The sequence below is a fragment of the Cajanus cajan genome, chromosome 3, assembly GCF_000230855.2.
Source record: "Cajanus cajan strain Asha chromosome 3, NIPB_CcT2T_4, whole genome shotgun sequence".
NCBI classification, from domain to species: domain Eukaryota; kingdom Viridiplantae; phylum Streptophyta; class Magnoliopsida; order Fabales; family Fabaceae; genus Cajanus; species Cajanus cajan.
The window spans coordinates 33,964,524-34,108,702 of record NC_138519.1 but is presented as its reverse complement, the minus strand read 5'-3'; the positions used below and the strand labels follow the sequence as shown (position 1 = coordinate 34,108,702).

The window sequence follows — 144,179 nt, the reverse complement described above, 5'->3', positions numbered from 1 at the left end:
CATGATAGGAATAGTATAATTTTAATATGCTATTTTATGTGGAGATTTTCATTTCATATAGTATAATTTGGATTAATTGATGGTTGTTTTGGATATTTAATTATTTATATTATTATTATATTGACAAATTGGCATGGTTATGGTTATGTTTAATTATGGATATATGCTATGTGTATGTGGTTTGGAAAAGTAAATAGGACTTAAAGGAGTAAGGTTATGGTATGGATTAGATCTCTTGGTGAGATCAGGATATAATCTTTGGAAAAATATGGAATTTGGGAATCCCATGGTGAGGATTCCAATGTGGAACTTTTCCAAAGATTATATGATAAACCACTTCAGATGTTAGGTGGATTCTGAAGTACTCCTCTAAGTATTCTATTTGCTACCGGTATGGGGGCAAGGCCGAGTCATACCGATGGATGAAGTGGCCATGATCACCAGGGTTACGTGACGACGTAATCCAACTGTATATTTTCCATGAGAGGTTAGGCGTGGGACATGGGTTGCTGACATGTTTCACCGTATCAACACTTGGTTTGGATGGTGTTGAGGCCAACATTTGGTTTGGATGTGTTGGTTACATCATGGATTATACAGTGGTGTGACTTTGTTTTGGATATGGAATATGTATACATATGGTATGGATTGTATACATTGGTTATGGATTATTTTATTATCATAAAATATGTATACATTGGCATGGACGTGTATACATTATATTTTGGGTTGGTCTATATTTAGCTTGAAAATGACTTGTTGGTCTGGATAAATACTGTGGATAAATATTTGTTTAATGATATTTTATTAAGATGTACTATGATTGGTTTTATATGTGCTAACCCTTATATTTCCATGATGTGGATTGTGATGATCTCACTATGTGGGGGAGCAGATCAGGTATGAGGCTTTGGGATAACAAGGAGTCTTTTGGATAGCTGCTTTGAGAAGTTGCTAGGTTTAGAGCTTGACCAGCACCTAGGGTGTCTTATTTTGATGTTTTCATGACATTGTAATTATATTATCTTTTTGGATTACTGTATAACTTTACTAAAGATGATGACTCTGCTATAGAAGATTATATTATATATTTTGGAAACAATTTATATGTTATTGTATAATTACACTCTAGCGTAGCTGGCTTTTGCTCTATTTTCTTTATTTTATATTATTTTATTTTGGTTGGTTATTGATGTGACGGCCTAGGGTGGGTTGTTACACTTTGGGTTTGGTTAAGCTACGTCTAGGTGCATGATAAGACCATGCAACCTAGGTGCCCTCCACTTGGGCCTAAACCTTGCGAAGTCCACAAACAAATCCAATGCCACCAAAAAGCACGTCTAGGCATATTTTCTCACCTTAATAAAATACCCTAGTCCAAAAATAAAAATCCTATAATCTAAAGCACCCCATATGATGGAACCAACTTCTCCATGAGAGTTAGTGGTTGATTCCTTCTCTTCTCCAAGGTTGATGATGGAGTAGTTCCTTCCATGGATGATGATAGTGGTTGAAAGGAGACTCCTTGCCCTTGATCTAGGCTCATCAAAGGTTGGACAAAGGGAGGTTTATGGTGGAGAAAGGAAGATAGGCGTGAAAAGGTGGTGTTTGGGCGGAAGTGTATATGGAAGGCGGAAGCATATGGTGTTTGGTGCTCACAAGGTTGGCTCACTCCAAGTGTAAATGGAGGCCAATCTAGGGTTTCACTCTCCAAGGGTGCAGAATGAAGGTGGCTAGCCGAAACTAACCTAGTGACTAAGGAAGAGGATTTGAGGCACAAAAGGCTCACTCAAATTCATATAATCCAAAGTATTTACAAGTGGTGGGGTGTTGGGTATTTATAGGAGGGGAGGCATCTAGGGTTGCATTTGGAGTGTGCATGGCCGAAATTCACAAGGAAAATGCACTCCAAATGACATGCCAAATGAACCCTAGATGCTACTTGGTGACCAAGTTTGGAATCTATGGGTCTAGATTGGCTACATCAAGGTGTATGATATGATCATGCAACCTTTGCCCTCCACTTGGGCCTAAGCCTTTCTATCACCAAAAATAGATCCAAAACTCACCAAAAATGTGTCACCCTTCTAGTGTAATACCGTAGCCCAAATTAAAAACCTAATCATCTAAAGCACCCCATAATACAAGGGCAAAATAGGAAATACAAAGAAAATAAATCCTATGACTAAAATACCCCATAATACAAGGGTAAAATAGGAAATAAAATAAATGCTAAAAAAACATAGAAGCTAAGGTCCAAAAATGGCCTCACTATCCCATTCCTCTTGCCTCCTTTAGTATATCACCTCTTGGTCTTCTCGGCCTTAGTGTTATTCCATCAGTTGATATGATGTGAAGGATGATATCTTCAAGGGTATGGAAGTGGAGGATTTGGTGTTTGGGAAGGTGAAGGGTGACGCACAAAATGAAGGAGAGAAATGGATGGTGTTTGGTGGTGTAGCTCCTTTAGGCTAGCTCACTTCACTTAGGATGATGAAGGCCATCCAAGGAAGACCCAAGCTCACTCTAGGTAGAGAGGAGAGGATAGGGGGCCATGGAGTTCCTAGGGGACTAAGGAAGGAATGAAGAGGCACAAAGGCTCACTCAAATTCATTAATTTCCAAAGTGGCTACAAGGTGGGTTACCTAGAGTACTTATAGGGAAAGAAAGGCATCTAGGGTTTCTTGGGAGCATTTGGCCGAAATTTTGGTGTCCAAATGCACCCTAAATGAACCCTAAATGCATCCCAAATGAAATGGGTCTCATCCCTCCTAAAAGACTAAAGTACCCTTAGGTCAAAAAAAGAAAGAAATGGACTTTTGACCTTAAAAATAAGGCTTAAGTCCTAAAATAAATCCTAAGACTAATTTTGCCCCATAATACAAAGGATAAATAAAAATACTAAATAAAATCCTAATATCTAATGTACCCCAAAATACAAGGGCAAAATGGGAAAAGGAAGCAACAAATTAAGGAGATGGCTAAAATTCCACACACATGATGATGATGGCTTTTGGTGTGGTGTGTTCTTCATCTTCCTCTACTCTCCTAGCCATGGACCTTGTGATAGGCCCTATATGATGCTTCAAGGATGGTCCTCCATCACCATAATACAAGGGTAAAATGAAAAATTAAATACAAGGGCAAAATAGGCATAAAAGATAATACTATGCTAACAAAGCTTAGGAGATTGATCAATATCCTTAATCCACAAGAAGCATGTCTCTAGGGGTGTTAATTCCCCTATCCTCTTCCAATCTCCTAGCCATGGAACTAGTGATGGGTCCCACATGAATCTCCAAGGTTGGTCCTTCATCAGTTATTATCTATCACCTGTTGAATTTAGATGTTCAAGTTTAAGGATGGAATGATTTAGAATGTCATGTGACCACATTATGACCTTATTGGTTCATTTAAAATTTTCACAACTTCCTAAGTGTTTGATTTTGTATAGGTGGACAAAAATTGCAAAATATGTAACCCATGGAAGATTTTTGGATGGATCAATATATTGGAATTTAAATTTAGTTGCAAGACATGCTCATTTGTATTTTTTAAAAAGAAATTGTTGAACTTTCATATCATGATGATGATGATGATGATGATGATTATCATAATATTTCACATGTGCTTAGTGAAAAACTTAGTAAGCTAAGGTTGAAACATGGGAATGTACATCCAATGAAAAATGATGATAGTTAGAAGTTTAATGAGTTGATTGAAGATCCTCATGTTGTTAGAACTATAGGTTGAGGCCTGAGTAAGCTATCTACAACTGCAAAAAAAGTGCAACAAATGGTGTCACATATATGGTGAACTTGGTCATAACAGACGATCATGTGTTGTTGGAAGACAAAATAGTTAATGTTCACTATCCATTTGTGATGATACAATCAAGACTAATGTGGTTAATGGAATTGTATTTGATGATTGTATAATTTTCAATTACATGTATGATCTTTTAGCAAATTTGAATAGCAACAATTATTTTGTTTCCAATAGGATGTAGATACTTTGGTTGGTTCAACAAGTTGTGCAGTTGACAAAGATAAGGATGCAATGTGATTGAGTTAGGTGTAACACCTTGTTACATCAGACACAATCCCTTACTAATTGTTTACATATTTGTTGTTATAAAAATGAGGGTAAAATTTTTGTGTTTGTTAAAATATATTCTTAACATAAAATATAAAGAACCATAATCTTCTTAAATATGAATATGAGTTCTTATTACAAACAAATACAGAGAAAACACGTATTAACTATTCTCACTCATACATCATAAAACATAACCAGAGCAGTACAAAAATTCTAACTTACCCTAGATACAAGTATAAGTTAAAATAGTCTTTAGGTGTCGTATCTTCCTAAAAGTCTTCATAATCCTTTTGATATTCATATTGTTCAATCAACCTTGTCACTATGCTTGGTCGGAATCTTCACGTAGATTAATCGAGTACATGCACAAAACAAAAACAAAAGAGAAAGGATGTAATAATCTCAACTATTGAGGGTAAGGATACTCACTAGGGGTGGCAAAACGTGCCAGCCCGCCCCGTTTTGGCCCGCCCCGCCAATGGCCCGCCAAAAACGGGTCGGGCCAGGCTGGCCCGCCAATGAAAAACAGGCTGAAAATGCTGGCCCGCCCCGCCTAAGGATGGGTTGGCGGGACGGCGGGCCAGCCTGTATACCCAAAAAATATTTTTAAAAAAATGGAAAAAAATATATATTTTATGTTTAAATAAAAAAAATGGAAAAAAATTATAAAAAAAGGAACCATTGCTTGTTACCATAACCATAAGTACCAGGAGGAATGGTATGCTCTTCGGTGGCTACGACTGGAATGGAATTCATTTACGTTTTGGCTGTTGGCTGAAATTGGTTTAGGTTTTGGCTCTTTGGTGGCTGCAAATGGGCTCTATTGGGCCTGATTTTTTTTTATTTTTATATTAAGCCTATTATTTATACTAGCCCAATCATTAAATCAATAAATTACCTATGCGGGCTTGGCGGGTTGGGACGGGCCAGCCCGCTATTTGGCTCGCCGGGTTGGCAGGATTGGCGGAGCGGGCTTGGCGAGTTAGCAGGCTGAAATGATGGGCCCGGCCCGCCAATTTTTGGCGGGCCAGCGGGCATCCCTAATACTCACCCTAAGAAACACAAGAATTTATAGGAGAAATTAAAATTAGTTCTAGTTATACTTATTAGATATTAACTCTATTAAATACGAAGATAAGAGAACTTACCACCAGAGACATAAGACTCTAAGTGGGATTTAGAATTTGTTCTAGTCATACTTACTTGAAATAACACAATATGGATCCATATTGTAAAATCAAAAGACGATTTTGGATCCCTCATGAGTCTATAAGTTTTAATGATAACAAACAAAATATTTTTTAAGAAGGGACTATTTCAAACGAAGTAAACATCATATTTCATTTTGTAAGACAAAGGACATCAAACGAAACATACAATTTCTCATTATCAAGTTAGATTATTATTTGAAAGAGTGTTGAATACTTTATTCCTTAATGAATTGAATGAAACAATTGTCTTGAAGACACCAAAAGCTGTTAAAAATGAAAAATCAATCTCTACATTAAGAAAGAAAGAAAAATCCTGGAAATCACGGAAAAGCAGACAGAATATGTTGCACTACTTTAATTTAGCCTTTGTTTTTTACCCTATCTAACAAAATGATGATAAGTTGTAACACCCCGATTTTCATAAAATTTTATTAATAATATGGTAGTAATTTTAATATTTTAAATGTATTTATTCAAAAAATTTGATATTATTTAATTATCTACATGAACTCTATTTTATTATAAACCTTGATTTATAATTATTATTTTAATTAGTAAAGTACGAGTTATTTTATAAAGTGTATTTTATAATTATGTTCATGTTATTTGATTAAAGAAAAGAATATGTTTAATTCTATATATATTATATTAATTATTTTATAAAAAAAGGAAGGAAGGACGTGTTGGTAAATGAGTAATTATTATTATTATTATTATTTATTTTATTAATTGAGAAAAGGGGTTAAGAAAGTTATCAGAAGTTAGAAGTCATTTTTTCACGTATTCACTTCTGACTCTCATTTTTTTGTCTTACGTTCTAAAGAACGAAGAGACCTCAAAGAAGAAGCCTAACTAGATTCTGCTCATGCATTATCCTCTACTCATAAAGGTAAGGGGGAGTGAAAAACTTCACTCAAGGGTGGGAATAATTGTTGGGTAGTCGGATTGACCCTCAATCCCTTACCTAATGTATGCATATAGGAACAGACACTTTATAAAAGTTTTCTATTTTGCTTTTTGATTGTTTTGTTGCATTTCTTGTGTGATTCTAAGTGTGAATATGTGTTCAATTTCAAGAATAGATAAGTTTTGATATAAATTTGAGTGCTCTGTGAGTTCCTACGGGAAACCTGTTAGAAAAGAATGGCTCAATCCAAGAAGGGGGTGAATTGGATTCTATGACACTTAAATTTTTTCAGAGTTCTAAGGATCTTTATTTCAAGTTAAACTTTTCTAATATAAATTCTCAAAGATGTTCCTTGAAAGACTTGCCAATGAGAATGAGTCCTATATGTTTTCTTGATTAATCTCGAGTAATTTCAATGTTAAGAACACTTAATATGCAACACTTTGGTTCAGTTTAAAGCAATGTTATGCATACAAACATATTAATCAAGATCATCCACTTTAACACTCAACCAAGATTTTTCTCAATGTAAAATATAAGAGTGAGAGAGAAAAATGTTCAAGTCTTTTATCCTGGTTCAGCCACTCCACATGTGACCTACATCCAGTCCTCAATCATAACCTGATTAAGATTTGTTCCACTATCTTAATAAGAAATTTTACAAGCATATCACACATGCATATACTCCTACATTCAAGATAACCACTTTCGTGTTCCCAAGAAAGCACTTCTTGTAGAAACCCACTACAAGAATTCCTTACCACTTGAGACACCTACTCAAGATTTCCTTTACACTTTACACATAATTAAAGGAACGAATTCACCTGGAAGCTGAACAAATCAGACTGTGAATTCCAGAAGCAAGTCTTAATCTTCCTCTCCCAAGAATGTAGTGATGATGATGATCTTTTTCAAAGTATTTCACAAAATGTTTTTCTTCTTGGTTTCACAAAGAAAACACTCCAAGAAGGTCACAAAGACTTCACAATATAGTTTTTTCTCTCGTTGATTCTCAATTCATTCTCTATTCTGAAGTTTCAAAGTGTGAAACTGTGAAAGCTATTTATAAAAATTTCAGAACCAGATAATTGATTATTTTAAGGGATAATCGATTATTTTGTTCTTCATGATTTATGGAAATCACTCAAGAATAGAATAATCGATTATCTTGTAGGATAATCGATTATTACAGCAAGACTCTTTTCACCTGTTGCTGGAATGACCGATTACACTTAATGATAATCGATTATTTTGAGTTAGCTCTCAAAAACTCAATTTTATACTTCAAAAATCTTTCCAAGTATTTTAAATCATCATCCTACTCACTCTCAATCAATTTAGATTAAAATTAACTCATGCACAAAGCACACACATGCAAAATAAGCTAATCACAACAATACAACTCATAAGAACTTATAAACTACTCCTATTACACATCATGATAATCATATCTTCTTCTTGACTAGTTTGTGTCCTTGGTTAGCTTCAACTTTCAAAATCCATCCTTTGTTATAATCAAAACTCTCATGCTCTCTCATACTTCAAAGCTTAGTTGATTCACTACTCCATGAATCACTACTCCATGAATCTCAACAAAACCCTATGAGAAACAATAAATTTTTGAATATTTTCTATTTTAGCTTCTGAGTATTCTATTTTGTTCCTTGATAAATGTTGAGCATGAATATGTGTTTAGTTTTGAAATTTGATATGTTTGATAGCAAGATTGGCCCCCAATCCTTTGCCTATCCATGGAAACAGACACTTTATGAATGTTTTCTATTTTGCTTTTTGACTATTTTGTTACCTTCCTTGGATGATTCTGAGTATGAATATGTGCTTAATTTTGAAAATAGATAAGTTTGATAGTAGGATTGGCCCCCAATCCTTTGCCTGACTATGAAAACAGACACTTTATGAATATTTTCTATTTTGCTTTTTGATTGTTTTGTTGTGTTTTTCGTATGATTCTGAGTATGAATATGTGTTTAATTTTGAAAATAGATAAGCTTTGATATGAATTAGAGTGCTTTGTGGGATGATTATGAAGATGTTGTGACAAGTGATATGAGATATGATGAGACATGATAAGTGAAATGTTGAGTCAATGAAATAGTGAATGTATGACATGCATCATGTGCATATATGACTCCAAGTGTGTTGGTTAGGTCGCATGCCAGTGATATATTAAGTTATTCCAAGTGTGCTGCTTAGGCCGCATGCTAGTGATGAAATGAGTTATTCTAGGTGTGCCACTTAGGCCGCATGCCAGTGATGAAATGGGCTATTCCAGGTATGTCGCTTAGACTGTATACGAGTGATGTATTGAGCTAATTCAGGTGTACCTTGGGTCACTAGTGATGTATTGAGTTATTCCAGGTGTACCTTGGGTCACCAGTGATGTATTTATGAATGAACGTGCCCTAGGTATGTTGTTGTAACAGCATGCTAGTGATGAGAAATGTGCAACTTCCGTATTGGCGCACATGCATGCATTTATGAGTTGAGTCCATGACATTATTGTAGATAAGTTAATGTGCATCTATTCTAATGTATTTATAACTTGAGAGTTGTGCTTGGTTATGTGTAACTTGTGTAGTATTTGTTATAAATGTGTGTGTTGCCTAACATTTATTTCTACATCTGAACTAGAGTGAGATGTTTCTTACTCTCTTGTTGCTCTTTATATATTTTTTTATAGTGTTGCAGGTGATCATTGTCGCCACCGGCCCGAAACGGGCTTTCGGCATTCGCGAAGGATGGTTGGACTCGTTTATTTGTTTAAAAATATGGATTGCTAGAATGACGTATTCTCAAACTGAGACCTTGTCAAACGAGCAATTTTATTAAATGATTCACCAATCCATATTAATCCCAAGCGGGACCCTCCATGGATTAGTGGTTTTCGCAAAAGGAGGGGTTCGTGGAGTCGCCACCAATGTTTTACTCAAAACATTGGAAAAAGGGATAAGGCAATTGATTTTTCAAATCAACTTTGGCCATTACAACCAGAGTTGGGTAAGGGAGTCGGTTACGCGTGGGGAAGGTGTTAGCACCCCACAGCGCCCCTTTCGGGTTCCCTATGACAGATTATTTTCTAAAATAACAGCGTAAAATTACTAAATTACCCCTATTTATTCTAAGCAATTATAAATTAACTATCTACATGATGACAGTTTAAATATGCACACAGAAAGCAGTAAAAGGAAGGATTTAAGAAAAAACCTCTTGAAGCGTGCTTTTATATATTGAGTGAAACTGGGAAGCTTTTTGGCGTTCCCTCGCTCTACAAGCTCGCTCGCTCCTTCCTAAAAAACTTTTAACTATGGAAATCCGGAGGATTTCCCTTCGACTAGGTTCGATCCTCAAGCAAAATGGCTCGGGGCTCAAGAACTTTGTCGGATCAACTCTCCAAGTGATTTCTAGGGCAGAACACTACTCAAAAACCCCAGAATACTCAAGGAGAGGGTTGAAACTATCTGAAAAAGTGTCTAATGACGTCCAATTGACGTCATATTTATAGGGAATAGGCGCAATACGGCCTACAGAAGCAATACGGCCGTATTGAAATTTTTGAACTTCAATACGGCCGTATTGAGTTCAATACGGCCGTATTGAAATTCAGAAATTTCAATACGGCCGTATTGAGTTCAATACGGCTGTATTGAAGCTTCAATACGGCCGTATTGATTTCAGTACGGCCGTATTGAAGTTTCAGAAACTTCAATACGCCGTATTGAGTTCACTGCGGCCGTATTGAAGCTTCAATACGGCCGTATTAAGTTCAGTACGGCCGTATTGGGCTTCATTCCCTCCACTTCCTTATTTTGAGCTATTCTAAGACCTCTAGACCTACAGAGAACCCTCCTAGGGCCTTCCAGGAGTCCTTCTGGCTGATCTTCCTTCAGTCTTCGAGAGTCTTCAAGCTTTATTTCCGACCCGGACAATTTTAGGGGTCTACAGCTGCCCCCCCTTTACTTAGTCAAACGGTCTTTTTAGTGTATCGATTGACAAGTAAAGGAGTTGACCCAATTGTCCGGGTAATAAGCCAACCTTCTGACTTGTAGTGTCTTCCGGTGGAAAATTGCTGAGTAGCCTCTCCAGGTTGTTGCATACCTCGGCGCTTCTGACAACCTCGGTAGCTAAGTTTAACACCAACGTGCTTCTGACGACGCTGATGGCTGAGTATTGTCTCTCCAGACCTTGAGTATTGTCTCTCCAGACCTTGAGTACCGTCTCTCCAGACTTTGTTCGAGTACCGTCTCTCCAGACCTTGTTTGAGTACCGTCTCTCCAGACTTTGAGTACTGTCTCTCCAAACTTTGTTTGAGTACCGTCTCTCCAGACTTTGTTTGAGTACTGTCTCTCCAGACTTCGTTCGAGTATTGTCTCTCCAGACCTAGGTAACTGAGTTTTGCCCTCTCCAGGGTCTGCGTCCGTGTCTTCTGATCACTTCGGCAATACGTGTTTACCCTCTTCAGGGATTAGTGATAGTTTTGTCTCCACAGTCCACGATGCTGCTTCGACGGTTTGATTTTGATTTTGGTGCCACTGAGGGCTGGATAACGCAGGGATCCGTCTAGGGGATGTGCAGTCATTCATAGGTTTTTGTGCCCCAACTTGCATTGCTTAGTTGGTACCCATGGGGAATTTCTGTTTCCTTTGGGTGTAGACACAGATGCTCTTTTTGAATTGAGCAATGCCTTATGTTTGGCTGACGTCCTTTGACGTTGGTGGAGTATCCCGGTTTATCCTTATTCGGGTATCTCTTTTTGATTTTTTGATTTTTGCTGCCTCTGTGTAGGCTGTTATCCGCTGGGGATTCTGGATGTTGATTTTGATTAGCCTCTTCTGTTAGGCATATCATCTTGATGTTCAATGATTGGCTGAAAAGCCAAATTCAGCTTGGGGAATAAGTATTGATATTTTTTATTTTCTTCTCCTTTTTGCAGGGATGCCTCTTGAGTAGGCGATTGGGGATTTGGGGATCTTATTGTATCCCAGAGTATTATTTAGGAAGCCTCTACAGGCTTAGCCTCGCTCAGCGCTTTGAGTCGGAGAGCTATCTTCCACTGAGGAAGTGTTAAGTCTTTTGACTTGTATATACTGTTTGGATGATCGCACTTCCATTGGGGATTGCGTCGATCTTGCTTTGATAGCTCTCGCTGGGGATTTTCCCGTGAGCTTGAGCTGAGGTTCCCTCTGGGGAGTATTATTTCTGCGAGCCTCTCCAGGCTCAGTTATTCTGCATACTGTGGAGGATGTGGAGTTTTATTTTGGTAAGCCTCTCCAGGCTTAGTTATTCTGTACAAACTGTTTGTTGGATTTTTTATATCCTTGCCTTTTTTCATTTTCGGCTTTTTCTGTATTTTGCCTTTTCTTCTGATTTGGCTTTTTCTGTATTTTGCCTTTTTTATGTTTTTGGCTTTTGCTGTACAGAAATTAAAAGTGCTAAAGAAATTAAATTCAGTTATTATGAGAGAGTATTATTTCGGCGAGCCTCTCCAGGCTCAGTTATTTTGTAGGAGTATTATTTCGGCAAGCCTCTCCAGGCTCAATTATTCTGAAGGAGTATTATTTCGACAAGCCTCTCCAGGCTCAATTATTCTGTATGACGAGGGAGTATTATTTCGGCGAGCCTCTCCAGGCTCAGTTATTCTGAGAGTATTCTTTCGGCAAGCCTCTCCAGGCTCAGTTATTCTGAGAGAGTATTTTTTCGGCAAGCCTCTCCAGGCTCAGTTATTCTGAGAGAGTATTTTTTTCGGCAAGCCTCTCCAGGCTCAGTTATTCTGAGAGAGTATTATTTCGACAAGCCTCTCCAGGCTCAGTTATTCTGTGGGAGTATTGTTTCGGCAAGCCTCTCCAGGCTCAGTTATTCTGTATGACGCTGTTGATTTTCTGAATCTTTGCATTTTGTTTGCTGCTGTCATACACAAGCATTTTTTCTATTTTTTCTATTTTATGCAATTGCCTCATGATGAGGTCTTTGAATGTGCAATTAATTGTGCGCGATGCACAAAATGCAAGTTTAATTATTTTATTTTTGGAAAAAATGAATGGCTTCCCCTATCCTCTTCTTCTTGGAGGAATTTTGTCATTGATGTGAGGGAGGATTTCTGTTATTGCCAATACGGCCGTTATTCATTTTAGTATGCCCGTATTGAATTGAAAATTTGTTCATAACCCTAATTTTGGTACGGGCATACTGAACACGATACGGGCGTATTGTTTTTCTGAAGTTTATATATATATATATATATATTTTTTGTTTTTTTCAATAAACAGAGAAAAAGCGATCTTCCATTACACCTATCATCTGTATGCATGTATGCAGTATGATGCACCTAATTCTATTTGATTCATTTTTCAAAAGAATTAACCGATGCGTTTTTCTTGTTTGGATTTTGCCATTCCTCCAGACGGACTGTGCTCTGCCGATTTCTGTTACCGAGGAATGATGCGTATTTTGATTTTGGTGTCATCAACCAAATGATTCTTCCCTTTCTTTAAGAGATGTGTCAACCCTCCTATTGACCACTATATCTCCATGTTTCCACTAGATTATTCAAAAATCGTTGGGACAAGAGAGAAAAGAAGGAAAGGATATATTTTCAAAAGTTTGTGTTTTAGAGGGGATTATTTTATTTTTGAAAAATTGTTTTTGTAAGCATGGCGGGCCAATGGTAGGCTTATTGTGTTTAGGTTTGTTTGTTTAAACACTTATGAGGTTAAGCACATCTTTGTTATTAATGATTGTGCTTTGACAACTTGGATAGCTTTTCTTGAGCCCCTTTGTTGAATTCAATTGATGGTACCATCATGGATTTATTCTGTTTTTTTCTTTTTTGATGGCTCTTACTTTTGCCTAAAACACCCATTTGTGGTGTCTTAGCGGGCTTTTGTTTTTATTCATTATTTTGTAACCCTAATTTTTGCCTAGGTCACCCTTTTGTGGGATTCCTAGCGGGTCTTTTGGTCTTATTTTGTAACCCTAACTTTTGCCTAGGTCACCCTTTTGTGGGATTCCTAGCGGGTCTTTTGGTCTTATTTTGTAACCCTAACTTTTGCCTAGGTCACCCTTTTGTGGGATTCCTAGCGGGTCTTTTGCTCTTTAGGATTTCTTTATCCATGATGGCACTTATTGAGGCCAAGAAAAGGTGCTCCAAATTGACACACACACTTCCACATAAAAATGATGTGGGTTTATTATTATTAAGATGATTTTAACCTCATTCATGTTTATTCAAACAGGGTTAAAATAATGTGGTCTAGAATTTTATTGCAAGCGAGAAAAGAAGCAATAAAGAATTAATGAAGAATGATTTTATTATAATCATAATGGAAACATGTGCCCTATCGAGGCTCGGGGGTCGGGCTGTCCCCGAGGAGTGATCTCTAATAGTCACTGAGTCTATACATCCCTATCGGAAGGAGAAGGACACTTGATGACAACAGCTGGCCTTGACGTTTGTGAACCAGCCTTCCTAAAGATCTGGCTTAAAGAACGTCGAGAAGGATCTTGGTTCCTCTTCGTCCTTTGATCTTTGTTAGGGTTGTATCTTAACCCTTGTTTCCCCGGATTGTCTTTGATAATGGGTAGCTCCGGGATTCCTTGGGAGTCCTTGCCTAATTCTTGTCTTGGCAAGTATCCGTTCTTTGTGAGCGTATGAGCTACCTTCTTCATTTCTCGGGGAAACGTTTCAACATTGGCGATTTCCAATGCTTGGAAGGCGGTTTCTAAAGCTTCCTCTGCTGCATCCACATAAAGTATGTTGGATGGCTTGCTGATGAGTATGTCATCTTTAGCTTGTTCGGTCACCAGTTTGTCACCCACTATGAACTTGACTTTCTGGTGGAGCGTAGAAGGAATAGCTTTCGCATCATGAATCCAAGGTCGGCCGAGGAGACAGCTGTATGCGGGAGTGATATCCATCACTTGAAATTCGACGTTGAAGATAGTGGGTCCAATTTAGATTGGAAGATTGATTTCTCCCACTACTTCTCTTTTAGAACCGTCGAAAGCTCGAACGATCATGTTGCTCGGGCGCGTTTGGACTCCCTTGATTGCCAATTGCTTGAGCGTTCTTTTTGGCATCACTTTCAAGGAAGATCCATTATCTACCAAGACTTTAACGATGTGATACTCCTTGCACTTTATAGAGATGTGCAAGGGCTTGTTGTGGTTTGATCCCTCGGCGGGGATTTCTTCATCGATGAAGGTGAGGTGATCATTAGCCGTGATGTGACTAACAATCCCCTCAAACTTGTCTTGGGAGATAGTGTGTGACACGTATGCCTCGTTCAAGACTTTCAACAGAGCTTGCCGATGCGGTTCGGAGCATAGGATCAACGACAACAGAGTAATCTTTGCTGGCGTCTTATGAAGTTGATCCATGATGGAGTACTCGCTCTGTCGGATATATTTTAACAGTTTGTCTGTCTCCTCCTCGGATTCCTTATTTTCCTCGGTTTTTTCTTCTTTTTCTTTCCCTTTATTCTTGGGAGCTTTGTCATGAAGATCTTCGGGAGTGTAGATCCTGCCACTCCTAGTCATGCCCCCAAGTCCAGCGATGTTGGAGATATCGCTGTCGGCAGAAGAGTGGATGTCGTATATCCACGGCACAGCCTTATTTGATTTGTAAGGGAAAGGCCTTGGGACTGTGATCCTTAATGGTGTCGGACCTTCCCCTTTATTCGTCTTGATTACCAACAACGGAGTTGATGTGCGCTCGATTGGCACGGTTGTTGGCTTACACTTGATAACGAACGGCGTGCGATCCATTCTTTGAACATACGCATCGACTAATCCTTTCTTTTTATTAATGTTTATTAATGGATTACTAGGAGAGATGTATGAATGACTCCTAGATCCCTCCATGATCTATATGCATGATATGAGATGATGGCGATGAATATGCATGCATTGTGTTTATTGAACTAAGCCTTATCATGTTTTCGGGATGTCCCTAAGATGATGCATGATATTGCTTGGTTTGGATAAATAACCCTTTTTTCTTTTTTGGGTATTTTTATTTATTATATTTTTTGTATTTTTGGGTGAAAAGGGAAACTACCTATATGAATGTAATGAAGGTAGATGTTAACACCGTATAATGGAAGATTCTTATTCCTATTTATTCTTATTTTTAAAAGAATAGGAATGTTGTATGTTTAAAGAAATGCAATGTATGCTCAAACAATTTCACATAAACAATGCACAAACAATTCACTCATCCACGAACAGTCACGAGCGAATCACGAGGTAGGGGTCTCCTGCAGAAAAGTGCATATTCAAGGAGGATCTAACTGTTCTCACTTGGTCAAAGGCCCCCAAGGTGCCCCTATTATAGGGACCCAATTCCTCTCGTCGTAAGTCGATGGAAAGTTCCAACGCACTGTCGGACTCAAGTTCATGGTTATCACCTTGAGTGATGTTTTTCCGACAACGGTCTCGTAGGCTCCTATAGACCCATTCAACCGGCCGTACTAACATCCACTCCCTATGGATTACCACTCATGCCCCCGGGTATAGAGGGAACTGTTGTGTGCAAAGGTTTGTGTGCAATTTTTATTTCAAACAATTGCGGAAATTTAAACAAACAACAGTTATTTAAAGCCAAATATATAAAGCATGTTATCATACAAGCAAGGGGTAATGAAGTAATTTTAACTATTATTTGTTAAAAATAATCTGTCACTAAATGGGACTGACTCTCGAGGCTTCCCCAGCAGAGTCGCCATCTGTAACGACCCGCCCTAGGCCGTCACATCAATAACCAACCAAAATAAAATGTTATAAAATAAAGAAAATAGAGCAAAAGCCAGCTACGCTAGAGTGTAATTATACAATAACATATAAATTGTTTCCAAAATATATAATATAATCTGCTATAGCAGAGTCATCATCCTTAGTAAAGTTATACAGTAATCCAAAAGATAATATAATATAGACACCCTAGGTGCTGGTCAAGCTCTAAACCTTGCTACTACTCAAAGCAGCTATCAGAAGACTTCTTGCTATCCCAAGCCTCACACCTGATCTGCTCCCCCACAAAGTGAGATCATCACAGTCCAAACCACATGGAAAACATGCAAGGGTTAGCACATATAAAACCAACCATAGTACATGATAAAATATCATTAAACAGATATTTATCCATAATATATATATATCCGCACCAAGGAAATAAACCTTATAAATAGTTATTTCCATGCCAAATATAAATCAAATCTAGAATCCAATGCATACAATCCACACCATTTGTATACATATTCCACATCCAGAAACAAAGTCACACCACTGTATAATTATTCCATGATCTCACACCAACATATACTCACAATGTTGGCCTCAACACCATCCACCAAGTGTTGACACGCACGCTGAAACATATCAGCAACCCAGGAATCACACCTGACCTCTCATGGAAAATATACAGTTGGATTACGTCGTCACGTAACCCTGGTGATCATGGCCACTTCATCCATCGGTATGACTCGGCCTGGCCCCCATACCGGTAGCAAATAGAATACTTAAAGGAGTACTTCAGAATCCACCTAACATCTGAAGTGGTTTATCATATAACCTTTGGAAAAGTTCCACATTGGAATCCTCACCATGGGATTCCAAATTTCATATTTTTCCAAAGATTATATCCTGATCTCACCAAGAGATCTAATCCATACCATAACCTTACTCCTTTAAGTCCTATTTACTTTTCCAAACCACATACACAGCATATTCCATAATTAAACATAACCATAACCATGCCAATTTGTCAATATAATAATAATATAAATATCCAAAACAACCATCAATTGATCCAAATTATACTATATGAAATGAAAATCTCCACATAAAATAGCATATTAAAATTATACTATTCCTATCATGGTCATACGCACTAGATTAATTTTATAAGCACTACCCTTACTTAGCATACTAGATTAATTTTATAAATGCCACCCTTACTTGTATAAACCTGAACTGAAACTCGGGCAGAACCTCCACCTCTCTTGATAAGTCATAATTTGATATGTATCTTATCCTTCAATTTAGCTATTTTACATTCCATTCATGGTTAATTATAGGATTTAGATAGATATGTGTGTTGTTGGGCCAAATTGGATAGTTGGGAATTATTATTCTAAATTTTCGCTGTTTTTGGGCTGATGAACATGTCTCGGTCTTCAGGGCATAACTTGGGCTGTAGTGATCCAAATGGTGCAAACTCGGTGGCCCTGGAAAGCTAAGACAAAGACCTAAATATTTGCAGAAGGCGCCGTCGGCCAATTCGATCATCTAGAAGGTCTAATTCGGTGGAAAACAACTCGGTGCGGAAAAGAATAATGGAATCCAACTCATCCCACCAACTCATCCCACCAACTCTCCCATTTCGTTTTGTCTAAGCTTTTTCCATTATTTTATATTTCTTGTGTGTTATATGAAGGCTATAAATAGGCCTTCACTCTCCCATTGTAAGACATCCCAAAACACCTTCAAATAAGTTACTCTTGGGTGTTCTTCTACCTCCCTTCTCTTTATTTTCTTTAAGTTTATTTTCTCTCTTGTAGTTGCAATTTATGTTTTATTGTCTTCTCCTTTTGTATGCATTTTAGTTCTGTTCTTTGCCTCCTCCATGGAAGGCTAGGTTGTAATACTCTTTAACTTGATTTAATGCATTTTCATTTTCCTTGCATTTTCATTTCATTTCTATTTTAATGGAAGGCTAAAACCTTTGGGTTGGTTTCTTGTTATGGATTGTAATCTCTGTTTGAGGTTGTGTATGTTTGTATGTCTCTGTTCTACTTTGTTCTTCTTCATTTAACCTCTATATCAGTATGTCCATGCTTAATGGGCTATGCTTAATGACACAGTTGCTTAATCTGTGAAGAGGTTGATGTTGTATACGTTTGCTTAATTCGTGTAGGGAAATCTTGAGTTAATCTTCGCTTAGTTGGTTAACTCGGATGGAACAAGGATTAAGTGGTTAATAGAGCAATCTTATTGTGAACCAAGGATAAGAGAGTTACAATCCAAACAAGAAGCCAATCTATTTTACTTGTTGTGTTATCTACATTTTATTGTGTTATAAACTTAAATCTGAACAACCAAATTTCCCCCCCCCATTTGGTGTGTTTAAGCCTTTGGCAGATAAAAATGGTCCTTGAGAGACGACCTAGGACAACTTCCTAGTACTACATTTAATTGTTTTTATTTGACCGGATACGACTTCGATCAAATTTGGCGCCGTTGCCGGGGACCATCGGTTTCTGTAAAAGGCTGTGTGTTTATGTGTATTTGTTTTTGTTGTGTTTTGTTGTGTGTTTTGTGTCTTGCGTTTTATGTTGATTAGCTTAGGGTTTAATTTACTAGCTAGTGCTATGAGTAGCTAAGTAGCTTTGGTTGGATTTCTTAATGTGGATAGCAACGTCTCTTTGAGGTTAATGGTATTGTAATATTGTTTTTGAGTTGAATTATGTTCCATAATCTCTAATTAAGTCCTTAATGAATGGTTCTTATATTTTCGCTTAGTTAATTGACGAACCATTAATAATTTCACAAGTCATATAATTGGGTTTTCGCTTAGTTAACAAGATTATGTGAATTGTGATGAGATTTATAATTAGAGAATTGAAGTGGGTTGTGTAAGTGCTTAACTACAACTTACTTTATTTAATTCTTAATTAATCTTCGCTTAGTTGGTTAATTAGGAGCTCGAATGTGATTTAACTCAGTAACTTGCATCTTTAGATTAATTGAGGATAAGAGGTCAAGCTATCTAGTTAAGGAATCCAACTATTTAGTTTATTGTTTGTTACCGTTTGGTTACCATTTATTCGTTTCTTTCAAAACCCCCCCACTCTATTTTAATTTCAGTTGCTTGATATGAGTGTCAGTAGTGCTTCAGCCTCAATAAATACGAAGAAATTAGAGGGGAAGCTTGATGCCTTGGTTAATCTGGTTACCCAGCTCGCAGTTCAGCAGAAATTCTCCCCTATTGCCAGAGTTTTTGGCAAATGTTCCTCAGATCCGTGTCCTTCATTGCAGCCACCGCAGCATCAGATGCCACCACCTATTCAGCAGTTTAGACAACATTCCGCTGAATTGCATGCACCAGTTGCTACTCTTCCTCCTTCTCAGTCATCACCATCATTAGTGGAGTTGCTTAGGCAGATAAATCTTCAAAACATGCAGTTCCAACAAGAGACTAGAGCTTCCATTCAAAGTTTGACAAATCAAATGGGTCAAATGGCAACTCAGCTCAATCAGGCACAGTCCCAAAATTTAGACAAGCTACCTTCACAAACTGTGCAAAATCCAAAGAATGTGAGTGCTATCACCTTGAGGTCTGGAAAACAAATTGACATCCCAGCACCACCTACAGCTGTTGTACCTCCACCTGAGCCTACACTTGAGAAAGAGGGCCACACAGGTAGTAGCAAAAATCTTCATGCAGGTAGACCTTCTTCCATTACACACGGTGATGATCTATATCAGCCTCCCATCCCTCTTCCATTTCCACCAAAATCAATTCCAAGCAAAAAGATGGAAGAGGTGGACAAGGAAATATTAGAAACCTTCAGGAAGGTAGAGGTGAACATACCTCTACTAGATGCCATCAAGCAAATTCCCAGATATGCTAAGTTCCTGAAAGACTTGTGCACCCATAAGAGGAAGCTAAAGGGTACTGAGAGAGTGAACATGGGCAAAAATGTATCTGCACTTATAGGGAAATCTGTTCCTCAGATTCCTGAGAAATGCACAGATCCAGGTTCTTATTTTGTGCCACCACCTCCACTGAGGAAGGATCATTATCCACCACCCTTTGATGATTGGCTGTTGGAGATTTCTCACCCGCCGCTCCACTCCCATTCCCATCTTTCACTTGATGCTATTCCCAATGCCATTTCTGCAGTGTCTTGGCATCCTCCATAAATAAGGGAGTTTCTTTATCCTCTCCTTTTATTTCACTTGTCATAATTTACATTGCATAACATTGGGACAATGTGTGATTTAAGTATGGGGGGAACTGTTTTGGTTTGATGTTTTTAGGATTTATTTGTTATTTTGTGTTTATGTGTTTTGTACAGCTTTGCATGTTTCTCTGTGATTTCTGGGTTTTGATTATTTGTAGGCACTTACTTCATTCTTGGATAGGAGTTTCTTGATACTATATGGTTTGAAATCCCTATTTTTCTCTGCTTGGAAAGATGATTTTGAGGTTTGAGAGGTTGAATTGAATGTGATAGATATACCCTGTGTGAGGAATTGAGCCACTCTCTATTCTTTCTTGTGTGTTATGCCTCTTGATTGCTTGCACAGTTGCCTTGTCTTGACTCTATTTGATACCTCTTGATTCACATGCATGTTTGGATATGATTAAGGCATTTATGTTCCTATAAATCTCTGGCCAAATAAGCTTACCCTGAATTATCTCCTCTGATAACCCCTGCTGAGCCTACTTCCCCTTCTTTGTTTGAAGCTCATTACAAGCCTTAAGCGAAAAACCATGATTACCTTAACCTTAGGGAGTTTTGGAGCTTTGGAATTGTTTTGGGAATAAGTTCTTGAATAAGTGTGGGGGTGTATGTATGTTTCATTGGATGATGTATATTGGCCAGTTGATTCCTTATGCTGTACACTTTACTTCTTTATATGATATCTCATTTAAATTTTCAGGTGTACTGTTCAAATTTTCCTTGCAAAAAAAAAAAAAAAAAAAAAAAAAGTTGTTTGAGGCAAGAGAAAGAGGATTGATCATTATAAAGGTCATTAGAGGTTTCTGGGTTTATTTCTTGTGCGTATTCTTGACTTATTCCCCATTGCTCCTCTAGTTCCTCTGGTTTGCAGTTACTTATCCCATATATTTTTCTCTACCCTGACCTTGGCCTCGTTACAACCTTAAAAAGACCTTTTGATCCTTATGTGCATGTTTATTGGGTGTTGATTTTAGAGGCTTGCCAAGTCTATCTGTTGCTTGTTTTTCATGAGTGCTTTGAGAGTATACAATTGCCTAGACACTTGAGAGATAGAGTGATACAGTGTATCTTGTGAGGTTCTGTTACTTTTAATTCACCTCTTGAGCTGATTAATTGTCTTGCCCTGTCTTGAAATGCTTGGATGATTTCCATAAGTATCTGGTTTCTCTGACTCTTTATATGTTGGATGTTGTCTACTTCTTTTCTTTTCCCAGGAGTCATTGAGAATTGTGTAAATCTGTTTGTTTTCTTGTGTGTATTGTTGTCTCTGTTTCTTCCTGTGTCATCACTTTCTTTGATATATTTGGAATTGTTCTTTGCTTTGCTTTCTTGATTTTGCCCAGGAGTGCAAAAAGCTAAGTGTGGGGGTATTTGATAAGTCATAATTTGATATGTATCTTATCCTTCAATTTAGCTATTTTACATTCCATTCATGGTTAATTATAGGATTTAGATAGATATGTGTGTTGTTGGGCCAAATTGGATAGTTGGGAATTATTATTCTAAATTTTCGCTGTTTTTGGGCTGATGAACATGTCTCGGTCTTCAGGGCATAACTTGGGCTGTAGTGATCCAAATGGTGCAAACTCGGTGGCCCTGGAAAGCTAAGACAAAGACCTAAATATTTGCAGAAGGCGCCGTCGGCCAATTCGATCATCTAGAAGGTCTAATTCGGTGGAAAACAACTCGGTGCGGAAAAGAATAATGGAATCCAACTCATCCCACCAACTCATCCCACCAACTCTCCCATTTCGTTTTGTCTAAGCTTTTTCCATTATTTTATATTTCTTGTGTGTTATATGAAGGCTATAAATAGGCCTTCACTCTCCCATTGTAAGACATCCCAAAACACCTTCAAATAAGTTACTCTTGGGTGTTCTTCTACCTCCCTTCTCTTTGTTTTCTTTAAGTTTATTTTCTCTCTTGTAGTTGCAATTTATGTTTTATTGTCTTCTCCTTTTGTATGCATTTTAGTTCTGTTCTTTGCCTCCTCCATGGAAGGCTAGGTTGTAATACTCTTTAACTTGATTTAATGCATTTTCATTTTCCTTGCATTTTCATTTCATTTCTATTTTAATGGAAGGCTAAAACCTTTGGGTTGGTTTCTTGTTATGGATTGTAATCTCTGTTTGAGGTTGTGTATGTTTGTATGTCTCTGTTCTACTTTGTTCTTCTTCATTTAACCTCTATATCAGTATGTCCATGCTTAATGGGCTATGCTTAATGACACAGTTGCTTAATCTGTGAAGAGGTTGATGTTGTATACGTTTGCTTAATTCGTGTAGGGAAATCTTGAGTTAATCTTCGCTTAGTTGGTTAACTCGGATGGAACAAGGATTAAGTGGTTAATAGAGCAATCTTATTGTGAACCAAGGATAAGAGAGTTACAATCCAAACAAGAAGCCAATCTATTTTACTTGTTGTGTTATCTACATTTTATTGTGTTATAAACTTAAATCTGAACAACCAAATTTCCCCCCCCCCCATTTGGTGTGTTTAAGCCTTTGGCAGATAAAAATGGTCCTTGAGAGACGACCTAGGACAACTTCCTAGTACTACATTTAATTGTTTTTATTTGACCGGATACGACTTCGATCATCTCTCCTTAAACAAGAGCCGAAACTCGGGCAGAATCTCCTCTTCTCCCTCCTCTTTTCTCTCCCTAGGAATTCTTCTCTCTCAAGGCATACATTTCCAACACCCCAAGGCCCCTATTTATAGCAAATTTTCGCCACCTAACCAGAACGGCCCGTTCCGAAAACGGAACGCCCGTTCTGAATCCTTCAGAACAACGTAAAATTTTCGACTGGAACGGCCCCGGAACGGCCCGTTTCGAAACCCAGCAGAACGGCCCGTTCTCCTTTCGGAACGGCCCGTTCTGCAAGGAGAACGCCCTGTTCTCCAAGCAGAACGGCCCGTTCTGCAAGGGGAACGCCCCGTTCTCCAAGCAGAACGGCCCGTTCTCCTTTGGAGAACGGCCCGTTCCGGACCTGTTCTGCACAATCCCAGAACACATATTTTTATCTTTTGGAACGGCCCGTTCCGCTTTTGGAACAGCCCGTTCCAAAATCTGAAAATGCCCCAAAAATTTAATTAAAATTACGAAAATGCCACCGATAATTACTAAAATGCCATCCAATAATAAGATTACAAAAATACCCCTATACCTTTGAAAATTTACGAAAATGCCATAATAATAAAATGGGTATTACACCATCTGTCGCCACCGGCCCGAAACGGGCTTTCGGCATTCGCGAAGGATGGTTGGACTCGTTTATTTGTTTAAAAATATGGATTGCTAGAATGACGTATTCTCAAACTGAGACCTTGTCAAACGAGCAATTTTATTAAATGATTCACCAATCCATATTAATCCCAAGCGGGACCCTCCATGGATTAGTGGTTTTCGCAAAAGGAGGGGTTCGTGGAGTCGCCACCAATGTTTTACTCAAAACATTGGAAAAAGGGATAAGGCAATTGATTTTTCAAATCAACTTTGGCCATTACAACCAGAGTTGGGTAAGGGAGTCGGTTACGCGTGGGGAAGGTGTTAGCACCCCACAGCGCCCCTTTCGGGTTCCCTATGACAGATTATTTTCTAAAATAACAGCGTAAAATTACTAAATTACCCCTATTTATTCTAAGCAATTATAAATTAACTATCTACATGATGACAGTTTAAATATGCACACAGAAAGCAGTAAAAGGAAGGATTTAAGAAAAAACCTCTTGAAGCGTGCTTTTATATATTGAGTGAAACTGGGAAGCTTTTTGGCGTTCCCTCGCTCTACAAGCTCGCTCGCTCCTTCCTAAAAAACTTTTAACTATGGAAATCCGGAGGATTTCCCTTCGACTAGGTTCGATCCTCAAGCAAAATGGCTCGGGGCTCAAGAACTTTGTCGGATCAACTCTCCAAGTGATTTCTAGGGCAGAACACTGCTCAAAAACCCCAGAATACTCAAGGAGAGGGTTGAAACTATCTGAAAAAGTGTCTAATGACGTCCAATTGACGTCATATTTATAGGGAATAGGCGCAATACGGCCTACAGAAGCAATACGGCCGTATTGAAATTTTTGCACTTCAATACGGCCGTATTGAGTTCAATACGGCCGTATTGAAATTCAGAAATTTCAATACGGCCGTATTGAGTTCAATACGGCTGTATTGAAGCTTCAATACGGCCGTATTGATTTCAGTACGGCCGTATTGAAGTTTCAGAAACTTCAATACGCCGTATTGAGTTCACTGCGGCCGTATTGAAGCTTCAATACGGCCGTATTAAGTTCAGTACGGCCGTATTGGGCTTCATTCCCTCCACTTCCTTATTTTGAGCTATTCTAAGACCTCTAGACCTACAGAGAACCCTCCTAGGGCCTTCCAGGAGTCCTTCTGGCTGATCTTCCTTCAGTCTTCGAGAGTCTTCAAGCTTTATTTCCGACCCGGACAATTTTAGGGGTCTACAATCATTAGCATGAAGATGTTGGTGATGAGATTTAAGTCTCATTGTGGGGTGTGCTTTGATAGGACATGTGACATCGAGACTTAGTTAGGATTAATTTAGAATGTTACTCTTATTAAATTGCTTAGAAAACCTTGATTTTATTCTTTTGTAATTTTCGCATTAAACTAATTTATGATTTATGAATGTGAGCTATTTACCCTTATGTGGTTAGAGACTTGAATTTTATTTATGAAGGTTTTTATTTATCTTTATTTATTGCATAATTATGTATGTGGGGTAGAGGGTGTCACATAAGTAGTTATCAAGATTAGATAAGAGATGAACATTTTCATGAAATGCATTAAAATGCTTGCAGCAATGGCTAATTTAATTTCTCTTTTTCTAGTCTCGAAGAGAAGATAGGTGAAACATCCTAAGAAGTTTGCTCAACGGTCATTTTCTTCCAAGCTACTATATAAGAGATTCTCAATCAAGACAACATACATAAGTAAGGAAATAAGAGAGACAAGAAACAAGCTTACCAAATCGTGAAAAATTTCTAAATGTATACTTTGTAGATAAATTTTGTCTTGTACAATTTGTTTATGCTTAATTTTCATAGCATCACATATAGGTGAGACAAAGCTATCCCTGTAACTTTTATAAAATTTCTATTTGTAATAATTGTGCCTGAAGAGGCTTATGGTTAAAAGAATACTTGGTTATTAAGCTTAGAGAGGGTTGTTTGTTAAAGAATACTTAGAATTATTTTCTTGGAGAGGCAAGTAAAAGGCTACTTGGGATTGAGCCAGAAGTGGCATATTAAAAGAATACTTGTATCTTGTGAAAGATAGTAGAATTCAATTTGGTTGGATTGAGAATTGGATATAGTCTCTATGTTGGAGATGAACCAATATAAAAGGCTTGTGCTCCTTCGTCTATTGCATTTCAGCACTGCATTTGTCAAGCTTTTACTACTTCACTATTTTCAAAAGTATGAATTTTTGATATATATTATTCAACCCTCCTTCTAGTGTGTATCTTTTCTCCAACACATATTGCCACATTTTGAAAGTGATTGGAAGTACATGCATCCCGACCCATAAATGGTATGATTTCATCCCTCGAATGAATCTCAATATATCAATGAAATACTTCTTTTCCTATCCAAATTTGGGACGTACTTTCCACCAATCATAGAATGTTGGAGTAATTGTTGGGGTTGCTGAGTTGGTTCGATGGAGACTCTAGTACAAGATTCTACCTTGACTCTTAGCTTTCTCAACCTCCCAACACCTTACTAGCCCAAGGTATTCCAACTAGTGTGAGACCTCATCCATGCCTTTCATCTCTTAGGTTTATCTAGTTGTAACTTCTAGTGTAGGGTCCCATGTCGTCACATGTCTCTTACATCATCATATTTCTTACGATATAGTTGTAAACATCTTTTTCTAGATAATTCTTTGTTCTCGGTCACTTTGAGCACCAATCTTTAATAATGTACCTTTACTCTAAGGTATTTTTAAGGTATTTCTCACATGTTAGGGTCAATATATATCAATATAAACCAACAATTGTAAATTCAATTATTATAGTAAAAAATCAAAGTTAAATAAATTAGTGTAAAGTAATATTAAAACTCTAATTAACTATATTTTTATTGAATTTGAAAAGATATAAAAGAAATGAAAACTATATAAAATAATAATTTATTTAATAATATATAAAATCTTATCTTAAGAAACTGATAAACTAGATGATAATCCGTATAGTAAATGATCATAATAATTGTTCTTATTTATTTTTTTTATCCTTAATAGTAAATAGTTAACTTAATAAAAAAAATTATTTTGCTAAATAATTGGAATAAGATGTCTTAAAATTTATTTAGTTAAGAAACTAGTTGAAAATTAATTTCACTAATTTGTTTTTAGAAGTCAATCTGTTTATAGTATATTTTTAAAATAAAAAATAAATTTTAAAAATTAAAATATTCAAATCATTGAAAATATCTATAAAAGTAACTTTTAAAATGATAAATTTTGTATTTATCAAAAATCCATAAAAATTATGAAAATTCATCTAAATCCATATGCTCTTAGAGAACTTTCTGTGGAGCTATCTCTATAAAACTAAAAATTTGTAGTTTATAACCTTGTCAAAATAATTAATTTTTTTAAACTAATGTTTACTACATTTAATAAAGTTTCCAGAAAGGTAAAAATCATACTAGATAATTTATAGTAATATTTTTAACATAGTGCTCTTACTTTCTCATATATCTCAGAACTCCATATTCATTTTTCAGGAAGCAAATTTTTTTAAAAATATCAAATACAATTCAAAAAATTATAATACTTATGTATATGAAAAGATCATCAAGTCTGTTTTTTGATTATAAAAGTTATTTTCAAAATCATTTGAAATTTGTACAGTAAGTGCATAAAACTCAGGTAGTTTATCCTAGATTTCCAGAATACAAATGCCAACTTATGGAATGATTATCTCCCTCATTTGAAAACCTTTTTGAGTAATTCCAAATCCTAAAGATTATAGGTTCTGAAAAAATATCAAACAAACATAAAAAAAATTCAGGAAATTTTTTGCAGAGTAGGGTCTTCCTTGTATTTAGAATATCCCCCTACAAAAAATTTAACAAAACAACATGTAGATTGATTCTCACAATTTCCGGAATGTGACAGATCACAACAAAATCCAAATTTCATATTGAAACAATAATAATATAATAATAGCACAATATATGAATCTTAGAATAAAAAATGAGTACACAAGAGATCAATCCTTACTCTCCCTTACCTTGGGTGAGTGAAAAAGAGTAGTAAAGCGATGGAGAAGCTTCTTGGCATCTTGAAATGGAGTTATATGGTAGGAGGTGATTAGTGGCATGGTGAAGGATCATAGTGTTGTTTTAAGAGTGTGAAAAAAAAAGGTGAAGAATTTGGGAAAAGAAGAAAAAGAAGAGAGGTGCTCGTGAGTTTATTTTTTTGTGTGGACAATGAGGACTTAGTTAGATATATATCGAGTTAGGATTGAATAAACTTAAACACTTCTGATGTCATAATTAGTTTACTTATTATTTAAATTATTAATTAGGATAATCATGAAGAACTTGTGCTGTAAAGAGGGTAGGAAGGGCATGAAAGTAATTTCTCAATATTTCGTTTATTATCTCTTAACATAAACTTTTCTTGTATTGATATTGATTAGTAATTGTTTCTATACATAATTTCTTATTTTTATATCAATCAATTTCAATATTTATTAAAACTTTGTGTGTGACACCCTCTACCCCATTATTAATATACAACAAATGTAACAATAAAATATTTCTTTTCTTCTTTTTGGGTAAATAAAATCTTTCATAGTTGACAAATATTTCAAATATCACAAGGTAGAAGATTCACATTCGTAACTCATAAATCATAACTCCAGTGTAGAAATTATAAAAGAAAAGAAGTTAAGATTTTCAATACAATTTAGTGAAAAACAAGAAATCATATATATACAAATAATAATAAAGGAAATATAAATTAACTCAGTAAAGGTGGCAGTGCCTCCTGGTTAGGGATTAATTTATACTCCCAAATCATATAATAATAAATATAACAAAGATGTACATTTTGGTCTTTTCTCAAGAACGTTCAAAATTACATAAGAAGAGAAAATTAAAGCTTTTAAAACAATAACATCCATAAAAAAAAAAAACAAGCCTAGCTATGCCCGATGTCACATCCTATCAGAGCATGCCCCACTGAAGCCTTAAGCCTCATCACCAACATCCCCATGATGCTGATCATCTGCAACATAATTTAAAACATATACAAAAACAACAAGGGAGTGAGAAACATCTCACTCAGTTTCTGGTGAAGAATAAAGGTTAGATAGCACCCACACACACACAACAAATATAAGTCGCATGTAAACAATACACATACATCATCAATATTACAAATACATTCATTTATCATGCAATGATGTCATGGACTCATCTTATAAATGCATGCATGTGGCGCCATACGGAAGTTTCACATATCATCACTGGTGACCCAAAGGTACACCTGGTTACATCACTGGTGACCCTAAGGTACACCTGGTTACATCACTGGTGACCCTAAGGTACACCTGGTTACAAGTTACATCACTGGTGACCCTAAGGTACACCTTGTTAGCATGTTACATCACTGGTGACCCTAAGGTACACCTTGTTAGCATGTTACATCACTGGTGACCCCAAGGTACACCTCGTTAGCAAGTTACATCACTGGTGACCCCAAGGTACACCTCGTTAGCAAGTTACATCACTGGTATGCGGCCTCAGCGGCACACCTGGAATAATAAATGCATATGATGCATGCCATACCATCATAATCTCATTGACTCAATATTTAACTTGTTACATAATTTCATTTATTACATCATGTCCTCATTTGTCATAGTCTCATAATCACATGTCTCAATAGTCCATTCATATGTCTCATGTCATTTGTCCATATTTCACAAGGTCGTGTCATAAATACTCCTCATAAGGTTCACATAGGAATTCACAGAGATCCAGAGAGCATTCTTTTTCATATTAAAATCCATTTATTATTAACATTAATTTCATATTCATTTATTACTTCAACAAAGAAAAAGGTAGAGTAAATAGAAAATCAGACAGAACAACGGCACTTTCAACAAAAACAAAGTAGAATAAATAGAAAATCGGACAGAACAACGGTACCTTCAACAAAAGCAAAGTAGAGTAAATAGAAAATCAAACAGAACAACGGTATCTTCAACAAAGAATAAAATAGAGTAAATAGAAAATCAGACAGAACAACAGCAAGGGATTGGGGGCCAATCCGACAAACAACTATCCAACAATTATCCCCACACCCCTGAGCGAGGTTCTCACTCCCCCCCTTACCTGGATAGGCGGAGTTGGAACTTGGGCAGGATCTCCTCCTCTGGATCCCCTCTTTTTCTTTCCCTCTCTCTCTTTTTCTTTCTTTCTCTCTCTCTCTCTCCTCTTTCTCTCTCTAAGATTACCACTTCTTGCTCAATATAAATTTTTCACCCCCCCTTGGCCCTATTTATAGGCCTCCTGGCGCAACCGGAACGGCCGTACTGATTTCGGAACGGCCCGTTCCGGATCCTTCAAACGTGGGCAAATTTCTCAACTGGAACGGCCCGTTCCAAAATCGGAACGCCCGTTCCCAAAAAGCAGAACGGCCCGTTCTGAAACCAGAACGGCCCGTTCTCAAACTCAGCAGAACGGCCCGTTCTCCCTCCGAAACGGCCCGTTCTCCTTGTTGGAACGGCCCGTTCTGGGCCCGTTCCCAACCTAAAATTTTTGCTTATTTTAAATTCTCAGAACGGCCCGTTCCACTTTCGGAACAGCCCGTTCCGAGTTACTCAAATACCCCTAATACCTTTATAAAATTACGAAAATGCCATCAATAATTACGAAAATGCCATTATTAATAAAAATATCCTTTTAAGGAAATTGGGGTGTTACAATTCTCCCCTCCTTTTAGAAATTTCGTCCCCGAAATTTACCTGAAAACAAAAAATAGATAAGTTTCTCGCGTCTTGCTTTCTAACTCCCATGTAGCACTTTCTTCAAAATTTCCTTATTGATGCACAACTCTATCAATCTCTCCAAGAAATGTCTAATGTTAATAAGTTCAAGGTGAGCAGACCTGGTAAGCCTATCGAATAATCCAAATAAGATCAAATTTCTTAAGAATATCATACATAACTACAACTAAATCCATAGATACAGAATCTTATTTTCAAATTAGAACGTCTAAAGGTTGTATTAAATCTAAAAGTTTTTGGTGTTCTACCTTAGCTTTCTAACATACTAAGCAAGCATACACAAATTCCTCCACTTCCTCCGTCATCTTAGGCCACCAAAACATCTTCTTAAGATATTGATACATCTTAGTAACTCCTAGATGAATACTAAGATTGCTCTTATGACCTTCTTCCAAGATTGCTCTCTTAAGTTCTGGCACATTTGGAATATACAACCCATCCTTAAATCTCAACACTCCATCCACTCCAAATTTAAACTTACTTTCTACACCTTGATTCAACTTCTCTACTTCTCTTTAGACCATCATGTTTCCGCTGCGCCACTCTGATACATTTCAGTAACTCTTAAATAAATGCTAAAAATATTCTTATGTCCTTTCTCTAAGATCATCTTCCTTAATTTGGGTTTACTAGGCACATAGATTATATCCTTGTATCCCGAAACACCATCAACTTCCACTTGTAAAAGGCTATTTATATTCCTACCAATCTTTTTCACTTGGGTCACTAAGAAAGAATCTAACTCCTGAGTCTTCTAATCTCATTATTAATCCTTTCAACATATTCAATTCAATGTTCCTAAGGGTGAGCTCACACATCATGCTTAAGTTTCTAATCTACTCAATTAAACTCAACACTTATATCATCAAAATGATAGATAATTGTTCATCCTACTCAGGACATTTGTCACCATATTAGTTTAACTTGTATAATCTTCTCCAATGATTAGGCACCTAATTGTAAGTTCACTATGTACTCATACTCGGTCTTCAAGTCTTACCACTTTATTTATACTCCAAGAAAACTCTTATTCACTACCTTGTCCTATAATCTCATACCTGGCCACCAAAATGAATCGACTAATATACTTATTCAATATCCTTTGAATAATCCATTCGTTAATCGAGTCATACATAGTCCCTTACTACTAGGAGTAATTTCACAAATCAAACTTAAATTCCTAACTTGAGCCAAAAGATATATCTCTTTGACCATAAAGAAAGATAAATATAGATATTTCCTATTCAAAGCATCGACTGCTATAGGTTTACCCAGATAACAACTAAGATTAAAATCTTAATCCTTACAATTTCCAACTATCTCATATTCAATTCCTTCGAATCAAACAGATATTTAAGATCCTTATAATCACTAAATATCTCAATAATATTTCTAAAATCTCAAGCGTAACTATTACAACTTCTAATTCAAGGTAATTTCTCTCATGAATTTTCCATTTCCTAGATGCTTAAAAACATAAGTTACTACCTTTGCATCAATAATCCACCCAAACCTGTCTTCAAAGTCATCACTATATCCCACATAAGACTTACTAGAGTCAGGTAATATTATCACTAGTCAATCTTGCCATAAGAGTTAGAACTACTCTTATACTTACTATCTCACATAAAGACAATACCCCTCATAGTGAATGTAGTCAAGGGCAATGCTATCCTAGAAATTCTTTCAATAAATCTCCAATAGTAAGCCTCATAAAACTTTTATTCTCGCTAACTTGCTTAGATATCTCTCTGCTTAAACATAACTTCTACCTAAGACAGATTCATGTTCACCTTAACTGAAATTTACAGGGACTAGAAAACTTAACATACAACCGTCTTGGATATATCTTCACCTTCAACTACAATATGATCATATCACATCCTAAGATCAATATCACTAACCATACAACATTCACCATTTGATCCCTAAGGTCTTCTATTCACATATCGACATACATGCACATCAAGTCATATTAGAATGCCTACTTTAAACCTTCATATATATCATCCATAAGCATGTACATGAACAACCTTTACCACATAGCATCATATAACCTTAAACAACCTCTCAATCTACACGAAAACACCTCAAAACATGTCAATTCTTATCCTTGCATTGCCTACTAACCCGAAAACATTATTACAGCCTACCTCTTCTTTCAACAACTATCAAAGAAAACAACACATAAAGAGTTCTACTCATCCACGTGATATCAACCTATCACTAAGTGAATAGGCTACAACTCTTAGTGAGACATGAGATTTTTAAAAAAAACAAATCATCTTCTTAGCTAAAGAAAACTTCAAAAATCACAACAAATATATTCAGTGCTTACAACTATACCTCTGATTACCAAAGCAGCTATACTGGAGTTCTAGACCTCCGTTTTACCTGATTCCAATTCCATTAGAAAGATAACATCCAAGGCTACCACTTTCCTGAAGACTAACAAAAATTCTAATTTTGTCAGTATAGCACTTGTACTGTCACAACAAAACATCTCCTACACCAGACAACAATAGCGTATCAACATCTAAAACCACAAAATACCTCAATCCTTCCAAACTTACTCCTTTCCACCTGAAATTCATATCAAAGTTTCCCACTACAAATCTAAACCAAATAACTCACCTATTCAGTACAAAAGGCTTAGAAAATAAAATTTTCATGCAACCATCAAACTCTAAAAATCATCAACACTTCAATCTCTCCTTAAGAATACCAAAACTCCAATTCTCAACATACCTCATCTTTGGATTCAATTGCTACAACTATAGCTTTCAAAAATTTCACCAATCATAAATTCTTAATACACTTTAAAATAAATCAATGTCTTACCCAAATCTAAGGCCTCAATAGTTCCCACAATATTAACAACATATTTCGTCTACCACTACTCGCACATATGCTTGCAACACAAGCGATATTACTCAACCACCACTTCTTACGTAAGTATCAAACAATTAAGCAATCATAAGAATGAAGAAGAAAGGTCATATTGGTATTAGCTGACACTATCATGACTATCATTCCTCTAATTAAAAAAAATAACTTAACAATATCAAACTTTACAATATCAACACAAGGAGAACATCATCATCATCATTATCAAAGCAAAACATCATCAAAGCAAAGCATCACCAAAGTATACAACAAACAAAACAATGTCAGAGTACACAACAGAATCTCGATAAGTCACGGCCGATTAGATCGACCTGCTTTGATACCACTAAATGTGACACCCTCTACCCCATTATTAATATACAACAAATGTAACAATAAAATATTTCTTTTCTTCTTTTTGGGTAAATAAAATCTTTCATAGTTGACAAATATTTCAAATATCACAAGGTAGAAGATTCACATTCGTAACTCATAAATCATAACTCCAGTGTAGAAATTATAAAAGAAAAGAAGTTAAGATTTTCAATACAATTTAGTGAAAAACAAGAAATCATATATATACAAATAATAATAAAGGAAATATAAATTAACTCAGTAAAGGTGGCAGTGCCTCCTGGTTAGGGATTAATTTATACTCCCAAATCATATAATAATAAATATAACAAAGATGTACATTTTGGTCTTTTCTCAAGAACGTTCAAAATTACATAAGAAGAGAAAATTAAAGCTTTTAAAACAATAACATCCATAAAAAAAAAAAACAAGCCTAGCTATGCCCGATGTCACATCCTATCAGAGCATGCCCCACTGAAGCCTTAAGCCTCATCACCAACATCCCCATGATGCTGATCATCTGCAACATAATTTAAAACATATACAAAAACAACAAGGGAGTGAGAAACATCTCACTCAGTTTCTGGTGAAGAATAAAGGTTAGATAGCACCCACACACACACAACAAATATAAGTCGCATGTAAACAATACACATACATCATCAATATTACAAATACATTCATTTATCATGCAATGATGTCATGGACTCATCTTATAAATGCATGCATGTGGCGCCATACGGAAGTTTCACATATCATCACTGGTGACCCAAAGGTACACCTGGTTACATCACTGGTGACCCTAAGGTACACCTGGTTACATCACTGGTGACCCTAAGGTACACCTGGTTACAAGTTACATCACTGGTGACCCTAAGGTACACCTTGTTAGCATGTTACATCACTGGTGACCCTAAGGTACACCTTGTTAGCATGTTACATCACTGGTGACCCCAAGGTACACCTCGTTAGCAAGTTACATCACTGGTGACCCCAAGGTACACCTCGTTAGCAAGTTACATCACTGGTATGCGGCCTCAGCGGCACACCTGGAATAATAAATGCGTATGATGCATGCCATACCATCATAATCTCATTGACTCAATATTTAACTTGTTACATAATTTCATTTATTACATCATGTCCTCATTTGTCATAGTCTCATAATCACATGTCTCAATAGTCCATTCATATGTCTCATGTCATTTGTCCATATTTCACAAGGTCGTGTCATAAATACTCCTCATAAGGTTCACATAGGAATTCACAGAGATCCAGAGAGCATTCTTTTTCATATTAAAATCCATTTATTATTAACATTAATTTCATATTCATTTATTACTTCAACAAAGAAAAAGGTAGAGTAAATAGAAAATCAGACAGAACAACGGCACTTTCAACAAAAACAAAGTAGAATAAATAGAAAATCGGACAGAACAACGGTACCTTCAACAAAAGCAAAGTAGAGTAAATAGAAAATCAAACAGAACAACGGTATCTTCAACAAAGAATAAAATAGAGTAAATAGAAAATCAGACAGAACAACAGCAAGGGATTGGGGGCCAATCCGACAAACAACTATCCAACAATTATCCCCACACCCCTGAGCGAGGTTCTCACTCCCCCCCTTACCTGGATAGGCGGAGTTGGAACTTGGGTAGGATCTCCTCCTCTGGATCCCCTCTTTTTCTTTCCCTCTCTCTCTTTTTCTTTCTCTCTCTCTCTCTCTCCTCTTTCTCTCTCTAAGATTACCACTTCTTGCTCAATATAAATTTTTCACCCCCCCTTGGCCCTATTTATAGGCCTCCTGGCGCAACCGGAACGGCCGTACTGATTTCGGAACGGCCCGTTCCGGATCCTTCAAACGTGGGCAAATTTCTCAACTGGAACGGCCCGTTCCAAAATCGGAACGCCCGTTCCCAAAAAGTAGAACGGCCCGTTCTGAAACCAGAACGACCCGTTCTCAAACTCAGCAGAACGGCCCGTTCTCCCTCCGAAACGGCCCGTCTCCTTGTTGGAACGGCCCGTTCTGGGCCCGTTCCCAACCTAAAATTTTTGCTTATTTTAAATGCTCAGAACGGCCCGTTCCACTTTCGGAACAGCCCGTTCCGAGTTACTCAAATACCCCTAATACCTTTATAAAATTACGAAAATGCCATCAATAATTACGAAAATGCCATTATTAATAAAAATATCCTTTTAAGGAAATTGGGGTGTTACATTGTGGAATAGTTATTGGAATACAAAAATTAAGTTTTATGATTTGAAATTAATATTTACAATAATATTTCAAATTTTAACTAATTATTTTAATATTTTACAGTTAAAAATTTATATTAATTTCATTTTATTTCAATAAATACTTAAATCTTTATTAAAACTATATCTTTTTATATTTCACCTAAAAACGAAGTGACATTGCTACTATTACAATGTTTGAAGACTAAACTAACATTGGTTTAGCCTTAGTAAACAAATAGGAACATTTTTGTCATTTTTTCAAAAAAATTTTAAAAATTCATAAATAATTCACAAAATTATGTTTTAATATATATCACATGATTCTAGGCTTAGAAGAAAATTTTATTATCTCATACACCTTTTTCTCATTATTTAAATTATTAATTAGGATAATCATGAAGAACTTGTGCTGTAAAGAGGGTAGGAAGGGCATGAAAGTAATTTCTCAATATTTCGTTTATTATCTCTCAACATAAACTTTTCTTGTATTGATATTGATTAGTAATTGTTTCTATACATAATTTCTTATTTTTATATCAATCAATTTCAATATTTATTAAAACTTTGTGGAATAGTTATTGGAATACAAAAATTAAGTTTTATGATTTGAAATTAATATTTACAATAATATTTCAAATTTTAACTAATTATTTTAATATTTTACAGTTAAAAATTTATATTAATTTCATTTTATTTCAATAAATACTTAAATCTTTATTAAAACTATATCTTTTTATATTTCACCTAAAAATGAAGTGACATTGCTACTATTACAATGTTTGAAGACTAAACTGACATTGGTTTAGCCTTAGTAAACAAATAGGAACATTTTTGTCATTTTTTCAAAAAAATTTTAAAAATTCATAAATAATTCACAAAATTATGTTTTAATATATATCACATGATTCTAGGCTTAGAAGAAAATTTTATTATCTCATACACCTTTTTCTCATTATTTAAATTATTAATTAGGATAATCATGAAGAACTTGTGCTGTAAAGAGGGTAGGAAGGGCATGAAAGTAATTTCTCAATATTTCGTTTATTATCTCTCAACATAAACTTTTCTTGTATTGATATTGATTAGTAATTGTTTCTATACATAATTTCTTATTTTTATATCAATCAATTTCAATATTTATTAAAATTTTGTGGAATAGTTATTGGAATACAAAAATTAAGTTTTATGATTTGAAATTAATATTTACAATAATATTTCAAATTTTAATTAATTATTTTAATATTTTACAGTTAAAAATTTATATTAATTTCATTTTATTTCAATAAATACTTAAATCTTTATTAAAACTATATCTTTTTATATTTCACCTAAAAACGAAGTGACATTGCTACTATTACAATGTTTGAAGGCTAAACTGATATTGGTTTAGCCTTAGCAAACAAATAAGAACATTTTTGTCATTTTTTCAAAAAAATTTTAAAAATTCATAAATAATTCACAAAATTGTTTTAATATATATCACATGATTCTAGGCTTAGAAGAAAATTTTATTATCTCATACACCTTTTTCTCATGTCATCCTTTATCATACAAAGAAATAGGACAAAATCATCATTTTTTTATAACTTTTTGAGTTCTAGTTCAAAATAATTATTAAAAATCATGATTAAGTAAAGTTCAAAGATCATAATGGTATATATCATAATTTTGAAATTTATTTTTCATTTTCTAGTATAAACTTTGAAAATAAAAAAATTTACTATAAAAATTGAGGTATTACATCGGGAAACAATTATAAACAGAATTGTTGTGACATTTGTCTACTAATATGTTGTTGGATTTGGTCTACTTTTCTATGTTTAACATTGATCATGTTTAGTGATTTGAAATGTTGTGAAAATTTTGCTAGTGAGAACTACGACAATAGTGATTTTAATAACTTTAAATGTTAGTTTTAATTCATATTTTAAGTCATATTCAATACATTGTGATTTTTGTTTTGTCTATTGCTAATGAAAACTACCTTGGCCGAAAGTAGCATTCTCATGTTGAAATGAAGGATTAGAATGTTTGTCATGATTGTCTTATATTTTTTTTTAGAAGCATCCATTATCTGATTTGTTTTATTGTGTGGCAAATTTGCTTTAGTTGCATAGGTACCAGTTGCAAACTGGTGGAGGCAAATTTATTTTGGGATGTTTTTAATATCTTTTTCAATTTCCTCATACTTCAATTGTTTTTGTTCCAGCAAATTACATTTTAAACAATGATAGTTATCATTTCTTGATACTAGTATTAATTGGCCGTTTTGTGAAATATGGTGAAGTTGTCTATGGAAAATTCCAATTCAAATTGGTAAAATCTTCTTTTTCAATGTTATGCTGACTCTTATTAGCATATGAGAATGCCTTTAAAAGTGAACCTTAAGTCTTCTTAGTGATCAATAAAACCTCTTCATGTTAACAAGTAGTGGTAGAGAACTATGACAAGTAGTGGGCTTTATGAGTTTCAAGTCAACTTGTAGCAACCATAATCTTCTGATGTTGATCCTGAAACACATTATGAAACTATCTTGTTTTTTCAGTCAATCATGTAAGTAGTTGATCATTTTTTTTATCATGAAATACATATAATTCATACCCATCTCGTAGTTGCTTTTAGACTGTTGCCATAAATAACCTTATAAGGCCTTATTATTGGTCACTTTGAGATTTTAACTTCATTTTGGCATCTACAGTCAAAGCAAAACAAGTCTTGTAGTGCACTTATAAATTAGCATGACTATATTCATATGAGGGGCATGGAGGTAACTAGCAAAAGTACTTGTGCACTTACTTTTTTTTTCTTAGTTGTTAGATTAAAAGATGATTTTGAAATTTTTAAGATATTATTTTTAATGTTAATAAATTTAAACATTTTTTATATAAAGTTTTTCATATCATATTATAAAATGCATTAGAATAGACGATTGGATAAAATTGTAATATTCTAAATTTTTATCTAATATTATAATATTTTCAATTTTACCAATATTATCTTATTCTTAAAACAATAGTCTAAATTTAGTTACTATATTTGAAAATAAATAAAGATTAAGTATAATATTTTTATAATACATTAAAAATTTTATTACAATATTTTTGATAAACTAAAATAGAAATATATAATATATAATTACATTATAAAATTTTAAAATACTATTTATAATATTTTTTAAAATAATAATTTAATGAAATATAAATATTTAAAATTGTTAAATTTTAAATGTTTATATTTTTTCCAAAAAAAATCTCATGCATTAAATGCACGGATAAGTTTAGTGTAAAAAATAAGATTCAGAATGTTTATCCATATGCAATGGAATAGTTGAGATAAAAAGAAAAAGGAAAAAATTTTCGCTAAAAAGTAATTAGGTAATCATTACAAATTTCTTTATAAATAGGCAATAAGGTAGGGACCATTGAGGAGAAATTTTTTGAAAAAGAGAGTGAAAACATACGTGGAGAGAGAAAGAAAATTGAGAAGGAAGAGAGAAAAAGAAGGAAAAGAGAGAGAAAGAGGAAAGAAATATACACCCTTAAAATATCTCTAAGCCACTTCATTTTTTCTTAAGGTAAGGAGATGAAACTTTTATCTCTTTTAAATTTTTATTTTTTATATGATTATATTTATTTTATGTTTGTGTGTATTTAATTAGTGAGGTGTCCCAACCTCATTTTACTTGCTTAATCTATGATATTTTTAACTCTAAATAACAAATGAGGTGTTCCTAATTTATGTTGTTTAATTATTTTATGTTATTTATATATGTCATTTACTAGATTAATATTCTTTAATACATCTCATTTTTGTAAACTATGTTATACTAAATTCTAAATAATTAAAAATATTCTAATTTATTTAGCTTAATTATTTTTATATTAATTCTAACTATAATTTAATTTTGTTAGTTTTCCTAAGTTCATTTTATTATTATATCATCATTTTTTTCTAAAGATAAATGTTAATTTATGATCATAAGAATGAAAGTTTGAATTAATTTGTAGTTGGAGATTTGACTTTGAGGATTTAAATGAATAAAGAACTTAAGGTGAAATATCCTTGTGTTATTTGAGATTATGATAAAGCTCATTTATGCTAACCAGTCACTACAAGAATAATTCAAATTTCACTATAAAAAAGTCTAAATTATATAAATATTTAATATTGGTTATAAATAATTTTTGTACATTCTATTTATTTAATTGTATTTATTGGATAATTGTTCATACTCTTTTTTTTTCTTTGTTATACAATTAAACTAATTATAATATAAAATAGATGGATCTGCTAGCCATACTAAGTCCTTTCAATTTTGTTATCACAACCGTTTTTCCAAGTATGAGTTGGGGTATTGACACAACTGCAAATTTTGTTACCTTTCAGGGCATAAGAGTATCATCATTTGTATTTTCACCAACCCAGCAAACTCCTACTTTTATAGATGGTCAAATAGTGGTTACTTTCTATTTACCCCCAGTTAATCACGTTAACCCAATAGTGAATCTATACCAACCTGGGATGCAAACCTATTAGTATAAGTGAGAAGGAAAAAATTGTATTAAAATAAGACTTTTCCTTCATGTTAGTTGTATGTGGTTTCGATCACTTTTTGGATAAATATATAACTATATGGTGTAGTTTCTTTATGAATAGAAATATGATTATGGTGTGGTTTTTACCTAGTATGGTTTTAAAAATTTATATTATAGATAATAAGAATTTTTTTTATAAAATTTTATTGCAAATTTTGAAATGTTGTAATAGCTATATAGGTATAGTTTGATGAGTAATTAATTCTATTATAGCTATAAAAATTGGCGTTACAAAAATGACATGTAGTCTCTAAAAAAAACAATTTCAAAAATAAAGGACAAGAAAATCCCTCAAAACATGGGTAGTCTCAGAAAAAGTCATTTTTGACTGGCACATACAACAATCTCTTTCATTTGGTACCTTAAAGGTGATAAGTAGCCTCCTTTGTCAAATAAGAAATAAAAATTTGGTGAAAAATATTTAATACATCAGCGAATATTTTTTTCTACAAGGAAGGAAGACGAAGATAGATGAGGTAAACTTGTGAGAGATTCTCAAGGATTTGCAATGATCATCTTCATGAAACACCTATATAAAGAAGCTTGAAGACTCAAAAAGAAGAGAAAATGTTGATTGTAAAAATATATTCATTCTTTTTGTAAAAAGCTCTGTACTTAATTTAGTTGTATCACATTTTGAAAGTAAGATGAAACAACTAGTGATTTTTCAACTTTAACTTTGTGTTAATGTTTGAAGCCTTAAGAGATTTTGTTGTAAAAAAATACTCAATTGTTGAAGCTTGGAGAGACTTTGTTATTTGAAGAATACTTGGGTAGTTGCTTGAAGAGGCAAGTCAACAAATAATTAAGTTGAGCCAAAAGTGACTTGCGAAACAATACTTGTATCTTTATGAATGATAGTGAAACTTGATCATATTGATGAAAAATTGAATGTAGTCTCAGTGGTTGCATTGAATCAGTATAAAATTACCATGTGTTCTTTGTTGTTGACTCTTTGTCTACACTTTTAAGGTTTTTGATACTATTTTACTATTTTGAAAAATGTTAAATTTTTTATTGATATTATTCAACCTCCTTTCTAGTATCATTCTTTTCTTCAGGTTAGTTGTCAAATTTGATGACTAGTCTCATTAGAGACTGTTCACCGTGACTTTCTTCAATACATGTTGAACAACTATTTCTGACTCAACATCTGTTGCAATTGTAGCCTCTTCTAATAGCAATAAAATATGGATAATTCAATAAGTAACCATGTGATAATGAGTTTTATGTTGGACTATGCTATTGCATTATTGTACATGTTTTGTTTAGATAACTAGTTTTGATTTAAGCCCAATGAGGATACAATGGTGCACATAAGCTAAGTATGTCATTTTAATTTAAATCGAATAAAAAGAGAAGGGAGATGACAACCATGAACATTGAATATAAGACGTATTACAAGCTTTCTAATTCCATAATATCAAAATCTCTCAACTTTATTTTGGTACCTTGCCTGAGTTACATTAATTATCACCAACTCTTATATCTACTACAAACAAGGGTATAATAATAATAATGATGATGTAAAAAGTTAGTAATGTATCTTACATGATTGTTGAAAACTCTAAATTCTTAGTTTTCACACACTCAAGCACCTCTCAATTAAAATCTAAACATGCACATGTTAACTAAAATATTAGTATAATACATATATAAAGGATTTTTCTTAAATTTGAAAATAATTTTGGGACTTGTTAATATTTTTTATTATATTTTTATGACAATAACATTTTTTTAGTCTAAAAAACACTAAAGTTAAAATGAACAAATTAATTTTAATTATTAAGAAAAAATGTTTTTAGTTCTTCTAAAATTTTAGAAATTTGGTTTAAGTTACTAAAAAATTGTTATATTTTAAACCTCTAATTTGAAAATGCACCATTTTTAGTCATCAAAGAAGTTTAAATAGTGCTTAAATATAGCTATGAATCACTATCAAATGACATCATGCCTAGGGGCCATGTCCAAAAGGAACCAAAAGGAATGAGTTAGGCTTAAAGGAAAACGGTTTAAACTCTTATTGAGCTTTGAGTCACTTTTAATGGATTACTTTTGTCTTCTTTGTACATTTTTCATTGTAAATATTTTTTTATTTTTAACCTTGTATTTTTGGGTCAAATAATATAGGAATTTATGTTTGTGTAATTTTTATTTAGGGGTGTAAATAGCATTTTAGGGAGGGTGTAACTAGAAAATGAGATATGTGCTAATTGGACTTGAATTACCCAAGAAAACACCACTTGGACTTGTAGGTCTGTGATGTGACTGTCCATTTCTAGTGGACAAGGTGTTCTCTTGGTTATTCATACACCAACAAGCACATGTGTCACACATAGTTATGATTTTGGCACCTTGCTATAAGGCAAGTTCCCATTGATTCTTATAAATCTAGGATGTTGATACAAGTCACACTTTTTGTTTCTTGCCATGTGACTGTCGCAACCCGAATTTTTTCCGATCTCGCGACTAATGGTGTAGACATCCTTTTAAAAGTCTCATCAATTAAGGAATGCCCGGACACCAGACTAATCCTTAATTAATGGTTTTGAAAAATGAGTTCATGGAGTCGCCACCAATGTTTTACTCAAAACATTGGAAAAGAAAAGGTTTTTAAAAATTCAATAATGGCCTTGATAACCATAATTGGGTTCGGGGGTCGGTTACGTGTAGGGAAGGTATTAAGCACCCCTATAGCGCCCTTAATTGGTATCCTATGATGAAGTTAGCATTATAAATTATAATAATAAAAATATTAAATCCCCTTTTTATTAATAATTATTTACATGCTTAAAATTTAAATTATACAATTAACCCTAAAATGTCTACATGATTATTTTTATTATAACTATTTATTATAGAGAAGAAATAAATAAAAAAGGGAGAAAAAGATTAACTGAAATACCTCTTGAATGAGCTCTATTGAATCTTCAAAACAGGAAGATTTTAGGTGCTTTGTGGCAACCTTTCACACTACAATGCCTCACAAAATCTCAAGAAATACAAAAGAGAAAGGGAGAGAGAAAAAGAGAGAAATTTCGTACTATAAGGAGTCTGGACGAAATTGTTGGAGTCCTGAGAAATGAGCTCCAACTGTCTATTTATAGACTTCAGAAAGGGTCCAGAACGGCCCGTTCCAAAATCGGAACGACCCGTTCTAGACATGGCCGTTGTGTGTAAATTTTATAACTGGAACGGCCCGTTCTGAAATTAGAACGACCCGTTCCAGAGATTAAATTAACACATCCTTTGGTGGCCTGGAACGGGCGTTCCCAACAAGTATCTTTAGGCCTTTTTTATAACTTGGAACGGCCCGTTCCAGTTTGGGAACGGCCCATTCCAATTAAAGTTTTAGCCCTCTTCTGAAGAGTTTGGAACAGCCTGTTCCAATCTTGGAACGGCCCGTTCCAATCTTGGAACGGCCCGTTCCAATTAGGAACAGCCCGTTCCAAATTAGGGTTATTGGCCCTTTTAAAAACTTGGAACGGCCTGTTCCAAATTGGGAACGACCCGTTTCGGTTTTTGGAACAGCCCGTTCCGATCTTCTAAAATTAGCTTTTTTTGGGTCTTCTAAAGTCGTATCTTGTCGTTTGCATGCTTCGGGAGCTCCTTCCCTTCATAACAGAGGTCCATTTCCTTGTTTGTATGTTCTCGGACGAAATTGGGTGTCTACAACTGCCCCTCTTTACTTGTCCTTTGGAATAGCAATGTGTTGCTTTTCCAAAGGCAAGAAAAGATGTAGACATTTCGTCCGGGTCTTCTCTTCGTCTCTTTGGTGCTTCTGCGTTGTTTCCCTTGTGATAATGTGTAGGTTCTTTTGCTCTGAGGTTAGGTAACCCTCTTCGATCTAGTACTAGTTTTGAGGATCTAGCAACCCTTTCACCAAGGTCAGGTAACCCATTTTATACTAGTTTTGGGGATCTAGCAACCCTTTCACTGAGGTCAGGTAACCCACTTTGTACTAATTTTGGGGATCTAACAACCCTTTCACTAATGTCAGGTAACCCACTTTGTTGTTGAAGTAGTTTCGTAGCTCAGCCTCTCCAAGCTGGACTGATATTTTAAGGCTTCAGCCGGCCTCCTCTAAGGTCAGGTAACTCACTTTTTTGTTGAAGTAGTTTCGTAGCTCAGCCTCTCCAAGCTGGACTGATATTTTAAGGCTTCAGCCGGCCTCCTCTAAGGTCAGGTAACCCACTTTTTTGTTGAAGTAGTTTCGTAGCTCAGCCTCTCCAAGCTGGACTGATATTTTAAGGCTTCAGCCGGCCTCCTCTAAGGTCAGGTAACCCACTTTTTTGTTGAAGTAGTTTCATAGTGTGACACCCTTACTACCCCAACATGTATATTGTAATAAATCTTTTCAGTTACAGTAAAAGGGTTCACATAAGAAACTTCAACAACTACACTAATTGAAATATCAAACATAAAACACAAGATTCTTTACAAATTGTTTTCAAAATAATATTACAGTACCAAATTCACATAAATATTTCATCCTAAAAATCCTTTGCCCCGATGTCACAATATCAGAGCATTTCCCAAAATAAAACAGTTGGCATTCTAAATGCCACTCGTCGCCGGATCTTCTCCACCTAAAATATCCACAATTTATACGGTGAGAAAAGAAGATATCTATATGCAAAGTACATCCAAACACACCATGTTAAAATCTCATCATATTTCTTTATTTAATAAATTATTTACGATCATGTATCATAGTTTATCAATTCATCATAATCCACTTAGATTTTATAATTAACAAAATCATTTATACCTTTTCTCATTCACATCATTAAAACAATTATTTCACCATTCATAACTCATGTCAATCTCAACATCATCAATAATTCATGCTAATCTCAACAATTAACACTATGCCAAGACCTCGCCACATCTGACACAAGTGATACGGGTTAATTGCCTCACTCAACCCACACCAGACCAGGGTCATGCCCTCCCTGTAGCATCACTTACCCAGGGGCCATGCCATCCCTAATCATTTGGTGTGAGGAAACACAATCACATTACAATCAATACAATCTCTTGCAATTAACCCTATGCCAGGGCTGCCATAAACGACATAAATGGTGGTGTTAACTGTCTTACTCATCCCACACCATGCTAGGGTCACGCCCTCCCTGTAGCACCACTTACCCAGGGGCCGTGCCGTCCCTAGTCATCGATGTGAGACACCACAATCACAATCAAAATCACATTCATACATCCTTTCATCTTATAACTCAAATTCATATCACGTACGCAATTCCATATCACATAGATAACAGATAAGCTCAATATAATAGGGTTTACATACCCCTCAAGCAATTCACATCAATATCATTAATTCTTAACAAGTAATATAACAATAACTTTCATTAATATAATAATCAATAGAATAATTAATATAAACAGTAAAACCCCTCATTATTCCAAAATCTAGCTCACCGTATTTTCCTTACAATTCATTCTTCTTCACAGATCATCATTCCTACACTTAGGCATATTTATAAACCTCAACACAGATAATTTTTAATAGAACCAATAATTCTCCAAATCAAATAATTGTAAAATCAATCATAATCCTAAGGAATTCTTCCTCTACCCAATTCCCTCATGTACTATACATATAAATAATCCCCTTTTCCCCCGTACCTGGATAAATAGGAACTCAGGCAGAACCTCCTCCTCTTTTTCTTAAACCGGACCGGAACTAGAGTAGAACCTCCTCTATCTTCCTCCTCCTTTCTCTCCTTAGGCAGAACCTCCTCTACTGGATTCTTCTTCTTCTCTCTCCCCTTTTCCTTCCCCTCCTCTCTCTCTTTCTCCCTTTCTCTCTCTTCTTTCTCTCTCTAGGACCTCTTCTCCAAGTTATGAATTTCCAAATACCCTAGGGCCCTATTTATAGGCATTCTGATGCACCCGGAACGGCCCGTACTGAATTCGGAACGGCCCGTTCCGGAACCTTCGAATCTGTGCAAATTTTTGAACTGGAACGGCCCGTTCTAAAACCAGAACGGCCTGTTCCAAAACCCAGCAGAGCGACCCGTTCTCCTTCCGGAACGGCCCGTTCTGCAAGGAGAACGCCCCGTTCTCCTTTGGAGAACAGCCCGTTCCAGACCCGTTCCGAAACTTAAAATTTAGCCACTTTCTTTATTTCAGAACGGCCCGTTTCACTTTTGAAACGGCCCGTTCCGGGCACGAATTGGGCCTAAGGCCCAGCGAAAAATGGGCTGTTACAATACTCCCCTCCTTTAAGAAATTTCGTCCCCGAAATTTTTTGTAAGGGTAGACTTCTCTCTTCTCACTTTCGAATCCTTATGCAATCTCCCTACCTTACTGATATACAACTCTATCAATCTCATCAAAGGATTTCTAATGGTAAGACAAGTAAACTTGGCGAGTCTATCCACTAAAACACAAATAAAATCAATCTATAAAATCAATCTCTTAAACGTCTCTGACAAACCTACCACTAAGGTCTATCCACTCACCATCTCAAATCCAAAATGGAGCATCCAAGTGTTACAAAATTCTTAAAGACTTCTAGTATGCTAATCACAAGTATACAATTGCTTTATTCCTCTTTTCATCTTTGGTCACTACACTTCCGCTGCGCTACTCTGATACATCGTAGTAGCTCTTAAATGAATGCTAAGAGTACTATTACGTCCTTTTTCTAAGATCATCTTTCTTAATTCAAGGTTACTAAGCACCCAAATTTACTCTTTGCACTTCAAAACAATGTCGATTTCTATTTAAAAAATGGTTATCTATACTTCTACCAATCTTCTCCATTAGATTCCCTAATAAAAGATCTGACTCCTAGGCTTCTCTGATCTCACCCATTAATTCACTAATCACTTTCAACATAATCAATTCAATGCCCCTAAGGATAATCTCACACATCAAGCATAAGTCTCTAAATTCTTCAATCAAATCCAATCCTTAAATAATCAAAAAAAATATTATATCAGTGATCATCATAATCAAAGCATCTGTCACAATATTGATATTACTTCTATGATCATCTCTAAAAATTAAGCACCTAAGCGTTAGTTCACTTCGTATGCATATGAAATCTCTAATTTCACCACTCCATTTACACCCAAGTTACTCTTATTCATCACTTTATCCTATAGCCTCATATCTTGTTACCAAAATGAATCAAATAATTATGCTTCTCCAATTTCTTTCAACGATCCACTTGTTACTCAATTCCTATTTAATCTCACTACTAAAGGTAACTTTATAATCCTATCATAAGTCTCTAATTTGAGTCAAAAGGATTCATCTTTCTAATCATGAGGGAAGATAAATATAAAGATTTTCTACACAAAACTTCGGTCACCACAATAACTTTATTCAATTAACAACTAAGTTTGAAATATTAATCCTCCAGAATTTAAACTATCTCCTTAGTCACGTAACTAACTCCTTCAGTCAACAAATAATTAAGGCTCTAACGATCAATAAATACCTCAAGCTTTGAATAGTGTCTCCAAAATCTTAGTATAAATATTAAAGCTGCTAACTCAAGGTTATGGATAAGAAAATTTCTCTCATGAATTTTCAATTGCCTAAAATTATACCCTATTATCTTTCCTTCTGGCCACAACACTCTTCCCGAACCTATCTATAGAAGCATAATTATATACCTCAAAAGTCTTACTAAAATTTATTAGTATTAAAACTAATCAATTTTTCCTTAAGAGTTTGAAAACCACCTTCTCATTTGTTATCCCATACAAAGGTAACTCTTTCCTAGTCAATCCAATCAATGTAATAGTAAGCCACACAGGGAAGTAAGCGACGAAATGATTTGGGTAGTTAAAATAAACATATGTCCAGGAATTTATGATATAGGTTAACGTTTCAAACTACTATTGAACTCATGGGTAGGCAAAAGATAACTTAGTGAAATGAAACATCTTAGTAGCTAGAGGAAAAGAAAGCAAAAGCGATTCCTGTAGTAGATGCGAGTGAAATGAGAGCAGCCTAAACACTCTCTTAAGCACAACTTCTACCTTAGGTAGCTCTATATTATACCTTCGCAAGAAATTACATGGCCTAAAATTTCTCACCTCATACAATCCAAATTCATACTTAGACAATCTAGTCTAAATCTATATTGAATATATCTTTACACTTAATTCTAATATGATGATCTCACATTCTAAGGTCAAAACCTCTTATTAACACAAACATCCACTAATCGATTCATAAGGTCATTTATTCTCATACCCACATACATGCATATCAAATCATATTAGAGTACTTCCTTCACATATATCATCCCTAAGCATGTATGAATTGATCACCATGAACCAATCATTTCATTTTAATCAACCTTTCAATGACCAAACCTCAAAACATCACCAAATCCATTTTTATCCTTGTAATGCCTAAAATCTCATAAACATCATGATAACATATATCTACCTTCAACAACTGTCAAAGTAAATGACACATAGAATTATACTCATCCAAATGATCTCAAACCTATCTCAAAAGAAAGCTAAATGAATAAGCTACAACTCTTATGAAGACATAAGATTTCCAAAAAAAAATCATCTCCTTAGCCAAAGATTCAAAAATCACCACAAATAAATTCAGCGCTTACAACTAAATTTTTAATCACCAAGGCAGTCATAACTGAAGTGTTTCATCTTATTCCAGTTCTATTGGAAAGATAATCTCCCAAGCCACAACTTTCATGAAGACCACATAATTTAATTCTGTTAATACGATACTCATACTGGCACAACAACTGCAACGAAAATATCCCCTATACCCTACAATAATAGTGTACTAACATACCACAAAATACCTCAACCATTCCAAACTTTCTCCTTTCCACTTTAAAATCATATTCAAGCTTTCCTAAATCAAAACAGCTCACATATTCAGTACTAAAGACTTTAGAGAGTAAGATTCACATTCTACCCAAAACCATTAAAAGGTTAACAGGCAAGTATCAACACTCAAGGAAATTACCAACGTTCCAATCAAAATATCAAAACTCCTATTCTCAGGTACAACCTCCTTGGAATCAATCGCTACCTCTATAGATTCTAGAAATTCAATTAATCGTAATCTCTTAGTACACTCGACAAAATAATGTATCACCCAAGGTTATAATAGTTCTAGTTGGTTAGCAAAATACCTTATCTTTTACCACTACTAGTACCTATGCTCACAACACGAGCAATTCCACCCAACCACTACTTCTTATATAAGCAAGAAGTACCAAAACAATTAAGCAATCCTGAGAATAACAAGAGTAATCAAAAATAGCATCATCAATTTATATCACATCTATAAGATAAATCCTAAGAACACAATGCACACAAGTAAATAAACAAAATCAATCATCACATCAGCACATCAATAAGTTACATTCAAATCATCACATAACTCATCTACCAAACAAGCATAGTAGACTCATAACTCACGGCTGATAGAATCGATCTGCTCTGATACCACTAAATGTGACACCCTTACTACCCCAACATGTATATTGTAATAAATCTTTTCAGTTACAGTAAAAGGGTTCACATAAGAAACTTCAACAACTACACTAATTGAAATATCAAACATAAAACACAAGATTCTTTACAAATTGTTTTCAAAATAATATTACAGTACCAAATTCACATAAATATTTCATCCTAAAAATCCTTTGCCCCGATGTCACAATATCAGAGCATTTCCCAAAATAAAACAGTTGGCATTCTAAATGCCACTCGTCGCCGGATCTTCTCCACCTAAAATATCCACAATTTATACGGTGAGAAAAGAAGATATCTATATGCAAAGTACATCCAAACACACCATGTTAAAATCTCATCATATTTCTTTATTTAATAAATTATTTACGATCATGTATCATAGTTTATCAATTCATCATAATCCACTTAGATTTTATAATTAACAAAATCATTTATACCTTTTCTCATTCACATCATTAAAACAATTATTTCACCATTCATAACTCATGTCAATCTCAACATCATCAATAATTCATGCTAATCTCAACAATTAACACTATGCCAAGACCTCGCCACATCTGACACAAGTGATACGGGTTAATTGCCTCACTCAACCCACACCAGACCAGGGTCATGCCCTCCCTGTAGCATCACTTACCCAGGGGCCATGCCATCCCTAATCATTTGGTGTGAGGAAACACAATCACATTACAATCAATACAATCTCTTGCAATTAACCCTATGCCAGGGCTGCCATAAACGACATAAATGGTGGTGTTAACTGTCTTACTCATCCCACACCATGCTAGGGTCACGCCCTCCCTGTAGCACCACTTACCCAGGGGCCGTGCCGTCCCTAGTCATCGATGTGAGACACCACAATCACAATCAAAATCACATTCATACATCCTTTCATCTTATAACTCAAATTCATATCACGTACGCAATTCCATATCACATAGATAACAGATAAGCTCAATATAATAGGGTTTACATACCCCTCAAGCAATTCACATCAATATCATTAATTCTTAACAAGTAATATAACAATAACTTTCATTAATATAATAATCAATAGAATAATTAATATAAACAGTAAAACCCCTCATTATTCCAAAATCTAGCTCACCGTATTTTCCTTACAATTCATTCTTCTTCACAGATCATCATTCCTACACTTAGGCATATTTATAAACCTCAACACAGATAATTTTTAATAGAACCAATAATTCTCCAAATCAAATAATTGTAAAATCAATCATAATCCTAAGGAATTCTTCCTCTACCCAATTCCCTCATGTACTATACATATAAATAATCCCCTTTTCCCCCGTACCTGGATAAATAGGAACTCAGGCAGAACCTCCTCCTCTTTTTCTTAAACCGGACCGGAACTAGAGTAGAACCTCCTCTATCTTCCTCCTCCTTTCTCTCCTTAGGCAGAACCTCCTCTACTGGATTCTTCTTCTTCTCTCTCCCCTTTTCCTTCCCCTCCTCTCTCTCTTTCTCCCTTTCTCTCTCTTCTTTCTCTCTCTAGGACCTCTTCTCCAAGTTATGAATTTCCAAATACCCTAGGGCCCTATTTATAGGCATTCTGATGCACCCGGAACGGCCCGTACTGAATTCGGAACGGCCCGTTCCGGAACCTTCGAATCTGTGCAAATTTTTGAACTGGAACGGCCCGTTCTAAAACCAGAACGGCCTGTTCCAAAACCCAGCAGAGCGACCCGTTCTCCTTCCGGAACGGCCCGTTCTGCAAGGAGAACGCCCCGTTCTCCTTTGGAGAACAGCCCGTTCCAGACCCGTTCCGAAACTTAAAATTTAGCCACTTTCTTTATTTCAGAACGGCCCGTTTCACTTTTGAAACGGCCCGTTCCGGGCACGAATTGGGCCTAAGGCCCAGCGAAAAATGGGCTGTTACACATAGCTCAGCCTCTCCAAGCTGGACTGATATTTTAAGGCTTCAGCCGACCTCCTCTAAGGTCAGGTAACCCACTTTTTTTTGTTGAAGTAGTTTCGTAGCTTAGCCTCTCCAAGCTGGACTGATATTTTAAGGCTTCAGCCGACCTCCTCTAAGGTCAGGTAACCCACTTTTTTTTTGTTGAAGTAGTTTCGTAGCTCAGCCTCTCCAAGCTGGACTGATATTTTAAGGCTTCAGCCGGCCTCCTCTAAGGTCAGGTAACCCACTATGTTGTTGAAGTAGTTTCGTAGCTCAGCCTCTCCAAGCTGGACTGATATTTAAGGCTTCAGCCGGCCTCCTCTAAGGTCAGGTAACCCACTTTGTTGTTGTGCTAGTTTTAGGGATCTAGCAACCCTTTCCGTGTTTGTACTTGATGTCTTCTTGTTGGTGTTGTGAGATGAAAGTATGCCCCCAGGTGGATGGGCAGGAAATGTTTGATGTGCCCCTATGTTGGTGGGCAAAGATAGATGGATGACAAGGATTCTAGTGTTGCCCCTGCCATGTGAGTATTGTGATGCCTCTCCAAGTGCCTGCTTTTGGTAGATTTTTTTGAATTTCATTTTTGTTTAGCTTCGACTCTTTCATGTTTGAAGCTTGCCTTTTTTTGCTATTATTTTTTTGAAAAAAAAATGCTTCCGCTTTTTTCAACATTTACGACGCTTGCCTTTTTCTCATTTTTTTTATTGTCATCATTGGTGGAGGGATACCATCCCATGATGATGTTATTTGCTGAATCTTTATTGGTGAGTATTATTTTGGAAGCCACTTCTGGCTTTGATTAGGGAGCCATTTCTGGTCTTGACATTCTCTTAGATCATCCTTCATTCTGTTGAGGAGTAGGGCGCGATGGCCTCTTCATGCTTATGGGCTTGCTTATTCGGTCGACTCCGGTTCTATCTCGTCTTGCTGTTGATGTGTTTTTTTTTCTTGGTGGTTATATGAAACCACTTGTATGGAATGCCTTTGTTGGGGCTATGCTTTTTGACATGATCTCGGATTTTAAGGCACTGTATAGTTGTTGATCTTTTTTACGAGTGATTCAACCTCTTGATTCCTCCAGTAAGTGATGGGTAGACACACACAAAGAATGCAAGAATGCAAAAGAAAATGCAAAGCAGAAATGGATTGGATTTTTTTCTTTGTGAACTTATACCCTTTTGTGCACACTTGTGCCATATGCATGTTATGCAATGATGCTTCTATGCTAATGCTTACAATGCAAATTTATTTTTTTACTTTCAAGAAATTAATCTATGCGCATTGATCAATGACATGGATTGTTAGCCTTTAGCTTTGTCGAATTCAGTGTTGCTTCTTGAACCTAAGGTTTGTGTAGTTCAGCCCTCTCGCTTGTACTGGATATGATATGTTAGCCCTTAGATTAGGTGTACCTAGACTCTGTTCTAGGACACCTCCATCTTCTCCTTGTGAGTGTTCACTATGCATACTCCGTGTATCTCTCAAATTTATCTTAATGCCATATAGGTCAAGAGGAAAGAGAGGAAGAGAATATATATATAATTTTTGTAAAACTTTTGGTAGGAAGGATTTTTTTCAAAAATGGTTTATAGAAGAATGGTTGGCCGAGGTAGGCTAGTGGTTTAGGCTGATGAACAAGCATATTCAAAGTGAGGAAATCATTTTCCGCGTTAGCTTATTATTTCCTCAGAGTTAAGCGATGACTTGGGATTGCATATTGATTAAATGATCTTCTCGAGCCGCCTTTCAGTTTTCAGCTCGGGATGCTGCTTTGTCCTAACTTTTGCCTAGGTTGTTTGAGATGTGTTCCCTAGCGGACATTTTCTTTTGATCCTTACTTTTGCCTACGTTACCCTTTTTAATTGTGGGTTGCCTAGCAGATCTTGCCCTAACTTTTGCGCAGCCCCCTTAGTGGATTTCCTGCCAGGCCTTTTTCTTTGCAGCATTTATGATCATTTTTCATTCCTTCATTTAAAGGGGGATGCCCTTGCACTGATTTCGTTTGGGCTTTTGTCCACAAGTCATGCCAAGTTTGATTGATCTTTATGTGTTTTTTTTTATGGTGTATAAAGCCGTTGTTTCTAATGACGTCCTTATTTCAAATGTACTTGTTCATTTAGGGTTTGTTGACGAGGCTTAGAGTAGATAAAAGGGAGAAGAGAAATGAAGTAGAAAAGTGTATGGCATTAAAATGGAATTTTCAATTTACACATGCCCATTTAATGTAGCTCGAGGGCCCGGGCATGCCCCGAGTTCGTGATTCATACACAAAGAAGTAGATGGAGGTTGCCCCTTAGAGAGGCCTAGGTTGCCTGACTGTAGGGCTAATCCTACACTTGCTTGGATGTGGCACTTCAGAAGTTCTCGTGTAGATGGAGGTCATTTGGCTTCTTTTCTCATGAAGGTGTTGTCAACCCATATCCTGAGCCTTTCCTAAGTAGGAATAGGTAGAAGTGATGATAGAGCTTTCCATGGAGTCTTCCTTTTCAAGAAGAACATTCAAGCTGTCTCTTGATTTTCAGCTCGAACAAACATTACTCTTTTTTTTTTTTACTAGAATGCCCTTTGCGGGTTTTCATTCTAGCAGCTTCTTGATAAGCAATGCTTCTCTCTTGTTGAAATCATCTTTCAAGAAAGCCCTATTCACTTTGCCTTAGTGTTTGAGGGATTCGCCTTCCTCGGGTTCTCTTTACTAGCTTACAACTTGTTAGGAGCGTGGATCCATCCATTCCTAGTCATCTCTCCATTCCACTTGGATTTCACGGTTGCACGACACGACTTTATCTTCTTAGGGCAAGAGTTGGCGTCTTAATGATTGTGGAGTTCTTTACCCTCAACTCTTTATGCATGGCTTGCTTCCATTACTTCCGATTAACGCACATAGGTTAATTTCCCTTGTTATTCTCGTTTATTCTTTTACCAGGAGGGATATGTTCTAAATGAATGTAATGCAAAATGTAGAGAAAGTTTAGAATAATAAATATCAGTCTCATTGATTTGTTTATTTGTGAATGCTCAAATAGATTTCAACAGTATTAAGTGAGAATCTATATTAGATTCTAAGAAGACTTACTTCAACAAATATATCAAAGTAAGGGCCCAACTATAGTATTTTTAAAGAATTGATTTGGGCTTTTCTCTATAGCGCAGATACTTTCGTATATTAGAGCATTCACTTTTCTTAACTTTCTACACATACGACAACCTAATCCTCCTTAGCTAATAAAATAAAATGAATGAAATTAATGAGCTAATCTAGAATGCATGTCATTTTTTTTCCTAATCTTTATCATGTTTCCATTATCTAAAGGGGAATGATGCATGGTAAATATGAGACTACCTATATTGATTTTTATTGATTTTTTTTACAAAAAGGAAACTACCTATATGATGTTAATGGAATGTTGACCTATGAATGTACAAAGGGGTATAAAATTTTATTATTATTATTTTATTATTATCATCTTTATTGTTTGCTTATTATAAAATTCCAATCCATCTTATTAGAATAAAATAATACAAACAAATGCACACACATATGCTCAATCAACGTACACCCACGAACGATCATGATCAAATCCTTGGTCTGTGGTCCCTGTCAAGAAAAGTGCATTGTATAGGACGGTTCTAAACTCGCTGGTTTTAAGGCCCCCAAGGTGCCCCCATTATAGGGACCCAGTATCTCTGTCGTCGTCACCTGGCAAACTCTAAGGTCTGTCGCAGTATTTCAGGCTAGAGTAACCAGTTATCACCTTGAGTGTGATTTTCGACAAGGCTCGCAAGCTCTAAGGCCAAACTTGGGCCGGTCGTACGTCAACCACTCCCTATGTGTAATACCCTCATGCACCCGGGTGTAGGGGGAACTGTTGTGTGCAAAGGTTTGTGTACAATTTATATTCCAAACATGTGCTGAATTTAAACAGGCAAACAGATATGAAAGCCAAATAAATAAAAAAAATAAAATAAAGGGAAAAAATATTTAAATTATTGTTTTTTTTAAAAATGCCAATTTCATCATTTATATGGGCCTGACCCTCTTAAAACATCCCCAGTGGAGTCGCCATCTGTCGCAACCCGAATTTTTTTTGATCTCGCGACTAATGGTGTAGACATCCTTTTAAAAGTCTCATCAATTAAGGAATGCCCGGGCACCAGACTAATCCTTAATTAATGGTTTTGAAAAATGAGTTCATGGAGTCGCCACCAATATTTTACTCAAAACATTGGAAAAGAAAAGGTTTTTAAAAATTCAATAATGGCCTTGATAACCAGAATTGGGTTCGGGGGTCAGTTACATGTAGGGAAGGTATTAAGCACCCCTACAGCGCCCTTAATTGGTACCCTATGATGAAGTTAGCATTATAAATTATAATAATAAAAATATTAAATCCCCTTTTTATTAATAATTATTTACATGCTTAAAATTTAAATTATACAATTAACCCTAAAATGTCTACATGATTATTTTTATTTAACTATTTATTATAGAGAAGAAATAAATAAAAAAGGGAGAAAAAGATTAACTGAAATACCTCTTGAATGAGCTCTATTGAATCTTCAAAACAGGAAGATTTTAGGTGCTTTGTGGCAACCTTTCACACTACAATGCCTCACAAAATCTCAAGAAATACAAAAGAGAAAGGGAGAGAGAAAAAGAGAGAAATTTCGTACTATAAGGAGTCTGGACGAAATTGTTGGAGTCCTGAGAAATGAGCTCCAACTGTCTATTTATAGACTTCAGAAAGGGTCCAGAACGGCCCGTTCCAAAATCGGAACGGCCCGTTCTGGACATGGCCGTTGCGTGTAAATTTTATAAATGGAACGACCCGTTCTGAAATTGGAACGGCTCGTTCCAGAGATTAAATTAACACATCCTTTGGTGGCCTGGAACGGGTGTTCCCAACAAGTATCTTTAGGCCTTTTTTATAACTTGAAACGACCCGTTCCAGTTTGGGAACGACCCGTTCCAATTAAAGTTTTAGCCCTCTTTTGAAGAGTTTGGAACGGCATGTTCCAATCTTCGAACGGCCCGTTCCAATTTAGGAACAGCCCGTTCCAAATTAGGGTTATTGGCCCTTTTAAAAACTTGGAACGGCCCGTTCCAAATTGGGAACGGCCTGTTTCGGTTTTTGGAATAGCCTGTTTCGATCTTCTAAAATTAGCTCTTTTTGGGTCTTCTAAAGTCCTATCTTGTCGTTTGCATGCTTCGGGAGCTCCTTCCCTTCATAACAGAGGTCCATTTCCTTGTTTGTATGTTCCCGGACGAAATTGGGTGTCTACAATGACATGTTTCTATTGGTTATTTGATATCTACTGTAGTGACATTATTAAGAAGGAAATTCAAATTTCAAATTGTAACTAGAGTTAGTAGTCTTGAATGCAAGTTAACCTAATATAGATTACATGTAACCATAGTTAGATTAACTTACACTACAAGCTATCAAACTCTGTAAATAACTTCCCCCTACACTTGGATGTCCACTTTTGAGTTGATAAAATTGAGTTTCAATTTTCTCTCTCAAAAGTTTTAGTTTTCTCATAGTAGAATTTTACTTTTTATGAACTTTTATCAAGGAATTCCTTCTTGTGACAAGCTCTTCTTCTCTTACTCATCTTCACCTCGAAGTGACACACTTTCACTCCTTTTCTTTCACCATTTTTGAATTTGTTGCAAGCTTTGGGCTCCATGGATGATGATTGGGAGCTTCAATAGAGCTAGTAAAAAAGAAACAACAAGCATCTCCTCCATTAGTTTCATCATATTTGGGTTTAGAGCTTAGGTTTATCCATGGAGGTTTCTTTTATACTTTTTCTTGTTGTCTAAGTATTCTTACATGTATAGTATAGTGTTTGTTGATTAGATCTAAATTTTGTATTCTATATGATAGATCTAAAAAAGTCTTGAAAATTTTTGCTTCAAAAGGTTTTTAGTTATACTTTATATGATCTAAATCTATTTGTATGACCTTAGGATTCTTGTTTTGTTAGTTTTCCTTTTATATTTTGACAGGTAATATGGTGTATGAATCATGATATAGTATTCACATGGTGTATATGTTTTTATTTTGAAATCTATGCAAAATGCTTATATCTTAGATGTTATGTGTAGTTTTTGTTTTGTCGTTACTTCTAGTAGTCCTTTTTGTTTTTGAATCTTGCAAAATATATGTTATAAGTGTTTGGATTAAATTAATTGATGTGCTTTTAGCTTATAATCTTTGAGTTCATGAATGTTATTAGTTCATTAACATGTTGCTAGTAGCCTTAGGTTTCCATGTCTTGTAGTTATCACTATTTCTTGTTTCCTTATTTTTTGGTTCAATTTGATTTCAAACTTTTGGTGAATATTTTAAACTCTTGGGGATGCTGAAAAATATTATTTGAACTCTCTCTTTAAAGTGCAAAAAGTTTGAAAACCAAAGGCTTAAGCAAAAATAAGAGTAGTAGCAATATTTTGACCAATTTTTGGAGTCCTTTTGAATTTTTGCACTTCTAAGCCTTTTGCAATTTTGAGTTTCTTTTGTTGGAATTTTTTTTGACAAAATTACAGCAACTAAAACAAAAGAAAAGTAGTCACAAATTGCTCTAAAATAAAGAAAAACAAAAGTGTAAAAAAAAGAAGAGAAAAAAAAATAGAAAAGAAACAAAATACAAGAGAAAAGAGAAAAATATTTGTGATAAAAAATATATGTGGAACATTTTGTGAAAAAATAAATTAAAAAATGCTTGTCACATTTCATTTCATTCAAATTTGCATTTAATTTGGAAGTGGATTTGAATCTTTTCTTGATTTTGTAATCAAATTCTTAAACCAATCATAAGATTATTCCTTTGATGTTCTATCTTCCAAAGAATACCTTAATCTTAGTTGGTCTATTTTCTTGTAATTGTTTGAGTTTGTTACATTTAATCTCATTTGAGTTTAACTTATTTTAATTGTGTTTTTATTGTTTGTTTCTAAAATTTTCTCTAGTGCTCTTGTGGTGTGACATTTCTTAGTGAAGGTAATCAAGGCACTTGCCACAAGGTAGCATCTTGGAATGTTGATGAAGGCCTAGGAGGATTGGCTCCTTGGTTGAGGCTATCTTTTGAAAGAGTTTGAAGACCAAAGACTTTGGAGAGGAGTGTAAATACTAGAAGCTCTTACACTAATGAGTTTGTTCATTTTGTAGGAAAAGACTTGGAAGATTTGAATACTTGTTGCACTTTATTTTACTTTTTGGTTTTAATTTCTCTATAATTCATTTCTTGTGAAAGTCTTTTGCTTGGAAGTGGTTTTGAGAGGTTCTAAGTGCCTACTCAAAACTTCCAATTTGTGTGTAATTTTTGTTTAGTAATTCGTTACTGCTTGTGAAAGTGTGTTGGGAAACTCACAAGTATTCACCCAAACTTTCTCATATAGCCATTACATTCCTTTACTTTCTCTTAACTTTTTTTTTTTCTTGCCAAATGTTAGGGTATTTAAGAGGTTCTAAAGACTTATTAGAACACATTAGATTGCATTTCTCTTAGACTAGGGAAAATCTTTTTCTAACAAGTACATCATGCCTAAGAATACTTCACACACTTCTCAAAGTGATAGCAACTCTAGTTCATGTCCAAACCTTGAAAAACTTATGGGTGTAAAAAAGCAACTTAAGCTTTGGAGAAAAAAGAAATGTTAGAAAAAGAAATAAAATAGATAAAGATGGAAGAGATAGAGACACACATAAAGCTTGAGATTAAACAATTTAGAGAACAACAAAAACTTTTAGAAAAGAAAAACAAAAAAAAAATGGTAATAACTTACATAGTAGGGGTTCTTCTAATAACCCTAGTTTGAGTCATCATGATAGTTTATACATGAGTGACCACTACCAACAAGAGCCTAGAAATCATAAGCTTAAAAGAGAGCATAAAGTATGAGAATTCAAAGTAGATCTCCCCCACTTCTATGGGAAGGATGATGTAGAGGCTTTTCTAAATTGAAAAATTAAAGTAGAACAACTCTTTGCTTATCACAAAGTGAGTGAAAAGGAAAAAGTTTCACTGGCAACCCTCAGGTAACAAAATTATATAAAAATAAATACTATATTTAAATATATAAATTATATTTAAAATTTATACAAATAAATATTTTTAAGTATATAAATTATTTTTTAGATTTATGATAAATAATTAATATTATAACAAAAAAATTTATTTTTATTTATTAATAATTTATTTTAAAATATTAATATATAATTCATAAATAATTATAAAAATTAATAACTAAATTAAATAATTAATCAAAAGAATTCTTACAAACCTTCTTCTTAAACACTTTCACGTCAAATAGCAATCAGTGGTTAATATATAGAAGATTGATAACTCAATGAACCAAAAATGATTTATAATTTAAAAAAATATTAAAAATAATTCCTCTAAAGTAAAAGTAAATTAAACATTATTTAAAAAATAAAAATTAAACACCGAAACAAACAACGGAACATTAAACCATAACAAGCGTCATTTTTTTTTCTTTGAAAAAAAAAAAAGAGATTGACCATTTGTCCTCTTCCAACAGTATTTAAAGCTGGGTCTGTCAGCGAGAGGCAGCGAAAGGGGCCATTATTTTTTCCTGTATTCTATTCCAGTGTTGCGTTGCGTCTTAGTGAGTGACACTGCGACAAAACGAAGGCGCAAAAGCGAAACTCGACGCGTTTGAATCTCGTCTCGTTCTGATAATGGAGGTGGAGTTGGAGCCTCGCGTGAAGGCTCTTTCGTTCAAAGTGAAAGCCATGTCCAGAGAATCGCCGTCGCAGAAAGCGCTCCACGTTCTCGACACCGACCTCCGCACGCACTGGTCCACCGCCACCAACACCAAGGAATGGATCCTTCTGGAACTCGATGTTCGTTCCTCTCTCTCTTCGTTGCCGCTAAACATTTTTTTTATTTAATTTTTTGATGTTTCTCACATCTTGTTGTAATTATAATTGTTTTCGTTCGTTTTTGTAATGCTGTGCTCTCTTGATAGGCGGTGAATGATGTTTCCTTCGGTTGGGATTTCAACTCTAGGGTTGCTTGCAGAGGAAGGATTTTTTTTTTTTTTGATTTGATGCGTAAATGAGTGAAACTACTGCTTAGGTTTTGCGCTTTTGCTCTGTTTTTTCAGTGTTTCACTGTTTGTGTTGGGAGGGAGTAATAATAATAATAGTCGAAGATAAATTCAGCATTCTGAGTTTATTATTTTTATTTAGTACATGTAGTTTCATAAACTTTGTCTTTTAGTCCTTATTATAGTAATGGAAGGTAGTTTCATGAACTTTTTCGTCCGTTACTATTAGTACCAAGAGTTAATGTTTATGAAACTATAGGGGAAAAGAAAAAGATGGGAAACATAGAATGTATTGAGACTAAAATGAAATATTTTTAATTATAGGGTAAAAGGTAAAGTTTATGAAACTACAAGGACTAGAAAAGTAATTAAACTTTTTTTTTTCTGTTTGGTTTTGTAAGTTTTGAGCAGTAACTTTAGGAGTATAGGATTTTGGCTGATGTGGTGGAGTAGTGATGTTGAAATTTGAAAATGAGAAGGGAGGGTTTATTGTGTTGTCTACATAGGATTGATGCCAAGAGTGGTTTGTTTGTTTGCTCGGAGTTGAGTGGTTCAAGTTTGGAAGCAGTTGGGCATTTGTGGTGTTTTGCATCTTGTGTAATTTAGATGTGATGAATGGGAGGGTGGCTGATGTGGATGAGTCAAATAGTGGCTCTGCTGAGCAGGAGATGGGAACAAAAGTGTTGGTGTTGCTAGGCCTGGGAGTAACAGAATGAGGAAGCGTAACAAAACTCTTAGAGGACTATGTTGGTGATTGAGGGTAACTGGGTAAGAAATGACATAGTGAAGGGGAAGGAGCAAGAAAAGGGGCATTGAGGATTGTGTAATTTCTCCTTCTGGGCTTATCCCTTTTCTCTTCTGTTTTTTCTTATTATGTTGAGGCTATAGTTTAATGGTCTCTTGTACCAATATGCTGAAAATACGATGAATTGAATTTCTGTTTTTCTCTGCTGTGCTTTAATTCCCTTATTAGATTAACTGCTGTCATTATATTAAATAGCAGTTACATTTCTTTGTTGCAGGAGCCTTGCCTATTGTCGCATATACGTATTTATAACAAGTCTGTACTTGAGTGGGAAATTGCGGTCGGCTTACGTTACAAGGTTAGTGGCTGAAAGTTGTCAAACGATGATCTTTGGCCATTCAAGATGATAACACCATGTTCTGTGCTTTACTGATTCTTTTTTGCTTCCCAGCCAGAGACATTTCAGAAAGTTCGTCCACGTTGTGAAGCACCTAGACGAGACATGATCTACCCTACAAATTACACTCCATGCCGATATGTGAGGATATCTTGTTTGCGTGGAAATCCCATTGCCATTTTCTTTGTTCAGGTATACTATAAAAGATTTACTGTTTCTGCTCTTCATCATTTGCTATTATTCTATAATATTGAGTTAAATCCTATCTATGAAGCCTACATGCTTAGTACGACATGGGTACGAGGGGATACAAATTTTTTGTTGAAATTAAGGATATGATACAATATAGTTACGTTAAAAAAATAGAAAATTTTATATAAATATAAAATATTGGTAAGAAAAAAGAGAAATTTGTCTCTGTAGAGTACGCATATTAACTTTTAAAGGTTTTCTCCATTTAAAAATTTTAAAACTAAAAATAAAAATTTAAAATATTAATAAAACGAACATTTGGATAAAAAAACATATCCAAGCCGTATCACATGTTGTAAAACTGTATCCAACCACTGTGAACTGTAACAGAGCTGTATGTATCCAATAATTTTTTCTAAATAAAAAAATAAAAAATAATTTGATACTCCTTGGATACATATGTTGGTGTATTCGAGCCGTATTGGTGTCTGATATGGGCATGACACCGATACTTTTCCATTTTTGGAGTATCCGGGCTTCATAGAATCCTATAGAACTGTTAGATATTTTGTCTTCATTTACGTTAGGCCATTTGGTTAATTAGGTAGGAGAATGCTCTCCAATTATTTTTTTTTTGATGTATACTTTTTATATTTTTTAATTGTTTCTTTTAAATTAAGTCATAATGTTCTTGTAAGGTACACTACTGTTATTTTAGTTCGTCTAGTAAAGGGATGTATAGTAGTCCTCATTCTTCTGCGTGTCTGTTGTCCTTCTTTTGGAATAAAACAACCTCCTTAAACGAGTGAAGAAGAGTGAAAACATCATACATAGAGAAAACAACTAAAAAGCATCTTCAATAAAATGACTTAAATCCAGCCCTTTAGCATGTCTACCTGATGAACTTTTAGTAAGAAGCCATGCAGTGTGCTGAGACCAAATAGAGGACTTGATATATGCATTTCTGTCCCTAAGCATCTCTATGGACAAATAATTTGTTTGAAATCTGAGCATTCCTCTCCAGCCAAATACTACAAAGAGCAGCCTACAAACTGCTATGCCATAATATTATGCTGTTTCTCTGTTCTTTTTAAGTAGTTTGTTATTTAAAAATAATGCTTTTACCGCTGAATCAATTGCTATAGTGTCTTGTGTCAGAAACAAACTCACTAGTGTACTAGTTGTTGCTTTTGTCATGACATGATGCTTTAATAGATTCTTTTGGCTCTTTTCTTGTAAATCCATCCGTCTTGTCACCTAATCTTGTAAGTAATAATTTTTGAGCTCCCTCTATGATCAAGCAAGGTTTCAAATCCTAGATAGCAGAGTTGAGTGGCCGAACCCGAAAACGCTATAGCAGTATAGCATATAGTGGGACAGCCGCTATTCTAGTATCTTTATATAGTTTATATAATGCAAACTACATGCATAATTAATTGTAACTCTACACAGAATCATGCATTAGATGAATTAAATATGTAACAAGTCTCCTCATAGTGACACCAACAAAATACTGGATTTTAATAAGTTTCTTAAACAAAAGCCTCTCCTGAAAACAGAGGAAGAATAGTCACTGGAGAAGAAAACAGAGGAAGAAATGCTGTCCTGGAAAAAAGCCTCTCCTGAAAGTTGTAGGTAGAAACAGATAAATTTGAAAGGAGAAGTAAAAACAGCCTTATCCTGTACAATGTTATGTGTTTCGAACATGTTCAGAGAGTCAATCAAATAAAAAAATAGAATGTGTTCAGAGAACATTCTCCAAAAAAGGCAAAAAAAGGACTGTGTTCTGAAACATGAAGGACTATCGGGACAAAGGACTGTGTTCTGAAACAGTAAGGACTATTGGGACAGTGTTCAGAAAAAGGAGGACTGAGTAAAAAGTTAAAACAGTTTTTTAATTAAATATAATAATAAAAAACTAAAGTTCCTCAATTACCCTTATAATAAAAGCCCAAATGGTTATGTTAGCATTTTTGGAAGTAGCAGTGCTAATGCGATCGCTACAGCTGTGATTCTGGCTGCTATGGCTGTGACGTTGAAGGTGCTGCTATGGAGGTTCCGATTGTGGCAGTAGCTGCTGCCCCCTTCTATGGAGCTATCCAAGTGCTGTAGCTCGCTATTTTCATTCCTTTGTTCAAGTGCCATGTCTGGATGGCAATTCTTAATAGGATTATCTCAAATGTGCTTTGTGTACATCATGCCAGTTCTTTACTTATAACGTCAATTAACATGTGTGTCACATTCAATTTATGTTTAGAAAATGGTGACATACCTATTTCTGCATTTCAGTGAGGCAACCTTTTGTGGGTTTTGATTAGCACTGGGTGTGAATGAGCTCCATTGAGCAGTTTCTGATGGTTGGTTCAAAGGTTTTGCATGATTAGGGAGGCCAAAATTTTTGTGACATTGTGCTGGAGGGATCACATCCATCTTTAAGGGTGTGCCTTTAATCTTAAATTCTCTTTGGGATAATGTTATGTTCTTACTCTCTCTGTTGTTTTCCTTCAAAGTCTTTTTATGAGTACAGTCATTTAGATGAAGAGAAGAAAATTACAGAAAATTTGGAGGATAAGGGATTCTCCTTACATTAAGGGAAAATATGAACAAGAAAAAAATCAATAGAGCAGTGAAGCCCTCCACATGCCTGCTCCAAGCTTGGAGGTTGTGTCTAAGATTCACCAAATGGACTAAAAATGCTTATTCATTCACAAGTGTGTGTGTATGCGTATGTGTATGTATATTCTTTTAAGTGATTGATGTGTTGTATTTTCTGTTCACATCATTAGCTTCTCTTTGTGAAATTTCTGTTACTTATGTAGAAAATTGATTTTTTAAATTAATAAGTAGAAAAAAGCTGGGGAGAGGGACGAAAATACACGAGACACAAAACCAATGCCTGAAGAATACAAACCATAAAGGGAACTGTTTTGAAGCTAATCTATGTGAAGCTGCACTTCAAATCCCTCCAAAGATTTTCAGTTGACACACACCTAAACATGAACATTTTCTTGAATATGTCTTGCAATCTATCCTGTCCCACAAATAGAAACAGTGTATACCAAAAGCCTTCTCATAAAACACATCTAGGAAAAGTTTTGAATGTTTTTGCTCCCTCAAAGCACCTGTTGTGTTCTGCATGTGTTTGTGTTTTTTTATCTACTCTGAGAATTCTGTAGCCTACATCTTGTTGTACTCTTCTCTCTTTCTGTTTTTAACACAACTTACTATTATGAAAATAAAGTTTCATTTGGTTGTAACTTGTTACTGAGCTTGTTTTTACAACCTGTCTTTTGCAGCTAATAGGAGTTCCTGTGGCTGGTCTTGAACCTGAATTTCAACCAGTTGTTAATTACTTGCTACCTCAAATTCTATCACACAAACAGGATCCTCATGATATTCGTCTCCAGGTGGATAACATATTTGCTGCCATTAACATGTTTATTATGTAGTGTATTTATTCTATTATTCTTCTTTTCTTTCTGATGTTTCATTGTAATAGCTGTTGCAAGACATGACAAGTCGGTTGCTTGTTTTTCTTCCACAACTAGAGGTAAACTCGAGCATTTTTACTTTCATGACTATTCAATTCCTCTTTTTTCTTCTGTTTTTTGATGCTTTTGTTAGGTTATTCAGCATTGTTTGTAAAACTGCAGACAGACCTTTCAAGCTTTCCAGATAGTCCTGAGTCTAACCTCCGATTTCTTGCCATGCTTGCTGGTCCTCTTTATCCTATTCTTCATGTGGTGAATGAAAGGTTAGTTTGCTTTTTATTATTTTATATCTTCTTCACTGAACAGTTATTTTTCACTAATTGGAAACTTATTTGGTTTGGTTTCTTCGTTAATACATAGGCTATATATTCTGCTTCTTGTCATGCATTGTAAGTTTAATGAGTTTTCTGTTTGGAAAGTAAGCTATTTGATTTTGGGCTGCACAGTGCCCAAAGAGCTCAAAAAAATTATGTAGCAGAAATGCAACAATTAAGGTGGATGAGGAACATAATAGAAAATATCAGATTAGGAATGAATGTGTTTGGGTGGAAGTTGGGGTAGCATTGATTGATGGCCAGACAGAGACTTGTTTTGTAATGGTTTTTGGTCACATGAGAAGAAGACCCATAAAGTCAGTGGGACAAGTGGATCAAAAGGAAGATAGTCCTGTACTTCAATTCAATTTGGCCAAGCGACCACAGAAAGTTTTTGGAGAAATCTTTTAAAAAGGCCATAGTTTGTAATGGTTTTATTGAGAACTTTTTTTTTCTTTAATAATTTTTTTTCTTATAGAAGTTAATGCTGTTAAATGATCCATGTAGCCTACTATACATATGGGATTTGGTGTGATTGTGTTTTTTTGGAAACTACTTCATGTGGTTCTTCGTTGAAAATTGACATGGATTCCATTGCTAAACCCAATAAGTCATTTGAAGCTTTTCAAGCAGACATCATGTTTATTTGTGTGTGCATGTTTGCAATTCATAGTTTCTCTAGCACAAATAATGTGTTCTTACAGGACAACTTCAAAGCCTCCTGGCAATATGACTGATCTTGATGTCTCCAAAAGTAGTCAACTGTCACCTACCCTAACTGTTTCCTCTAACTTTGAGGTACCTTCCCCTACCCTTTATTGTTCTGCTCTCTTGTTGTTTTGCCGTATTGATAGTATGGTTATTATTTGTGCTACAACATGTTTTTCCATATTTTGATTTTCACAGGATAAGTTTGTTTCAAGCCCAAAATTTGCATTTTTGCTTAATCACTATAAATCTTGTTTTCTTTAGTCTCAATAAGAAAAATTAATTTAATTAGAGAGGACAAATAAGATACAGAAGCAGAGGGTACAATATTCTCCTGAAGTAGCTACCTAATATTAAAAATGAGAATTTTTTTTTGCTGAAAGTGAGTAAAGCTTATCATCTTCATCATATATCTGACAAAGAAACCCACTTCAACAAGCCACTAGCTAATCACCTCAAAGAAGCTAGGAATGCCACTTCATCACATTGAAATGGTAACTACTAGACTAACTGCTTGTATACATGAATGTTGTAACAGACCTTGCCAAAAACATATAAAATGGCATATATAAAGAAGTTGTTCGAAGCCCTTTGGACAATTGTTTTTCCCTCAAAATATCTGAAACTTTGTGGCACATGATTCCCACAACCTCAAGGATTGGATAATGTTGAGCACTATTTTTCTATCTCAAGAATAATTGGATGTTTTATGGGTTAATGTGAGTTCTACTAGTGACGGAAAAGGGAAAGCTTAACAATAACAGTGGTGAAATTAACCATGAGAATTGAATAGGGAAGATGTAAGGGAAATTGATTTCACTTGCTCTATTTAGATTTACTTAACTTGAATCAATTTGTTAACCTTCATAAGGGATTCTATTTTCTAAGCTTAGAAATGATCAATTCCTTGGAGAGTTTGTTCAAGGTTTAGAAATTTATTCTTGGGTATGGAAGTTTCAAAAGTTCTTTCCTTGGTATTGTTCATGTCCATGAAAGTAACAATACCTTATTTTGCTTCATTTTTATTCTGATGGTGAGGGGTGGGAAATTCATATTCTCAAGAGAATATGAAAAGTTATCCTCTAATCCAATTATAACCCAGGAATGCAACATCTTACTTAGAAACAAATGCCCCCTTAATATATAGTACGCTTCTATTACCCATAACCTATAGTCAACATGAATGACTGTTAGTCAAGTAGCCTCGTGTAACTTAAGAGGGGGGGGGGGTGAATTAAGTTATCTAATTTTTCTTCTCTTTTTAAGTTTTTCTAACTTCTTTCTTATAAAAGCAATATCATAAACAAATTGTATGTAATGATGCAAAAACTTCACAACAAAATTAAAAGTATAGGGAAAGAGAATTGCAAACTTGATTTTATACTGGTTCGGCCAACCTTGCCTACATCCAATCCTCAAGTCTCTCACTTGAGATTTTTCACTATGCTTGTAACCTTTACAAGACTCAAATTGTCCAACACCTAGGAATTCCCTTTCCTCGTGTTGAGAATCACAGACCACCAAGGAGAACAACACTTTCTCCTTTACAAATCAATAGATGAGATGAATGAAGTAGAACAACTCTCTTTGAAGAGTGGATTTTACACTTGTTGATCTAGTAGAACTCTTTAGATAATATTTGCAAATGATTTTGGCCAAGTGATTGTAAAGATAATTTTTCACAATTGAGTTCGTAACCTTTTTCTGAAAAATTATTGGTATTTATAGATGATTGTTTCATAGGTCATGACTTTTCATGAAGAGTTGTGACTTTCTAAAATTTTTCAGAAAATAGGCTCTGGTAATCGATTACAAGATTTGGTAATCGATTACAACAGTTTAATTTCAAGTTGTTTGAAACGTTGTAAAATTTAAATTCAAATTTCGAAATTTTTATCTTCTGGTAATCGATTACATGGAATGGGTAATCGATTACCAGAGCACGATCGATTACATGTACTGGTAATCGATTACCAGACTGCTAAAAACAATAATTACCTTATTAAAACTTAAAATATAGAAAACCTTTATTTTCAAAACCTTATTAATATAAAAGATTATATTTGGGTTTTCTTGAAATTCTTTATTTTAAATGGCCAAGAATCTTATGCAATATTTCTAAAAATTTCTTTTTACATATAAAGCTAGGTTGACAAGACTTATCTAAAATACTTTGAGATTTTTGTTTCTTGATCACCTTGCTTTAACTTGACCTCTTGTTTTCTATAATTTCTTTGGCATCATCAAAATTCTTTACATACGTTCTTCCACAATGACCTATTGAAAGAAAAAGGAAAATCAATCTATGACATTGCTTAACAACAACTTGACTAATACAATGCATCCCCAAATCTATAATAATCAAGGTAATTTAATGCAATAGCTCATTGAACCCTAATTTTGCACTTGAAAGAACAATCGAGAGATCAATCTATGACTAGTTAATTCATAGGAAGCATTAAATATAGGATTAATCCCTCATTAGAGGAATAATTTTAATAGTGTCGAAGAATAGGAAAGTGTCAAATTCAGATCCAAGTACAAATCAAATCAGAGCAAGATTCAACACTCCCCTAAGAGAGATTGATAGTAATTAAAACAAAAATGGGGGATGAAGAGAAAAACTCCATGGATTGATGAGAATTGGGAGGTCTCCTTCATAGCCCTAATTAACCCTTGAATTCATTTCTTTTTGGGTCTTCAAAAGTTCAGAAATGCCTTCATAATGCCCTGTCTATTTATATCTGAAACTGGAATCTGAAAATTAATTGTCAGCACTATAACACCAGCTTTCTGGTGCATCAGTGCTTACATATTCAGAATCATCCAATTAAGGTTAATTTTCTCTCGCTTAATCTTGTTAAGTATGACGTTAAGTGATTCCTTACAGTATACTTGGGGAAGGAAAAGGTATTGTTATTGGTGATGTTTTATCAGTTGATACTGGACAGACAATTTTTATTTTTTATTTTCAGTTATTTTAAATTCTAAAATCCCACCCATTCATATTCTTGGTTTCTTCTACTTGCTTTACATTACTTACCCTGCCTGTATTTGTTATTAAGTGATGGTCATTCCACGTGTATAACCCTTCTGTCTACAACATTTTTCTTTTTTCATGCAGCCAAGGAGATCACGAAGTGCATCACCTTTAATTTTATCTGCATACCGTGCCATAGTTTTTAGGCCAGATGCAATTTTTGTGCTTTTGAGAAAGGCATATAAAGATTCTGATCTGGGCTCTGTTTGTAGAATGGTATATCTCTCTCCTATTAGTTGTTTATGCATTAAATATTTTTTTTTATTAATTTTGTAATTATCTTGTTATCATAATATAAAAATAATGTTAAATAAGTCTCTAAATTACTTCAATAAACATTTTTTTAAAGAAATTTTATACCTTCAATTTTTAGAATATTGATGTGGTATAAATATTTAACAGACTGAATAAATAATTTAATTTTTAAATTAAATTATAAAAATTTATTAAAATATACTGCAAAACTTCACTGCCTTTTTTTTTTGTTTCAATTTCTATTGTTACATTATACTTAGTTTTTAATCCTCAAAATATTTTAACATTGTACTGCTACAACAATAAAAATCGGAAGAATACTAACAATATATAATCCTTTAATATTTTATCTTGATGTCTCATTTTTTATAAATGACATAAAAAGTATATTATAAAATAATTTATAACTTAAACTAATTTAGTACTTGAAGTCTAAATTATGAATTGGTTCATCCAAAGATTCACTTGAGATTAATTTAATATATTAATTATTTTTAAGATATTAAACAAGTCTTCGAATTAATTTTTTTTCTTAATTTTTAATGTTTATTTGATATATTGCAATCTTCACATAATAATAAAATTGACGTTAGGTAAATGTGTAAGAAACTAAAACAGTTTAGTCTTTTTTAATAAACTATAATATTCAGTTTTTTTAATACATAATAATATGAATATCATTCTGATTATTATCATAATTAATAAACTTTAAACAATTAATATTATTAGAAAATACATGATTAGAATAATATTAAATTAATAAAATAAAATTTAAGAAGTAAATAAACAAACATGCATTGCATGGATCAATAATCTAGTTCAGATAATTTCTATTTTACTTTTGACCATAAAGGGAAATATGCATCTTTTTCTTGTTTCTGTGCTCAATCAATTGTTGCTTATGGGTTTTTTGGGTATATATTTACCTTTATTTCAGGCATCTAGAATTATGCAGAAGCTCATAAATCCTGATACTGAGCAAGATGTGTCAAACCCTCGAGATGAAGTAACATCTCTTACGGAAGATAAATCAAATTTGGAACTGTCTAGTCCTTTCACTTTAGTTGATTATTCAAACCTCTTGGGTGAGGAGTTCCGGATACCAGATGAGCAGTGGGATTGCAGCTATCTTAACATATTAGATATGGCAGCGGTGGAAGAAGGGATCTTACACGTTCTTTATTCTTGTGCTTCACAGGTTCCTTTCAATTAAATGATATATAATTCCTTGGTGCAAATTATATTGTCAAAATTTGCAAGTATTTTGTGTACATTGTTTAACATGCTGCAATTTACAGCCTGTTCTTTGCAGCAAGTTGGCAGAAAGATCTTCAGACTTTTGGGTTGCACTGCCACTTGTTCAAGCTCTGCTGCCAGGTTAAGTTTTACTAATTAGTTGTGCTTGCGTTTAGTAACAAAATCACATCATAATAAAGTCATTCTGGCATCATTCTGAAATACTGAAAATTTTGAAATGGAAATCTAGTGGTGACCTATTTTACCTATTTGAGAGATGCAAATGCTACTTTGGCTTAATTGTACTCTTTGTCCTTATATTTTAGCCTATGCATGATTTTGGTTCCCCTAGTTCTAATTTCTTGCATTTAGTCTTTGTTTCTCAATTGTTAAAATTATGCCCCTCACCTCAAATTTTGTCAAATAATTAGCAGCAACGTCATGAGGTGTGATGTATCACTGATTTGTTTAGATTATTGGCAAAGATATACCAATATAAATATAAAAAACAAAATGTTAAAATGAGACAAATGCCTTTTCTTGTTTTTCATATGTATATTTAAGTATTTTATGTATTTATTTTCCTTTGTTAATCTATGCAAATGAATGTCCTGTTACACCTGTTACATTCCATGAATTATTGGATTAGTTGGAAATTGTAAAGCAGTACTTACTCAGTGCTGTTGCTTTTCTGCCTGTCATGTCCCATGGCTGTTTGGCTCCTTTTTTGGCTTCATTTTACTTTCATAACATTAAGAGGGAGAAAGGTGTCTGGCTTCATGTATTTTCCAATGAATGAAATCTGGCCCTGCAGCTCTCCGAGACACACTGGCCCCAATTTATTCTAGTCATACCATGTCCACAGTCTCTCCAATATCTCCAGCTGCATGAACTTCCATTTGTGTCAATCTCTGGCTTTGTCAAATCTCCAACTACATTAACTTCCAACTGTGTCAATCTTCAGCTGTTGTTAAAGATTTCATTGGTCCTTGTCTGATCTGATCCTTTGTTATCAATCACACACAATAGTGCTGCGATTATGGTGGAGTGGATTGGAACGGTTCCTTGCCACTCTTCCAAGGCCAGTCATGTTGTGCATTTTGCGGTGAATAGTGAGCAGAGCGGGTGCTTTTCAGAGAAGGCGTCCAATTTCATGTTTCTTGTTTTTTTGCTGTAGAGCACCTGCACCTGCATCTTGCTTCTGTTTTGAATTTCTGCAACATCTTCCGGCTTCCTCACTCATCAATCTCTGTTCTGCTTGTATTCTACAACTTCCGGCATGGCAAAATGATTGAGTGAGGAGGTGGTGCTGATTTTTCTAAGGAGGTTTCCTAACAGATATGCAGCTTGCAGATGAATGGGGTAGCTTTGTTCCATTGACGATTTCTCTTTTTCTGCATTGCTTTATTTTTACTTTCTGTTTTGTAGGTTCTCTTATTGTTCTAATATATTGCTTCTAAACAATATATTGCCAGTTTTGTTATTCAATGGTGTGGCAACCTCAATTTCTGTTGTTTCACATTTTGGTATCAAAGATATCATTTAAGAAAGTGAGAGATTATTCTCCTTCATTAATTTAGGTTTTAGCAAAGATGAAAATTTACTTTCCTAAATCAGTTGTTTGGGGACATAAGCATCCAGTTGTCTTACATTTTAACATCAAAAATCACATTTGGGGATGTTAGGGATTTATGATATTTCTAAATAAAGCTTTGTGAAAATTGAAGTATGGAAATGTGCTGATCTGTTCGACTCATGTTATTATTTTATTGATTGATATATTACATTGCTTACAAGAGAACTTGATCTTGTTCCTATAATTTTTTAATTAAAATATTATTTAAGAAGAAATTTAATTTATAGTTGGGACACATTATCTTCAGTTTTCTTGATTAATAAGTTTGTCATAGTTAATTACAATTGCTTTTATAAACTGCTTTATTCAATGTTGTGCTTTTGCTTTGCTGGAATTTTTGTAGCTCTACGCCCATGGGTGAGCAATTCTTATGATGCTGTTGATGACACTTTTTCTCAGTGGAAGCAACCTATTGTACAACAGGCCTTATCTCAGGTTATATTTCAAAGGCTTTTATAGACCCAACAGGCTAAATGTATTTTTTGTATTCTTTGTGGCATCTTAAACTTTGTTCTCTTGATTACGTGTATATGTGCAGGTTGTTGCTACTGCAACATCAGCAACATATCGCTCGCTTGTTCAGGCTTGTGCTGGTTATCTGTCTTCATACTCGCCATCTCATGTTAGTCAACCAATTATTTCTTAATTTTTATTTAGAATCTTTTTGTATAATTTGTAGTCTTCTGCTTGATTTGTGAACTATATAATTAATTGTATTGTTTCTTTTGTCAACTATTTGCTTTCTTTTATTCCTTGATATTTGGATGTGAAAGCAGTTTATTATAAGTTTGATTAAGTTTCGATTGATAAAAGTAAAAATAATTAAGATGATAAGGAAAATGGTGAAGCCATTGGTTCTCCTAGCAATGGAAAAAATAAGTTGAGTTCTTATCTTATTATTGGTAGTCTGGCGTTAAGGTAGATAATGTGTTCCTAGCTCAGCGGTTGAATCCCAATAACTTAAATCAAGGGCAAGAAGAAATAATTGCTTCAGTTTTGTGAATGAGAAATTTGAGGTTTTATTCATGTAGTTGTGAGCTTTAACAATTTTCTGCTATGAATTCTGTAGTAAATATTGCTAGTGAAATTATAAAATGGATGAAAGTAGTTACACATCCTTCGTAAATCAAAAAATTATAAATGTTGGCACACCAACTTGGCTGAATTTCAGGTTCTACATAAAATAATTTATTCTCTTCTGGGTCAGCAGCTGATTTGAACTTAACTTTTGAATAGGCTAGGGCTGCATGTGTACTTATTGATCTGTGTTGTGGTGTGCTGGCACCGTGGATGACTCAAGTGATTGCGAAGGTACACTAGAACCCAATTCTTTGTTTCTTGAGATATTTTCAGCAATGTTTTTTGTCAGTTATTTTTATCTTCATCATCATTATTATAATACCAAAAACTGGTGTTGATTTTTGGTCTGTCCTCATCATGTTTAAATTTCATGCTTTGGTTCTTGCTTCACAATCAGCTTATCTGTTATATTTTTCAGGCATTTTGATTAATACGAGTGTTATAGATTATTGGACCATTTTTTTTTGCTAACTAGCTTTAATGGTCTTTCAACAAGTTAGAAGATTAATGTTTCTATAGTGTTGAATCTGAATATACGATGATTATTATTGCTTAAGAAATCAATGTGAACAAGGTGCATATTTATAGGATCCTAATTTACTCTAGATAAAGATAAAACTAAATAAAGATAAACATGGAAAACAACCTTATCCTATCTTAGTAAAGATAAATTGATCATAACAAACTATATCTCTACACTCCCCCTCAAGCTGGTGCATAAAGATTGTATGCATCAAGCTTGCTACATATGTAAGCTATCCTCGAACCACGAAAAGACTTGGTGAAAATATCTACAAATTGCTCATCAGACTAGACAAAAGGAGTAATAATTTCTTTAGACACAATCTTTTCGCAAAAAAAATGACAATCAATCTTAATATGTTTAGTCCTCTTGTGAAAGACTAGATTGGAGGTGATGTGCATAACTATTTGATTATCAAACATTAGTTTCATGACTCCAATTTCATAGAAATGCAATTCTTGGAGAAGATGCTTCATCCACATAAGCTCAAATGTAGTGAGAGCCATAGCTTGATATTATGCTTTAGTACTAGATCTGGCAACAACATTCTATCTCTTACTTATCCAAGAAATTAAATTACCTCCAATAAGAACACAATACCCAAATGTGGACTGTTTGTCGATTGGGCAACCTGCCCTATCAGCATATGTGTATCCAACAATATTAGAACGACCTTTGTCTTTGTATACTAGGCCTTTTCTAAGGGATCCTTTGACATATCTCAAGATTCTGACCACAACATCCCAATGACCATCACATGGAGAATTCAAGAATTGACCAACAACACTGAAAGCAAATGATATATCTGGTCTTGTAATAGTTAAGTAATTCAACTTCCCAACTAATCTCTGTTCCTGGATCATGAAAAGACTTCCTCTAATTAGGAAGGAGCTTGACATTTGGAACCATAGGAGTGTCGATGGGCTTACAATCCAACATGCCAGTTTCCTCCAAGATATTCAAAGTGTATTTTCTTTGTGATATAACAATACCCACCTTTGATTGTGCTACTTAAATGCCAAGGAAATACTGTAACCTACCAAGATCTTTTGTTTGAAAATGGCAAGCTAGATGTTTATTTAGTCCCACAATCCCATTATGATCGTCACCTGTAATAACTATATCATCAACATAAACAATCAAATAAATATATCGGTTTGAGCATCATTTGTAGAATACAAAATGGTTTTCCTCACTTTGAAGCATACCAGATTGTTGAATAACTACACTAAATCTACCAAACCATGCTCGAGGGGATTGTTTAATCTGAAGGCGACATACATAACCACGTTACTCCTCTTGAGCAACAAACCCAGGTGGTTGCTCCATATACACTTCTTCTATGTCACCATGAAGAAAGGAATTCTTGATGTCAAGTTGGTGCAATTTCAACGTCGCATGGCTGCCACTGAAAAGAAGAGGTGAACAAAGGTCATTTTCGGCATTGGTGATAAAGTATCAATATAATTGAGGGCAAACACTTGTGTGAAACCCTTAGCCACCACACAAACTTTCAATCCATCGATTTTCTTGTCAGGACCAACACCATATACACCAACAACTGATTTTCCTAGAGGAAGGGGAACAAGAGTCCATGTCTGGTTAAATTCTAAAGTTGACATCACATCAAGCATAGCTTGTCGCCAACCTGGGTGAGAGAGTACTTCTTGTGGAGACTTAGGAATAGGGACAAAAGAAATAGACGAGACAAAGGTGTAATGTGAAGGAGATATACAGTGATAGCTATGGAAATTATAAATAGGAAGAGGATTGCAAGTAGAGCATATACCTTTACAGATTGCAATGGGAAGATCAACTAACGGTTCAGGAGGATTTAGAGCTAGAGAAAGGACTGGGATAGGAGATGAGTCATTGGAACTTCTTATGGTAGGCACTTCATTGGGAATATGACGAGGATGATGCTCATAAGTAATCAGGGAAGGAGGACTTGGGGAAGATGGAGACAGTAGATCGGGGATTGCTTGTATCAAGTTGAGATAGGGCAACTTGGGAAAGGTTAGGGAGAGGAAAAACATAAGTAATGGACTTTGGCTTTACAGCTGACAAAAGAAAGGTGTGTCCTTGAGGAATATAACATCTACGATCATATAAAAACAATGTGTGGAAGGACAATAACACCAATATCCCTTTTGAAATCGTGAATACCCTAGAAAAATGCACTTTATTGTATGAGCAAACAATTTTTCAAGCCCAGGGGAAAGATCATGGACAAAACAAGTAGAACCAAGCACTCAAGGAGGGATACGAAACAATGGTTTATCAAAAAACAAAATAGAGTGAGGTACCTTGTTTTGAATGACAAAAGATGGCATATGATCGATTAAGAAACTTGCAGTAAGGACAACATCACCCGAAAACTTTAAGGGGCATTAGCACCAATGATTAATGTATGAGCAGTTGATAATATGTCAATGTTTTCATTCAACAATACCATTTTGTTGAGGGGTGTGAGGACAAGATGACTGATGAATTGCCCCATTATGTGTTGAAAAGTATTTAAAAGAGATTGAGAAATATTCTTTTGCATTATCACTATGCAAAATTTCGGATAAATTCACCAAACTGATTTTGAACAACTTTAAAGAAAGTTTGAAACATATAAAATAATTTTGACCTTTTCTTAGGTAAGAAGACCGATGTACACCTAGAGAACTCATCAATGGAAGTGACAAAATACCTATGACCTAAAATAGAACTGACACGATTTGGATCCCATACATTAGAATGAATAATATAAAAAGGTGCAGAAGCTTGTGACTAAACACTACTTGGGTAAGAAGTGCAAACATGTTTTCCAAGTTGACAGGATTCACACTCTAAATATTTGTAACTGGGACATATAGGGAACTATTTTCTTGAACTTCTACAAACTTGGATGTCCCAAACGACGGTGAAAAAGATTTGGAGACTCTATGACATTGCAATCAACTGAGGAAGAAGTTTGAAGTAGTAAAGTCCTTCTGACTCATCCCGTACCAATTGTCTGTCTTGTACTTTGGCCTTGTACAATAAAAGAAGAATTAGAAGTAAAGGTTATTGAACAATTTGAGTGGCAGTTTAGATGACTATTTGATATTAAATTAAAAGGACAATTTGGAACAAGAAGAACAAAATCAAGTGATAAAGTTGGAAGAGGAATGTGATAGGGGACCTGTGGTTAAACAGGTCTATGTTAGGAGGGAAAAGGGGGGTAGTTAGTTATTTTTGTAACTAACTGATGACAGTCGGGTAGGGACTGTTAAATTGTATAAATAGGAGGGAATAAGGGGGAGGAAGGCACTGGGAAGTATTGTATTCTGGGAGAGATAGGCACTCTCGAATTGCCTAGTTCATTGTATTCTGTCCTTCTGGTTGTGTTGATAGCAAGGACTCAAGAGCAATAATACTACAATCTTTCGTTATTTTCCATTTCTCTCTTAATATCCAGTTGAGACCTATCAACTGGCATCAGAGCTGGTTGTGAACTTGAGGCGATCAAGAATGGAGAAGAAAATGGAGTTTCGGTTGGAACAGGTGGAAAGGGGCTTGCAAGACATACATAAACGTGCAGCGGAAGAAACTGAATGGCGACGCAACATAGAGGGGGCGATGCGCGAGTTGCTGGAATAGTTGAAGGAATTGCGCGTGACGATTGGGACAGCGGGAAAAAATGGCAGAGAGGGTGACGAAATTCCATTGGTAACAGGAACGGAAAAGAACGGGTGGAAATGGCGAAACGTAGAACTTCCTCTATTTCAGGGGGATGAAGTGATGGGCTGGGTGGGAAAGATGGAGAGATATTTCAGGTTGAAAGGCGTCTTGGAGGACGAGAAGGTGGAGGGGGCAATGGTGGCGTTGCAAGGGAAGGCGCTGGCGTGGTTTCAGTGGTGGGAAAGTAGAAATCAAAATCCCTCATGGATGGATTTCAAAGGTTCGTTGCTGAGAAGATTTCAGCCCGTGGTGGCACAAAACCCTTTTGAGGTGCTGTTGGGCCTTAAGCAGGAAGGGAGCGTGGCTGAGTATAGGGAGAAATTTGAGACCAATTCGGGACCTCTCAAGATTGGGGATGCAAATTATTTGAAGGGCATTTTCTTGAATGGTCTCAAGGAGGAGGTTAAAGCGGAATTGAGGTTGCATCAACCTAATTCGTTGGAGGAAATTATGGACTTGGCTCTTTTGATAGAATCTCGAAATTCATTTTTGAAGAAGGAAGTGGGGGAATCGTGATGACCATTCACAAGGGAGGATGGAGCAGGAACATCTATGGCAATCGGAGGGACGAAGTGAAGAAAAGAAATGATGAAACCACTGAAATGAAAAGGGAGGAGAGTAGGAAAGGGGAAGGAAAGCTGAATTCGAAAAATATGACGGATGCGGAGTACCAAGAAAGGAGGAGAAAGGGAATTTGTTTCAGATGTGAAGAAAAATACTCTCCTGGGCATGTGTGTAAAAACAAGCAAATTAGAATAATGTTGCTTGAAGAGGGCGTGGAAGAGACGGAGGAAGAAGAGGAGATCCAATGGAGTGGTAAGTCTTCCACCACGACACTAGATTTTCGTAGTATGGTGGGAATGACTTCCAAACATTCGTTCAAATTTTGGGGAAAGATAGGGGATAATTCAATCTTGATTTTGATTGATTGTGGAGCTTCCCACATTTTCATTGCTGAATCGGTGGTGAAGAAATTGGGACTGAGGGTGGAGAAAAACAGAACGGTATTGGGTGAAGGTAGGGGATGGTCATAGTGTGAGGGCGCAGGGAATGTGCGCAGGGGTGGAGTTGGAGGTGCAGGGGGTGTCCGTGAGGCAAAATTTTTATTTGTTCGCCTTAGAGGGAGTCGATGTGATATTGGGAATGGAATGGTTGAGGGGACTGGGAGAAATCAAGGCTAATTTTGATAAATTAACCTTGAAAATCAGGCTAGGGGGAGAAGTTTATCAGATCAAGGGAGATTCTTCCTTGAGTATAGCAGAAGCGCCATTGAAAGGTACCCTCAAGCAATTGAAGGAGGAGGAAGAAATCTACTGGGTGGAGTGTTGTGTGGCAGAAACAGGACCGGGGGAGAAGATGAGAGCAGTTCCAGAAAGCATAAAACAAATATTGGAGGAGTTTAAGGAGGTTTTCCGGGAACCCCAGGGGCTGCCTCCTTCAAGAGGGCAAGATCATGCTATCAATTTGAAGGAAGGGACAGAGATTCCTAACCTCAGACCCTATAGGTACCCTTATTACCAGAAAAATGAGATTGAAAAATTGGTGCAAGATATGCTGAGAACCGGAATAATCAGACCTAGCATCAGCCCTTATGCTAGTCCTATTATTTTGGTAAAAAAGGACGGAAGTTGGCGGGTTTGTGTGGATTACAGAGCATTGAATAAGGTAACCATACCAGATAAATTCCCAATTCCAGTTATTGATGAACTGTTGGATGAACTGTCTGGGGCCACCGTATTTTCTAAATTGGATTTGAAATCGGGCTATCATCAAATTCGAATGAGAGAAGAGGATATTCACAAGACTGCTTTTAGAACACATGAGGGGCACTATGAATATTTGGTAATGCCTTTCGGCCTTACCAATGCTCCTTCAACATTCCAAGGGTTAATGAACGAAGTATTACGGCCATTTTTAAGGAAGTTTGTGTTAGTATTTTTTGATGACATTCTGGTGTATAGCAGGGACGAGGAAGAACATCAACACCATTTACGACAAGTGCTGACACGTCTGCAGGAAAATTCGTTAGTGGCTAATGGGAAGAAGTGTGAGTTTGCAAGGTCTCATATGGAGTATTTGGGTCAAGTCATTTCGGCCGAAGGAGTAGCAGCTGACCTTTCTAAGGTAGAAGCCATGCTCAAGTGGCCTCAACCCACGAACCTCAAGGGTTTGAGGGGGTTTTTGGGTCTTACGAGCTACTATAGGAGGTTTGTTCGTGGTTATGGGGAGACGTCTAGACCTCTAACAGAATTGTTGAAGAAAGAAGCTTTTGTGTGGAATAGGGAAGCTACCAAAGCTTTTGAGACACTTAAACAGGCCATGGCAGCATTACCTATACTGGCAGTACCGAACTTTTTCAAGCAGTTTGTAGTGGAGTCTGACGCTTCTAGCAGAGGAATAGGGGCAGTGTTGTTACAAGAGGGCAGACCATTAGCCTTTATGAGTAAAGCATTATCTGAAAAGGCACAGAAGAAATCAGTTTATGAAAGGGAATTAATGGCAATTGTGTTGGCTGTCCAGAAATGGAGACATTACTTGATGGGTAGGAAATTCATTATAAAAACCGACCAGAGAAGCCTTAAATTTCTTACTGAGCAGAAATTGTTGGGAGAGGAGCATCACAAGTGGACCACCAAACTATTGGGATTTGATTTTGAAATCCACTACAAGCCTGGTTATGAGAATAAGGTTGCAGATGGGCTTTCAAGGCAGATGATGTATGCTGCCATATCAAGGGTGGAAATGGAGGAGTGGCAGAAATGGGAAAAGGAGTTCTTGGAGGATGCTGAAATGCAAACTTTAATACAAAAATTGATCATTGACTCTGACAGGTTGAAGGAGTATGAACTGAAGGAGGGAAAATTATTCTTTAAGGGCAAGTTGGTTTTGCCCAGGAATTCTACCAGAATTCCTCTTATCATTCAGGAGTTTCATGAGACGGCTATGGGGGGACATGCTGGAGTGTTCAGAACCTTCAAGAGGGTGTCGGCTGTATTTTTCTGGAAGGGAATGAAGAAGGATATCACTAAATTCGTGACCGAATGTCACATCTGCCAGACTAATAAATATCAAACATTGGCTCCAGGGGGATTGCTGCAACCCTTACCAATCCCTACCCAAATTTGGACTGACCTTTCCATGGATTTCATTGGTGGACTCCCAAGAGCTTCGGGCAAGGATACAGTTTTGGTGGTAGTAGACAGGTTATCTAAGTATGCCCACTTCTTACCCCTATCCCATCCTTTTTCAGCACAGGAGGTAGCCCAAATGTTCATTCGGGAAGTAGTGCGACTGCATGGGTTTCCCGAGTCCATTGTCACGGATAGGGACAAGTTATTTTTGAGTCAATTCTGGTCAGAATTGTTTAAATCAGCAGGCACTAAATTGAAATATACTTCGGCCTATCATCCCCAATCGGACGGACAAAAGGAAGTGGTTAATAGGTGCTTGGAGGATTATTTGAGGTGCTTCGTGGGCGATAAACCCAAGCAATGGCCTAGGTGGCTAGCTTGGGCAGAATTTTGTTTCAACACACATTATAATCAGTCGGCGGGTATGACTCCATTCAAGGCGGTGTATGGAAGGGATCCCCCAGCGATTTTTAAGGCTCCAACCTTTCCGTCCAAAGTGGAATCCGTGAATGTAATGGCAGAAGAGAGAGATGGGGTTTTGGAGGAGTTAAAGGCGAACATTGGTAAGGCACAACATAGGATGAAACAGCAAGCAGATAGGAAGAGAAGAGATGTTAACTTTGAGGTGGGCGATTGGGTTTATCTCAAAGCCCAACCTTATAGACTCAAATCGTTAGCGAAAAGGAGAAATGAGAAATTAGGCCCGAGATACTATGGTCCTTTTCGGGTGTTGGCTAAGGTTGGTGCTGTGGCTTACAAGTTGCAATTACCGGAGAGCAGTAGAATTCATCCAGTCTTCCACGTCAGTAAATTAAAGAAGGCCGTCCCGCTAGAGAAGCAAGTACAGTCCCTTCCGGAGGAAATTTCTGTAGATTGGGAATTGCAGCCACAGCCTGCAGAACTCTTATCTTACAGGTACAACAGAACAGGAGAACTGGAGGTGCTCATTCAGTGGCACAACCTACCGGACTGTGATAATTCGTGAGAGATAGCAATCAAGATGCAGACTGCATTTCCACAATTCCACCTTGAGGACAAGGTGATTGCTCGAGGGGGGAGTATTGATAGGGGACCTGTGGTTAAACAGGTCTATGTTAGGAGGGAATAGGGGGGTAGTTAGTTATTTTTGTAACTAACTGATGACAGTCGGGTGGGGACTGTTAAATTGTATAAATAGGAGGGAATAAGGGGGAGGAAGGCATTGGGAAGTATTGTATTCTGGGAGAGATAGGCACTCTCGAATTGCCTAGTTCACTGTATTCTGTCCTTCTGGTTGTGTTGACAGCAAGGACTCAAGAGCAATAATACTACAATCTTTCGTTATTTTCCAATTCTCTCTTAATATCCAGTTGAGACCTATCAGAATGACTTGATGAACACCATTAGTTTTAACTTTGGATCCATATGAAAGAGTGATATAATGCAGATTTTGAGGTTGGATATTTTGGAGAATAGAGATGAATTATCGACTACGTGATCGGATGCACCTAAGTCCAAAATCCAAGGACTAACTGTTAGAATAGTGGATTAAGCCTAACTCAACCCTACAAAACCGGCTTGTAAGGTGAGGGTTGCTTTCCACTTATATACTATTCAATTGCCTAATCTCTAGTCGATGTGAGACTCGGGTTTTTTCCAATACACCCCCTCACGTCCAGCACTATTGGGCTTGGTACGTGGATAAATGGTGGGTGACCCTTTTTTAATGATCTAGGATAGGCGGGACTTGGGTTTTTCCCAATACACCCCCTCATACCTATGAGGCATGCATCAATGGTGGGTGATTCATTTTTAAAGTGGATCTAAATGGCTCTGATACCATGTTAGAATAGTGGATTAAGCCTAACTCAACCCTACAAAACCGGCTTGTAAGGTGAGGGTTGCTTTCCACTTATATACTATTCAATTGCCTAATCTCTAGTTGATGTGGGACTCGGGTTTTTCCCAATACTAACAAACGATGATTGAGAAAGATAGGCTATAGAATTACTAGTATGAACAACTATGATTGAGGACGAGGATTGTGATGCATTGTATTGCTGGAACTCCTTATACTCATCATCAGATAACATATTTACTTTTGCAGTTTTAGGATGCTCAGATTTTGGTCCATCGAATGTTTGAGTCACATTTACTAACTTGTTTGGAAAATCAATCAACGAATAATAATCCTCTCGGGCGTTTACAATAAGTGCATTGAGGGCGTCCTCCACCACGACCTGTTTTACCACCTCCATGACCACGACCATAGCCACGACCTCTGCCTCCATTACTAGATAAATTAGAAACAAGAGCAGAAGATTCCAGTCCTGAATGGGACCCATCTTCCTTGGTTCCTCCTGAATTGGGAAGACGTATAAGTCGTCTAACGAGATTCTTTGTTGAAGGAATATCAGGGGTGGCAAGAATTTGACTTTGAACATTGTCATACTCCTTATGAAGGCCATGGAGAACAAAGATCATACAAGTAGTATCAAGTTTCCCAATCATCTTGGTTATCAAGTATCAGGAGTTTAAATTCATTCACCATTGATTGAGCCTTATTGGAATAGGACATGATGTCATCCTTCGTCATCTAGAGAGTGTTTAAGTTGTGAATAACATCATACAACCGTTGAACATCTTTAGAGTAAACACTTTGGGCCTCCCAAATTTCACGACACTAAGTGTAGGAATGATAATGAACCAATAATTATGGTTCAACAGACTGCCATAGAACAAAGACTAGGTAGTTGGCATGCTCCCAATCATCGCATAACTTTTCATCAATCTCAAAAGATAACAGGGTGAGATGATCAAAGTGTCTTTGACCAAGAAACCAGATCTTCATCGCAACAAACGAATTCAAATAATTTTTTCCACTGAGCTTCTATGAAGTTATGATATGATCGTCGAAAAAGCAAAAGGATACAAGACCCTTATTAAAATCAGACAACAATTAGGTCACAAGACATTACATTGCACTGCACCAAAAATAGTATAGCGCGCACAAAAGAGAAGAAAAGGCGCTATTTGGGTAACATCCATTGACCAAACTAGGTCACAATGGAAACATGATGACGGGGCAAGCTGAACAACACTGGTGGCGAGATCACTGGAGCATGGGAGGGTGGCATGTGAACCCCATGTGCCGACGAGCTCTACTCTAGAAATCACGTGTGTGGCAGCATGTGGATGATCAGATGTTGGCAACGCTTTGACAAGATGACCCTCAGACAATGACGAGTTGTACGGAGGACTTGCTGGAACTAGGGCTGGCGACTGTGAACAGTGACAACACAGCAGTGACAGCTAGGGACTGTGAGGTCTGATACCATGATGAATCTGAATGTAAGATGATTATTATTGCTTAAGAAATCAATGTAAAAAAAGGTACATGTTTATAGAATCCTAATTTACTCTAGATAAAGATGAAACTAATGATATAACTAAATAAAGATACACATAGAAAGCAAACTTATCCTATCTTAATAAAGATAAACTGATCATAACAAACTATATCTCAAAATATAGCAATGATTAATCTAGGTTCTGAGCTATTATATGGTTTTGGTAGGACTGTAGGATTTGAATGCTCATATTGCCATTTTTTTTTTCTAATCCTTTTTTGGGCTTAGCATATGATTTTTTTATTTTTTAAGTTCCGGTGTTTGGTCTCCATTTGTTTTTAAAGTGTACTATCTATTTAAGGGTGCTTTATGTGGTCAGACTTGAAGGATTGAGTAACTATGCTCTTCTATTTATTCGTTCTTTGTTTCCGCTTTATCATTGAGTATCTCATATTCTTCAAGTTCATTTTAACTTCATGCTTTGTGTTAATGAATTTATTCTTTTATTTAAGAAAAATAAAGTAGGAAGTTACAATTAGTGAAATAGTTTTTCTTTTTCTTGTTTTGCTAAACACTTGTGTAAATATAGATTTTGAATTAACAATAACAAGTAGTTCATTATGCAGTTACTTCAAAATCTTTTAAATCCAAATCAATGTGGAAGACAGACTGACATAAATGGACTTGTGTCAAGTTGTTAACTGTTACACAAATATTATTTAATTCCTCATTTATGTGGCTCTTTTTACACAGGTTGATCTTGCTCTGGAGCTTTTGGAGGATCTTTTGGGAATAATCCAAGTATGTTTGTCATTCTAGCTTGCTTCATGTATTTCACAAACACTCATCATTATTTCTGCTAAGTTTATTGAATGTTTGTTTTCTGACAATAAGTAACATGTGGACTTCCATCTTTATGCACACCTCTTGCATTGTACGTCTAAACTGCATGTAGCTATTAGCATATGACCTTTTGCACTGTGCATTTGTTTATTGATTTGTTGCAATGCTAGAAAGTTGGTTCAATACTTCTCTCATTCTCTGGTTTCTTAGTATTATGTTCTACTAAGCTTCTAGTAATGACTTCAAATTAAGATGCTGTCATGTCTGTCAGGATGCTCACAATTCACTTGTTCGTGCACGTGCTGCCTTGAAATATATTGTGCTAGCTTTATCTGGGCATATGGATGACATACTAGGAAAATATAAGGTACATCTTAACTTGCTCCAAATGAGAGTAAGAATTATTGCCTTTTCCTCTCCTTTCTTCTCTTTCTCGTCATATTGATACATTGTGCTTTAGCCGAGATTAGAAGTTTCAGTGCCAAATTAATGTACCATGTATATGAGGAGATACACTCTAGATAAGGTTTTCATGATACATGCTTCCCTTTCGATTTCTTTTTATTCCCTACTTGAAAATCCCCACCCTTATTGATGCTAATACTTTAGCTAAGAAATAATCCCGAGTAAAAGTGGAATCAAGTCACAAAATATTCCTTAGTAAATGAGGGTAATACTGAGAAATAATCTTAAGTAAATGAGGAAAGAATTCACAAAATAATTCTAGGTAAATTAATAAATAAATTGCAAAATATTATAAGAAAAGGAAAATAAAAAATAATCATTAGTAAATGGGGAATATATTAGAAAATATGAACTAATCTCGAGTAGATGAGGAAACGAGTCACAAAAAATAGAAAAATATTAAAACTAAGGAATAATCCCAAGTGATGATTTCTTTGAGACTAGATACTTTTTATTATTTATTTTTTATTTATGCTGTTATATTTTTAGATCTTTCTATTCACTAACTAATCTGACAAAATTAGGTTTTCACACTGTTCACTACCCATGGCTCTCCATTTGTAGAGTATTCCTTTACTTTTGTGCTACCCATAAGTTTCTGGATGGAGATCTGATACAATCATACAAGTTGATAAAACTGGAATAAGAAAAAATAATCACAGCAAGATCAACTCTGATTCTTTGTTACAAGACATGCTCAATTGGGAAAAACAGAATACGATACAATTTTGCTGAAATTTTAGAGCTTCAGGTCTCCCAATTTTGTTATTTTTCTCCCCCTAAATCTCTTCCTTTCTTCTACTATTTAAGGTTTTTGACATGCCTACCTGTTGAGCTTCTGGACCTTAGTATTCCTTGCATAAACCTATGTGATTAGGGCCTCTACCTATCACTTCTATGTAACCCTAAGCCCGTGACACCTATCACCTTTGTTTTTCTCCAATCACAAGATGATGAATCATTTACCTTTGGACTTTCTTATATGGATTGGGTGAGGCTATGTATTTAAATAGGATTTTTGTTTTGGATTTGAGTGTATGCTAGGAAGCCCACATCGACTAGAGATTAGACAATTGAATAGTATATAAGTGGAGAACAATCCTTACCGTACAAGCTGATTTTGTGGGGTTGAGTTAGCTTCAAATTTACTATTCTAAGATGGTATCAGAGTTATCTAGATCCACTCTAAATGGGCCACCCACCATTGATACATGCACAATGGGTATGAGAGGGTGTATTGAGAAAAATTCAAGTCCCGCCTATCCTAGATCATTAAAAAAGGCCATTCGCCATTTATCCACGTACCAAGCCTAATAGTGCTGGACGTGAGGGGGTATATTGGGAAAAACTCAAGTCCCACATCGACTAGAGATTAGGCTATTGAAGAGTATATAAGTGGAGAGCAATTCTTACCTTACAAGTCAGTTTTGTAGGGTTGAGTTAGGTTCAAATCCACTATTTATATTGGGAAAAACTCAAGTCCCACATCGACTAGAGATTAGGCAATTAAATAGTATATAAGTGATAAACAACCCTCATCTTACAAGTTGATTTTGTAGGGTTAAGTTAGACTCAAATCTACTATTCTAAGATGGTATCTAGATCTATCTAGATCCACTCTAAATGAGTCACTCAGCATTGATACATGTACCATGGGCATGAGGGGCTGTATTGAGAAAAAAGCTCAAGTCTTGCCAATCCTAGATCATTAAAAGGGGTCACCCATCATTTATCCACGTACCAAGCCCAATAGTGTTGAACGTGAGGGGGTCTATTGGGAAAAATCCAAGTCTCACATCGACTAAAGATTAGGAAATTAAATAGTATATAAGTGGTAAGCAATCCTCACCTTACAAGCCGGTTTTGTAGGGTTGAGTTAGGTTTAAATCCTCTATTCTAAGAGGCTCTATCTATCTTAAGGGTTAAGGACTTTTGGCTGTAGCCCTTCTTTTGCTGACATTGTACTTGTTCTTATATATTTTGTATATTTATATAATATACCAGCTGAGAGCAACTCTTAGTTTTTTTGCCATACATCAAATTTCAATTGGTACCTATATACCCATATCCACACGTAGCCCATATATAACTTATATGTGAGGACAGTGAGGTTAGTAATAATAAATTAATTAAAACAATTACTACAATTATATTAAAAATTCATTCTTAAATAGTCCAAACATAATCTTAAAAGCAAACACACATAATATAAAAACAAGTAAATATAACATTAGATTGTTCAAACCCAAGTCATAAATAAACATTACAAAGACAATCATTGAACATAGCAATTGTTAAAAATAATGTTCCAATCTTTAACCAAAACTCCTATTTAACTTGGATGTCATGTGGTGACAGTGCTCTCCATTCTCCAACATCTGTCAAAAACAAATATATTGAAATTGATTAGCTTATATTATATATTATAAATTAAAGAAAACACAAATACATAAGATATTTCACCTTATCATCTGAATCATCATCTCCATATTTTTGCAAATGCTTCTCTGCCAAATTTATATATTGCTTTGGTCCACTATTACCAGTAGAAACTAGAACATGACAAGACCAAAGATTAGATAATCTAAAACAATAATCAAAACTAGCAATACAAGATAAAACTCTAATTGAATAAATAAAATACCACAATGTTCATTGCCTTGTTTATGACCAACTTTGTGCACACACAAGTGCCTCCAACATAAACTCATGAAGTCTAGAAAGACGAGGACTCAACAACCTACCTCTTGTGCTAAAAGCAGATTTTGAAGTAATAGTTGAAATTGGGATTGCCAAAACATCCTTAGCAACAAAGACAAGAGAGGTGCCGCACAATCATGACTTGTGAATATAATGAAATTAGACTTATGATTTCTCTATACTATTAGAGACTCGTAGTATTAGTCTTAAATTATATATATAGGAGTTTGCTAATTTGTACTTGCTTGTTTTTTTAGAGTAAGTTGGCAAGCTATAACTACAATTTTTTTTAACTTACTCTAACTAACAATAAGTAGGTATAAGTTAGCAATTTTTTTTAAAAGGAGTACATTAACAAGTTATAACTACAATATTTTTCAAAATGCACTTAGATGTAACTCAATAAGTTACTCCTAAAAAGACAAGTGGGTGTAAGTTAAAAAATCCCATATATATATATGTTTGTGTTTGTGTGTATATATATATATATACTTATGTTTATTTAATTATTATATATTATTCATTTAATTATATTATTATATAAAACGTGTGTGTTTGTCCCTTTGAAGCTTTACAATTTTAGTTGGTCATACAGTTGTATGTAAAAATTTTATCTTGTGCTAAAATTTTATTTCACTATAAAGAATAGATCAACATGAATCAAGTTGTAGACCACATGTTCATAGAAATTTTGATTCTTTATTTGTCAAATGAATAAACTTGTTAAAGACAAAATCAACTCAACAGATTGAACAGTTATGTGGAAGCCCTGTTTATACTTTATATATCTAGTTGGTTACTACAGTTGTAATATTTGGTACTCATCTTGTATGTTATATTTAGTCATCTAAGCTGGAAACAAATTGAAAAGGTGTTTTGTTGTATGGGTAATTATATCTCCGTCATATAACTCCAAATGTCTATGATTCTTTAACCAAGTGGTCATTAAGTGAATTGTAGATAATCATGTGTTTATACGTAATTTTCAAAATAAATAGCTCAAGAGTTGTGTAAGGATCTATCTCTCTCATTGGTAAATAAATCTTGTCTTCTTTTAAATTTCATGGCGATGAAATGATTGAGCTCTCTATCCGTTAAGATGGTGCTTTTCTTCCCTAACAAACAAAAAAGAAGAGCCAAATAATGTTAATACTATTTAATATGCCTTTTCCAGGAAGTCAAACACAAAATCCTCTTTCTTGTGGAGATGCTGGAACCTTTTCTTGATCCTGCCATTGCTGTATCAAAAAGCAAAATAGCTTTTGGAGATTTAGCTTCTTCATTTCCAGAAAAGCAGGAACAAAATTGCACGATTTCTCTAAATATCATTCGTACTGCTGTACGAAAGCCAGCCGTGCTGCCTTCTTTGGAATCAGAATGGAGGCATGGATCTGTGGCTCCTAGGTATTGCATCATTGTCTTGTGTCTTAGTTATATATATATATATATATAGACATATATCAACTAGCTAGAAAACTAAGCATAATTAAGTTAAAATATTTAACGCCAAAATAAAATGAATTTGGATCTCTGACTATTATTATTAATGTTTAAGGATGACTTACAGAGTTACAGGGTTTTGTCCTTTCCATCAATGTATCTAGTTTAATTATAAAAAATTGTTAGAAACTAATCAGATTTCTTTTGTTTTACACGTTTACTTTTTTTTTTTTTTCTTCTTTTTCTGCAGCGTGCTTCTCTCAATATTGGAACCACACATGTTATTGCCACCTGATGTTGACCTTTGCAAGTCAGTTTTGAGACCAACTGATCATGAAACTGCATCTATTTCACCTCTTTCTGCTGGTATTAGTAGTGGAGGTGCTTTTTCCAAGTTAAGTGGTCAAGATGAGCCCGATGGAAAAGCAGATATTTCAGAAACAGCTGGAAAATCTGACTCTGTTGAAGACCGTAATCTACTTTTTGCCCCACCAGAATTGCAGAGTATGACATTGACAAATTTCTCTAATGTTCCTAATCAAAATAGCTCTGTTTCTAACACTGGGGATATGAGCTTGGAATCCAAACATGCAGTTGAGAAACACTCTGCCCATCATTTTCCTACTAATGTCTTGGATGCTGGCCTTGGTTTTGAATACTTCAACCTACAGGAAGATTATTTTCAACTTCTAAACTACAATGATTGTGAACTTCGTGCTTCTGAGTTTAGACGCTTGGCTTTAGATTTGCATTCTCAGAATGATGTCACTGTTGAAAGCCATGATGCTGCAATTGATGCTCTGCTATTAGCAGCAGAATGCCATGTAAATCCTTATTTTATGTTTTCTATTGGAGCCTCTTCAAAACTTGCTGACCTTTTGAACATTAATGAATGCAAAATGGTCCAGTCTCATCATGATAATGTCAAAGTTAAAAGAGCTTCTGGAAAGTGTAAACCTAATTTAGAAACTATTGCACAAATAGAAAGAAAAAGGGATAGACTTGTTTTTCACATACTTCTTGAGGCTGCAGAATTGGACAGGAAATATCATTCAAGAGTATCTAATGGGGAGGATGGTCCTTATGCTGCTGAAGGTTTTGATGAACAGGTTGTAAAGCTGTCTCCCCTTGATGTGCAATATGCAGATGCTCTAACCTTGGTTCGACAAAACCAAGCTCTGCTGTGTAACTTTTTGATCCAACGGTTGCAGGGAGATCAAATCTCCATGCATGAAATTCTCCTGCAGAGTCTTGTGTACTTTTTACACACGGGCACCAAATTATATTGTCCTCCAGAACATGTGATTGATATCATTTTAAAATATGCTGAAGACCTGAACAGGTTGCTGGCATCTTTTCATCACCAGCTAAAGGAAGGTAGTTTGCATTTGATGCAAGATAGAACACATGGGGTAGAACGACGTTGGTTACTGCTACAAAGATTGGTAATTGCTGCAAGTAGTGGATGTGAAGAGGAAAATTTTGGAACGAATGTCCAAAATAATTACCTCTCGGGAAATTTAATTCCTTCTTCAGCATGGATGCAGAGAATTTCTCATTTTTCTTGTTCGGTATACCCTTTGGTTCGATTTCTTGGTTGGATGGCAGTATCTCGTAATGCAAAGCAGTATATGAAGGACCAAATCTTCCTTGCGTCTGATTTGTCTCAGCTGACCTATTTACTTTCCATTTTTGCTGATGATCTAGCTGTTGTTGATGATGTTGTCAATAAAAGGTATGAAGAGGTAAAAATTGAAGATTCACAGGTTGAACATGGTTCTGTTGCTAAAAGAGAATTTGAACGAGGTAATCAATGTGATGAGGAACGATCTTTTTGTGCAATATATCCGGAACTGTGGAAGTTCTTTCCTAATATGAAAAGGCAATTTAAATCTTTTGGAGAAGCCATTTTAGAGGCTGTTGGTTTGCAACTGAGATCTGTTTCTTCCACTCTGGTGCCTGATGTTTTGTGTTGGTTTTCTGAGTTGTGTTCATGGCCATTTTCTTTTGCTTCTTCAGTTGGGGGTGATAATTTAAAAGGTTATAATGCAAAAAATGCCAGAGCAATAATCCTTTACATACTTGAAGCTATTATAGTGGAACACATGGAAGCTACGGTTCCTGAGACTCCTAAACTAGTGCAAGTGCTTGTGTCACTCTCAAGTTCTGCATACTGTGATGTGTCATTTCTTGACTCTGTTCTGCGTTTGTTGAAGCCCATCATTTCTTATTCTTTGTCCAAGACCTCTCATGATGAAAAGTTATTGGATGGTGATTCCTGTCTTAAATTTGAGGAATTATGTTTTAACATTCTTTTTGTGAAACTAGAACATAAGAGTGAGATAGAACATAGTTCTCAAGATAAAGGATACAATACAGCACTGGCTATTTTTATTTTGGCTTCAATTTTTCCTGATTTATCTATTCAATATAGGAGGGAGTTTTTGCAGTCTTTATTGAATCTGGCAAACTTTGCTGCTTTTGCCCCAACAACTTCTTTTTTTGATTATCTCAGTGCATTTCAATTTGTTATGGATAATTGCAAATTATTATTAGTGAATGCATTAACAGCATTTGGTGTGATTCCTCTTCAGCTACCCCCTTATCCTCATGCAAATGCTGGTGGGCTTTCTGATGATAACTTAAAACCAAATCCATGGTTTCTTAGTGATGTCTGTCACACATCATGTGAGAATGATGTTCATAATGCAGAAAGTAACAACTCTACTGCTGATGTTGGTCATTGTCATTTGCCTTCTGATGATTTAGAAGGCTTTTCTCAAGACATAGAGGGTCTCATTTCGAAGCTTAATCCAGCTATTGAGTGCTGTTGGAATCTTCATCATCAAATAAGTAGAAAGCTAACAATAGCATCAGCAGAATGTTTTGTCTTTTCAAAATGTTTGGCATCAGTTTCTCAAAAATTTCATAAAGCTGAAGATGATGATCAAAATTCATCACCAACTAAATCATCTGACATGCTCACACATCATTGGAGAATTGGTCTAAAAGGGCTTTGTGAATTGATTTCTATGCTCCAAGAAAGCAGTTGCTGGGAAGTTTCTTGCTTGATGCTTGATTGTTTACTTGGACTACCCTATAGCTTTTGCCTGGATAGTGTGGTGGGCTTGATATGTTCCACAATAAAGAATGTTTCTTGTAGTGCACCAAAAATCTCTTGGCGTTTGCAGAGTGATAAGTGGTTATCTTCTTTAATTGCTAGAGGCATCTATAACAGTCAGGAAAGTGAGGTTCCTCTGATAGATCTATTTTGTACACTGCTGGCCCATGCTGAACCTGAGCAACGTATTATAGCAATTAAGCATTTGGGAGTACTTATTGGACAGTGTATGAGTGGGGAAAGCTTTGTGATAAATTCTAAAATTTGCACTAACATCATTCCAAACAAGTTAGTTTTATCCATTCCTGATTATGTTCCATCTCGTCTGGTTTCTAGTACGTGGGATGAAGTTGTTGTACTGGCATCATCTGATTTGTCACTACAAATAAGGGTTCATGCAATGGCACTTCTTTCAAGTTACATTCCATTTGCTGAGCGCCATCACTTGCAATCTTTCCTTGTGGCAGCTGATAGCATTTGTTGTTTGTGTAATACACAACCATCGCAAGATGGTCCTATACTGCAACTTTCATTAGCTCTTATTGCTTATGCTTGCTTGTACTCACCAGCTGAAGATATTTCTTTGATTCCTCAAAATTTATGGGAAAATGTTGAAACCTTAGGGTCAACAAAGCATGGTATTCATCTTTATCCTTGCTATATCTGTATGAAATAGGCATTTTATTGGATCATGTTGTTTATCTTTTAACTTCAAATTTTGTTTAAAATTGTTTTTCTAGATGGCAAGCTTGGAGACCTTGAAAAGAGGACTTGTCAAGTGCTGTGTAGATTGAGGGATGAAGGAGATGAAGCCAAAGAGGTATCTTCTATAATGAAACTAGTTGTTCATGCCAGTGTAGACAAAAAAATTAAATCCTTTTCCTCTCCAAAGCATAATTTTGTATTTTTCTTTTTTCGTATCCCATAATGACTTTTAGTTATGCTTATATGTAAGGCCCTGAAAGAATTACTTTCTTCAAACTCTTCAAAGCAGAATGACCCAGACTTTGCTAATACACGTGAATCTATTCTCCAGGTAAATATACTTAAAACAACCATGTCATCTTTTCAATTTTGAGGAAAATCCAAATTTTGTTTTCATCAAAGTCAGTGATTATACTTGCAACTTGTAATAGTGCATCACTGCTGATAAATTTATTGACATGGAATCTTGAGTCCTAGTTAAGTTTGTGGTCTAAGTGAATAAACCAAAATGACTTTTCTTAATGTTGATTATGAATTATGATGTCTTAGATAGCATTCATTACATGTTAAATATGTGAATAGCTGTTATTAGAAATTAGGAGGCAGTTACTAAAATTTATCGATTTGATTTATTCTATATATTTATGACTGATTCTTTTGTGCCTTAATATATGATTATAAATAAGACTCGTGTGAACATACAATAGACAACTTTCAGGTATATTCCTTCTATAATATTGGTTTTCCTACTCTTATATTTAATGTTATGCTTGTTAAAATTTGACTAAACAGATTTGAACCTTTTGTTAATTTGAAGCACAAAGAAATTTGTCTTGCATGTAGAAAATTCCTTTTGGTTGGAAATACTAAAATTTCATTAAGAAGGAAAAGTGTTGTAATCTATTTATACCAAATCCTTGGGAATTTGTCTTGCATTTATACTATTTTCAGCTGTCATCATTCTAGTTGGTCATAGCCAAATTTTCTACAACTGCTTTATATCATGATTTTTAACATAGTGAATTTGCAACAGGTCCTTGGCAACTTAACCGCAGTTCACTCATACTTTGATTTATTCTCAAGGAAAATCGACCAAGATGATATGGTGTGTAGGGTCATTAACAAAATTCATTTATTATATTAAAAATTGTTTGATTAATTACATAAAGTTGAGTATTTTCTAGGAGCTTGAGGAGGCTGAGTTGGAGCTAGATATTATACAGAAGGAACATGCATTACCAGGACGAATGGAGGATTCCAAAGATTGGAATAAGATTCCAGGTCTACCCTGTAAGTATTTTATGGTCTAGCTCATATTGATTCTTGTAACCAAAACAGAAGTCTTTGTACAGTTGTTTTTGTTACAAAAAATCCTCCACCCCACTTCAAATTTGTTTTATAAATTTGAATTTTACAGCCTCCAAAAAAGATGTCTCAAGGCTTCAGCAAATCAGAGACTGCATTCGTTCGCTGTAAGTAGTTGTAATTTTCTCTTTTCAAGTATTGATAGACATCGACTTGGAAAAGAATGCTAATTTTTGAAACCCTGTTGATATGACATGATTTACTCACTTTGACTTTAATCTTTGAAATGTGTTCTTCATGCATTGTTTGATTAAGAGGATTCGCTTGCTTTCAAGTGTGAACCATTCTATAAACCTTCCCCTAGGATACAGTTGCCACGATAAATCTTACGGTTTCTTTATCAAATTAGTATGACAATTATTGAATTTGACTGTGCAGCGCTCTTGGGATAATGTATTTCATATTAGCTTGTACTTTTATCTTCCTTTTTGTACAGAAGGCCACTGTATCTTCAGTTCGGTTACTTTCTTCTCTTTAGTTAAAATATCTTGTTATCCCTCTCCTAGTGAACAAAAAAAAAAACATTGTAATCATTGGCAGCTTAGTTTCAGTTTACCGACACTTCTGAGTTTTTATTTTCTGTGTAAAATGTTACCATTTCTTTCAGTCTTTTACCTTTTTTGAAATCTTAACCATTTATGTTGTGATGAATGTGGCTTACTGTTTGAAACTTATTGCGTTGTTATCAGAGAAAAGTCCAAACTTAAAGAAGATATCATAGCCCGCAGGCAAAAGAAAGTACTTATGAGACATGCCCGTCAAAAATATTTGGAAGAAGTGGCTTCACGGGAAGCAGAACTTATGCAAGAACTTGATAGGTTTTAGTTTATTTAAGATTTTGGTCCTTGTTATATATTGTTTTGATTGTTTTTACTGGAAGCTGAGTATTTTTGCAATTATTCAATAGGGAGAGAGCAGTTGAAATTGAAAAGGAGCTGGAGAGACAAAGATTGCTAGAAATAGAGCGTGCTAAAACAAGGGAATTGCGTCATAATCTTGATATGGAAAAGGAGAGACAAACACAGGTAATCACATTCAAGAACAGGAATTGTTATTGTAAAATGATCCCTGGAGTTGATAAATTCAGTGATATTTTCCTTTTTAATCATAGCCATTTACTCTATAAAAAAGGAGATTAGAGAATGTACAAAACATACAATTAATATGCAGTTTTTTTTTTCCAACTAAAAGTATCCGTTGTAGGAAATTGTCTGCCCTTGTCTTCCTTCAGCTTTAGTAGTGCTTCTAAGTGAATGTTGGGACATCAAATGTTGTATTAATTGTTTTTGACCAACTTCTCATTTTGTTAGGTAAAATACTTTGCTTACTTTTGTCGTACTGCTATCATGTTTCAAAAAACATCCTTGTTTTTTGTGCAGTCAAGTATGTTGTTGTACTCTATTGAGTAGATGCACATGTCTTTTATATATAGTGTGTTTAGATGGGGAATTTAAATGGAGTAATTCAATTGTTTGAAGAATTTCAAATTCTTTGAGGTGAAATACCTTGTTTGGATGGAAAATTTATAAAGAATTTGAAATTCAAACATTTGTGAAATTCTTTAAAATAGTAGAATTTTAAATTCTTCAAAAAAAGTAAGAATTTGAAATTTCTCATATTTTTTTTTCTTATTTCACTTATATATTTTATTTTATCTCTTATCTCTTCATGTTTTTAATTATTGAATATTCAAAAATATTTTTAAAATTATTAAATATCATCTAATATTAATTTTTAAAATTATTAAGTATTTAAAAATTAGCTAATATTTATTTTTATAAAATTTAATTTAAAGATATCAACATATAAATATATTTTTAAAATCAATTTTATCATGGTGGAATCAAATTATCATATTCAATCTAACAATTTAAAATTTGATAAATTTGAATTGACTTATCCAAAAAAAATATTTTAAGAATGATAGAAATTGAAATCAAAGTAATTCAAATACCAATAATTTAAAATTCCTTGAATTTATAAAATTTCTCATCCAAATACACTTATGGTGTGTTTGGATGAGGAATTTATATAGGTTAATTCATTTATTTGAAGAATTTCAAATTCTTTGAGGTGAAATGCTTTGTTTGGATGAGGAATTTACAAAGAATTTGAAATCCAAGCATTTGTAAATTTCCTTAAAATAGTAGAATTTCAAATTCTCTCAAAAATGGGAGAATTTGAAATTCTTCATATTTGTTTTTCTTATTTCACCTATATATTTTATCTTATCTCTTCATTCTTTTAATTATTGGATATTCAAAAATATTTTTAAAATTATTAAATATTATCTTATATTAATTTTTAAAATTATTAAATATTATCTAATATTAATTTTTAAAATTATTAAATATTTAAAAATGGATTAATATTTATTTTTATAAAATTTAATTTAAAAATCTCAACATATAAATATATTTTTAAAATCAATTTTACTACGACGGAATCAAATTATCATATTTAACCTAACAATTTAAAATTTAAGAAATTTGAATTGACTCATCCAAACAAAATATTTTAAGAATGATAGAAATTGAAATCAAAGTAATTCAAATACCAAGAATTTAAAATTTTTTGAATTTGTAAAATTCTTCATCCAAACACACTATTAAGTCATTGACTCACTTGTTCTCATTTTTCACTTTTACAAGTCTTCTTTCAAAAGCACGTGCATTGTGTTCCTGCAAAGTGATAAGACTATGCTAATATAGTTTTACACGATAAAAGCGAGCATAAACATTGTGTTTTAGCATCGTTTTAATATGACATTAGGTTTCATCTTATGAAAACATGTATCGCCTTTTTGTTCTGTAAAACTTGTTTCTTTCAATTATCTTGTGTGGAAGACTCTTGTTATTTTATTAGGCTTATTTATTTTGTTTGTTTAACCAAAATACTCAGAGGATTGTGAAACATCCGTTTTCCTAACAGCTAGCATTTCTCTTCACTTGATAGGGTTACATCCCTAGTCCCTACAAAATAGAATGATCAACATTGTTGAGTGTTGCTTGGCATTAGAAACAGACTTGACGTAATTTGCTCCCAAAAGTTAGCTCAGGGGAAGAATTGCCCAATTCTTATAAGAACTTTTCTGATTGTATACCTAACCATTATGGGACATCTTAACACACCTCTCATGCCCAAGTCTGAACATTAGCTGGTGGCCCAACATTAAAACTGGATAAGCTATGATACTATATTAGAAACAAATTAGGCCTTGCTCACTCCTGAAAGTTAGCTCAAGGGAGGAGGGCTGCCCAAGTCTTGCAAGAATTATTCTAGTCATATTCCTAGCAAATGTAGAAAATCTTAACACCATGAATGACTGATGATGCTGAGTAATAGAGATATATAGAGAAGTTGAGGAAGAGAATATTTCTGAATTGTAAATATGTATTCAACCCACTGAATAGAAAGAGTAGATGTAGTTTATATAGAGACAACAGTTCTTAACAGAAGCTGTTGGGCTATAACAGCTGCTGGGCCATAAAAGAAAATAATAAATGACTAACAGCATCAACTGAGCAAGTTATACAACAGAAAATAATAAAACAGAATAATGCAAGGTCCTACACTAGTGCTGTACATATAAATAAAATAAGGAGTAAAACTATAGTCCAAAACTGAGGAAAAGTAAAGCATGGGAAGACTACCTAATGCTATATAGGTATTTATTGAGATTGCTGGCATATGCACCCCACCTAGGAAGTAAAACTAGGTAGTTTTTCTACATAAACTCCGTCTTTCATATCACCATGAAAGGAATTCTTGATGTCAAATTAATGAAGAGATCAGTGTCAAATAGCAACCATATCTACAATTTGTTCTGGTGTATGGTATTTTTGTTAAATCTCGTGGAGGAACAATATTCCTCAGTTCCAGTGGAATAGGTCCAGCAATCCTCAAGGATCCTGTTAGTAGGTATTCTTCAGAGTGTGGCATTCCTTTGTCGATTTCTTTGTTATTTCATTAAATTCCATTATCCTTGTCTTATGATATATATATATATATATATATATATATATATATATATATATATATATATATTATTTATTTATTTTCTTCTTTTTTTAGTTGAAGAGGCTTGGAAAAAGTTGTTTCTTTTTCTGCTCCAGGGCTTTAAAATAATACCTCTTCCTTTATATGCAGAGAGAACTTCAACGTGAAATAGAGCAAGCAGAATCAGGACTTCGACCATCTCGGCGTGATTTTCCTTCCTCCACTCACAGTAGGTAAGTTTTTATATTAATTACCATATACAGGTGTTCTACGAAACTTTATCCTTGCAATGAATGTTCTGGTTATAAATAAATTTCTTTCTCTATTCTGTTGGAAAGAACAGATGTGTTTTGTGCTTCTTTTCATGGGTTTTGTATTTGCTTCATGGGATTTTTGTGGGTTGCTCATCTAGTAGACTACGTAGGGATATTTCATCGATAGAGCTGGTAGTGGAAGCTTAAAGTCTGGAATTACTTTGACCAGTTCATCAATGGAAGCTTGACCAACAATATTTCTCTCTGGATCCCATCCATTTTCAGGCCAGCTGCCTACTATCATACTGTCATGTTCTTGACCAGGTGACAGTGGCAGCACATACGGTGAAAATGTTGATGGAAGCAAGGATTCCAGGGGTACCAGCAGCATTGTAGTGATGGCCAGTCTAGTAGATTTGAGTCCCAAAGACGTGGTTTAAGGGGAAGCAAGTCGGGGAAACATGGTGAACATATGATGGTGGTCACAACGATCAGACTGCTGAGTACTTGGCCTCATAGCATAAACTTAAGTTGTTTCATAGCTCGAAATTAGTTTTATATCTCCTAACTCTTTGATATAAAACCCTTCATGAGCCTTTGCCTAATACCTCAAAGGCTCAAACTTTAGAGAGGGTTGATTCTTATCATGGAATTAAAGCCTCAATGTCCAAGCGGTCAAGAATTAAATACTTGCAGCCCCCATCTTCTAGTTGAATTTTAGCCCTAAATGCTTTTTAGATAGTTGGTTCATAACACTAATGTTGGATAGGAATCCCAAAATTTATGGGATATTATTATGTTGCAGAATTTCAGGTTAGGGTCTACAATTTATTCTTTATTGTTGTTACTGATTTATAGGGATTCCTATTTAATTATAGGAATTTCCTATTATTTGTTTCCTTTTTTATCTCCCTGTTTTACCTATTTATGTACTAGACCAATCATTTGAATAAAATAAGAACAATGATTTCTTCCGATTCTGATAATATGGTATCAAGAGCCTACTCTTCTTCATCTTGGATGAAAACTCAATACAGTTTCATGGCTGATGTGCCACCCACACAACCATCCACACTAGAAAATATTTCGCCTTCCAATAGAAACCTAAACAACTCAGTCCATATGGCTTCATCCTTCCAACCTATTGACCTAAACCCCTCAATTCAAATAACCCAACACAAATTAAATAGGTTAAACTTCCGATAATGGTACCAGTCAGTCCTTCTTGTCATCAAAGGGAAAGGAAAAATGGGCTCTTATAGGGACTTTTGAAACTCTACCAATGACTGATCCTTCCTACAATAACTGAGATGCAGAGAATTCCATTGTCATGGCTTGGTTGATTAACTCAATGGAACTTAAAATTGGAAGAACTTACCTTTTCTGCAAAATTGCACATGAAATATGGACCACTATTCAGGAGATGTACTCGGACCTCCAAAGCTCTGCCCAATGCTTTGAAATAAGGTCAGCTTTGCGTAATACTCGACAAGGTAACAAATCTGTAATTGAGTATTTTAATATGATGGTCAAATTATGGCAAGAAATGGACTTGTTCTATACTATTTAATGGAAATGTTTTGAGGATAAATTGTTATGTGACCAAATATTGGAAAAAAGAGAGGGTATTTGATTTCCTTCAAGGACTTGCAAAAGAATTAGATGAAGTTAGGGGATGGATCCTTGGCCTCAAAGCACTACCATCTCTCAAGGAAGCCTTTGCCATGGTTAGAAGTGAAGAAAGTAGGAGGAAAGTGATGTTGCAAAACAATCCTACAATTGAGGATCCTCATCTAAACTCAGCTCTTGTATCTCGAAAAAATGGTCTAAAGACTATCTGTCCTAAAGAGGCCAAGACATGGTGTGATTATTTCCAAAATCCTTACCACATCAAGGAGACATGCTGACTCATTCATGGAAAACCTGCAGATTGGAAACCTAAAAGTAAGCGCAAAGCTGCTGCCTCTGTTAATGTTGTTGAATCTTTTGCAGATTTAAAAAAAAAGCAATGTTCTATTATTTTTTCTGATGAGTGAATGGATATGCTAAAGAACCTACTCTCTCAACTCAAACTTGAAGCTTTTGCACCATCACACTCTACAGCAAACATTGCTCACAAAGGTAATGGTTAGTTTTCTTTCTTGTCTAGACAGGAAAATACAGGAGAATGGATCCTAGATTCCATTGCTACTAACCATATGATGGGGTCATTTGCTGACTTTACGTCATACAAGAAAGTTGATAAAGGTGTCACTATTACAGTAGCTGGTGGTAATTCATCAATGGTAGCTGGTACTAGTGACTTAAACTTGTCAGGACTAAAACTAAAATTTTTCCTTTATGTTTCTAAATTAAAATACAATCTCATATGTGTCGGTAAATTGACTAAAGATCTACCCTTCTCATTGTACTTTTTACCCTTAAAGTCGGATTCTCCTTAAACCATCTCCCTGTCAACCGTGTTAGATTCAAATGTTTTTCTATGGCACAATTGCCTTGGTCTTCCTAATTTCAATTATTTGAAACACTTGTATCCAGATTTATTCATCAATAAAAATATTTCTTCTTTTAGGTGTGAACATTGCATTCTTGCAAAACAATCTCAAACTAATTATCCCTCTCATCCCTATCAACCATCACAACCCTTCCACCTCATTCATAGTGATATATAGGGTCCTTCTCGAATTCCTAACATAAATGGAGCCAGATGGTTTATCACCTTTATAGATTACCATACTCATGTGTGTTGGGTGTACCTCTTGAAAGAAAAATCTGAAGCTAGCACAACCTTTAAACAGTTTCATAAACTTGTTACCAATATTTTTGGGTCATCAATTCACATCCTTTGTATTGATAATGGGCGGGAATACTTCTCTAATGATCTTAATGGTTACCTAGAGAAACATGGCATTTTCCATCAAAGTTCTTGCAACCATACCTCGCAACAAAACAGGGTTGCTGAAAGAAAAAATCGGCACATTTTGGAGTTTGCTCGTTCTCTTATGTTCACCAGAAATGTTCCAAACCATTTTTGGGGAGAAGCTGTGTTAACTGCTACCTATCTTATAAATCGTCTTTGCTCTAAACCTCTCCAATTTTTAACCCCTCTTAACTGTCTAAAAGGCTTTTTACCTTTAGTTAGAATATTGGAGTTTATTCAACAAAAAATATTCGAATGTTTAGTCTTTGTTCATAACTCAAGTCCTACAAGAGGAAAACTAGATCCAAAATCTCATAAATACCTATTCCTTGGCTATTATCCCACACACAAAGGGTACAAATGTTATTGCCCAAAATCCAAAAGGTTCTACATATCATGTGATACCACTAGGGATGGCAAAAATACCTGCACCCGCGGGTATTTGCAGGTAAAATTCGCTACGGATAATAAATGGATAGGTTAATTGGGTACCCGCGAATAATGGGGACGAATAATTTTTTACCCGTTTATAAACGAGGCAGGTACCCGCGGGTACCCGTTTAATAATACTTCTTAAATATCCTAATTATCCTTGTACCACATAACCCTAAAGCTACACTCTCATCTTTGTGATATGAGACTTTCACTTACTTGTGAGATTGATGTATTTTAAATTATTGATTATCTTGTATTTTTATTATTATTTCAACAAAATTAACGTTAAATACAAGTTCAAAATTAACATTGAATTTTTATTTTTAATATTTCAATGACATTAAATATAAACATAAAATTATTTGTAATAATTTTTTTAATTTCTTAAAAATTTTATAAATATCCATGGCAATGTTGTCAAATATCCGCTATAACGACGTTATAACAGAAAAACGTAGCGGTTCAAGTCCAAACCGCCATTTGCCATCCGTTTTATGAAGGTTTATGGCGGTGTCCGCCATTTCCGATATGGCGCCCACCATGGTCATGGTGCCGTGAAGCTTTATGGCGGTCATGAAGGGTTTTTTTTTTTTTTTGAAAAAACCTATTTTTGGGCTTTGAAACAGGCGCAAATGGAATGAGCCCTAATTTTGTTTTGGCCTGACTCACTTCTCCCTCAGTCGCGTGAAGTTTTACACTTGGAAGAGGAGGTCACGCACAGTCGCACAATCTGCCCTAGGTTTTAAACCTCTCTGGTCACCTTCGTTCAACTCCGATCGCTGCTGTCCGGTCACCTTCGTTCAACTCCGATCGCTGCTGTCCGGTCACCTTTTTGACCGACCATCTGAACCGCGGTGGCCTAACACTCTGGCGAGCAACCACGGGTCCACGACGTGTGTACAACACTTACGGAAGTCGAAACTGCCCCTATCCACCGTCCTTCACCGTCCCTTGGTCCCCTTTCTAGTCGGCGACCTGAACCGTGGTAGCCCAGCGCTCCGGCGAGCTACTCCGACGACATAGATAAACATAAAATTTCATTTTTTTTTTCAATTTTAGTCCTTTTTTTTTTTTTTCAATTTTAATCCTCCTCCTCCTCCTTTTATTTTTTCAGTTTTAATTCTCCATTTTTTTTCCAGTTTTAATCCTTTTTTTTTTTTTCTTTTCAGTTTTAATCTTCCTCCTTTTATTTTTTCAGTTTTAATTCTCCTTTTTTTTTCTCTTCAGTTTTAATCCTTCTTTTAGTTTTTCCTACTCTTTTGAGTCCTTTCTTAATGAATTATGGTATTGTTATGATATTTAAGTATTTAAGTTGATATTATGTTGCTTTTAATTTAGTTTTGTTGCTTGTTATTTATTTTGTTGTTTTCTTTATATATATATATATTATTTATTTATTTATTTTTTGTCCGCCATGGTGTCTGCCGTAGGCCGCCATAGCATCTGCCATAGAGTTATAAAGGATTTTCGGCCTCACCGTCATAGACCGTTATGCGTTATCGATAACCTTGATCCATGGATAACCATGGATATCCGTGGGTATTCAAGAAATTCATAGATATCCGCTTAATGGATACCCGCATGGATATGAAGCGAGTATGAGACCAATTTTCATCCAGCAGGGCGGGGATGAATTTACTATTACCCGCCCTCATGGGGCCCCATTGCCATCCCTAGATACCACTTTTCTTGAAAATCAATCTTTTTTTCACAATGATTCATTTCAGTGGGAGAATATGATTGAACCTCATCATTGAGATCTTTTCATCTCTCTTCCCAATTTCTCTTCCTTTACCTAAACCTATACAAAAAGAATTCGAAACAGAATCAACACAAATAACTAGTCAAGGGGGGAGTATTAGAAAAGAGGACTCAAAATGAGTTCAAATTTTTTTCAAAATTCTACACTGGGAGACATAGTGTTCCTTTGCAAGGTCAATCTTCAGACCTGGAGTCAAATCATGTGGAAGCAGTAGACTGTAACACTGAAGGTAATTGTGTAGTTGAAAATCTTAATGTTGAAAATGATATTATAGATGAATTTGACTTGCCTATTTCCTCAAGGAAAGGAGTTAGATCTTGTACAAAGCATTCTGTATCAATTTTCCTCACATATTTTAACCTATCTCCGAGATATAGAGCTTTTGTTACAAAATTGAATAGAGTTCAGATCCCAAACACTGTCTTTGATGCTCTAAAAGACGAAAAACGGAGAGCTGTTGTCCTAGAGGAAATGGCTGCACTAGAAGAAAATAAGACCTGGGATATTGTCAAGCTTCCCAAGGATAAGAAAGTTGTGGGCTGCCTATGTATATTTACCACAAAAATTGGTGCAAATGGGAAGATAGACAGATATAAGGTGAGGCTAGTGGCCCAAGGCTATATCCAAACCCATGGTATAGAATTCTATTAGAATTCTCATTTCTCTTGCAAATTTGGATTGGAAACTACATTAATTAGATGTGAAGAATATTTTCTTGAATGGGAAGTTGGAGGAGGAAGTTTATATGAAACTGCCCCCTGGATTTGATGGAGAAAAGAATAATATTGTGTGCAGGTTATATAAGTCCCTATATGGACTGAAACAGTCCCCAAGGGCCTGGTTCACAAGATTCAGCACCACTATGAAACAACTTGGCTATGTTCAGTGCCAAGTAGACCACACCCTTTTTGTAATAAAATTCAAAGATGAAAGAAGGGCTATTCTTATTGTCTATGTAGATGACATGGTAATCACAGGTGATGACGATCAAGAAATTGACAATCTCAAAAGTTGTTTGCAAGCAGAATTCAAGGTTAAAGATCTTGGACAGCTTCAATACTTTCTTGGGATGGAAATAGCTAGAAGCAAGAAAGGTATTTTCATCTCACAAGGAAGTACACTCTTGATTTGTTTCGAGAAGTAGGGAAATTAGGGTGTAGACCTGCAACAACTCCCCTAGACCGAAATTGGAAGCGCAAGATTATTGAAGATGATCCTCTAGTTGAGAAGGAGAGATATCAATGCCTTGTAGGAAAACTAATCTACCTATCTCTCACTAGACCAGATATTGCTTACAGTGTTAGTGTGGTTAGTCAATTTATGCATTCTCCTAAGAAGAGACATCTAGATGTTGTAAATCAGATTCTTCGTTATCTCAAAAGTACTCCTGGAAAGGGATTACTGTTTAGAAAAAATGAACACAGAAGTGGAGTGTTTTGCAGATGCTGATAGGGCAGGTTTAGTTGAAGATTCAAAGTCTACCACAAGATACTGTACAAAAGTATGGGGGAAATTGGTGACATGGATAAGTAAAAAATAATTAGTTGTTGCAAGAAGCAGTGCAGAGGTAAATATAGAGCAATTGCTCAAGGAGTTTTTGAATTGATTTGGATAAAAAGATTAGTGCATGATTTATTTATTCCCCTTCAAGAGCCTGTGAAACTATATAGTGATAGCAAGTCAGCCATCAACATAGTACATAACCCATTGCAACATGACAGGATGAAACATGTAAGAATTGACTGAAACTTCATCAAGTCAGAAATGAAAAATGGTACATTTTCTCTACATTATGTTCCAACCAAATTACAAGTAGATCTGTTGACAAAGGCTTTGTTGAAGTCAGATTTTGAGTCTAATGTTAGCAAGCTGGGAATGATTAGCATCTATTCACCAGTTTGAGGGGGAGTGTTGGATAGGAATTCCCAAATTTATGGGATATTATTATGTTGCAAAATTTCAAGGATTAGGGTCTACAATTTATTCTTTATTGATGATACTGATTTATAGGGATTCCTATTTAATTATAGGAATTGCCTATTATTTGTTTCTTTTTTTATCTCCCTGTTTTACCTATTTATGTACTAGACCAATCATTTGAATAAAATAAAAAGAATGATTTTATTCTGATAATAACTAATTATAAGAAACTCTGATACTTTTTAAATGGCTTAAATATGTTTTTTCTTATTATGTTTTTTGGTTTCGGTCCTTTCGAAATCACTTTTTTTTTTCCCCTGTAAAATGATCCTTTTAAAATTTTTCTTTTTTATTTTAGTTCTTATTTTGTTTTATTCTTTAAAATATAACTGTTTTTGCTTTTCCTTTTCTTGCTCCGGGAGCATAGGGTTTTTGGCTTTACCAAATCTCCTGTTGGTATCTTTCCATAATTGAATGATAAATTGTTTGATATGATTTGGTGGGTTTCTCTTCTTGCAGTCGACCTAGGGATAGATTCCGCGAAAGAGAAAATGGAAGATCTGGTAGTGAAGGGAGCACCAGAGCTGGTAGTGGAAGCTTACAGCCTGAAAATCCTTCCACCAGTTCATCACCAACTATAGTCCTTTCCGGATCTCGGGCGTTCTCTGGACAGCTGCCTACTATCTTACAGTCACGTGACCGGCAGGATGACACCAGCAGCATGTACGAAGAAAACGTCGATGGAAGCAAAGATTCAGGGGACACCAGCAGCATTGGAGATCCAGAGCTAGTATCAGCATTTGATGGACAGCCTGGTGGATATGGTTCTCAAAGGCACAGTTCAAGAGGAGGCAAGGCAAGGCAAGTTGGCGAACGTAGAGACAGAGACAGCAGACGTGAAGGGAAGTGGGAGAGGAAACATTCATAGCTAGTCAGCATGGAGTTGTGCATTGATCAGGTATTTATGTATATGTATATAATATGTGTTTATATATTATATATATACATGCACAAAGAGCAGCACCTACATTGCCAACAGAACCAAACCTTTGAATTGGACATTTGTAGAAGCTTGAATTCTACGCAGAACCATGGGGAACATGTCTCTTCGGGTCTGCTACATTGTTTTAGATCATTAAGTATGGCTGAACTAGATGCTGGTCCATATTTTGGGCAACTGTATTAGTTTCTGTACAATAGTGTGTGTGACTGCCTAATAGATTATTCCCATGGCGATATACAATATCAAAAAAGTTCACCTTCAGCTGCAATTTTAGTATTTATATTTTCTTTGAATCATTAAATCTTCCTTCGGCCACTAGTTAAAGTTTGTTTCAGTGACTGTAAGTTTACCGCGTGACTAAATTAACCTATTAGATTCCTACAGATGAAAAAAATAACTATGGTGGTAATTGTTTTGTTTGATCATGTTCATTTTTTTAGATATTGGATGGTGTTTGTGTTGAGACAATTTTGCTTGTGTCCATGTTTAATTCAAAAGTTTTAGGGTCAATTTTGTGAACTTAAATTCAGTCCAATCAAGATCCGACAAATACGTGGACATGATCATGTTAATTTGATTTGTTAACATAATATATTAATTCTAACATAACATATAATTAGACTATAAAATTTTAAAAACTTTTAACAATATTAAGATTTATTTTACAATATGTATTCTAAGATAAATAATATTGATACTAATATAATATTATAGTAACGATAAGTTATTGAAAAGTTACTGTAATGAAAGACTAAACAATATTCATCAAAATTAGAGTTTATAATACAACTAGTGATTGATATCAAATATACACGTACTATATACATAATATAATATCAATTGTAAAATAAATTTAAATGTTGGTGGATATCTATATAATACAAGATTATATCAAAGTAGTCATCAACCAAAAATTAAGTTATCTCTAGCGTGACTAGTCTCCTATTATACGAGTTATTTTGTTAATCTTATCATGTTCTCATATCATATGATTATTGCAATTTCAACTACAAAAAAAAAAACAGAGAGTTTATGAAAAGAATTCAACATAATGGTTTATAAAAACATCATCATATTAAAATATTTCAACTTACAACAAGATATCATTATCATTATAGCAACTTAACATATCACAGCATGTTCATCACATCACCATATGTACATATACATCATCTAATATGTTGTTATATATCAATTATAGAGATCTTCATTTTATGATGAATAGTTTAAGTGATTTGACTCTACCGAATTACAACACCTGATATAATACCAAAAATGACGACTGCATTAAGGCCAAAAATAGCAGCTAGCATAAGGCTAGAAGCAATGATTAACATATGCTAGATCTTAGGTTCCACTACTTAAACAAGGAAGTATGATACTATGTCACGATAGAACAGTTTGAGTATGAGCCCATCAACTATTCTCCAAATATCACAACTTTTTGATACTAGGTTAGAAACTAAGTTCCCGATCCAGTAATTTACTCGGTTGGTCATTTATATAGATGTGTCTCAACCTTGTTTACATATAGATACCACATAAAATCTAGAGGAGACAACTAAAAATAATTTATCTGTTTAGAGGCCAATTTACCTATTGAAGTGTTTTAATCGGGCTCTCAGAGCACCATGATGTATATTCGCACAATAAGATATTAAGTTTGAAAACATCTTTAACTCTTTTATAGTTTTTATGTATCATAGCTAAGATGTGTATCTAGCCCACACATTTATAACTTATCAATTTAATAGCTTTATCAACTTTTAACATTCAACTTGTCAACTTTAACAACATACAACTTACACAACATTCAACTTTTAACTCTACAACATATTACTTAAACAACGTAAACAACATATTTTTGTAACATTTAAAACTTTAAATAAACACCATCAAAAATCAACTTAAGACAACATAAAACAATTCACAACTTCACAACATGTTCAACTTACTACATCAACATAAATCAGTTGCTAAACAACTTAAACAATCAACTTTACATTATTCAACTCATTTACCCTCAATCAACTGTAAAACAACATTAGATAACAACTTCTTATCATACAACTCGCGTTGATGCCACATTGGGCATCCAATGTCATTGAAGCAGGGAGATCCTTGTCTCACCTACGTCTAGCATCACACCATCCACGTCTAGCATGATTGAGGTAGAGAATGCCCCCATAGTCTCATGCCTAGCATGGCAACGCTCATACTTGGTCCCTATTAGGTAAAAAGCACCTTGCTTGAGTCACATTTGATGCCACACACTTTAGCAACTAAGCGTGAACCCAAGTAATGACGAGTCTCTCTCCTCACATCTAATGTCATTCAACTTATGTTCGACATAATTCCAACCCGAGACAAATCTTTCTCCTCCCGCCCAGTGCCACTAATCATGTGCCCAACGTGAACAAGACAGAGGCCTCTCTTTGGAACCACATTTGGCGCCTTAAAGGTGCACTGAATGCAATATCAAATTTTGCACTTGTGTAGAACTTGATTTTTACCAAACCTGTTGAAAATTAGAAATTTTGAACATGCAACACAATAAATTCAATATATATGACATATACGATATGATTTCACCATCAAAAACAACATGCTATTGAAATCAATCAAGAATCAAGCATGAACCTTTGAACAACAACCCACAAAACCCTTTTAACTTCATCATTCAATCTCTCAACACTTTAAATTAATTCATTCAAATCATCACAACCACATAATGCACTTCTGAATTCGAAAACACAGTTTCCCTTTACTCTCGGAGAATCAATTCTCAATAGGAGAAGAAAAGAAGATGACCCAGTGCTCCGATCGCTAAAGTTCCAACCTCGGGAACTTGGATCTTCATTTATTCTAACTAGAGTCGATTGAGAAAATGATAGGAGAGGAAGGTTCAATTGAAAATGAAGAAGAAAGAAAGAAAGAAGGGGGAATTCTCTCTTTAATTTCTCTCTAGAGTTTTTTAAAACATGAATTATAGCTTTCTTTTGAAAAATCTTCCTTTTATACCTTTCTTAAGTCAGTTCCACTTATCTTTGGTCCAACTCTCCAGAGATCAACGTGCACTTAGGGTCTCTCAATTCCAGAGCTCTCAATAGCAATTGTCAAATCAAACAACAAGATTACGAGATGACAATGTTATAATTATATTAAATAAGATATTACTTATTCAATGCAACAAGTTATATTTTTTTGGTACGTCCCTGGAGTATCCACCGTCGATAACAGTGATTAATCTCCTCACTACATCGGAGGCACCTCAAAGGGTAGTATAGCTGGCCCCAAGATTTAACGCGGTTGCATACACAAGGCAGGATTCGAACCCCTGATCTTGCTTAAGCGTGGATCAACCCCTACCGCTGAACCACACGCTTGGGGTTAATGCAACAAGTTATATTAATATATAATTATAAATTTTTTTTTATTAAATATAGGATATTGGATCAAGTTGGGACAACTTGAAGGAAACTTAAAATATGCCGAGTCCAATTTGTTAATTATGAATCTATTGAAAAATCTTTTTGGGTTGGACTGGATTAGTGAGACAGATCGGGCCATAAGCATCCCTATATTGGAGAATAATGTGTTTTCATAAAATTCAGGGGTGATCATCTCAAGAAAATCAAAAGCCAAAATAATGATCAATAACGACTAGATCGGGTGACGGGTGAAATAATCTTAAAAAAATCAAGTTCAAATGGTTACCTATGGGTGGGTTCGGGTTAAATATTATTTTTTCATTGATACCTATTTCCAATTGACGTATACATATTATATTTTAAGATAATATTATATTATAAAGTTACATATAGATCCAATGTCATAGTTAAAGCATAATTCACTTACTCCACTTAATAATTTATCTTCTACATTAAATTTTAGCAATCTAATCATTAAATTAAAATTTTATAATACATAGATTAAGCTTGTAAAGTCTTAAAAAATTTGAAAATTATTTGATACTTTTTTCATTGATTCAAATCAATGTATAAAATACTTTTATGATTATCTGTCAATTATAATTAATTAAACATAGTATCAAGATACTTTATTCAATAACTCATATTCTACATCTAACTGTTAAATTAAAAATTCTTAATATATAGATCAAGTTTGTTAATTTTTTAATAGTTTGAAAATTATTTGATACTTCATTAAATCAAATTGATGCATAATCATGAAAATATTTTATACATTGATTTGAATTTACATAACAGAGTATCAAATAGTTGTCAAAGTTTAAAACATTTGTATACTTAATCTATGCATTAAAAATTTTTCATTCAACAGTTAGATCGTTAAAATTTGTTGTTAAACATGAGTTGCTGAGTAAAGTAAGTTTAAGTGAACTTACTATTAGAGTAAGTGGATCCTTATATTTTGTCACCATTCATTACATCATGTTGGTAATGCATTACCAATTGTGTTTCACAAAAAATGAATTAAATAACAAGGATACATAACACAAAATAATTTGATAATTATTGGATACTCTGTCATGTAAATTCAAATCAATATATGAAATACTATTTAAATTAATGAAATGAAATTGTCAAACAGATTTCAATGACTCCTAGGAGTAAGCTTAAGCAAACCTACTCTTATATTATATGGATCCTTCCTCTCCCTCTCTCTCTTTGTGTGTGTGTGTCTATATATATATATTAACCTTTGTATATTAAACATAAACACTATCTTACGGGAGAGTGTTGTTAAGTATTTTTCTTTATTAAGAGGGTTTGTAGAGATGTTTTTAACTTTTTAAATATAAATTATTTATCACAAATTTAAAATATAATTTATATATTTAATTATAATATTTATTTATATGTATACAATTTTTTTTATGAATTTTAATTATCTATAAATATTGAGTGTGTATGTATATATATATATATATATATATATATATATATATATATATATATATATATAGAGAGAAAGATATTCACTTACTTCAAGAGTAAGTATACTTATACTTATTCCACTCAATAACTCGTGTTCTACATGAAATTTTAACGATCTAATTATTGAATTTAAAAATTTACAAATTTGATATATGCATTATGAACTTTCAATTTAACAGTTGTATCGTTAAAATTTGATGTAGAACATGAATTATTAAACATAATAAGCCTAAATAGACTTACTCATGGAGTATACAAATTCCTCATCTCTCCCTCTCTCTCTCTCTCTCTCTCTCTCTATATATATATATATATATATATATATATAGAGAGAGAGAGAGAGGGAGCTGCTACTATACCCTAAAAAATTAAGGGACTTGGATACCTCTTTGATGTGTGTTAATAAAATAGACACATACATTTAATGAAGTCATATCGGTCTTTTAAATAAATTTCATCTTTTATTTCAATTTTTTTATATTATTTATCTTTAAGTCTTTTTTAATTTTCTTTTTAAAAAATAATTATTAGATTTGTCATCGGTTGTTGAGGGTGCAATTTTCGATCAAAATACTTCACTTAAGTTCGATTTGAGGAAGTACTTCACACAAGATGCTACATGCAGGTTTGATCAAAGGTGTAGTGTTTGATCAAAGATTGGATTTGTTCATAGAGGTTTGGGATGTGAGGAAGGAGATCGGAGGGTGCAACTTGTCGTTTCTCTTGTGAGGAAGGAGATTTGAGGGTGCGAAAGGAGATCATCTCTCCTTCTTTGGGGTTGTCTCATGGACTTATGTGGTTGTATGTTCCTCCTCCATTGTGAAAGAAAATATAAGTCTTTCGAGTTTAATGAATTCTACAACATTATTTCAAGCATCGTGTGCTTATGAGCATGATTTTCTTGTATTCAAATTAATTTTTCACCGAATTTCATCTTAATCAGATTGGCTCACCAGAATAACAAATCGAGTTTAAATTTTTTATCTTTAAATTAAAATGGAATCAAACCAGGTAGCAGGATTTGCAGATATTATAACACTTAAAGCGCTCCTATGTTTATTCACCTTGCTTAAATCACTCTGCTTGAATCTTTTGGTTTACATTTCCTTTTATTTCTCTATGTTTTATTAATGGATTCGGGATACTTAAACCGTGAGACTTCTAGTGAGATATGGTATCTAATTTTTATCTCAAACCCAGGTTTGATGTGCCTTTGCTAAATTTATATTACATGTACTCTATCTTGCTTCAACTTAAACAATAGCCATTTCCATCTAAAACCCAATTCCACATCACGAGCTTCCCATTTATCTCTTCTCTCAACTCTCCAACTAGGACTACATCATCAGCCGAAAAGAATGCACCAAGGCACTGCTCTTGAATATTCTTTATACAAAGTTAGGGGCTCAAAGTTGACCCTTGATGCAGTTGGTATAGTTATTGGAAAATCTATTGTTACATGTGACTAAACCTTATATACTGATACTAGGTGTGATCCCTTCATACATATCCTTGATTGCTCAAATTAGGCAATATGAAGTCCTTTTCTCTTTAGGGCCCTCAAGATTACATCTCTTGTCTATACCCCATGACAACACATGTCTATTATTAATTAATATGCAATTCAAGGAAAACTTAGAAATAAAGATGAAGATTGACTTAGTTGAGAAAGAATTTCCTCCTTCATTAGACCAATCAAGAGCTTACAATAATGTAGAAGTTGAGAACAAAAAGTGCTATAAAAATATAGCATGATCCTAAAAGTCAATTGAGAAAAAAAAATAAAGACAAAGATTAACTTAGCTAAAAGAAAGAGAAATTAACTTTCTTCTTCACTAGACAAATCTAGAGTTATCAGCTTTTTTTGGGTACAAAACCACAGGTATTCTCCATAGCAACTCTAATTTATTAAAATTGCATTAGGGCTAAACTAATTAAATTGTTGATTACCCACAACAAACGAAACCACTTAATAACTTGTTTGTTTTACAAATGACTCGAAAGAAAGGAAATAAACCATTTCTGTTTAACGTGTCCAAATTTTGTGCCAAAAATAATCTCAACCTTTTTATTCAACATCAAATTATGTGTCATGATGATTAAAATGTCAAATAGTCATATCTAAAAGCAAATGACAGATTACCTAAATCATCCATCAGTAATCCTAGGATTTCCAATATAATTCCCTCACGTACTAAATTGAGTTAAAATCGAATAATGTAAATAGTTTCAACATGAATCGAACATTCTCTCACCACAAGAGAGAGAAAAAAAAAGATTCAGAATGTTGAAATGGGTATTGGGAGCGGCAGCGGATAAGCAACAATGTCTTCCTTGCCTTACCACGAATCCAATATTCTCTTTGCTTAAATCGTAAAAAAGGGAAAAAGTGAGATTATTTGATATTGAAATGGGCATCATGGATAAGAAGTATTCCCTGCCTCGATACGAATCAAACATTTTCTCTGCTTGAATCACCAGAGAGAAAAATAGAGATTACTGATTGTTGAAATGGACATCTTGGATGGAAGCGACGAATGCAAGAACAATTTAAAATAATTTTAGTATTAAAATATAAAATGATGACTCAAACTAAAATCGATGACATAGCATGATTGTATCAACACCCTTCAAATTATGATGGATACCATAGAAATTATCTTTTTTTATAGTGCCTTTGTAAATAAATATTTATAGTGCTTAATATATCTTTTTGTTGCATTATAAGTTGTTGCTAGCTTGCCACCAATTCATTTTTATGATGTTAAGCACAAATTCAAGGGTTTGTGTGACACCCTTACTACCCCAACACATATATTGTAATAATGTAAATAAATAAAGAAATAAATTTTAACATTGGTAAAAGGGTCCACATAAAACCTTCATGAATGTTCTTCAATATCCAAAATAATTGAAAATACAACTTGAAAAATAAAACATGAGAGTTTACAAATTATTTTCAAAAGAATAAGTATAATTCCAAATACATATAAAGATTCATGTCCTAGTGATCCTCTACCCTGATGTCACAATATCAGAGCACACCTACAACTCAATTGTTGGCATTTTGGATGTCACTCATAACCGGATCTTTCTCACCTAAAACATCCACAAATTGTACGGTGACTATATCCAAATCACACAAAGAAATGCCACAACATAATTTCCATTACAACTCATTGTACAATTACAAATTCCATCAGGTTCATACATGTCAAGTTCTATCAATAATAAGCCAAAATTTCATCATCAAATCTCAACCATACATATACACCACCATCAGACAATGTCATGCTCACACCACCCCTATAGCAACTCATGCTCAGGGTCGTGCCACGCCGACATACGTACTATTACCACACGCATCATACAATCAACACTATGTCATGTTCACGCCACCCCTGTAACAACTCATGTTCAGGGTCGTGCCACGTCGACATACGTGTTAATTGTCACACACGTCTCACACTATGCTATGCTCATGCCAGTCCATAACTCAATTTTCGCATCACATACACAATCAATATTTCCACTTAAAATAATAAGTCATACACAGAACTTGCACTACATCCTCATACACACCAATATTATTACCAAGCATGCATATGAATCAAGCACCAATTTACATCATATATCATCCATATATGAACTAACTCTACAATCTAGTATCATACTACTTTAAACAATTTTTTAATCCACTTGATAACACCTTAGAACGTTAAAATAGCATACGTTTCCCTTTGACAACTGTCAAAGACAACACACAGAGAGTTATACTCATCCAAATAAACTAAAACCTATCTTAAAAGAAATATAAGAGGAAAATATATAACTCTTATGAAGACATGAAAGTCTAAAAAAATTATCTACTTAGCTAAAAATTTCAAAATCCGAAACAGATATAATCCACGTTGACAGCTTGATCCCTATTCGCTAAAACAGCCATATATAGAGTTATAGACATCACTTTTGAGAAATTCCAAATCCATTAGAAATATAACACCCAAATCATCAACGTTTTTGAAGAACACAAAGCCCAAAAAAAATTTTAAGGTCACCTCACATGGCTGACAACACAAAACTTAAAATTTCACACACTCGAATGGAGACTAAACTTATAACTTGGATAAATCAATCAATTCTTAACATTTTTACATCATTATAGAGTCTAAATTATAGCCCTAAGTGTCTACTTTCTAACCCAACAAACGAAAATTGATTTGGTTAATCACACATAAATATATTACAAAAATACTAAGGTATATCTATAAGTAAAATCTCTCAATTATTCATTAATTCATATAACTAAGGGTGTTTATCAATCTACAAGAACCCTAACTTACATAGCACATCCTAATAAATTCAATTATAATCTAGATCATCAATTTTACCAAATAATATCACAACCACATTTATAAATCAATATGAAATCCAACTGAATCATTAATTTCACAAAACAATCTACCAATTATCAAAACCTCAATCCCTCATGAACCCTAATTAACAGGCACATTTCAAACAACTCAATTTTTCACTCAAAACATCGATTTTAACATTTAATAGCAAAAATACACTCACAAGTCCACATAGAAATTATCAGAATCATTAGGCATCCAAATAGAAACAAATATAAAATTATCAAAAATCCTAGGGAACTTTCCCTCTACCCATTCCCTCATGTGACTTCACATATAAAAATTCTCTTTTCCCCGTACTTGGTTGCGTTAATTAGAATACTCTTAATGTAATGGAAGTCGTTCATGATCTCTTCCTAGGCACTCCTCCTCAAGGTCTTTGTTTTTCCTATTTTTCTTCCTTAACCATTCAGAACGCAAATGAGTCATATAGGGTTAACTTTCTATGATCCCTTTCTTAAAATTAATCCACTGGGTTGGATCAATCCAACCCATTTGCCTTCTCTTCTGACCCGCTTCTCTTTTTCCCAAAATAATTGAATAAAATAAATACATGTATATTATAAAATATCTTTCCTCTATAATAATAATAATAATATATTTTTGACCCAAAATATAATAATATAATTTCAATATTAAAATATCATATAAAATCAACCTTTTAGATTTTAAAATAAAATAAATTTATTAACTCCCAAATTATCCCTTAAAACATATAAATAATCATTTAAAATGCTAATAAAAATACTTATTTAATATGTATAAAATAATTATCCAAAACAATAATTATTTAAAACATATAAAATAATATTCTTCTATAATTATTAAAATAATTCTGATCAAATATCATATAATACTAATAATAATAACTTTTTTTTTTGAAAAACGGGGTGTTACAGTTTGTACAAGCAATTCATGTTTTACATTTTACAATTCATATATATTTTATTAATAACACTTTTTTAAAGATTAATAGCATTTTATTCATGTAATCATTATTAGTGGAAAAAAAACACTTTGTGTCTTCGTTAAAAAATAAAATTTGACAAATTGTTTTAGTAATTTATGCAATTATTAAAGATTATTGTTATTATTAATGATAAAACAATACTTAATTAATTGTGAAATGGCATTGGAGGAGGTTGTGACACCTACCCCGCATGCCATAATACATAAATATTAAATTAAACTAAATGATGTTTTCCAAAATACTTTAATAGAACAATATCCGAAACTAGTCCTAACTACGTCTCGATGTCACATGTCATAGTAAAGCAAAATCCAACACTAAAGCCTAAGCCTTATCACCAACATCTTCAACCTCATGATGATAGTTACCTACATAATAACTAACAAATAAACCTTAAACACAAAGCAAAGGGAATGAGAAACATCTCACTCTAGCTCACGATGTAGGAATGAAAACTGGATAGCCAAACATAAATAAGGGATACAATATATAACATACATAAACAAAAATTATAACCATGGACATTTAGTCATAGCATAATAAACAATAATAGTTACATTGCATGTGCTGCATTATGCAATTAACACGAACTATATGATTTCATGCATGTGACACTAGTAAAACATTACATATCAAATTTGTGCATTGCCACTTGTAACACCCCGATTTTCACAAATTATATGAAGACTCAGCCCAATAAGGGTGATTTAGTAACCCAGAATGGGTCGTTTCCAAACTAGAACAGGTCGTTCCAAACTACTAAAAAGGCTTATAAATGCTAGATTGGAACAGGTCATTCCAACACAAGCTGTTATGAGTAAAATTTGAACCCAGAACAGGTCGTTCCACTTTGGGGACGGGTCGTTTCAAACATGGTTTTTATGAGTTAAAACTCATCTCCAAAAATGGGTCGTTCTGGTTTACAACTAGCATACTCAGAGAAGGAGATCAACCAGATTCTACCCTAGCTTCATCTTCTACTTATCTAGGTAAAGGGGAGTGAGAAACGTCGCTCGGGGTGTGGGAATAATTGTTGGGTAGCAGGATTGACCCCCAAACCCTTGCCTGATGCATGCTTTTAGGAAGAGGCAAAATATGAAAGTTTTCTATTTTTCTTTCTGAATGTTCTGTTGCGTTCCTTGTGTGATGTTGAGTGTAAATATGTGTTTGATTTCAAAATTAGATAAGTTTTGATATGAATTAGAGTTCTCTATGGGTTCCTGTGCAAAACCCTATGAGGAACAATTATGAGTATGACTATGTGAAATGTGAACAAATGACATGAGACATGATGTGAATGACGTGCTATTGTGAATATTATGACTATGAGAATGTGAAACATGATGAAATGAGATAAGACATGAAATTCCATGACAAGTAAAGTGATGAGTCCATGAGTTTGTGAATGTATGAAATGCATCATGTGCATTTATGTGACGGGGTATGATATGGAGTACATCGTTAGGGAAGGCCCTCCAAGTGTGAAACATCTTGGAGGAGTCCTAGGGGATAATGCGGTTTGGAAGGCCTAGTTTTGCCCGTTTGTGTGCATGCGACGTATCTTGTGCGACTTCGTTATCCCGATGAGACCCTAGCAGTACATCCTTCTAGTTAAGAGTGCACGATTGAGCCAGCATGTACTCCTAGACTACTCCAGGTATGTTTCTTCGGCAGCATACCACGTGATATGTGATTATGAGACACATGACTGGCACCACATGCATGCATTTATGAGTCGAGTCCATGACATCATTGCATGATGAATGACTGTGCATGTGTTACTGTTGTATGTATAATTTGAATTTGCACCTAATTAATGTGTAGTTATGGTTGTGCTTGTTATGATTTGTGTGTGTGTTGTCTAACCGTTATTTTTACACTTGAAACCGAGTGAGATGTTTCTCACTCCCTTGTTGTTCTCTGTGTATTTTATTGTGTTGCAGGTGATCATCAACATAAGGATGTTGGTGATGAGGCTTAGGCTTCAGTTGGGCGTGCTCTGATAGGATATGTGACATCGGGGCATAGTTAGGACGAGTTTAGGATATTATTCCCGTTGAACTATTTTGAAAACCTTAATTTCTTTCTTTTCTAATTTTCGCATTGGAGATATTGTTTATGAGTTTGTGAATGTGAATCATCTACATAAGATATTTGAGATTCTTCTTTTATTGATGAATGATTTTAATTATTCCTATTTATTGCGTAATTATGAATGTGGGGTAAAGGGTGTCACATTTAGTGGTATCATAGCCTGGTTGATTCAAATCGGACATGTGTGTTATGCGCTTATCATGATTCTATTGTGTACTCTAACAGTGTTTTTCTTGTTGTGTACTCTGACGGTGTTTTGCTTTATGATGATAATGATGATGATGATGATGATGATGATGATGATGATGATGATGTTTCCCTTGTGTTATTGGTGTTGTGCTTAATTGTGTATTGTTTTATTAGAATTTGGCTGATATACATGATATAGCTTAGTTGATGTTATTTATGATTGTTTTTCTTCATTCTCATGATTGCTTATTTTTTTTTATACTTCTTGCTGACGTAAGAAGTAGTGGTTGGGTGGTATCGCTCGTGTTGCGAGCATATGAGCAAGTAGTAGTGGACAAAGCATTGTGCTAACCAACTAGAACTATTGGAGTATTAGATGTGGTTGAAACATATTGATCTATTGAATGTATTAAAAGTTTATTGTTAGTGGAATTTTTGAAATCTATAGTTATAGAGATTGAATCCAAAGAGGTTGTATGTTAAGAATTGGAGTTTTGAGTGTTCTTGATGAAGGGTTGAAATGTTGATTATTTCCTTGAGTTTTGGTGCTTGGATGTTAACCTTTTATGGTTTAGGTAACATGTGAGTTTTATCTAAGTTTTTGAGTCTTTTGTGTTGAATATGTGAGTTTTTTGATTTAGGATTGTAGTGAGAAGCTTGGATATGAGTTTAAGGTGGAAAGAAGTGAGTTTGGAAGGGTTGAGGTATTTTGTGGTCTTAGATTTTGTTACACTCTTTTGCTGTTTGATGTAGGGGATGTTTTCGCTGCATTTTTGTTGTGCCAGTATGAGTACTTTATTGACAGAATTGGTTTTTATGATCTTCATAAAAGTTGTAGCATTGGATATTATCTTTCTAATAGCACTGTAATCATGTAAAACGGAGGTCGAGAACTCCAGTTATGGTTGTTTTAGTGAACAAAGGTCTATCTGTAAGCACTGAATATATCTGATGCGGTTTCTGAAATTTTTAGCTAAGAAGATAATCTTTTTAGAATCTCGTGTCTTCATAGGATTTGTATCTTATTCTCTTATCTTTCTTTTGAGACAGGTTTGACCTTATTTGAATGAGTATAACTCTCTTTGTATCATTTTCTTTGATAGTTGTTGAAGGAAAATGAATGCTGTCATAATGTTTTTGAGTTGTTAGGCAATGCAAGGATAAAAACTGATTTGGCTATGATGTTCTGAGGCATTGTCATGTGGATTAAAAGGTTGTTTAAGGTTGTATAATTCTATGCGGTAAAGTTGATTCATGTACATGCTATATGGAGTAAATGGTGATTGATTCGTACATGCTTAGAGATGGTATATATGAATGTTTAAAGTGAGTATTCTAATATGATTTGATATGTGTGTATGTTGATACGAGGATAGATGACCTTATGGATTAATTAGTGGATGTTTGTGTGTTTAGTAAGATTGACCTTAAGGTGTGATATCATCATATTGGAAGTTGAGGGTGAAGATGTATCCAAGACAGTTTTATGTTAAGTTATTTAAATATGATTTTTGATTATATGAAGTGAGTTTTCTAGGTCCTGTAATTTCTAGTAGAGGTATAATGTAGATCTATCTAAGGTAGAAGTTGTGCTTAAATGGGAGATACCTAAGTTAATTAGTGAGGTTAGGAGTTTTCTTGGGTTAGTTCTTTATTATTGAAGATTTATTGAGTAAATTTCTGAGATAGAATTGCCTTTGACAAGATTGACTAGTGTCAATATTACCGGGTTTTAGTAAGCCTTTTGTGGTATATAGTAGTGCTTCTAAGATGGGTTTGGGTGGAGTGTTGATGCAAGAAGGAAAGGTAGTAGCTTATGTTTCTAGGAAATTGAAAATTCATGATAGGAATTACCTTACCCATGACCTTAAGTTAGCAATTGTAATATTTATACTAGGATTTGGAGACACTACCTATATGATTCTAAGCTCAAGGTATTTAGTGATCATAAGAGCCTTAAATACTTGTTTGACCCGAAAGAGCTGAATATGAGACAAAAGAGGTAGTTGGAATTTCTTAAGGACTAGGATTTTAATCTTAGTTGTTATCTGAGTAAAGCCAATGTAGTGGTGGATGTTTTAAGTAGGAAACCTCTACATTTAACTTCCCTTAAGATTAGAGAGATGGACCTTTTGGCTCAGCCTAAGGATTTAAGTTTGACTTGTGAGATTACTCTTAGTAATGTGAAACTAGGTATGACTCAAGTAACGAATAGATTGTTGAAGGAAAATGACGAAACATAATTAGTTGATTCATTTTTGTGACAAGACTTGGAGACCGAGTATGAGTACGTAGTGAATTTACACTTAGGCGCTTAATCTTTAGAGAGGGTCATAAAAGTAAAACTAATATTGTGGCAGATGCCTTGATTAGGATGACCATTCACCTATCATCTTTGATGGTTTAAAGGTTGGATTTGATTGAAGAGTTTAGAGACTTAAGCTTACTGTGTGAGCTTACCCTTAGGAGCATTGAATTGAGTATGTTGAAAATGACTAGTGAATTAATGGATGAGATAAGAGAAGCTCAAGAGTTAGATCCTTTCTTAGTGAACCAAGTGGAGAGGATTGGTAGGGGTATAGATAGCCCTTACGAGTGGAAGTTAATGGTGTTTTAGGGTTCAAGGATAGAATGTATGTGCCTAGTAATCTTGAATTAAGGAAGATGATCTTAGAGGAAGGACATAAGAGTACTCTTAGCATTCATTTAGGAGCTACTAAGATGTATCAGGACCTTAGGGAAATATTTTGGTGGCCTAAGGTGAATAGAGGAGTAGAGGAATTTGTGTACTCGTGTGTAGTACCAAAAGTATAAGGTAGAGCACTAGAAGTCTTTAGGATTTTTACAGCCTTTAGATGTCCCATTTTGGAAGTGAGATAGTGTGTAGATAGACCTTGGTTGTAGGTTTGCCTAAAGATGCTTAAGAAATTTAATTCTTTTTGGGTTATAGTGGATAGACTTACCAAGTTTGCTTGTCTTACCCTTATTAATAATAGATATTCCTTAGAGAGATTGATAGAGTTGTACATAAATAAGGTAGTGAGGTTACATGGGATTTTCTACTAGTATATTTTATGATAGGAAACATTTAGGAAAGTGTTACTTGGGAGTAAAAAACAAGATGCAGGAAGTTTATCCGTTCTTGTTTTCGGTAAATTTCGGGGACAAAATTTAAAAAGGGGGGAGAATTGTAACACCCTGATCTTCACAAATTATATGAAGACTCAAAGCCCAATAAGGATGATTTAATAACCCAGAATGGGTGGTTTCCAAACTAGAACGGGTCATTCTAAACTACTAAAAAGGCCTATAAATCCTAGATTAGAACAAGTCGTTCCAACACAGGCTATTATGAGTTAAATTTGAACCTAGAACAGGTTGTTCCAAATATGGTCGTTATGAGTTAAAACTCATCTCCAGAAGGGGTCGTTCTGGTTTAAGAATGGGTTGTTCTAGATGCAAATTTTACACATGACGAATGAATCTAGAACGGGCCATTCTGGATCTGAAACAGGTCGTTCTGGCCACTTCTGACATCTATAAATAGCATACTTAAACACTGCTCCTTAACACACTCTCTGAAGACCAAGGAGAACCAAGAGAAGGAGATCAACCAGATTCTACTCTAGCTTCATCTTCTGCTTATCTAGGTAAGGGGGAGTGAGAAACCTCGCTCGGGGGTGTGGGAATAATTGTTGGGTAGCAGGATTGGCCCCCAATCCCTTGCCTGATGCATACTTCTAGGAACAGACAAAATATGAAAGTTTTTTATTTCGCTTTCTGAATATTCTGTTGCGTTCCTTGTGTGATGTTGAGTGTAAATACGTGTTTGATTTCAAAATTAGGTAAGTTTTGATATGAATTAGAGTGCTTTGTTGGTTCTTGTGCAAAATCCTATGAGGAACAATTATGAGTATGACTATGTAAAATGTGAACAAATGACATGAGACATGATGTGAATGACGTGCTATTGTGAACACTATGACAATGAGAATGTGAAACGTGATGAAATGAGATAAGACATGAAATTCCATGACAAGTAAAGTGATGAGTCCATAAGTTTGTGAATGTATGACATGCATCATCATGTGCATTTATGTGACGGGAAACAATATGGAGTACATCGTTAGGGAAGGCCCTCCAAGTGTGAAACATCTTGGAGGAGTCCTAGGGGATAGTGCGGTTTGGAAGGCTTAGTTATGCCCGTTTGTGTGCATGGAACATATCTTGCGCGACTTCGCTATCCTGATCAGACCCTAGCAGTACATCCTTCTAGTTGAGAGTGCACGGTTTAGCCGGCATGTACTCCTACACTACTCCAGGTATGTTGCTTCGGCATCATACCACGTGATATGTGATTATGAGACACGTGACTGGCGCCACATGCATGCATTTATGAGTCGAGTCAATGACATCATTGCATGATGAATGACTGTGCATGTGTTACTATTGTATGTATAATTTGAATTTGCACCTAATTAATGTGTAGCTATGGTTGTGCTTGTTATGATTTGTGTGTGTGTTGCCTAACTGTTATTTTTACACTTGAAACCGAGTGAGATGTTTCTCACTCCCTTGTTGTTCTATGTGTATTTTATTGTGTTGCAGGTGATCATCAACATAAGGATGTTCGTGATGAGGCTTAGGCTTCAGTTGGGCGTGGTCTAGTAGGATATGTGACATCGGGGCGTAGTTAGGACGAGTTTAGGATATTATTTTCATTGAACTATTTTGTAAACCTTAATTTCTTTCTTTTCTAATTTCCGCATTGGAGATATTGTTTATGAGTTTGTGAATGTAAATCCTCTACATAAGATATTTGAGATTCTTCTTTTATTGATGAAAGATTTTAATTATTCCTATTTATTATGTAACTATGAATGTGGGGTAGAGGGTGTCACACCACTAGCATTACATGTAGAGTAGTCTAGGAATACATGTCAGGTCACACCCTCTACGCACTCTTACTAAAAGGACATACTGCCAAGATTTGGTCGGGATAGCTAAGTTGCACAAGATACATCCCATGCTCGTGAGGGTAAGACTAGGACTTTCAAACTGAGTTATCCCCAAGATTGGTTCCCAAGCTTTTACACAAAGGACCTTCCATGACGATGTATTCCATATCGTACCCTTTAAAAACATCTTTTTATGCATATGATGCATGTTAAACAAATTCAATGCAATAACATACACATGATTTCATTTTACATATCACATATTCCTCATATCTCCTCATATATCTCAAGTGTATTCTCAAATACATCAACTAATCATTAGTAAAAGGATAGTATCAAGATCACAAGGATAAAAAAACCATCTGATAGTCGTTGAACAAGTTGAGCTCCCTAGAGCCTCTTGTTGAGCAAATAACATCTAATTAAGCCACCAACATCTAATTGAGCCACTAATGTCTAGTTGAGAGACCAACATCTAGTTGAGTGAGTTAAGGCATTTTGTAGAGTGACCAATCATCTAGTTGAATAAGCTGATCTAGCTGAGACTTCTCGTAGAGTGACCAATCATCTAGCTGAACAAGTTGAGCCCCTAAGGCTTTGCACGTCTCGCTGAGTGAGAACCTGATCTTCCTTCGTGGAAATCACATCTCCTCAGTGACTATAAGTAACCCACATCCAATTTCACGCATAAGCACATATACAATCGATAAAATTACTTTATAATATGCAATTAACATTCTAAATCACTCAATTTACACATATCAATCAATAGTTTCACAAATTATCATAACAAGTTCCCTTGGAGTTTTCCATAGAAACCCATTGGAACTTCAAATCATACAACTACAACCAAAACATATAATTGATCATACATTCCAATAATCCATGTCATTAATTATGAGTAAGAAGAATAGAGAGCAAAATAGAAACATTAGGAAAAATCTCTCATACATAGGCATACATCATATAGAGGATTGGAGGCCAATCTCACTGCCCGACATATAAACCCACACTCTTAACGAGGTTTCTCATTCTCCCTCACCTTGTTGATAAGAAAAAGACAGCTGCACGACTCTAGGGTGGTCTTCTTCTTCTTCTGGTTCTTTAAGCTTTGAAGCGTGTACGTAAAAAAATAAAAATGTAAAATGATTTGATAAGAAAAATGCTCTTTTAAAATTTTATCCTTTCCTTAACCCTCATTCAGTTAAAACACTTAAATATAGTTACAAATTCCTTCCCTCTTTATAAAATATTATAAAATATTTAAATAAATCCTCCAATAAAATACTTTTTATTATCATCCAAAATATATCAAATAATAAAATAATATAACCTTTAATTATAAAACCTCACAATATATTCATATAAAATAATTATAAATAATCATTAAAACCAACACATTTAATTATCACAAAATATACTAATTAATAATAAAATAAATATTAATCTGCTCTCATTAATAAAAATAAAAACACCTAAATTATTAATAAAAGTGTATCTTTGGAAAATGATAAAATTTTAAGGTGTTTATATGTTTTTTAATATTACCGTTTCCATTGCACAGAGATTTGGGATATATTGGATTGGGATTTCAAAAGATAATTTTAGCATGAAATTTTTTTATGAATTTTAATGGATTTTAAAAGATTCTATAGGAATGTTATGACTTTTAGAATTTAAAAAGAAAAATTAGATTTTAATCAAGACTTTGTAATTCAAATTTTAATGAATTTTGGTGGATATTTATATTATAATATTTTAAAGGATTTTATGAATTTCACAAAAAAAAAATATATTTGCAATACTACAAGATTTAATATAAAAAAACTAATAATGAAGAAAATTAAAATCAATATAATTTTTCTATCTTATGATAAATAATTGTGTCTATTGTTTTATTATAAATAATTGACTTTAATATCCTCCTAACTAACATTTTTTCACATTTCTTAAGTTATACTAGCCCTCTGTTTTATGCATTTGAGTCTGAACAATATATTTAAAATTATGATCTTCATTAATTGGTAGTATTGAAGATCGAGATTTATCTACTAATTCAATTGAAAATTCATTATAACGACATTCTTTAAAAAAAATTATTTAGTGTTGCATGATAATACAAGTTCGATTTGTATCTTAAATGGAAGTAGAGATCATAACTTAAAAATTGAGAATTGTGATTTAGAAAAACTAACTATTTTCTCAATCACATTCTTGAAAGATGCATGGTGAAAACTTCATTTTAAGGGTCATTACCATGACCTATAAAGTCTTTTTAACATATGTTTCAAAATTTTATATTTCAATGTTAAATTTTATTAAAAATAAATAGTTAAATTTTAATTATTTAAAAAGTTAATAATAGATAATATTTAATAATACAAAAATTATTTTAAATATTTAACAAATAAAAAAGTAAATTTTGATAAATTATACATCAATTGATAGACAAAAAAAAAAAAGATAGGAGAAGAATAAGAAGAAGAGATAAATGAGATAGATAAACAAAAATAGAAAGAGATAAGAGATAGAGAATAAAGAGAGAGTAAAGCAAGAAAGACAAGATAGAAGGAGAGAAAAAAAAATATGAGACAAAGAAGGAAAAAACAGATAAATGAATAAATAAAAAAAGAGATAGAGAAAATGAGGTAGAGAATAAAAGAAGAAAGAAAAGCAAGAATGGCGAGAGAGAATGGGAGAAAAAAAAATGAGAGAGAAGCAAGAAAGGCAAGAGAAAAAATTTAAGAGAGAGAAAAAAGAAAGAGTAGAAATAGAAAAGAAAAAAAAAAGACTTGTGAAATTTTAAAATTTTTGGTAAGATTGTTTGATGAGTGAATTACATGTAAATTATACTTAAAAGTCTCGCAGAATTCAGTATTCAAAATAATCTATTGAAATATCTATATTTTTTGATACCAACGGAATTTTTTATGTATAAAAAAACTTAATTTTAATATTACTAAATTTTAATGGGCTCCTAAAAAAATATAATACCACTAGATTTTGACGGATTCTTAAAAAAAATTGATTGTCTTTACTGAATATCACGTAACATTTTTATATTAAAAAAAGTCTTGATTGAATATCACAAAATTTTGTATAATAAAAAAATCTTTTAATATTTATTGAAAGCCTAATCTAATATACTCCTCCATTTGTGTTTCAATAACAAAATATGGGTTAAGGAAACTAAGAAATAAAAATGCATTTTATAATTCACCGATAGGATTAAGGTGTTTTGTGTCTCTATATTATATTTATTAAAGATATTTAAAGATTTTAAATATTTATTAAATTAATTGTTATTGCATTTAGTTCTCAAATATCAAGATCTTAAATTTAAGTCTTGTGTTTATAAAAATAATTAATTTTTAATATTATTTTTTATTATTTAAAAATTTAAAGATAAAATCATTTTAAAAAAATATTTAAATATTTTTTTAGTCCCTCAAATATAAGGTAAATTTGTTTTTGGTCTTTCAAATTTAAAATTATTTTTTTAATCTCTACAATTTCAAAAAAAAATCTTATTTTAGTCTTTATATTCAAATTTTGTTAAAAAAAACTATTAAACATTGTTGCATAAACTCTACCTATTGATGTCTTTGTTAGTGAAAACATAACATTAAATTGGGTTGATATTGCATAACCATCTTAATTTATCACTTTCAGATATGTCATTGGTGACCTGGGGGACTAAAATAAGATTTTTAAAAATTAATGGGATTAAAACAACAGTTTTAAATTTGAGGAATAAAAATAAATTTATCATATTTAAATCTAAAGAAAAAATGTGTAACAAATCAGATTATTGCATTTATATACGTTTATCGTTGACTTTCAGCAGAAAATAAAAGGCTTTAGTGACTATGGGTGTTACCATTGGTGAACACATTACAATTACCATTGCTGTTAAGTGCGACATTGACTTAAATTATGGTTTAACAAAGCAAGACTAGGTCTTTTGCTTTCAATTTTGTGACTTACAAAATATAGATTTTATTTCAAGGCCCAAGGAAGAGAATTTGGTTCTTGGAGTTGTACCTCTTAGTATATGATTGCTTAGAAAATGTAACAATTATTTAATTGGCACATATATGAAATACCAATTGCTAATTGGCTTGTACTTCCTAAAATAGATCTGAAATCAAAAGTCATTTAAGATAATATTAGTATTAATGTGATATGAAGAATAAAAAGGGGATCATATCATTGAAAATTCTAAACTAGTGGATGCGTTTGCCGGGAGTCGAACCCGGGTCTATTGCTTGGAAGGCAATTATCCTAACCGTTGGACTACAAACGCTTTGCTCTTACCTTTGCATATGTTGCTATTTATTATTAAATATGATAGGAATACAGGGTCCAAACCCAAAATGTTACCCCATTGGACCAAGGATTACTTAATGGATTAATAATAAATGTAAGAAGAATTGGTTCATATTATTTCTGTTTTTTTCTCCAAGGTCTCTTAGACCATTGTAAGGGTATTTAAACCCAAAAAATCACCTTCCAATAATTCTTATGATGAATTTCCTAAATTAGATCTTTCTTAACTTTGTTCTGGTAGACTTAGTTTTTCATTAGTTCTTATCAAAATATTTTTGAATTTAACTTAATGAAAATTATGTGTATTTGAATGTATTTGTTTTTAGCTTTAAAAATTATTTCAAAATTTATTTAGAGAGTAAAAGGAGAAAATGAAAATGTGAAAGTGTAAGAAAGAACATGAATGAAATAAAACAACTAGGAGACTTCTTAATTTTCTATTTTTATTTTAAAAATTAAAAATAGATAGTCTTAAATATATTTTTAATCTCTTAAATTTAAAGTAAATTTATTTTTAATCTCTCAAATTTAAAACTATTTTTTTAGTTATTGTAATTTCCAAAAAAAATCTTTTTTTAGTCTTTATACTCAAATTTTGTCAGAAAATCACTCAAATACTATCATAAAATCTATTTACTAGTGATTTATTTAGTGAAAATATCACATTAAATCCAGCTGATTTTGGATAATTGTCTCAATATATCACTTTCATATATGTTATTAGTGGTCCGAGAGACAAACAAATCTTTAAAAATTACAAGAACTAAAAATAACAATTTTAAATATGATGAACCAAAAATAAATTTACCCTAAATTTGAGTAAGTGCTCCTATAACTATTGTGCCAAACATCAATGAAGAGGAGCAACATAATAATGAAATCAAGAACTCTCTAATACACTTTTTAAAAATAATTTCTTTCTAATTGGTTGAAATTTATTGAAAAATACAAAATTTGATAAGTCTCTCTATTTAATGACAATCTCTCTCTCTCTCGATTTCGTGATTTTTAATAAGTTCTAATTAATAAGAATGAATGTGTTAAGATAAATCTATTAAAGAATATATTAATAATACTTTTTATGTTAATAATGATATATTATGTTAATCAATTAGGTATGCTCAATCTTCCCCTATCCCTATTGAATCTCAATTCACACTCACCTGTTTTCATAACAGTGGTTTAAACAGTACCTTGTGATGTTGGTGGTGTATTAGTGTATAAAATCAAAACAAAAAGGAAGTATTTGTTTGTTATCCTTTTTTACTTTTTGCATTCTGTTACATCTTCAAAATATTCCAAGGACACCTGTCCTTTATTTTCTCTCTGTTGTTGCTTTTACAGCTGCTACTTTTATAGTTGTATTACTTTTTTATTTTCTCTCTCTGTTGTTGCTTTTGCTGTTGTAGTAATGAGGGGTTTCCTATATATATTTGAACCCGTGTATTCATTGACAGTGTAAATGAAATGAAGTTCCTCTTTACATTTTTATCTCTTTCTACTTTTATCTAATATAGTATCAAGAGCCTTTGATCCTTCAGAACCCTAATTTTTCTTCTTCATCTCCTTTATGGCAACGTCAAATAACCTTCTTCTTTTTCACATTTTTTCTCCAACTCCATAGCTAAAAAACTTGATGATTCAAACTATCTTCACTGTAGGCAGCAAATTGAACCGGTCATCAAGTCCCACTAACTTCAACGGTTTGTGGTTAATCCTTAAATTCCACCTAGGTATTTGACAGATGCTAATCGTGATTCAGATACAATTAATCTAGCATATGAAACCTAGGAAGTCCAAGACCAAATGCTCCTCACATGGCTGTAATTGACGCTCTCGAAGACCATCCTTTCACATGTCATTGGCTCAGTTCATTCTTATCAGGTGTGGGACAAAGCTCATGAGTATTTTAACACTCAAACTAAAGCACGAGCACGTTAGCTCCGCACTGATTTGTGTTCTACCACTCTTGATGGTAAATCCATGCGTGAATTTTTGACTCAAATCAAAAACATTGTTGATGAACTTGCTGGAGTTGGAAGTCCTGTGTCACTTGAAGAATATGTCAATGCTCTTCTTGAAGGTCTGCCACAAGAGTATGCACCTGTGATCTCTGTTATTGAAAGTAAGTTCATTACCCCTCCTATTGCTGAAGTGGAAGCTCTTCTCCTTGCCCATGAGTCAAGAGCTAATAGGTTTCGTAAGCAATCTTTTTCTCCTTCTATTAATTACACTCAAGGTTATTCTCGTGGGGGTGTTAGTAATGGATCTTTTAGAGATCGAGGGGGTGGTAACAGTGGATGTCATGGTGGTAGAGGTTCTAGAAGAGGCCATGGTAGTCGATTTGCAAATTTTCAATGTCAGATTTGCTTCAAGTATGGACACACTGCCAATATTTGCTTCTATAGAGCTAATGTCAATTATCAACCTGCAGACTTCCTTGTCTTGTATGATCCTACCACACTGCAATTTGTGCAGGTCACCTCTTCATCAAACATTAAAGCCTCCAATACTTGGGTGAATCCTAATTAGAAACAACTCAGCCAAGATGCTCATGCCAATGCCACAACAAGTGCTATGATTGCTAATACCTCTTCTCAAGGAGCTACTAATTCTATATGGATCCCTGATTCTGGTTCTTCGATCCATGTTACTGGTGAACCTCGGAACATCCATCAACTAGAGCATTTTGATGGTCCAGACCAAATCTTCATAGGAAATGGTCAAGGTTTGCAAATCAATGGTTTTATCTCCTATTAACTCCTAATTTAGTTTTTAGTTGAATAATCTTCTTCATGTTCCTTTTATCACCAAAAATCTATTGAGCGTAAGTAAATTTGCTAAAGACAATTGTGTCTTCTTTGAGTTTCATGTTGATCATTGTTTTGTCAAATCTCAGGAAACTAATGAGGTTCTTTTTCAAGGTATTGTTGGTGTTGATGGGCTTTATTCTTTTCCAAATTTAAAGCTCCAAAGTCCCTCAGTGTTGGTCTCTTCTTCAGCTAAAATGTCCTCCTAGTCTACTATCTCCCCTACTATTACTACAGTTTTAGATAATACCAATGTAAATAAAAATTCTGATGTATCTAGCTTTTCCACTATGTGGCATACTAGGCTAGGTCATCGTAATTCTCATGTTCTTAAGCTTGTTCTTACTCAATGTAACCTTCTTCCATCAAATACATATGTTATAGAATTTTGCTCATCTTGTTGTGTAGGAAAGTCTGATAGACTTCCTTCTTCTGCCTCTAAAACTGTATATTCTACCCTCTTGGATTTAATTTTCACTGGTTTGTGGGGACCATCACATATTAAATCCTTTTTCTGGATATATTTACTATGTTTCCTTCATTGATGCTTTCTCTAAATACACCTGGATATATCCCTTAAAGTCGAAATGTGAAACTCTCTCTGTTTTTCAACAATTTAAGGCTATGGCTAAACTTCAATTCAACACCAAAATTAAAAGTGTTAAATCGAATTGGGGAGGGGAATACAAAGCTTTTACTACATTTCTTGCCACAAATGGAATAGAACATAGATTGATTTGTCCCCACACACATCATCAAAATGGTGTGGTTGAAAGGAAACATAGGCATATTGTTGAAATTGGCCTTACTCTTCTTCATCATGCCTCCTTACCTCTGTAATTTTGGGATTTTGTTTTTACCACTACAGTTTATCTTATCGATAGATTACCAACTTCAACATTAAATTTTAATGTTCCTTTCACTGTTTTATTCAATAAATCACCTAATTACAAATTTTTAAGAACATTTGGTTGTGCTTGTTTTCCCTTCTTAAGACCATATGCCAGTCATAAACTTCATTTCAGATCCAAGGAGTGTGTTTTTCTGGGATACTCAAACTCTCACAAAGGTTATAAATGTCTATCCTCTTCTGGCAAAATTTACATTTTAAAAGATGTTATTTTTAATGAACATAGGTTTCCTTATTTAGATCCATTTCAGCCAAGTTCTACTCAAAATGTCTCTCCTTGTCAATACTTCACTCTCAATCCGGATTTGTCTCCTCCTTGCACTAATTCTCTTATTTTCTCACAGCAGCCTCCTTTTTCTTCTCAAGACAATGATCCAGGTGTCTCAAACAGTCTCACAGTGTCCTCTTCACATAATGTGTCTCCTTCATCTAATGAGTCTTCCTCACATAATGTATCTTCTCCTGCCTCTTCCACTGACACAGATAATGTTCCTAGAACCATTAATAATCATCCCATGCAAACCTGTTCTAAATCTTCATTTCATAATCCTCGGCTACATCCATCCTTATTCTTGGTTCATAGTGAACCTAAAAGTATTAAGCAAGCTCTAGCTAATCCTAATTGGTTCTCTACTATGCAGCAAGAATACACTGCCTTAATACACAATCATACTTGGGATTTAGTTCCCTTGCCATCTGATAGAAAAGCAATGGGGTGTAAATGGGTTTTCAGAGTCAAGGAAAATGTTGATGGCTCTATAGATAAGCTTAAAGCTCGGCTGGTTGCAAAAGGTTTTCATCAAGTCCATGGCTTTGATTTTTATGAGACATTTTCTCCTGTTATTAAACCCATAACTAATAGAATCATTATCACTCTTGCTCTTACCTATAATTGGGAATTATTTCAGCTGGATGTGAATAACTCCTTTCTTAATGGCACTTTAGAAGAAACTATTTACATGGTTCACCCCTTGGTTTTGAAGTTGAAAATAAAAATCTGGTCTGCAAGCTCAACAAGGCACTATATGGCTTGAAACAAGCCCCTAGACAGTGGTTTGACAAACTAAAATTGACTCTTACTCAATTTGATTTTCAAGCTAGTAAATGTGATCCATCTCTGTTTTGGTACAAACATCAAGCTCATACCATCTTTATTATGGTTTATGTGGATGACATCATTATTACTAGCAGCTTTTCTTCCCTTATTCAACAGATTACCAATCAACTTGAATCCATATTTTCTTTGAAGAAATTGGGAAGCTTGGATTACTTTCTAAGTATTGAGGTTAAATACTTGCCTGACAAATCTCTGGTTTTGACTTAAAGCAAGTATATTCGGGACCTTCTATTTAAAACCAATATGGCTGAAGCTCATTCTGTTCCTTCTCCTATGATCTCTACTTGCAAATTGTCCAAGTCTGGGAATGACTTATTTCATGATCCAACCCTTTTTAGATCTGTTGTTGGTGCCTTACAGTATGCTACACTCACAAGACCTTAAATAAGTTTTGTTGTTAACAAAGTTTGTCAATTCATGGCTAATCCTCTTGACTCTCACTGAGTGGCTGTCAAAAGAATCCTAAAGTATCTAAAGGGCACACTCTCTTATGGTCTTCATATGCAGCCTGCTATAGTAGGCAGTCCCATCTCTCTTACTGCTTTATGTGATGCTATTGATGACAGGAGGTCCACCTCTAGATCTGCTATCTTTTCTGGACCCAATTTGATATCATGGCGGTCCAGAAAATAGCGAGTTGTTGCTTAGTCCAGCACAGAAGTTGAATATCGCAGTATAGCTCAAGCTTCTGCTTAGTTAACTTGGATTCAAGCTTTTCCACAAGAACTTAAGGTTCCCTTATCCACACCTACTTTGCTCTATGACAATCAAAGTGCAGTGGCTATTGTGCACAATCCTATTTTTCACAACAAAATAAAGCACATGGAGATTGATGTGTCCTTTGTTCGTGACAAAGTTATATCCAAGCATCTTTTAGTTTATCACATACCAGCTTTGGATCAATGGGTTGATTTACTTACTAAGCCTAGCCTTTGTCTGCTACTCGTTTTGAAGTTCTTAAAGGCAAACTCAATGTGCGAAGTTTTTGTGACAAACCTTTGCCTTGAGTTTGAGGGGGGCTATTAGTGTATAAAACCAAAACAAAAAGGGAATATTTGTTTGTTAGCCTTTTTTACTTTTTGCATTCTGTTACATCTTCAGAATATTCCAAGGACACCTGTCTAGACACCTGTCCTTTATTTTCTCCCTTTGTTGTTGCTTTTACAGTTGCTACTTTTACAACTGTATTACTTTTTTATTTTCTCTCTCTGTTGTTGCTTTTACTACTGTAGTACTGAGGGGTTTCCTATATATATTTGAACCTATGTATTCATTGATAGTGTAAATGAAATGAAGTTCCTTTTTACATTTTTATCTCTTTCTACTTTTATCTAATATGGTGAGATCAAAGTGTTTGTCAATAAAACTTTGAATTAAGAACTAAAATCAAACTTTGAACTTTATGGGGACTAAAATCAAACTTTTAATTGAGTAAAATCAAACTTTTGGATTTTGTGAGGAGTAGAACCAAACTTTAAATTCTATAGGGACTAAAATCAAACTTTAAAAGAAATTGATTGCCACATCACCCAAAATGACCACATATACAGTGCTAATATCACCATTAGTTATATCGACGACATTAGTGACTAGAGTTTAATGCGACACATTTTTGAAAATAGGAAACCCAAAGTCGACAATTTTAAAAGGAGAGACTAAAAGAGAACTTTTATATTTTTATAGGAGCCAAAAAGATATTTAACCCTATATTTTTCTTTGGGAGGAATACTTGCAATACTCTCTTTAACACTCTTGCTAACATTTTTTTAATTATTAATTGGAACTTATTGAAAATCACATTTTGTGAATTTCTCATCTCTTTTAATGACTCTCTTAATTTAATGGTAGGACCTACTAAAATTTATGATTTTCAACCAAAATATTAGCATGAGGTCGATTTGCTAACAAAATTGTTATCATGGATTCAAGTTCCTGATGGACTCTACATGGACAATGTATTTAGTTATCTTAGCTATTCAAAATTATAAATCTGTACATATATAGTAAAATTCAGTCAAGGATAATACAATGTACAAGTCTACCTTTGACATTTAACAATAACAGCTATGAAACATAGGAGCTTTTCAGAATATGGTGAATTCTAGAAAAGATCATTAACTTGAGATTGTTTGTTGAACCTTAATTGTACAAAAGCCACATTGTCATGCAGGCACAGACATCACAATGCTAATATGTTGAAGAATTCACAGCAGGGCAATGAGGCACTAACTTATGCTGTACATTTTTCTAAGCATTGCAGAAATGAAAAAGCAAAGGCAGAACAATCACATTCATGAAAGTGCTTACAAATACATTTGCCTTCTTCACATAGAATGCCAGAAACCTCTCCTCACCTTCCTCCGGAAAGGTTTACAGGCCTCGATACTGAGGTCAACAGCTGCCGCAAGCGCCATGAAGATGGCAGCATCCTCCACACACGTCACATGTCGCATTGCCAGTTGTACTAACGGTTTACTCCGCTTCCCTTCACCTTGAACCCTACAACTCATGACGAAACCTCCAACCATTGGACTCAGCGCACCAAAGTCTCCACTGCTTTGTGGACTAGGTATTGGACTTGCTGCACTGGTTGCAGTTCGCACGTGTTTCTCAGTGTCTATGAAAAACTCTCCACCTTTTTCAGCACTTATGTGTATTTCAGACATAAGAAGTTCACCCCCCTCTTGGGCTTCAGATAGAAGATGGAATCTGCAGCAAACAGTGTCTCTAATGCCACGCTCACGCCATGCTTCGAGCTTTCCCCATGGCTGCCAGCTCTCAGATCTACCTATGTCGGGACGAACAATCAACCAAGATCCTGGGTTGGATCTGGCAACCCAATCACAACCTGAAGATGGAACAAAGGGAGTTGTTATGAAGGCTGCAGCTACAGCTGAGCCAGAGAGATCATGTATTGTCACCTTCCACCCCTTTCTTTCTCTCCTCTCTGTCTCTAAATCAGAAATGTCAGCAGAACCTGACCAAGCGCTCAATGGGTCAATCTGGGAAACCCTGTCATTTCATAACTATCAAAAGTTTTATTAATAACAGTTCTTTAGATGAATGTTGCACGTCTTACAGATATCAGGTCCAACTGACAAAGAAACAACGAAGAAAACATGCTACAATTTTTTTCCACTTGAAATATTGATTGAGAATGATTTAATTCCTTGGTCCCAAAATCAGGCCTCGGGCTCTTATGAAGAGAAGTTAACTACATCAGTCCACACAGACATTTAGGTACAAGTGTTTTGTCCATGCTTCAAAATGCAAAGACAAGTTTACTTAATTACTCCCTTCGTCCCAAATTGACTGCAGAGTTCTAACATTTGAAAATGGTTCCAAAATGACTGATATTTCCACCTTTCAAAGTAAATTTTCATAAATTATTCAACCACTACCATTAAAAGTAGTGCATTTATTGAGAGAGTGAGACTAATTTAGTAAAATTGTATCAAAAACTGATACATTTACTATTGTTCTTAATATGCGCATAAAAACCTTGAGCTACAATTGTTTTGGAACGGAGGGAGTTTGTTGATCAAAGAAAAACTTTGTACAAAATAATATTGATTTCAATTTTAAAAATTAAATGCAAGTTAGTTGAGAACAACCAAATCATGACTTTTAAAGATTTCAGAACAGTAAACATTATTGAAAGTAAAATAGAACACAATTTTCATATCACCTGTCCTTACTAAACTTGCAGCTGAAGATTGGCTGCTTGATGGATCCTTGCAGTTGAACTATCTGAGGACTCAATGTTGTTATATCTTCAAACTGGAACACATATCTAGGGTCAGAATCTAATTTCACTTTTAAATGTAGCTGCGCACCCGGCTTTCCATGATCCTGTTTGTTCTTGCCAATGCCTATCCATCCGTTAAAGAGAATCAACGGCTTTCCTTCACCCCATTCGGGGCCAACCTGCATCTTAAAAATACCAATTTGCTGCCTTTTAATGCCAACTCCACAATGGGATCCCTTCCTCCCTGAAAACACAGCAATCTCCAAACAAGCTTGAGTGTTGTAGAAACAACCAGGAGCTAACAATGCTTTTAAGTCAGATTCCTCAAGGTAAAAGCTAGAAGCAATGTTCTGAGTATCAGGTATAACATCTGTGGAGGATATCACGGGCACTGATGACGTTTGAACAGGAAAACCTCGAAGCCGTATCTCACAAACACAAGGTAAAGAGAGTGTTTGAATTCCAGATTTTTCAGTGCTCAGCTCAATTCCGGTGCATCGCAACCCCAGAGAACCTATTGACAGCCTAATGAAGGCCTGGGGATCCATATTTGTCACAATTGTCCCCCCATTGTTTTAAAAGTGCTATTTTCACAAAATTCAGATTCCCTGAGAATTATAAGACGAAAAGAAAAATCAATTCAGGAATAAAGAGAAAATTAAGTATGTGTTTGTTTGATTAGAATTAAAAAAGTAACAGCTTTCACATGTTTGTCTCATGTATGTATTGGTTTTTCATAATTCTTTAAAAGCTTGAATACTTCACTAATATGTATCGGTGAAGTATCCAAGAATATCAATATCAAAAAAGATTTTCATAAATTTTTTAAAAGATTGGATACGTTATTGATTCGTATCAGTGAAATATCCAAGAATATCGGTATCAAATACATGCTGGATAGAGATACATAAAGCAAATTGGAGTATTGGTGTTTCATATCATAGAAGCATTAGAACAAAATCCAGAGACAGAAAAATGCAATAAAGTGGAAAAAGCAATAGTATATCACAATATATTGCTCAAACATTTCTTCATCATATCAAAGTCAACCAATATAACAGAATTGCCAGAGGGCTATTATACAATGTAGATAGATATTAATCCTAATTAATTTTTCAGCAAATATACTTTATCAATCCCTAAAATAAACATGCCTTGGAACAAGCCAACAGAATAAAAAACTTGCAATACTTTTCTAAGTGAATATCTTCAGAAACTATTCTTGAACTTAACCTTCTAATTTTTAGTACAAACTTTATTTGCATTAGCAATGCTTGATTTCAAAACTTCTACTCCAGATGAAGGTGCCATGTTTACTTTTCAGGTTTTTCACATTTCTCTTTTTTCCCACAAAAGGAGGCTATCCTTCTCTAAATGTTTTACCATTTAACAGTTTGATTATCTCATAAGTAAACAAATCTCATGAATACAACTTTTTTCTGTTGAGTTGAGATACTAAAAATCAACTCTTTTAAAAGCTTAAGTTGTTAGATAACACATGAATGGCTTTGTATCTCCAAGACTTCAGGTCTGAGGTGTGGAAATGAAAACAAAATGTTACTTGTTTGAAATTTAACTTAATTACAGAAAATAAGGGTAATAAGGTTGACCACTTGGTTAAAAGTTTCGATAACATCTATGCAAAACAACTCTCATTAAAATGTTTGACTTCATAGTATATGGCTATATGCAGTACAATAAAGGCTGGAGGTTGTAAATCATTCACAAAAAATTAATCTGAATAGAACTTAGAGTGAAAAAGGAAAGGACAGCTAAGAAGCATGAGAGAAGATTCAATGTCATCAAGCACTAAAGGCTTTGAATGGAAGCAATCATTTATTGTTCTGTCGAATAAGCGGCTTAAAATTACTGTATCAAGTATGTCATTCTCTAATGAGTAAAGGTTCATTTCTTAGCAAATGAAGATAGAATATAAGCTGGCTTTTCAAGGGGGATAAATTCTGATGACAGTATACACCTAGCAATCTGTTAGGTCACCAATCAGATAAATTCTTCATTTTTCTTTCAAATCAAGCAAAGATATATGGATCAAACAAAATTAACTTAAGAGCAAGACACATTGGTAGAAGAAAAGGAAATTAACAGAATCAAATAACTGCTCAGGTTGGTTCAAAATCATTTGGAAGTTAGTTAAGAGGCAACCCTCTTCTTTGTTAAAAGCCCCAACCCAACCACATGTTTATATACAAATCTTTTTCAGTTGGCTCATATTTGGTAAAAAAAATTAATTTCACTTTAGACCTAACAAGTCCCTGTCTAAATATTTGGTAAATGAATAATAATAAAATGGCCATGACAATCATGCCCCCAACAACCCTCTCTTCAACCTACGAAGACTTGCATTTTCAGGAACTAAGAGCACTTCCCAATCAAGAAACTTCTTACAAGTGTGTGTACGTATAGTGAAGTGAGAAGCTACAAGTATAACTAACCTCAACAAACTCAAGCACCCCTTAGATCAAAGAATTGAGCTAACAAAACCGAATAAACAACTTAAGCAAACCAACAACCACAAATTCAAGCACATGAGAATTTTTGTTGCAATGAAGTTAAAAACTGTTGCAGAAGCAGTCAATTGTGATGATGTGAACACCTGTCAACAACCCAATCCAAGCCCAAAATTGCATTACACAAAAGCAGCAGGTTGAACACAAGAACAAGAAACAGAACAAAACAAAAGTCAAAGTCATAACACACACTAAAATGTAACTTGCAATCACCTAGTTGACATATAATGCACCAAACTCCCTCAACCTTTCACTCAAAGGACTCAAACCTCAAAAATTACATTGGCTCAGCTTCACATACAAAATAAAAAATACCATAAGGACAAATATATAAAATAAAATAAAATAAAATAAAAACCCCAGAAAGAAAAAAAGGGTTTTTAAGATGACACACGCAAAACCCAACTCAAAAATCTCACCTTTTGCACCCTCCAAATCCCAAAACTTGAAAAGGGTTGTTCCTAAGAGAAGGGTGTTGAACAAAGAAAGGAAGAAAATAGGGAAAAGGAGAAAGAAGGCATATGCAGTTGATGATTGTGCACGGATCACGAGGATAATTAACCAAAAATCACTGAAATGTTTGCGCAATCTCTCTTTGTGGCATACTTTTGTGTTTTTTTTGAATGTTGTGTGAGAGAGAGAGAAAAAAGAAGAGATAGATTATTTTTTTTTTGTTGTTACAAAAGAAGAGAGAGATTGAATTTTGTAATATCATTATTTAGTAATTAATTATATAATATTTAATTATTTATGATCTCTACGCCAATTCTCACGAAACAGACGGAGAAAGTAAAGGAATCAAATTTGTTTTTCTTTGTATTTCATGACATTCCAATGTACATGATTATGGAATTTTGACGAAAAAATAAATTCAGGTTTAGCTATATTTTCAATTACTCGAATGTGTATTTAGTCTTCATGTTCTTAAAATGAATAAGTTAAAAAATTATTTAAATTTAATTTCTTAGTTTTTATTATTTTCAAATTCTTCAGTATTTTTAACTCTTGAATTTCACTTTATAAAAAAATTTATTTTATTAGGAATTAGTTGAACTATTTTTCCCAAGTGATACAATAATATCATTTTTATATTTTCAATATTTTAATTTTAAATATTTTAAAAAGGGATAAAAGTAAATGTATTGTGATGGTTGTAAAACATTCGTAAATAAATTTCTCTCTTTTTAATAAAAGTGAGATGAAAAAGATGATTACAAAATGAGGTGTAAATGTAAAGTAATGTTTTATGCTTCCTTAAGCCTTTAAATATTTTAAAATTTCAAATTTTTCTCCTAATTGATCTGTGCTACAAATTAATCTTTCAAATATCAAATTAATATAACATTTTTTTTAAGATAACTCAATTTTTTATACATCTATTTTGTTAGTTCACGGTACAATGTCAAAATATCTTATAAATACTAAAAAAAATTATTATATAGTAAGATATACTAAAAATATATTTATCTTTAAAAATTATTTTTACTTACACTATAAATATAATATATGTTGATATATTATTAATAATATAAATTCATTTTTATTATCACATTCAGTTTAATTAAAATATTTATAATTGAAAATAAATTAAGAAAACTATTATCCAATTTTTAAGAAGGTAAATATTTTGAAGTAAATTCAAATGTAAAAATTTATAATAATTTAGTATTATATAGTTATCAAATTTCAATTTTGAAATAAGTAAATAATTATGTTTTCTTTTATAAAAAATATATATATATGTGTGTTGTATATTTTAAATAACGGTGAATATTATCATATTTTCAATTTAATTAATTAATTTAATGAAATTTCAACTTTTGACGGATTAAAAAACTAATCTTTTACCTTTTTTTTTCTAACATATAATAATCACACTAGAGTTTAAATATTAAGATCTCATATATATTATTCAATATTCACTACTAAAATTTTAATAATTAATTTCCTTTATTATATATGATAGATGACATAATCTTAGGATAATTAGAAATATAATGACGTTCAATTCTCGATAATTTATGGATTTTCTGACATTTATATTTCAAGGAAATTACAAATATTAATTATTACTAATTTCTCACCATAATTTATTTTATTAATAATTATTATAAAATATAAATAACAGCTAACAAATAACTTGGTACTTTATAAAAATTTAATATAAGATGAAAAAATTTCTTCTGCCTAAAATATTTATTAATTAGGAAATATTTATTGAATTTTTGGTCAGCTTTGATGAATTTTAAATGTTTTCCAATAATCTAGACTGAAAAAGCAGAAACATAACAGCTGTCTTTGAAGAAAGTGATGAATATGAAAATAGTTCAACTACTACCAAAACATTTTATATGAATTATGAATTATGAATTGTTATTAAGTATGAACACGAATAACTGGAAACTTGGAATTTGTGAAAGAGTCAGACACTATGGTTTGATGGAGTCATAAATAATACTACTATTATATTCTGCCTCAGTTTGGTAAATCAGAAATTAGGAACTGCAAATTGATTAGCAAAATAATTCAATCCAGACTGTTTCATTAATTTAATCACAAACTAATTGATAAATATAAAATATATAAAAAGATATATACAGATATTTGAAGTAAAAAATAAAAAAGAAACAAAAAACAAAAAATTTAATAATTTATAAACTTAGTTACTTTAAGTATTTTATAAAAGTAAATTACAAGTTACTGAAATAAATTCATATATTAAATAAGTTTGTTTTGATCAAATTAATTTACTAATTAATCAAACACTCTCTCATAATTGCTAAATAGTTTTATTTTATAAATATATAATTAGTGATTTACCTTTTACATTTGTGCATATATGAATAAAAATTTATTAGAAAAAAAATTAATATTTCATATTTTAATATTTAACATTTTGATAAATTAATTTTCAAGTCCCAACCCAAAAGACATTCTGTTTTTTTCTTTTTTGTGTGTATGCATGCTATTATAGATCAATTCATTTTAGAGAAGAAACAGTACTTTCAATTTTAACTTCATATTTTAGCAAAAACTAAACTTGAACCCTTATTAACAAAAACAAGTGTTAAAAATTAAAATTGGTAATAATTTGAACATATTTTAGATTGTTAGTGATAAATAATAATAATAATAATAATAATATAAAACATTATCTAAATGAAGTGCATAGAGAATTGAAAAAATGAGTGAGGGATAGAAAGAGGAAGGTCGTGAATACAGCTGTAACCAAAAGAGAGTGTGAGAGATGAAGTTAGGAATCGCTATCAAATGCATGTGCCTCACTTCATTCCCATGCTCATCTTTTTCTTTTTTATTATTTCTTTTAGTCCATACACGCTAACCCTTTTTTTCTTCTTCTTATAATATGAACATATTGCAATGTTACAAGATACTACGTATTTACCTACATATTTAAGATAACATTCTAGTATATGTGCAACGTACATGAACACTTAATCTTGTGGTATAATATGTTTACATCACTAGTTAGATTGTAATTTGTAAACATGAATATGCAACTTTGAAATGATTTACTATTGATTTTGCAAGAAAGGATGTTCAATAATATCCTTTACTTTTTTCAAGTGATCATCCATGTTTCTAGCAATTCAATTATGTTGATGGATGATGTTATTAGTACAATAATTAA

The 144,179-nt window shown here is 34.3% G+C and overlaps 2 protein-coding genes, 1 long non-coding RNA gene and 1 other non-coding gene across 7 annotated transcripts; 1 reads left to right on the top strand and 3 right to left on the bottom strand.

The window, feature by feature from the left end:
* Positions 1–44,649: 44,649 nt before the first annotated feature.
* On the bottom strand, positions 44,650–51,875 carry LOC114915401 (uncharacterized). The gene is made up of 2 exons (XR_003803381.2): positions 45,970–51,875; positions 44,650–44,909 (listed from the first exon to the last, which is right to left on the bottom strand). It is a non-coding gene; the product is annotated as an uncharacterized LOC114915401 (long non-coding RNA).
* An 8,436-nt stretch (positions 51,876–60,311) lies between these two features.
* LOC109815494 (uncharacterized) lies at positions 60,312–107,833 on the top strand. Of its 3 annotated transcripts, XM_020380238.3 has the most exons (26): positions 60,312–60,614; positions 61,843–61,923; positions 62,017–62,154; positions 65,451–65,561; positions 65,654–65,704; positions 65,808–65,908; positions 66,664–66,757; positions 69,792–69,923; positions 70,900–71,160; positions 71,261–71,339; positions 73,178–73,269; positions 73,373–73,456; positions 74,071–74,145; positions 85,362–85,409; positions 85,723–85,818; positions 89,791–90,020; positions 90,307–93,815; positions 93,918–93,997; positions 94,133–94,213; positions 94,916–94,987; positions 95,067–95,172; positions 95,300–95,354; positions 95,937–96,065; positions 96,155–96,272; positions 99,397–99,479; positions 107,057–107,833. In XM_020380238.3, exons 1-26 carry the CDS (start codon positions 60,450–60,452, stop codon positions 107,463–107,465), a joined length of 6,480 nt encoding a protein of 2,159 aa, XP_020235827.1. In that variant the 5' UTR covers positions 60,312–60,449; the 3' UTR covers positions 107,466–107,833. The 3 variants fall into 3 exon arrangements, with proteins under 3 accessions (XP_020235827.1, XP_020235831.1, XP_082926979.1); XM_020380242.3 differs by lacking the exons at positions 60,312–60,614; positions 61,843–61,923 and adding an exon at positions 64,444–64,815 and having other exon boundaries at positions 62,021–62,154; XM_083070853.1 differs by lacking the exons at positions 60,312–60,614; positions 61,843–61,923; positions 62,017–62,154; ... (5 more) ...; positions 70,900–71,160; positions 71,261–71,339 and adding an exon at positions 71,374–72,560.
* A 21,486-nt stretch (positions 107,834–129,319) lies between these two features.
* TRNAG-UCC (transfer RNA glycine (anticodon UCC)) lies at positions 129,320–129,391 on the bottom strand. The gene has a single exon. It is a non-coding gene; the product is annotated as a tRNA-Gly (tRNA).
* Positions 129,392–136,341: 6,950 nt separating this feature from the next.
* ASG1 (nuclear factor 1 A-type protein (DUF1005)) lies at positions 136,342–141,212 on the bottom strand. Of its 2 annotated transcripts, none has more exons than XM_020381544.3 (3): positions 140,947–141,212; positions 137,940–138,607; positions 136,342–137,263 (listed from the first exon to the last, which is right to left on the bottom strand). In XM_020381544.3, exons 2-3 carry the CDS (start codon positions 138,545–138,547, stop codon positions 136,576–136,578), a joined length of 1,296 nt encoding a protein of 431 aa, XP_020237133.1. In that variant the 5' UTR covers positions 138,548–138,607; positions 140,947–141,212; the 3' UTR covers positions 136,342–136,575. The 2 variants fall into 2 exon arrangements, with proteins under 2 accessions (XP_020237133.1, XP_029126505.1); XM_029270672.2 differs by lacking the exon at positions 140,947–141,212 and adding an exon at positions 140,741–140,876.
* Positions 141,213–144,179: the final 2,967 nt, after the last annotated feature.

Bases quoted from the DNA above. Each gene is read 5' to 3' on its own strand.
- LOC109815494 (XM_020380238.3), top strand. From the start codon at position 60,450: ATGGAGGTGGAGTTGGAGCCTCGCGTGAAGGCTCTTTCGTTCAAAGTG. The intron at 65,562-65,653 runs GTGGATAACATA...TCATTGTAATAG, and splicing joins CTCATGATATTCGTCTCCAG to CTGTTGCAAGACATGACAAG. The intron at 73,457-74,070 runs GTTAGTCAACCA...ACTTTTGAATAG, and splicing joins CTTCATACTCGCCATCTCAT to GCTAGGGCTGCATGTGTACT.
- ASG1 (XM_020381544.3), bottom strand. From the start codon at position 138,547: ATGGATCCCCAGGCCTTCATTAGGCTGTCAATAGGTTCTCTGGGGTTG. The intron at 137,264-137,939 runs GTGATATGAAAA...ATGAAATGACAG, and splicing joins TGCAAGTTTAGTAAGGACAG to GGTTTCCCAGATTGACCCAT.